At 40.8% G+C, this 106,923-nt stretch overlaps 1 protein-coding gene and 1 long non-coding RNA gene across 16 annotated transcripts in view; both read right to left on the bottom strand.

The window, feature by feature from the left end:
• Window positions 1-7,536: 7,536 nt before the first annotated feature.
• On the bottom strand, window positions 7,537-75,368 carry LOC135186162 (uncharacterized). 4 transcript variants are annotated; one of them, XR_010306737.1, is made up of 7 exons: window positions 75,282-75,351; window positions 35,126-35,236; window positions 30,672-30,784; window positions 12,341-12,458; window positions 10,882-10,982; window positions 8,438-8,574; window positions 7,537-7,891 (listed from the first exon to the last, which is right to left on the bottom strand). It is a non-coding gene; the product is annotated as an uncharacterized LOC135186162 (long non-coding RNA). The 4 variants fall into 4 exon arrangements; XR_010306739.1 differs by lacking the exon at window positions 35,126-35,236 and having other exon boundaries at window positions 75,282-75,368; XR_010306738.1 differs by lacking the exons at window positions 35,126-35,236; window positions 75,282-75,351 and adding an exon at window positions 32,623-32,728.
• Window positions 75,369-99,491: 24,123 nt separating this feature from the next.
• SOX6 (SRY-box transcription factor 6) overlaps window positions 99,492-106,923 on the bottom strand; it is a 397,240-nt gene continuing 389,808 nt past the window's right edge. For 11 of the 12 annotated variants that reach the window (XM_064163636.1, XM_064163637.1, XM_064163638.1 and 8 more), the window contains one exon: window positions 99,492-106,677. In XM_064163636.1, the coding sequence (XP_064019706.1) occupies window positions 106,374-106,677 (304 nt within the window). In that variant the 3' untranslated portion in view covers window positions 99,492-106,373. The remainder of the gene's footprint in view (window positions 106,678-106,923) is intronic. The other variant, XM_064163629.1, reaches the window with a different exon arrangement.

Genomic DNA, 106,923 nt, shown 5'->3' with positions numbered 1-106,923 from the left:
GTGCCCCCCTTCCCCTTGTGCCCCCCTTCCCCTTGTGCCCCCCTTCCCCTTGTGCCCCTCTTCCCCCTTTCCCCCCCTTCCCCCTTTCCCCCCCTTCCCCCTTTCCCCCCCTTCCCCCTTTCCCCCCCTTCCCCCTTTCCCCCCCTTCCCCCTTTCCCCCCTTTCCCCCCTTCCCCCTCTTCCCCCCTTCCCCTTTGCCCCCCCTTCCCCATTGCCCCCCCTTCCCCTTTGCCCCCCCTTCCCCTTTGCCCCCCCTTCCCCTTGTGCCCCCCTTCCCCTTGTGCCCCTCTTCCCCCTTTCCCCCCCTTCCCCCTTTCCCCCCCTTCCCCCTTTCCCCCCCTTTCCCCCTTTCCCCCTTTCCCCCTTTCCCCCCTTTCCCCCTTTCCCCCCTTTCCCCCCTTCCCCCTCTTCCCCCCTTCCCCTTTGCCCCCCCTTCCCCTTTGCCCCCCCTTCCCCTTTGCCCCCCCTTCCCCTTTGCCCCCCCTTCCCCTTTGCCCCCCTTCCCCTTGTGCCCCCCTTCCCCCTTTCCCCCCCCTCCCCCTTTCCCCCCCTTCCCCCTTTCCCCCCTTCCCCCTCTTCCCCCCTTCCCCTTTGCCCCCCCTTCCCCCTGGCCCCCCCTTCCCCTTTGCCCCCCCTTCCCCTTGTGCCCCCCTTCCCCTTGTGCCCCCCTTCCCCCTTTCCCCCCCCTTCCCCCTTCCCCCTTTCCCCCCCTTCCCCCTTTCCCCCCCTTCCCCCTTTCCCCCCCTTCCCCCTTTCCCCTTTCCCCCCTTCCCCCCCCCTTCCCCCTTTCCCCCCCTTTCCCCCCCCTTCCCCCCTTTCCCTGCAAGCACTTTGGCGGTAACGCGGTAATTGGCGGTAACGTGTCTTTGCGTACGCGGTAATTGGCGGTAACGCGTGTCTTTGCGTACGCGGTAATTGGCGGTAACGCGTGTCTTTGCGTACGCGGTAACGCGTGCTTTGCGTACGCGGTAATTGGCGGTAACGCGTGTCTTTGCGTACGCGGTAATTGGCGGTAACGCGTGTCTTTGCGTACGCGGTAACGCGTGTCTTTGCGTACGCGGTAATTGGCGGTAACGCGTGTCTTTGCGTACGCGGTAATTGGCGGTAACGCGTGTCTTTGCGTACGCGGTAATGCGTGTCTTTGCGTACGCGGTAATTGGCGGTAATGCGTGTCTTTGCGTACGCGGTAATTGGCGGTAACGCGTGATTTGCGTACGCGGTAACGCGTGTCTTTGCGTACGCGGTAATTGGCGGTAACGCGTGTCTTTGCGTACGCGGTAATGTGTCTTTGCGTACGCGGTAATTGGCGGTAACGCGTGTCTTTGCGTACGCGGTAATGTGTCTTTGCGTACGCGGTAATTGGCGGTAACGCGTGTCTTTGCGTACGCGGTAATGTGTCTTTGCGTACGCGGTAACGCGTTCTTTGCGTACGCGGTAATTGGCGGTAACGCGTGTCTTTGCGTACGCGGTAATTGGCGGTAACACGTTCTTTGCGTACGCGGTAACGCGTGCCTTTGCGTACGCGGTAATTGGCGGTAACGCGTTCTTTGCGTACGCGGTAATTGGCGGTAACGCGTGTCTTTGCGTACGCGGTAACGCGTGCTTTGCGTACGCGGTAATTGGCGGTAACGCGTGTCTTTGCGTACGCGGTAATTGGCGGTAACGCGTGCTTTGCGTACGCGGTAATTGGCGGTAACGCGTGTCTTTGCGTACGCGGTAATTGGCGGTAACGCATTCTTTGCGTACGCGGTAATTGGCGGTAACGCATTCTTTGCGTACGCGGTAATGTGTCTTTGCGTACGCGGTAATTGGCGGTAACGCGTGTCTTTGCGTACGCAGTCATGGGTAAGGAAAGTAGAAGAGACGGGAGAATGAAAAGAAAGGTTGAAGGGAGCAAGGGTGTGCAAAGGAAGAAGGGCGAATGGAGAAAGAGGAAAGGGAGAAGAGATAGGAAAAGTGAAGGGTGAGGGGGTGAGGAAGGGTGGCAAGGGTGGAAGGTGGGAAGAGCCAAGTGATGGGAAAGGGAGGGCAGAGGGAAAGTTGTTTTTGAAGGCAGTGGGCAGCTCTACAATGTGCCCCACTCTTTGCCCGGTCAAGGGGGGAAAAAAAAAAGTTTGATATTTCATCCTGGACAATTTGGTTTTGCCTTGTAGTTTTTATATATTTACAGCATTAGGCATGTCTGAGGGTATCAATGTGTTGCCTCAGTAGCATGAAACAGTTGCTAAGTTTGTTTGGTTTATCCCCGGTAATTAAGGAAGTCTGATTCTCTTTTGCTGGCCTTTGAGGGAGCTCATGGTGTTATTAAGGGCGGGTCAGGAATAATTAAGAAATATCCTGGTACAAATCCCAAAAGATACATGTTTTTCTAAGTAAGTCCCCATGGAGAAACTTCTAAAATGATGCACTTGTTCTGAAAATGCTTCAGGCCTTCTCCAAATAGATTATATTGCCCTTTTTTTTTTTGTAAGAGTGTGTGACTTGAGGTGCAGATTTTGCTTGTAACTCATGAAAAAAAATCACAGCGCAGTTATGTGAGACCAAACACCAAAATATGCACATCACTACCTCACAAAGAATTCCTCATTCAGACAGTAGCCCCACTTCTTATTTTAATCACTTTTATTACAAAGTGCATAACAGTTTCTTAGGCCACAACAACCAATTTATTTTATTGGCTTCACACTTACTATTTTACAATTTTCTTGTGTAGGCTTCTCATGTTGCATTTGGACTTCCTGGGTGGGGTGGGTTACAAAGTTCACACACACTGTTGGAAGTTACCAGATCAACTCAAAGAACATGGAAGGAAGATGAAGCTATATTTACAGCAAAGCAAAATTTGCAAGTGTACATACACAATATATTACAATTATATACAAAGTAGAAACAACACAGAAATCCAAATTCCAGAAACGACCTGAGAGGAAGAACAGACAAAACAATCAGCAAATTTAACTTATCTTTAAGTAGAAGATATTAACTTCTCCTTTAGACAACTTTAAAGGGAGAAGGATGCCAGAGTGAAGAGAGAGAAGTCATTTACATTTTGGCTTTTTATCCCTTTCAAACTGATGAATGATATAGACTCCATTGTTATTTTCTTTTGTTACAAGCAGCTATCTCATTAGAATATGCCAGTTGGCCCCAAACCAGCACAATGGGTCACATTTCTTTTTCTTAGGCAGTTAGTCTTTCAGTGTGCAACAGATTTTCATATGGTTTTATACTGCACAATGCTTTAAGCCTTTTGGGGAGCATGCTTCAGTTTTCCTAGTGACTGCATGGAATAGCTGTATCACTTAGCAATGTATCAACTAAAGATGCAGTCTTTATAATAACCTGTGCATCTTCTAGTTTGAAGACACTTCCACATATTGATTGTTGCATAATTTACTTCATGCAGCTGAACATAAGATACTAGAACTGTTGATTCCAACTGAAGCAGTCTGCCCTGTTCCACCTGCTACTGAAAAGAAAAGGAGAAAAAGTAGCCAAATAGAGCACATATAGATTAAGGTGAAAACAGAAGAGAAAACATGGCAAAAGGGTAAAGTTTAGAAGAGAAAGCTTTGAATGAAGACCATAATTCAGTTAATCCGTAATTGACACTTCCTTTTTACCTGCCAGTCTTTGGATCTAGTGTATACAAGGATTTTTTCCATAGTCATTGACAACCCTCAGGACTTCAGGCAGTTGATTTAGAAATACAGGCTCCAAAAAAGTATCTCTATGATCCATCACAGTAGATGTGACCTACTTTTCATGTAGTCTACTGCCTCAATGAACAAACACTGCATGTACCCAAAATTAAGATCCAACATGGAAAAGCTTACAGCACTGCCACTATGGCATTACAGTCCAGTACTGCAGAATAAGGAAGGTGGCTCTCTAGATGTTCAGCTGGAGATTGTTAAGACTATTTTGAATACTGGCAACATGCTATGTGGATTCCAGGCAGATTAGAAACATGAGTTTAACTCATACAACCATTTTATCAGGTAAAGTAATACCTGTTAAGTGATACATCTCATTATTACGTAAGAAATCCATGCTTTCCATATTTTCTAAATATGAAGATGTCATTTATCAAATGACATTTCTTATCTTGAAGGGCTATAATTCAATTAATGTATGTCTAATCATGTATTCAAGCTCTATATTCTCTGTGCACATCACAGCAAGTACAACAAAATAATCCACGCTATCTATTTACACAGCTATTTATGGCACTTGTACTTATAATGCACATCAAAGGAAAATGGGCAAGGCAGAGGCAGAAAGAAATAGATCCAAGAGGAAAACTTGTTGTCCTTCAAGCAATGAAGGTTAGGGCACATAATGGAGTAGTCACACTGAATCTCCTAAGGGAGATGCATTTGACACACCATGCTTTGGTCCTATTTTCCGGTCTGTCACGAAGTTGCACAAAGCACTGAGCATAGTTGAGATGCCTGGCTTTCAAAATGGACATAAAAGATGTAATCACAAAGATGATTATATTTTACATGCAGCGTCCTGATTAATATTGAACTTCCCACAAACAACAGTTCAAATAGCTGAGAAAAAAAGGGGAAAAAAGGGTTCAAGGAGTCACCTTTACCTTCACCCCACCAAAACTAATTAATTTAAAAATCATCTTCTGCCCCCACTTGTGCTACTGGAATGTGACTAAATGTGAAATCTGGGGTGGCGCAATCACAGCAAAGTGATTCTGAAAGATTAGAGCTCAGCACATACCAATAGCATCATATAAATGTACCAACAAGAGAGTAACCTATCAGTCCTCCTCTTCTATTTCCTCCACATGGATAAACCAAGGAGTAGACCTAACTGAAATGGCTCTTTAAAGGCATTTAATAATTTGTTTTATAGAAGCATGAGTTTCTTCTATAGGACCAAAGTCTCTAAAAGTTGCTTGAACATAGTTTTGCCGCTGAAGTCTAGAAAAGAACATTCTCCTCCTAAAGGCACTGCAGCAGCTTACAGCCTTGTAGATGCAGCATCATCCCATACTGCTAGCACCCATGTCTGCCATCCACACAGTCATCAGCTGGTTTGACCCAGCTTCTCTCTGGTAACTCATATTTTCTTAAATGTCCATCAGAGGGTAAACTACACTGGGCAACACAATGACATCTAGGAAGAGAAAACTGCACCTTGAGTTTCCAACACCTTTACACTCAATTCATTAGTTGGAACAAATATCTCTGAATTTATGTCTATCCTGTTTCCCTCTTTTGCACAGGTACAGATTCTCTTGTTCTGCAAAACCCTTTGGAACATCAAAGCCAAGAGGCTTCAGGATTCTTCATAAGTGTAGAGATTCAGAATCTAGCTCAAGTTTTCCATCCCTTTGATCTTCCTACAAGCATCCATTCTCACTTCCAAGGATCATGACAGTTAAAAAAAAAAAAAAAAAGAAGCTGATGTTGTAGAAAGCTGAGCTGGAATGTTAGCATATGCTTAAGTGTGTGAGGGTAGGTATAAGTGTCTGACTGAACAGTCAACAATTTATGATCGGTGCTCAGGAATTGATAGTAATCAGAAATGAATGCCAAGCAATCAGGAGCTCATAAAGCCTGCTGAAATGGGGCTCATGTTACATGTCAGCAGTTGTCTTCTATAGTTTATGTCAAAAGTGACCCTTTTCCTAGATTAAATAACTAAGGCAGTGCACAGCATTTATTAGAATATTTTTTTAATCATCAAAAGTATCTTACCTGTACATTGAAAAAGAGAAAAAAAAGCTGCAATGATAAATCTCTTACAATAAAAGAGTATATTTTTACTTTTTAAAACGGCAATATTAAGATTAAAAAAACACAAACAAACTATTATTGTAGAATGAAAACTGTGCTGTAAACCTTGACCTGGAGTCTTGGATCTTATTTTTAAATTTTCTCAAGTCTGGGTTTTGGGTTGGGCATTTTTTATCCACTTCATGAAGAAACTGAGACAAGAAAATGGCATTTTTAGCCAGTAACTCATACATTTAGATTTCTGGGTTTAGGTTTTGGAAAAAATGCACCTAGTTGTTTTCTTATTACAATACTGCTGGGTTTGTTCACCGGTCCATGTTTTTCTTGGAATGTGGTCATGTGGAATGTTTTAAATTAGAGGTTTTACTTTTACTATCCAACTTCCACTACAGAAGTCGATCATCTAATTCTAAAATTGTGAAGCTGCAAACGTACACTTGTAGCCAGAAATACTTATATTTTTACTCCAGTGAAATGCTCTTCTGTTCTAAATTTACTGCTGAAAGTTTCAGAGACAAAAGAAAGGCTCTTTGCCAAACCTCGCTTTACTTCTTCATAATAATACTTTAAGTCTTCATATATCCTTACTAAATATTGTAAGCTGCTGAGAAGTTTCCACCAAGGCTCTAATCAATAATAACAGTTGCTAAGCTTTAGCTGCCATAACATCAGAATCTTCTGCGTACAACTATTTCATGTGGAGCTATGGAACAAATTAGATTGGATGTGACTATTAATCGAAGTCACATTTGATACCCTAATTATAAACAGGTTTTAAAATATGATCCATGTATTGTATTAAAAAGATACAGGATATAACCCCTGCTACTGCAACCCACTGCGTATTTTGCCACCCACCACAACAATCGCTTTTGTCTGCCGAGTACACATGCTGTTGGGAACATGAACCGACGGATGCATTAACGGTCCTGAGAGACCCTTGAGAGATTTGGATTTGAGGTCTGGTTTTGAATAAGAAGTTTAAATCTGGCATTATCATCCAATACTTGTTTGAAGCTCTAGAAGGTTACCTATACAACTCTTACTCCTGAAATCAGAACATTTGATGTTGTGATGGAGGCACTGGGTTGGGTTCATTTCTCAGTCTCACACACAATTAAGCAGATGAAATATTTCTAGTTTTAAGATTTGGGCTAATAATACCATGTTCCATTATCCCCTTTGGTGTTAATCTCTGCTCATTCTAGCATATTTCATCTAGAAGAACTGTTGCTTACTATATGCTTGTATATGTACAAATGGTGTACAAAACAGACACTCCCAGTCAGTTGGAGCTCTAGGTACCACTGCAAATGTTAATCAGCCATGCTTAAATCTCTTTTACTTTTCACAATGAAAAAAGCCTTCCCCATCTTCTTGGTCCATTTTTTTGTTTTCCCTGCCGTTTTGCAGTGCACAGTCTTTTCCAGAAAGCACAACTAGGAATTTAGAAGTTTCCATGTCCATCTCCTTAGCAAGATGTTTTGTCTAACGTAAGAAATCCATTTTGCCTAATACAGGCTGAAAGAGCACAGTAAAATACTTCCTAGATTGTCTTTCCAAACACCACTCAGCATGAAACTCCCTGCCTGAAAAAAAATACCAAATAGTCCAGTGCTTGGAATTACAATGGACGTCTCAGAATCACAAACTAAGATCAATTTCAGTTTGATTTGAGTGCTCTTTGATTGACATTGATAGTGGTTTTGAAGAGGACTTGCTAAGTAAGAACCAGAATTGTGTCATTTTAGAAACAGTTGATTTGAAGAATCCCACCCCAAGATTATCTGATAGATGTGAAGGTATAGCTGCATTTCCTAGATCTGTATTTCATAAATCAATAGACCAAGAAGACCCTAATCTTATGAAGAAAATTATTCCCCATCTAACCTTTTTAGAATACTGAATGGGGTATTGTCTTGAAGAGCACAAACCTGCACACCACAGATTGCCATGAAGAAATATTCAAGCTGTCCCCTCTGTCTCAAGCCTCCCTCACTTTCTCCAGGCAAAAGTCTCTAATAGGTTAGTTGAAAGGCTCCAGTAACTTCCATCCATAGCCCAGATGTTGAGCAGGTGCATGTGAAGAGCAGAAGAAGTCTCATTCAGGTTACATGGACTGATTAAGCCTAGAACATGGTGCAGATATGCTGTCAGGATGATAAGAAATAATGCCACTTTATAGGTAACAATTCTCCTATTTTTGTTTTCATCTAGTAAGGAACAGCACTCGTACAGTCCAGCTGACATGCTGCAGACAAAATGCTTAATTCATGCTGTAATTTTTTTATAGCACAAGATATCACAGGTAGGTTTCACCCCTTTAAAACCCCACATCAAAACCCTCACAAGAGAAGCTGGCATGTAATTATTTCTCATTAGAAATTTTTATTCTCCTAGCACCTCTGCACCAAAACTGTCACCTCTCCTCCCTTCCCCCTTTCTCCTCTTCTCCCCTCCCTCTTCCAGCAATATTGTATTTGTAGATTTGGAAATACTTGGATTTAAGGGTTTGGGTTGATTTAAACATACAGCAAGGGCACAGTCAGGGAGAACACAAGTCTGAAGGCTCCTAACTTCTGTAACTAACATCAGCCTGTTAGGTCTATTAATAGGATCAGTGTTGTCTTGAACTGCTCTTAGACTAGATTTGTACTAAAAAGAAATATACTCACTGCAAGGGTTGATATATGGAACTTGGAAAATCAAGTGAGCAGGTTAAGATAGTACTACTATTGTGTTCCTCCTTGTGTTTATACTTCAGCTCCTAGACAGCTTGGATAATAAGGAACAGCTGCAGAACAGGCAGGATCTATAAATAAGAACAGAAATGAAATGTCACATTCAGATAGTATTAACTAACTAGTATTTTCATGCATGTTCATGCTAGAAATTGTGCCAAAGTATTCAGTTGTATGAACATTCAGACTTCTAAAAACTTTGGGGGAAAAAAAAAAATGTAGTTCCCCTTGCTCTTCACCCACATGCTCTTTTAGGATGCAAAATGTTCAGCACACTCACCAGAACATCACTAACAGAAGAATAGTTTGATAAAATTAAATAAGAACTGAAAGCAACAATTCAAGGCTTATCCTTAATGACTATGATGGTAAATGTTTTTCATTGCACAAAATGAGTAATTCTTTATCTTTGATAAGTCTGCTCCCAGAAGGGCACTGGAACAGATACTTGCATTCAGTACTATGTTTCCTCTGATCAGTTTTCAAACAGCCTCATTTCTGTCAACAAAGCCTGGAATGTCATTTGCAGCTATGATGGGGAGGATTTTTAAAGGACCGTGCGAAACTAACCTAGGAATTTAGACTCACAGCTCCCATTCATATAACTGATTGCTACCTCAGAAAAAGTCCCTCTGGCCAAGACATTGCTATTTCCTCACAGAGCTGCGACGCATCACAAGTTTTTTTGACCAAGCACTTGTTTGTGTACACTTCTATGACAGCACTAGAATAGTGCAGAGTAATATCCACGTGGACAACCTAGTCCCAAAGTTGGTTGTTTAGCATCAACAGATTGCTTAAGATATATTTCCTTCTTTGGAAAGAGATTTGAAGAGATGAAGATCTCGGTACACAACAGTGAAAGACATTTCAGTTCCATACTCAGACACACAGGTAAGCTTCTGTGCCTGATCTGTGTAGAACTGCTCAATAACTGTTCCTGTTTCCAGATAGACATCAACATCTGTAACATTAATTTCTAGTAATATGAGTGATTTCATTCATTCCAGTGTCAACTGACAAGTAGTTACATACATACAATGGAGAAGTCTGTGATAATACTGTGGAGGGAAGAAAGCATGGTAGTGAACTTTTCTGTGACAAAAATAACAGTCTCAGCAATCAAAAACTGAACTTATCTGCTCTTGACTTTTCCTGCTTGAAATCAGCATAGTACCTGAAAACTGCTGCATCATCCAGTGGTGAGGCACTGGAAGAAATTGTCCACAGACATTATGGAGGCTCCAGTCCTCAAAGTGTATAAGCCAGGTTGGATGGGGCATTGAGTAGGCTGGTCTAGGAGGTGGTGTCCCTGCCCATGGCAAGGGGGTTGGAAGTAGGTGATCTTTAAGGTCTCTTCCAACCCAAACCATTTTATGGTTGGATCATCGCTGTATTAAATGGGTCTTATTTTAGCCACATCAGTCATTTTAGCTACAGTTGTACACGTCTCAAAGTAGAGTATAGACACCTCAAATACTTGATGTTCTTTGTGCTAAGTGCAGCACAAGCCCACTGGAAGGTCTTACTTCCACAAACCATGTATGCATGCAAGGAAAACCAAGTTGTACTGCATACTTTGTGGCCAAAAAACCCCCACAGAGCTCCGGGTTTGTTTTTTTTTCCCCCCCATTACACTGCTAAGACACTTTATCAGCACAGTCATTCTAACAATTATTTCTGATATTCCAGTGCCTCCTTTCACAGGCTTTGGTGGCAACCATTCGCACACATTATATATGACTTTAATTTTTTATACTGTGATTTCAAGATGAGATGTGAGCCCCAAGGTGTCTTCATTAATTAAACGTATCGGTTTAAAGCGCACACACAAAGCCTTACTCGCAACACTGACTCCGTGCATGCTACTCCAGAATTTGAACAGGGGGAAAGTGTTAAACTTTTGAAAAATAAAACCTAAGTGAATAAATCAAAAGAAGGTTGCATCAAAATGTGCTCTCCAGTTCTGTTAAGATCTGAAGAACTTTCAGCTTTCAAAGGTTATCCTGAGCTGCGATTTGGGTTCATTACAACAAGTACTGGGGTCCCACTTTCAAATGCTCACAGGACTTTTTTTGCACTAGAGACAGACACAGAAGGGAAGTGAGAAGGGATTTTAAAAACCATAATACTATCTATTTTGGGGGATCAACTGTCACCACCCCTTGGGTATTCTAGCAGGAGCCTTCCTTCCCAGGAGCCTCTATGAGCTCAACAGAGAGTTGTTGAGACCTACCGTCTGCAGGAAATACTGAGCTCTTGCAGCTGGACAATTGAGGGAGGTGCTGCTCTTCTCTGTAGTAAATAGTGTTACAGAAGTGGGATTTTTGATAGTCTGAGCCATTTCTTTCACTCATTGCAACGACACCATGGTTTACCTTCTCTTAATTTGCTGAGATAGCAAGAAGTCTCATGTCTTCAAAGGCAGGCTGGTCTGCCTCACATGGTCCCTGTGTTTTCCATCTCACCTCCAGGGGGTCTGCGGTCAAAAAATAAACCAATATGAGTTAACTTAATTCATTGCTACATATTTTCTTTGCTGATATGCTAAGCAAAGTGTATTGTTTATTCAGTTTCTTTAGCATAGTAGTGCCTCTTGCAGATTCTTTAGTCTAACTCCCTTACTCAGCATAGTCAACTACAGCAGGTAGCCAGTTAGGCTTTGAATTTTTCTAAGGGTAGAGATTCTACAATCTCCTTAGCTCATCTGTGCCAGTGTCCTGACCACACTCACAATCAGAGCACTTTTTTCTTTTTTTATATAATTCTTTGTGTTTCATTTTGTGCTCAGTGCCTCTTAACCTCTCACTGGATGCTATATTCCTTGGTCATGTTCCATATTTTGCCACCACTGCATCAAGTTGTGTTTTTATTCTTTTCCTACTTTTTTTTTTCCCCCTCTTACATCTTTTACATCACCATAAGTTAAGCTCCAATGCTGCATACCAGAAGCCATAAAGAACTATACCAAGATTTGCTTTATCCTAATATGGAATCAGGTATGAATCATTCAGGGTATGAAGCCTCTTTTTCTTTGTCAAGCTTCTCACTGCAAGTTTCCTTTCTTCATCTTGTAAGAAGCATTCCTGTGACGGGCAGTAAACAGCATAAAGCACAGCATCTGCACAAGGGCCATGCTCTGATCAAGGGTGCTCTCTCTGAGAAGAGTTATCCCAGGCTTCCATTCCCCCTGCTAACCAGCAAATAGCTGAGCTATTTAAAAATTAAAATTATTTTTTTAAGTCTCTGCTAAGAAGAGATCTTTTCCTGGCAAGTTCATGGCTGGAATCAATTTTTATAGCCACATTACCAAACAAGCTAAAAATACAGGGCTTAATAATGGAAAACCTGACACAACCCAAAGTATAATGGAGCAGGCGTGCTGCTGTAATAATTCTTTTAAGCCTACAGAAACTAAGCAACATTAATTATTAATCAAAAGCAAAGCACTCATTTTAAACATTTTTCAAGGAGATGTGCTCATTTAATTTCTTGCCATGATATATTATTTTATATCAGTCATTCAAAACCAGCAACGCTTGCACCGCAGCAAGGACATCGATCAGAAATAATACTCACAATATGCACAACACAAGAGCTAACATTGACCTAATCGGCTCTGCAATCTTCCTGCCTTCCTGTGTTACCATCTGGTCCCCTTCATGGCTTTGCCCATCCAAGCACACCATACTTAGACGAGCTCCTACCTTTGATTTTGTATTGTAATTAGTCCAGAAAATCAGCACCCCTATCAGTACTATTCAGTGGAATCCATGTAGCAAATACCTAATAAACAAACATACAGGGCCAAAGCCAGATTATATGTTTCAAACTTACAGATACCATGAAATCTTCTCCAAAAGTAATATTGTTCCATAGCGTTCTTATTTCTCAGCCTTTGCTGTGGAACACAAAAAGTAGTTCCATCTTCCTTCATTTCTTGCCAAACTCTTACCTGGGAGAGGTAGAGAAAAATCAGTTTGACAGGTAATTGTCTAGTTCTAAAGAAACATCTGGGAAGAAGAGGTGAAAAAGACCACTAGGAGAATGAAAACTGTGATCATTAAAAACTCATGTTGATTTTTAAATGGCACATTGTCAAACATAGGCTTTACAATGAAGATTTACAATGCTCTTACTCATTCTCTTGCATTTATTCTCCATCTTCTCTTATCCTGATCTTGGCCATCAGTCTGGAATGCTATACTGCTGTCTTACTGCAACCTTAAGGTTGCTGTGAATTAATTGTATGCTTCTTTCAGTCCTCATTACAGTCTTGGACACAAGAATGAGTTTCAACAGAACCAAATGCCAGGCTGTTCTGATTCTCATTGAATATTCTCATTAATCCATTCTTAGGACAAAGACTAATGATAAAGAATAAGTACAGATTAATTATTTTATTTCTCATGGCAATCTTGAGGGTGTAATGAGAATGGAGTGATCACTCCTTTTTGGTCCTCAAAGTAAGGTTTTTTTTTTTAAGGGAAGAAAAAAATATTCAAAATTAATTTATTCTCATAATTAAACTGTGATAAGACCAGAAGCTTAAAACACATCACATTAATTCATTCTTGTGCTGGTTTTAAGGGCCCAAACCTGTAAGTGACAATTAGGGTGAACAGGAGCAGAGGATACAGGTCAGCAGAGAGCAGACCATTGGAAATTATTTTGGGGGGGAAATTTATGTGCTGAAAACAGACAAGAAGGTAGTCCTCAGATGCTTATAAGATATAATACCATTGTCTCTCTTTGCGTTCTTAATTCCCAATAGATTTTCCGTATTGGTGGCTGTGCACTGAGAGAAATCTACAGTACATGAGCACGAACCCAACGTCACCTGGGAGTCCCTGTTCTGAGCTTTTGAATCACCTACATCTGATTAAAGTGTGAACTGAACATGTATATATTGTTTTAGTGTAAATATTGGTTTAGATTAGATCGGATAATCCTCAGCGATGCTCTGAGCGAAGTAGACAAGGGGTGGATTGTGCTAGTTTGAAGCAAGCTGGAATGTTTTGATAAAAGAAGTAGATAATGGGCAGTGAAAAAAGGTAAACATGGTTGTCTCTTTGCTCACAGTCCCGCTGAGAGTTCTGGGAAGAAGAAGGAAAACATTTGATAGCATTCTCCATTTTGTCTCTCACTTTGCTTCTGGGCTTTGACAAAGCTGCATCTCATTAACCTTGCTGCCACTAACTTTGCTCCCTAATCTCTTGGCTGCACCTCTCTTCTTTCTGAGAACTGGGGTAAGATTGAGAGGGCAAGGGGAGGTGTTGGAGTGGTTTGAGAGCCCCTCCTGGGGACTCAGGTTTCTGGGAGGGGAGTTGTGCTTCTGTATTGTTTATCCCTTGTGTATTCCTGTATATAACTGTATTGTCTTGGGTTCAAATGCAGGTTCCCAGAGACTCTTATAAATTTGGTAGACCCAATGACAATTTATAGAATTTATAGAGTTTATAGAGTGCCCTCCCCTCCTCCCCCTCCTTTCCCCGAAGGACAGGGAGAGAGATAAGAGGTAGGGACACCCCCAATAAATCAATCTCACTCGATTTGGAAGTTAAAAAGGAAAAGTTTAACAATAACTTAGAAAAAAAGGGATTGGAGGTAGGGGAGTTTACAAAGGATAAGGAAGGGAAAACAGCAAAAATACAAAACAGGGATGGATACAACCCGAGTAGTGTGATGGTGTCTCTGCCTCGTGGCTGGTATGCAGTATCAGTGTGTGTGTGCGGTCATGAACGCAGGTAGGGAGCAAGAGGGCGAAAAGAGGAAGAGACAGGAGAACTCCTGTCTTTTATACCACAGGAAGTGGGGGGGAGTGGGCTAACCATCACCTGGAGTGTGGCCCACCCCTGAGGAGGGGCCAAGACCCCTAGGGTCAGGTTCAGGGTCACTCCCCCAGGAGTGTTAACCCTATACATTCCACCCCTTGGTTAGACCACTTCCACCTACCTAAGAACAGTCTTCTTCTCCAAAAATGGGAAAAGTTGTCCATGGGTTAAGAGTTCGTGAAGTCCTTCTTGGTCCCCGGCTGTATCCCAAGGCGATGTGCTCCTCTGGTCCGGTGCAGGTTGCTGAGATGTGAGCAGGGCAGGAACGGAAGAAAAAGTCAGTGAATCAGGAACAGTTCTTGTTGGTACTCAGGAAAAGAGTCTTTTCCCTCTGCGAAGAAAACATCAGGAACAGTCTCTTCATGTCTGGCATCAGGGGAACAGGTGTAGATGAGCTGGCTGTAGACATCCTCTGGAGGGAAATCAGGAACAGTCTCTCACTGCAGGGCATCAGTGACGAATCAGATGCAGGGTTCTGGTTGGACGCCGTGGTGTGATGCGATGTTGTAGGACTCTGGATAGCGGCTGCTGTCATGTAGGTTCTGTTGGACGCCGTGTAGTGGTGAGGGTATAACTACAAAAACAACTTGTAACCCCTTATGAACTATGATACAAGTATTGCACAACTATGATACAAGTATTATACAACTATAATACAAGATAACCTGAAAGTATCTGGAACACATGGAATCAACTCTGAGATTTCAAAACCTTTTCAGCTAAAGAGAGGTTTCTCTGAGGGACACACTCAATAACACCAGTTTCCATCATCACCCAGTAGGTATGACCAGGACCCTCTGCAGATACCACCCCTTTGATGGGTTTTCCCCCACCAGAGGCAGGAGCAACCCACACAGTCTTTCCCAGTAGATTCCTTTCACAGACCACAGGAACTCCATCTCCCTCAACTGTGGGCAGTAGGGCAGACTGAGCAGGACCAGCTCTGTTAACTGATCCCCTGCTGTTCACCAGCCAAGTGGCTTCTGCAAGGTGCTTCTCCCAGTTTCTGAGAGTTCCACCTCCCATAGCCTTCAGGGTGGTTTTCAGCAGGCCATTGTGTCGCTCAATCTTTCCTGCAGCCTGTGGGTAGTATGGGATGTGATAAACCCATTCTATCCCATGCTCTTTTGCCCAGTTGCTTACAAGGTGGTTCTTGAAATGGGTCCCATTGTCTGACTCAATTCTCTCTGGGGTACCGTGTCTCCACAGGATGTGGCTCTGCAGGCCCAGAATGGTGTTACGGGCAGTAGCATGAGGTACTGGGTAGGTTTCCAGCCACCCCGTGCTTCCCTCCACCATGGTTAACACATACTGCTTGCCACTACGAGACCGAGGCAGAGTGATGTAATCAATCTGCCAGGCCTCCCCATACCTGTACTTTGACCACCTTCCCCCGTACCACAAAGGCTTCATGCGCTTGGCTTGCTTTATGGTGGCACAGATGTCACATTCATGGATAACCTGAGTTATGGCCTCCATGGATATGTCCACGGACCTGTCTCGGGCCCATTGGTATGTGGCATCTCTTCCTTGGTGACCAGAAGAGTCATGTGCCCACCGAGCTAAGAACAGTTCACCTTTGTGCTTCCAGTCCAGGTCAATCTGGCAGATGTGGGCAGCCTGGTCAGCTTGGTGGTTATGCTGCTGCTCTTCAGTGGCTCTGCTCTTTGGGATGTGAGCACTGATGTGGCGGATTTTAACTGGCAGTTTGTCCAGGCGTGCAGAAATGTCTTGCCAGAGATCAGCAGCCCAAATAGGCTTCCCTTTTCTCTGCCAATCATTTCTCTTCCACTCCTTCAGCCACCCCCATAAGGCATTTGCTACCATCCATGAGTCGGTGTAGATGTATAGCATTGGCCACTGCTCTCGTTCTGCAATGTCCAGGGCCAGCTGGATGGCTTTCACCTCAGCATACTGGCTGGATTCGCCTTCTCCATCTCTTGCCTCTGCAACCCTGCGTGTGGGGTTCCAGACGGCAGCCTTCCATCTTCGCTTGCTGCCTACCAGGCGGCAGGATCCATCTGTGAAGAGAGCATATGCCTTTTCCTCCTCAGGAAGGTCACTGTATGGGGGGGCTTCCTCGGCACGGGTCACTGCCTTCTCTTCTGCTGGCTTTCCAAAGTCAGTGCCCTCTGGCCAGTTGGTGATGACCTCCACAATGCCTGGACGCTCGAGAGTCCCCATCCTAGCCCTCTGAGTTATCAGAGCCATCCACTTACTCCAAGTGGCATCTGTGGCATGGTGCGGAGTCGAACCCTTCCCTTTAAACATCCAAGTCAGGACCGGAAGCCTTGGAGCTAAAAGGAGTGGTGACTCCGTCCCAATCACCTCAGAGGCAGCTCTGACTCCCTCATAGGCAGCTAGGATTTCTTTCTCTGTGGGGGTATACTTGGTCTCTGAGCCTTTGTACGCCTTGCTCCAGAACCCGAGTGGGCGGCCTCTTGTCTCATCAGGAGCTTTCTGCCATAGGCTCCAGCTAGGACCATTCTCACCGGCTGCAGTGTAGAGAATGTTCTTAATCTCTGGGCCGGTTCGAACTGGTCCCAAGGCCATGGCATGGACCACCTCTCGTTTGATCTGGTCAAATGCCACTTGCTGCTCAGGTCCCCACTCAAAGTTATTTCTCTTTCTTGTAACGTCAAAGAGGGGTTTCACAATTTGACTGTACCCGGGAATGTGCATCTTCCAAAAGCCCACAAACCCCAGGAAGGATTGTGTCTCCTCCCGGTTAGTGGGTTCCACCATAGTGGCCACTTTATTCACCACATCCATAGGGATGTGGCGTCGGCCATCCTGCCAGCGAACTCCCAGGAACTGGATCTCTCTGGCAGGACCTTTCACTTTGCTTCTCTTAATGGCAAAACCAGCATCCAACAGGATATTAATGATCTTCTCACCCTTCTGGAAGACCTCCTCTGCTGTCTCACCCCATACAATGATGTCATCGATGTACTGCAGATGTTCCGGAGCTCCACCCTTCTCCAGTGCAGTCTGGATGATGCTGTGGCAGATTGTAGGGCTGTGCTTCCACCCTTGAGGCAGTCTGTTCCAGTGGTACTGGACTCCTCTCCAGGTGAAGGCAAACTGCGGCCTACATTCTTCTGCAATGGGGATGGAGAAGAAAGCATTAGCAATGTCAATTGTGGCATACCATTTGGCCTCCTTCGTTTCCAGTTCATACTGCAGCTCCAACATGTCAGGCACGGCTGCGCTGATTGGAGGAGTCACTTCGTTCAGGCCTCGGAAATCCACCGTGAGTCTCCACTCCCCTGTCTCCTTTCGCACTGGCCATATCGGGCTGTTGAAGGATGAGTGGCTCTTGCTGATGACAAGCTGCTGCTCCAGGCGGCGAATCAGCTGCTGTATGGGTAGCAGGGAGTCTCTGTTGGTGCGGTATTGCCTGCAATGAACTACACGAGAAGCAATAGGTAACTTGACATCTTCCACCTTGTGGGTACCAACCACGGAAGGGTCATCTGACAAGCCAGGCATGATAGACAGCTGCTCTTTGTCTGCAGTCTCTACAGCTGCTATGCCAAATGCCCACTTGTTCCCCTTCGGATCTTTAAAGTACCCTTCCCGGAGAAAGTCGATCCCCAGGATGCAAGGTGCATCAGGGCCAGTTACTATGGAGTGCTTCTCCCACACATTCCCGGTGAGGCTTATCTCAGCCTGCAGCACAGTCAACTCCCGAGACCCCCCTGTGACTCCTGCAATTGTAACAGTATCTGTCCCCCTGTGGCTGGAGGGGATCAGAGTGCATTGGGCACCGGTGTCTACCAACGCTCTGTACTTCTCGGCTTCAGAAGTGCCAGGCCATTTCACAAACACGTCCCAATATACTCTGTTATCCCTGGCCTCCGCCTGGCTGGAGACAGGGCACCTCTAATTCTGAGCAGTGTGACTGCATGAGGCACATGGACCTGAGTTACTGGCTTCACCACCCCTTGAGCGAGAGCGCTGCCTGCGGGACACTGGGGCAACCCCTCTTCTGGAGGAGTTATTCCCTGTGTTTGTCCCCTGCAGTTCCCTTACCCTGGCCGATAGAGCTGAGGTGGGCTGGCCATGCCATCTATCCATGTTTTCCCCATGGTCACACAGTGTTCTCCAGAGTGACCCCCTGTGTGTACCCTGTCTGCTCTGGGCTGGTCTCCTGCGGGGAGGAGGAGGAGCACGGCGGCGTGTGTTCCTTATAGCTGAGACTTGCACCCATTCTGAAGGTGAAGAGCAGTCATCCTCTGCCTTCTGCATTTCAGAGAAAGAGGCTTTCAGCTCGTTCATTTCTTGGGTGAGGGTCTCTACAGTGGCAATTAAGGTTTTCCTCGACAAACTGTCTTCAAACTGTCTTAGGTCATTCACAAACTCCCTGATTGTGGGAAGGTTGTTGGGGTCTCTGCCCAGCAGCAGTGCTCCCAATGTGGGGGCATATGTGGAAGGGGCACACTGAGTCAGTTTCTTTAAGAGGGCTGGCTTCATGCGGACATCATCAGGGTCCGAGGGCCTCTGGTCGGCTCCATAAATTATCTCTTGAACCGCCATTTGCCTCAGGTATGAGATACCCTGTTCCATATCTGTCCATCTAAGGGGATGGAAAATCATGTCATCCTTAGTCGGGTACCTGTACCTCACAGCTATCAGAAGCCTGGCCCAAAGTGAGTGGGTACCATCGAGCCTTCCCAGCTCCTTATCCACACCTCCATCCCTTGACAAGGATCCCAGCTGCTTCGCCTCCCTGTGATCTAGGTCCACTGTTTCTGCTCCTGCATCCCAGCATTTCAAAAGCCAGGCTAAAAGGGACTGTCCGTTTGCCCTTGCATACTCCTGCCTTATGTGCCTGATTTCCTTTCTGGGCGTGGAGCTGATAAGGATCACTCCATTATCAGGTCCATTTCCAGCTGGTTGCTGTTGCTGGGGGGTGCTGGTTCCCGAAGAGGTCCCTTGCCCTGGATCGGTATCTGCGGGAGGGTTTTGATTTGATCTTGCTGGCCGCGTCGTAATTGGCGCTAGGTGAAGGGGGCTGGGCTGAGGGGGCAGGGTCCAGGGGGCTGCCCTGGGCGGGACCGGAGGCGGAGTTCGGGGCGGAGCCGCGCTAGGGGCGGTGCCTGCGCTGGGGGCGGCCGGAACGGCCTGACCTGTCGCCCAACCCCCGCAACTGCAGCTGGGGCAGTGAGGACCACCCCTCCCCCTAAGCACCCTAATGGCGGCGCCCACCCGATACTTCCACGTGTCCCAGTTCACCGCTATCTTATTAATTCCCAAACCCAGATTTACACACAGTGAAATAACAGCTATCCAGTACCATTTCTCCCCCAAAATATCTGGAGCTTCTGTGCTCCAATGCATATACTCAGATTGATTCCATGTTCCAGAAACATTTCTAAACACAGTGATATTACTAACAGAATTCAGGAAATAGGCATAGACTCGGGCAGGCAAAAGCTTAGAATATTCCCAGAGCATATCAATGACAATCCAGAAGACATGGTAACTTATAAACTTTAACAGCCAGCCCCAAAACAGACATCCAAAAGCGTTAATGATTAAGACTGTCAGAATATCCATTTTTTAACTTCCAAATCTTCTCTGAAAGAATTCTTTCTACCTAGCCCCACGTTGAGACGCCAAATAAATTGTTTTGGGTTCAAATGCAGGTTCCCAGAGACTCTTATAAATTTGGTAGACCCAATGACAATTTATAGAATTTATAGAGTTTATAGAGTGCCCTCCCCTCCTCCCCCTCCTTTCCCCGAAAGACAGGGAGAGAGATAAGAGGTAGGGACACCCCCAATAAATCAATCTCACTCGATTTGGAAGTTAAAAAGGAAAAGTTTAACAATAACTTAGAAAAAAAGGGATTGGAGGTAGGGGAGTTTACAAAGGATAAGGAAGGGAAAACAGCAAAATACAAAACAGGGATGGATACAACCCGAGTAGTGTGATGGTGTCTCTGCCTCGTGGCTGGTATGCAGTATCAGTGTGTGTGTGCGGTCATGAACGCAGGTAGGGAGCAAGAGGGCGAAAAGAGGAAGAGACAGGAGAACTCCTGTCTTTTATACCACAGGAAGTGGGGGGGAGTGGGCTAACCATCACCTGGAGTGTGGCCCACCCCTGAGGAGGGGCCAAGACCCCTAGGGTCAGGTTCAGGGTCACTCCCCCAGGAGTGTTAACCCTATACATGTATATATTGTAAACAACTGCTTGTATATTTGCTGCTGTAAAATAAATAGCTTCATTTATATTCCCAGAGGCCGTCTGAGTTAGCTGGGGCAATTCAAAAGTGTGGGGGGCGGGTTAATGCCCAAACCATCACACTTAGTTATCAATGTCTTTCACCTTGTGTTTTAGTTTTAGGGATTTGGTTTGTTTTTTATTATTGTTCATCCTCTAGAACAGTATCCATTGGACAAGAATTTACCTACTTACTGCAAGTTCTCTGAAGACTCCCTGCAGGAACAGAAAGAGACACAAAGACGGCAAAGCTATGGGAACCGCTGATGCTGAAATCTAGCACACAATGGATAATACTGTGTATGTCATGCAGCTCTCCACTCAAGTGCAGGAATAAGCCACCAAAAAAAAAAGAAGGAAAAATACTTTCCAAATCATTTCTGAATAGGGTGAAAATCATATTTTGCAGCCAGGGGAGAGGTAGAAACTCATGGAATGAAGTAGTGGTTATAGTCCCTTCCTTCAACCATCCATCTGTGTCAGAAATTTCCCAAACCGTGTGTTGCGTAAATTGCCTTTATCTATGATGTTGCCTCGATGACTGCCATTGGAATTACTTTCCATGGCATTACAGCAAAGGTGAATGTAGTCTTATGTCTCTTCATATATTCTATTCCTAGTCAAAATATCATGGGAAGGCATTAAGTAGAGTGCTTTTCCCCAGCACTGTAGCACTGCCTAGGGGAGGCCAAAAGAAGAGAAAGCATGCCTTTGGGAGCTGGCAGAGAATTCACAGGGACAGGTAAAAGCTTAGAAGATTTTGCAAGAGTAGATGCCAAAGACTATGAGGTGGGGTTTTTTTGTTGTTTATAAGTACTGTTTTAAATAAAAATTTCAGACTAGAAATTAAAATTTAAACAATGTAAGTGCCTCAGAGAACAAGGCTCTAAAGCAGTCCCTTAATGGGACTCCAGCACAGCCTTTATTTTTTAATGTGAAAAAGGGAAAGGGTTTGTCATTAAACTTTAAAAATAATCAAAATCTAAACCCTTTTTGCTTTTGTGGGCTGACAATGTTCTTAAGTACAATTGTGTTCACTTAATGGGCCTACATTGGGAAGGAGAACTTCCTTCTGTGTAGATGCACATTTCAGCTTGTTTTGGCTGATCTGCATTTTATGTTTTACAAATTGGTTAGGCAGAACTTGTCTGAATTATGAGATTTTTAACAATTACATTTCAACTATTTGTATGTGTGTGAGCTCTTAAAGACTTACTGCTTGAAGAACATGAAATCAGAAATGGCACGTGAGACAACTCTATTAAATGGTTGTGATCTGGAAGAGCAGCACTTACTCTCTATCCTATTGTTTGCTGTATGAAGTACAACAAATGCACTTTAGCATCATGCTGGACACTTTTATGTTAGGCAGTTATCCAATTCAGCACAAGCCTCGAGAAAACATAAAATAACTCCCTCCCTGTTCTGCTATCCAAACATCAACATTTTCTAGCCTGTAGAAGGTTATGCAAAGAAAGGAAGACATTGCTTGTTCTTTCGTCTCCTGCTTTTTTCAACCTGTCAGAAAGATGGGCACTGTCAGAAGTAGAAATGTACAGGATATAAACAGGAGATGCTGCAGGTGAGAAAACAAGTGTGTTCATAAAGGACTAAAAGTCAGCCTGCAGGAGAAAACCTTGGGGCTGGAGACCCTGAACTTCAGTATTGAATCTGTTAATACATCAGGCTACCTCTTCAACTGAGCCTTCAAGCCTCTTACTACCTTTATACAAGTAATGAAAAGTAAACCAAAATAAAGATGTAAGTTATGCTTCTTGATCCACACAAGGTTTAATATATGCTGATGAGCATCAATATTTCCAACAACAAAATCATGCCTTTCTGCTCGTCACTGGTAGGCTTTGTTCTCACGATATTGATACTTATGCTGCTAATGAAAGTTGTTTGAAAGTTGAATTTGCAAGTGAATGTGCTGTGGTGTACACACTGCATAGCTCCCATAAATTTAGCACACAAGAATTTATTTCAGCAGCTACAGCTTTCAGTAGTTCATCAGTTTTGTTTTGCATGAATGTAATTTACCTTTCAGCCACCAAAGGCTTACAGTACAGGTCTTGTACTGAAACAAAACTAGTACTGTAAGAGCACTCACATCATGCTCCTGAAGCAGGGGGGAACCCTCATATTTATTCCAAAGTTTTCCAAGCAGTTAAACTCAAACACAGATGTATATCTCAGCACATTTTTAGAGCAGTGTTAACAGTCTGGTTGCACAAGGCTAGTAAAATTACAGCTTCACTACTGCAGCACTAATTATTTCTGTCATGTAAGGATGCACAGTCTCTTCCTTTTTTACCTGTTTAAAAAACAGGAACCACATGGAGAGAAAAGGCTATAGAAATGCTCCCATACTGTACAGCCACAGGCCTCAGGAAAAGAGAAATGCTCTGGTCTACAATAAAATAAATCACCCAGTGTCAGAGGTGCCCTTATCCATTGGAAAGTACCCACAAATGAAGGGGAAGACAAAAAGACATTTCAGACCTTGAAAGAGCAGAGATTTGCAATGTTGTTTGGATTTATTGGCTTTGAGGAAGAAGGACTCATTTCATTAGTGGAAATTTTACCTTACTAAAGCACAGAGAATGTGGCCAAGTTTCTGCTATGCATGTCAGCTCTTTTATAAATTATGGGCCAGCCTGGGTTTTGTTGAAGACATTGGGATTTTTGGCATTGATTTCAAGATGAATAGCCAGTGGATCCCAAACAGAGAAGATGCAGGTAAAGGCATAGTCCTCTTACCCAAAGTACAGTCCAGATTAAATGCTGTGAGCTTCAGGGGTGTACTTCCTGATGCTCTCATCATGCCTCAGACATTTCTGTTCACAATAACCAGCTTCTTCTATAGTCAAGTTTACAACTACATTTGCGTTTCAGAGAGGAAATTTAATACTAACCATGGAATCCTGTAAAGAGTTGAGTAAATCAAGTGACTTTTTAATGGCATTACAAGACAGACAACTATTCAGGTAAACTGACAAGTCCAGAGAGAAATAGGAGACTCCAGCTAAGGCCTATGTTATGAATCACAGCTTACTACCCCTGCTGGGACTGAGAGAGAATCTCCAACTCAAAATGAATTCAAGCCAGTTCACAAGAATTCTTAACATTTTGCTTAACAGAGAAGCCAAAATGCTGACAGCTTTATGAGAGCATGTAACTCAAAATCAGAACCAACGCATTGTAAGACTTTAAAGGTACCTTCCAATGTGAATCTAATTCCATTTAAGATACTGTTCAACTTCCTAAATACCAGTACACCCTGCTAAAAAGTCAGAGGTGTTTATATTTTCATCAGAATGAGGTATTTTGCCAGATGCACTAAAAGTTGCCTCTTCAATAACTATGCCAGCAATATATGATGAGTTTCAAAAGCTTTTTGCCCATTTGGGACTGCTATGAGCCTTGGTACTGTGGTATTCAGGATCATCTATGAATTTACAGAGTTATGATAACTTTGCTTCATGAGACTTCATATAAAACAGTGAAGTGTTGCACTTCTCTGCTCTTCACATGCCAGTTTCTATGAACACCATAGAATTGCATCTAAGCAATGTTCTGCAACTGTAAAGAATACATATATCAGAGATATTTAAACAGATATTTACAGTCTAATTCCTTTTCATGGTGGTTATATTAAAAGTCTTTTGATCTTTTATGGAAAGTCTCAAACATTTCAGAGAGCACTTGGCAAACAAAACCAAAAACCAACCCTGAAGTGAACTTCAAGCACCATTCACACATGTCCCATCTCACCTCTCCCAAGCTAACGTCATGACAGGGTCACAGAATAGGTTTGTTTACATCAAACAGAGTAAACATTTTAAATCATAAAGTATTATGAAATAAGCTTTGCTGTTGTGGTAATGTGTTCAGTCAGTATGTTTCTTATGTCATCACAGAAAAAAAGATTATCCACAGTCTCAGATACAGGAGTCAAGTACTTTTTTGCATCTAGATTCATCACCAGTTTTAGTGTCCTAGTAAGGAAGAGGAGTACTTCCTTCTAGACTGCTTGTTCTGGATTGTTATCTTGTAGTGAGTCCTCAGATATTACTGAAATGAAAAGAAAGCCATCCCTCACTAAGCACAAAAGATTAAGTAACATAATTAAAGTTAGCACATGTCCCTACAGATAAATGGGGTATTTTAAGCCCACCAAAATGCCAAAGCTGTAAAGATTCATTGGGATAGGAGAGAGACTTCACTGCACCCAGTCACACATGTTCTTTTGATCACTTGAAATGTTCCTCTTTCTCTGTCTTATACCATTCCTTCTACATTCCTGGCTCTCTCCTCCTTGACCAATTGGTCCATTCCTATTTTATTTTTCAGACATTTAAAGTGGACTGCAAACAACACCCAAGCTGGACCTAATACTTAATAGGGATACATGGCAATTTAATTGTTTATAAAGCTGGCAGAATACAAGCAAACAAAATCAATTCTCCAACATTGCATACTGCACTGGAAACTAGTTCCAGGTTGTCTTTGATTTGCTGTGGGATTTTCATGCCTAAACGCAGGAATAGCAGCTGATAGAGCTTTGCATATCCTCCAAGCCCTCCCTGTCTTACCCTTATTATGACTACAGACACATTAACCTCCTAATTAGCTCTATAAGCAAGGCTTTCCATCAAGCAATATTGGTCAAAGAGGATCAAACTGGCAGTTGCTGATCTCGTTATGCACATAATAAATCTGGATTAGTCTAGGGATACAGCTCATTTATGCAGCCTCATTGTTATATACTTTACTGAGCATTTACACCTAGCACAAAATTTTACTATAACATTTTGCAAATAAAATAATATGCCTAGGTGCTGTGGCACAAAACAAACAGGAAAAAAAAAAAGAAGGGGAAAAAGGAGACACATGCACACAACACAAATAAACAAAACAGAAAAAATCCAACCCACCTTAAAAAAAAACAAACCCACAAAGAATCCACAACAAAACCAACCAGCAACAGGCAAGCAAGTGAAAAATACAGATGATAGATGGGAACCTGTCAAAACCCATTCACTAACACACAGTGAAAACAATTAGGCAGAATTATTCTTCCTCAACAGTTTTCTGTAACAAGACACCCATTACAGACATGCACTACAGGTATAAAACCCATACCCCATAGTAATAGAAACCACTTAAGAATCCATCAGTTGATTCATAAAGGAGAAGTCTGCATTCTGAGAAACACGACTATGGAGAGAACACCTTGCCCATGGTCTTCCATTTCCCTGTGTTCTCTCCAGTATTGGTAGGTGGTAGTACTGAACCTAATTTTACAACGATTTTTTCATCCCTTGCCTGTATGAACACTTCTGAAGCAGCTCTAGTTTGTGCCACAGACCAAGCTACTGTCAGTAGGCTAGTGGGAAGAAGACAAGACATGCTGTCTTGACATTTTCATTTCACATAGAATGGAGCTGAGCTTACAATCGAGCACTTTACACCATATGACAAGAAGTTCTTGGTTCAACACTTCCTCTCTTCAACAGTGAATGGTTTTCAATAATCATCTGTCCTACTGAATCTTTAACAGTACTTTTAAACAACATTTTCAGATCTCACGTGTAGTGGCACAAGGTGTTACTCCTTCCCAGCTGCAGAACTCTACACTTACACTTATTGAACTTCACTAGGTTGCCCCTTGCCCAGCTCTCCAGTCTGTCCAGAACACAATCTTCCAGCAGTGCTGGTAGGCGAGTAGGGAACACTCTGGAACTGCCACACCTGCTGGCCTTTAAAACAAGCCATTTGCATACAACTGATCCAACCTTGATGTTGGATCTATCACCTAACCCATATGAAAGAACATATATAAGATTCTTTCTGATGTCACGTTTCATGAGCATTAATGTCTGCACCCATACTCCTCTGTCCCAGTATTCAAAAGGATGCCCCATCACATCCACTAGCTGTGATGTAATCAACGATGGAAAGCAAGGCAACGGTTAGTGAGGCTACGTGGCACTGGAGCTGGCCTCCAGCAGGCAGCTGGCTGGGTTGGACTTTGTATTCCCTGTTTTGCATAGCTGCAAGTACCCAACATAATTGTTCCAAATTTCCCAAAGCACGTTTGAGAGACATCAGCATTTGCTTGGTTCTGTGTCTGAGAACGGCTTCTCCACGATACTGAGAAACTTTATCTTTCTTTCCAATAGCAATTCTGGAGGTTTCTTCATGGTTGGGTTAGTTTTTCAGAGGAATTTATCTGCTCTCCCTACATGAGTTGTCTGTGTGTGTGCAGATGTAAAGAACACAAATTTTCCTACCAGCACATCCACAATTTGCCTACAACACTGTTAGTGAGCCCCACAGACTTCTTACACAACTACTGCTTTGTAACTGCACAGTTTACTCTTCCTGGACTGAACAGACTTGCAGCTCATGTTTCAGATTTCAGAACAGCAAGAGAAGCTGAGTCATTACAAGTGAAAAAAGAGACTGCATTTTGCTACTTGAAAAATGCTTCTGAAAATAAACTTTGTGATTTCTTTCTTTGCCTCCCATGAAATGTCTAAAGAAAATCCATGGGCATCTTTTACCTGAAAGCAATTTGTAAAGTGCAAGGGAGTCCATCCTGCTTATCCTGTTAGCATAAACCCCACAAGAGCAAACAATTAGAATTGCACCTCGGATGCGTGTGTCTGCTACATGAATTTAAATGTAACCTTGTCTCCCCCCGCAGGTTTGGATGCCGAGTGTAAAGAGTGCTTAGATCAGGCCATGAAATGGTGCCAATTTCATTGTGCCTTTAGTGAAATTATCATGATCCTACCAATTTAAGTGTAAAATAAGGTGCATTACTTACTGTTTCCATACTTGGTTTTACTCTTTCAGTGTGACACAACTAACAGAACCGTATTTTACCTCACACAAACCCGATTCCTAAAGACTAAATGACTTGTGCACTTACAGTAATTACCTTAAAGGCATTTTTATTTCACGCTTATAGAAGATTACCTTGGCTTTGAAAACTTGATGCCATTATACAAGGTTATTTATTTACATTCCTACTTAAAATTAAATTATATTTGTGTATGCAAATGCACTATGGGGGAGAGTTTAAAAAAAAGCCCAGCAAATAAATCCTAGTGCACTCAGAGGTGGAAATTATTATCCATTTATCCATAATGATTAACAGTTAAAATGCACTCTCTGCTGTTCCCTGGGTCTCAGGAAGAACAGAAGCTTTTGTTTTCCTGAAATAAAAAGCCACCTCTCTTTTTACAGTAAATGCCTTAAAAGGGCAGCACGTCACTCTCATGGCACAAAGCCAGAGAAATTTCAAATGCTCCCATCCCATGCTCAAGAGGAAGTTAAATCCAGGAGCCTTGTTTATGAGACACCAGGCAAATATCACACTCACCTAGCATGCACGAGCTTGCAAAGGGGGTACAAATAAGCTTTAAATATCACCTCATGTCTGACTGTTCTAAGCCTTTCCAAGGGTGGAAAGAGGCCTTAATAAGATGGCACGGTATCATCTACTCTAGAAGCAATATTTTTTTGGTTGGCTGATATGCAAAAAAATACAACTTAAAATAAAATCCTGGAAAATGCAGCCAGGTGACTTTGAAAACAGTTTACCTTTCAGAAGAGGAAAAAAAACCTGCTACCAAAAAAAAAACAAAAATGCAGTAACATTAGGGTCTGTCCCCTTGCCCAGCTACTATTCTAGGAGATCCTTCATTCAAAAGTCTCTTGACACTAGCAAGGGAAAGAGGATGGGTTGCATTTGGTTTTTTTTAACAGAATGATTTTGCCTTCTTTTATCGAGGCTTCACACTTGTCCTGGGGCGTCTGGGCTCCTGTCCAGGCCAAGATACTTCACAACTGACTTTGATTTTCTGAGGTAAGTGATCTGTCACTTGCAGAGCAGTTATAGGAGGGGTCAGGAGGGAGGTGGCGCGGTATGGCCTCGCTCTGGCTCCTGCCTCTCTGACATTGTACAAGCTAATGCAATGTGAAGTAGCACGTCTAAATAGCCTGTCAAAGTTTTTTGATGTTAGCAAACCCACAGATGGGATTCATTTCCACACTGTTCAAAAAACGTAAACGATACAAGGACATTAAAGAGCATTAAACTACTTGATGACATTTTGGTCACATTAATGAAAAGTGGCATTTTTAAACTACTACAAAGGTGGGGGCTGGGCAAACAGAAGGGAAAGAGAGAGGAAAGTAGTGAGGAAGGGAAAAGGAATTAAAATCAATCAAAAAACTTCCACTGGGACCTGGACAGCCTCTGGACATCATCAACAAAATAAGAATCTTAAGATGAAATAACAGCCAGAATGAAGTTTTTCCTACATGAATGTGTGTGTTTGTTCTGTTGCTTAGGTGTAAAAGCCACATCCAGGGACTCTTGAGAAGGAAGTATGACTACGTGTTTAGGTTGACATTTTATCTATTGACTGAGAGTGGTTAGCAGCTTCCTACTTAAGGCATCCCATTGATGCCAGTAACCAAAATGTTGCCAAAAATAAGAAAGGCTATGAAAATTCAGTGTCATCAGCTCAATCCCACTCAGCTCAGGCCTAATGTGGCATTCAGTGACCTACATGAAAACCTCTCCCATGTCATCCAAGAACACTAGGTCACACTCTACCCTATAAAGCCATGAGGAACTCCAGCATGAAGATCATGAGTGTAAGAGCTAATGGCAAAAAAACCACTTGGCTACAAAAAATTCTAAAATCCATTTCTGCCACTTCTACAACATATTGGCAAGACCCAAATAAGGATTGGGACCATTCTGAGTGTAAGGGTTAAAAAGCTGCTGGTTCATCTGCTATAGCAGCAGAGGCTTTGGAGTTGGCAGCACCAGGATGCCAGCCTTGCTGGGAAGAAGGGCAGACAGGAGACGTGCTGCGCTGGCTACCCCACTGCCACTAGCAGCCGCAGCATATTTTTTTCCAGTGTTTGTGGTTACATTAATTGTTAATGACAAAGGCAACCTTCACTCTGTGTGGTTTCCTGCTCATATTTGGATCCTTTACAAGCCCCCCTCTTTCTTCCTCTCCTCCCCCTCCAATCATCCCTTCGCTTTCTCTGATAGGAAATGCAACCCGAGACGTGCGAAAAAACAGTGCCCATATTGTCATTTAATTGGCCCCTTGCTCAGGCGCATCGGGCCTCAGCGCGTGTGCTGTAGGGTGTCTGCTCCACAACAGGAAAGAATAAACCCAGACTCAAATCATAGGAAATTCATCAAATATGCTTCTTAGAGTTCTGTCTTTCAAGGTCTGTTTCCCTGCCATATGATCTCTATAAACCAAATTACTGCTGGCCTGAGTACAAGACTGGAGGCGCCTGGGGCTAACGTATAATGAATGCCAAATGCATGTGACAATAGACTGATCGTGGAGAAGAACTGAAATTTTTTTAAGGAGTTCTTTTATTTCATTTATAAAAATCAAACTGACTACACTTAAGACATTTAAAGAGAGCCAATCGTTTCTCTGCAGTTCCAGTACCACGTAAGACACCTTTTATATCAGCCCTACTAAATAGCTAGGGCACAAGATACTTCTGAACAAGGCAAAGTTCAGAATAGAAAATCAATTTCAAATACCTCAATTTTAGTTTGGGAAAAACGTATATGTTATTGAATTAGGTCGATTTTTCCTTTGACAAGCCTTTGCATGTGAAGATTCTGCCCTTCAATTGCAACACAACAAGAGCAAGCTCTTTCTGCTAGGCATGTTTTATCTCAAAACTCCTGGATTCTTCTCAAGTAAGAAATCTGCTCAAAGGGCAGAGGTGCAAGATGCATTGTTTTTATTCATTTGTGCAATTAGCAGTCCACCAGAAATTTTGATCCCTGTGCTGTCAATTATTCTAAGTAGTCTAACAAGTTCAAGTGTTGCCATTGGAGGATGGCAGGAAATGTGAAATCTCCAGAAGAAAATAACTTATACTCCCCACTATAGCCAGTAATTAAGATCACTTTCTAGGTTCTAGGACATACTGCACTTAGACCTGCGAGTCAACTAACAGGCCAGCTACAACCCATATACACTTCCACATTCACAGACATCAGCAGCCTTGGAGTTACAAAACCTAATCATACATACCTATTAGATGATCACATTTGGTCCTTTGGGAAGTACATATATTTTTTTTTTCCAAAGGGGCTAGGGCAGCAATAGTAGCTCCTCCAAACGACTCTAAATGTTGTGATTGTTTCCTGTGAATTACAGTGCTCATATTAATTAATGATGAGTGGTTTATATATGTGAGTATTTGATAACTACAGCCAAAGGGGGGAAAAAAATGGCCTGTCTTTCCAGTTGACATTTTTTAAAATCCCCTATGTGTTACTGTTTCCAAGTTTGGAACTGGCTAAATAGAACATTATTTTAACCACATTTCAATGAGGAAGATGAAATATGGTTCATGAGGTCATGCAATTCAGCAAACTATTCTCCCCCTCCCCCTTTATTTTCTCTTTTCTTTCTGGTTAAAGAGAAACAAAAGCAAAATTGTCCAAATACTTTTTTAGTCATATTTTAATCAAATTCACAATCACAGAAACATCCAGGTTGAAAAAGACCCTCAGGATCACCAAGTCCAACCTATAACCCTACTCTACATGACTCACCTTGAACTGTATTCCTATGTCCACCGCATCCAAATGTCCCTTAAACACATCCATGGTGAGTGACTCAATTGCCTCCCTGGGCAGCTCATCCACTGCCTGACCACTCTCTCCATGAAAAACTTTTTCCTAATGGACAATCTGAACATTCTAAGCCTCAGCTTGAGGCCATTCCCCCTTGTTCTGTCTCCAGTTTCCTGTGAGAAGAGACCAACAGCAGCCTCTCCACAATATCCCTTCAGGTAGTTGTAGACAGCAATGAGGTCTCCCCTCAGCCCTCTCTTCCTCTAATGATCCCAAACTCCCTCAGACACTCCTAATGAGATTTATTCTCCAGGTCCTTGACCACCACTCTCTGGGCATCCCTGTTCAGCCAGTGCTTTGTTCAGGAGACAGTGTGCTTATCCAACCCACGAGTAGTCAATTTGTCTACAAAAATATCGGGGGGAACAGTATCAAAGTCTTTTCAAAAGTCTAAGAATGCGACATCAACAGCCTTAAGACAACTGCCTAGCTACTAAAAAGTTATATCCCCCTGAGGAACTTCCAAAAGAGCCTAAAGGGACTTGAACTGACGCAGGAACACACAGATTCTCGGTCTTTATTCTGGAGAGATGCTGTATGTACTGAGAAGATGAGAAACAGGGAAGAAGAGCTTGCAGGAGCAGGACTGTAATATTGAAATACAACTCTAGAGTCAGTTTGTTAGAGTAGAACAGCCTTCTTTCCCTTAGGTATTGAATGCATCTACCTTGCTGGAGAGAGCAAGTTCTGACAGTGTAAATCGGTTGGAGACAGCTCTATTGACATTAGTTACAGGTAACTGGTATGAGATGTGGATTAGTACTAGAGCATCTGTTCATAGATGGTATGAGCAAAGGAAAAGCTTTTTCAAGTAATAACATAACAAAATTGTGTTGCCTTGCCTTTCAAATTGAAGAATTACTTTCAACTGAGTTATTTGTTCCTCATTTAACCTGGCCAGAAACAAGGGGAACTAGAAAAATATTAGCTTGTATTGAATATTTGTCAAATGCTTGTTTCTAATCTCTTTCTGCAGGATGCCAAAATGTATACCCAAACAAATGACTATTCACTCTGGACTGCAGTGAGGGCTATTACATGATTCATGTTCTTCATATTTCTCACGCAGACAGTTATGCACAAAAAGGAATATCAACAAGCTGCTTATATAAAACAATGCAAAACAAGCCAAATAATCACTAGAAATTATGTGTTTTAAATGGAACGAGAAGAGAACAAAATACTTTTGATGAAAAGTTGCTGTCTCTCACAAAATCTCTTCCATAATTCTAAACCAGCTTTCGTCCTTCCTTGCTGAAAGCTCTTTCAGAACTAATTTATTCATAGCTAATTTATATAAATCTCATCTTGTACAGTGTTTTCATATTCATCATCCAATTTACCTTAATGTCACTAAAACGTCCTGTTTCAACAAATTTAGGACTGTCAAGTCAGCATCATGGGACTTTTTCCTCTCTCCCATTGCTGGAACGAATCTAGGACCATTGTCTGCCCTGAAAACAGAGAGGACAGATAGAAGGTCTATTACATTATATGTAGGGCCACATGATCAGGACACTAATCCCTACTCAGGCGCTTTAGACAAGCCACTCCTTCAGTGCTGCCTAGGAAGTGGGGGATGTTGAGCCGTAAGCTTTTCTTGCACGAAGCATGCTGAATCTCATAACAGAGTATGGCAGTGGCTGATGAACTTGCAGCCTAAGAGATATTTAGAGCAGGTACTGAAACACTTTGTCTGCATACGTGTCTGGCACGAGATTGCCTAAGGCATCACTGAATCCACAGAGGTTTGGACAGACATTCAGATGCATCAACAACAGTACAGTTCAAGCAGCTATTGTTACGCGGAATTGCCACTTCAGGTTTTGACAGTCTTATCTACTTACGCACAATTCTCCTGATAAATTGAATGTATAAATAGCAACATTCAGAGCAATTTTATCAACAAATAATCTAGATTATCTCCAATGTTTCTGAAGAAAGAGATGCATTTAACTGATCTCTGAACGTAACAAACAGAAGCAGAGAATTTCATATGGTTCACATACCGTATTCTAACTAATGTGTTTGAAAAGGTATTAGTAGAGGTGAGAAGTCAAGACCTCCAAGCTATAAATAACAATGAAAGTTGCCTGCACAAACTTAGTTCCATCTCCTTTCTCAAAAGGTCAATTGTAAATTATTTTTTTTTTCTTGTTCAGTGCCTGGCATCTGACTATGCAAAGTGTTGTTCAAGTTGTGTTTTGAAAAGAACAATCAAGTAATTACTCCGTGGAGGTTTGGTGATAGTTATCATTACAGCATTCCCCTGGGATACTCACTAATATGTCTCCATGAGCTCAAGGAATGTCATCAGCTCTTAAAGATGGGAAATAGAACACAGAGATTAAAGGTGTCTACCCTACTTGAGTTCTGAGTTTCAGAGTTGCTGATTTTCAGTGCTGTCCATAACCCCATCATTTGCAACTATGCATACTTCAGCAGGTAAAGTACCATGTCTCAAGTTAGACCCACAGAAAAGAACACAGACAAATAACTCCTTAAAAGCACAGCTTGACTGAGATTTTATGAAAATTATATGGTAAAAAAAACCTACAATCCTGTGCCATAAACAGGAAAATATTCTTTTCTTCTTGCACTCATCTACCACATCTGAATACCTTGAACTGCCACAAATGGAATACAAAACAGAACACCTAAATGTTGAAATAGATACTAAATTTGGTAGGATATATATATGTATCTTTGACACTAAACATTTAAAACTGAGTAAACTGCAGGGGAAAAAAAAAAAATCATTCACTAGTGACCAGGATCAAAGTGAGAAGCCAGTCCTGTGTAAGCATAACAGTGTCCTGAAATTGGGTGACTGCTTGTCATAGGGGAATTTAACAGCAAAATAGCACTTAAGAACTGACTTCAGCAACTGAATACATCACCTACCAAATGTCTTTTCAATAGGAATCTAATGCTGGAAGGCTTTAGAATAGATCTTTAGAGCAGAAATGATGGAGGGAGAACAGTTTCATTTTTACTACTCTTCCTTCTCACAGTTCAAGCACATTGGTTAATCATTAAGAAGCAAACACACAAGCACCTCTATACACAGCCTGTATCCAAGCGCATCATAAGTGCAGTCCTCCAATACTTTGCTCTTCTATGCTGTGCTATTGTCAAATTTTCCTTCCCCTGAATTTGAGAACCTGAGCCATGAAGATGGCTCATCACACCCCATTAAGTCACCAAGGCAAACTAGCAGTTTTGTACATAGAATAAATCAGTGATTTCATAGTCGTTTCACTTCCAGAAGTATCATATACACAAGTGGGTGAGGCCACCCACATGGTCCAGTGTTGTGGTCTGGTTGCTCTTTTGGAAAAAGCAGTATATAAAGCCAGATTTTTGGTTTCTGCCAGCAAGTCCAGATGATTTCAATTTGTTACAATTCCACTAGAGTGGTCAGCATTACTTTGACAAAGCTGTGCCAACAGACAACTCTTCCTGCAGCCTTAATTCCAGAGCACACTGGGACCCAAAGACACAGAGCTATCCCTTTCAGAGTCCATTGTTTCTTAATTTTGGATCCATGAGGAACCTCCCATATATACAAGTGTTTATTACATGGCTTACACACATAAACACATCTTCACTCCATCAAGTACAAGTCTGAGCCCAGCAGAGATTATGACAATACCTGTACCTCAGAGAACCATATATTGAATTCACTTTTAAGTATGGCTCAGGCTCTTGAAACTTACCATAAGACACTAGTCTAAACTTGCACATAAGTCGTAAGTGCCAAACAAAAACGAAATCTAAACCCCAACCAAACAGCCAAAAAACTCTCAAGCAAACAAAACCAAAGCAAACAAAGAAGAGCCCTACCATTTTCATGTAAGTAACTTCAATTTTTCACTTAGGACAGCAACACAACAGTTCCAATTTCAGTTTCACATCCATGACTATAGGGATGCAAAGTCCTTTGGATAAGATTATCTGTTAATCAGAAAGAAAAAAACAAAGTTAAGAATTGAAAAGGTCTCCCTGAATTTTCTGATGGAGTTTTACTATGCAGTAAAAGAGAGGAAATAGTCTTGGCACTTCTTACTGTCCTAATGTTCAGCAAGTTAACCATCAGCACGAGTTCAGCCTCGTATTGGCACCAATCTCATTTTCTCAGAATTTCCGTCTACTAGTTTCTACTTCATGAGAGAGACAGTGTGTGGAGAACAAATGAGTTCTCTTTCTAGACTTTTGGACTGTTCTATAGAGTGTTAAATCATCAGAAGAATTAAGTGGTTTTAAAGTATTTGGGAGCAAGGCTGTAGCACATAACATATAAGAAACATTTCTTGGCTAAGCACTGTACAGACTTGGAAAAGCAAATAACATTGCTGATGTCACTGATGAACTCACTACCTGCAACAACATTTCCAGTTTTGGAATCAGACCCCAAGGAGTAGTTGACTACTTGGAACTGACAGATAATGTCTTGCCTTTTATTTCCTCACCTTGTCCTACCTTCACTAAATGCATAAACAGGACGAATAGTGAGATGTTTCTACAACAAAGTTTAATACAGGGCGGAGACAAAGATTGTTTCATGACACAACTTCCAGTAGTCAAGGAACAAACCTATCAATAGCAACCCAGCTTGTAGACACAAACCTACTTGCCTGAGTTTTTACTAAATTTATGGGCTCCTTGAGCCAACTACGAATTTTGTTTTTATGGAACTGCCAAAGGCTTGGAATATTGTACAGATCTAACACTGAACTGATATTCCACCAAAGTTAGAAGTAATCCAAGTGGATTTTTCTCCCCAGTAACAACTACAGCTATTTTACAATAGGCAGTCTGGATCACTGGAGGGTCTTAGCATATTACTTTTAGAAGATATGGACAGTAAGTAACTGAGAACATTATTGTTGCATGCAGCAGCAGAAGGGACTGATCAGATAGTACTTATCCTGCTGACTCAGCAAAAAGCAAGCCAAAGTCCAAACCAAGTGCTAACAGAGAAAGCAATTACAGCAGTTCAGTCTTCTGAACAGCTAGAAAGTGAAGTTTATGGATTTTATAGCTTCTGTGGCATCTTCCCAAAATTAAATGGTTTCAGGGTCTGAAATTTTGCCACTTGTAGGAGATATGCAAAGAACAAGACACCAAGCCACATCTTGAACAAATGAGAAAATCATAGGCTACGAAGGAAAAAAATCTTCTCTTTCCAGCACTGTAGAAACCCATATAGAAAAAAATGTTCCTATCCAATAAATCAGACACATAAACCCAGTATTATTCTTCATGTCTATGTAGGAACAGATATGCAGATCAAGCCAGCAAAACACACAACGGGATTTTTTTTTCCCCCCCTCAGAGATGAGGCTGTAACTCGAAGCATCTAACTGCAAACACAAATTCTCTGCAGTCCCAAGAGAGTGGTGAAAGTTCCCAAGTACCTTTGGTTTCACTAGAAGACAAAAGTATTCATCCTTTCTGAAGTCATTCAGGTCTTAGCAGTTTTAACACAGTAAGAGTGGATTAAAAAAAGACAGGGATCTGGCAACCTACTTATTTCAAATAAATGGACAAACTCAGCCTATGTTTCATCAGCAAGGAAAGACTTTCTTGTGATAGCTGTCATCTCACTGGAACTAAATAGCTGCCAGCTGCATAAAAATCCTTGCTTAAAAGAAATACAATTTGGGGAAAACTTCTAATACCCCTATGTCCTTTCCACCTCTTTATGTGTACTTACATGAACAACAACATACCAAGTCTGTAACCGTAAGAGTCTGAACAACGTGAATTCCATGTTTAGCAGACTAGCAGTCTCACACCAAGATTTAGTCTTTGGAGTATTTGCTGCATACATGCTACATAGGTGTTACAATAGGAAGTAACAAATATGCAACATCTGGCATTCTTGTGTGCCAGTCTCTAAGCATGAAACGTAAAGGAGGTATTTTTGCACAAGCTAAAAACGCACAATGCCTAACAGTAGTACATCTAAGCTTAGCTTTGGAAAGGATCTAATGACTCACACAGGCCACTCTCCCTTCTCACAAACACAACTTTTTTGAAAGCACTGAACCCCGGCTAATGCTTCAGCCAAGCCTGTCTGATCCACTTTGTGGCAGCAAGCCATTAGAACAGTGGATTTCACTTCTTTTTACTCACAGGGGCAGAGACATTTCGCTCCTTAAAGATCCATCCAACAGTTTCAGTATTCATATTAACAGAATTAGGCTAGCTTTAATTGCCATTAAGTATCATTCTATTCCAAGAGGAAAGGAATAAAAACATTTTACATTATAGAGTCTTGATCTGATGGCACCTCATTGAAAAGTATGATGAAGGGAACATGCAGGGCATCCTTCAAGCTATAAGCCATTTCCTTATTCTGTTCCATAGGATGGGAAAGGTACAAATGCTGTCACCAGGGAGTGGAGTAAGAACATTATCACGCATAAGAATCCCCATTTGGAAAAGCTGTGTTAAACACAAGAGGCTTCAAAACCAGTGCAGACAGTGCATCTATCACTAGGACACAAACACAGAACTGATGAGGATGGGTAATCTGTGATTTGTATCCAATAAAAAAATAGGTAATATAAAAGCAAGATAAGAGACTATTGAAAGCGTAAAGATGACAAACTGAATCCAGACTTTAAGAAGAAGACAATCAGATGTTTCAAATTGCAGCTTTGTCTAAAATTAGTGTGCTAGTACTACATAATAGAATGTGCATGATAAGCTTGTTTGCCAAGGATTTTTTTAAATCCAATTACACAGACTCTATTATCAATACTGTATATTCGGAGCTGATTGAAAACAATTCGACACAACTTGTTGCTGCATACAATGATATGCCATGAATAAGGATTAGCTGGATAACTCAGAGTTCTCTAGGGAAAATATCTTGTACAGACTACTCCTCATAAGTGGGGATTAATATCAAATCCCTCAGGAAGTCATGCACTGCAGTGTTTGCTTTAATTATATTTACTGGCAGTTTACATTGCTGTTTCAGGTTGTGTTTAACAGACATTGCAGCATGACCAACTGTTCAGCACATGTAATATCATGTCTCACATATTGCCTATCTAATAGGTAAGGTTGTGGCCCAGTTTGTCTTGCAAATTTTAAGACAGCAGGGACTCAAACTTACCACATGGAATATGTTCCATTACAGAATTTATATGCTTCAAACATTTCCAAACTTAATGCTGTATTGACATGGCAGCCGCTGCCACTGCTCACCATTAATCTCAGTGGTGGTGTTCTGCCCTCGAGCACTCTTCACTCATTTTTCATTCTTGTTAAACCTGGCTATTTTCCCTGTATTTGTACATTACCTCTTGGGTTAGCTTGCAGCCTAGATTACGTAACTTCAGTTTTGTACCTTTGCCTGCATTTTTAGGGCCCAGTCCTTCCTTCTCTCATCACTGGCCTTCCCTTTGAGCTCATCCTCATCTCATCACTAGCCTTTCCTTTGAGTTCTTCCTGGTCTCATCACTGGCCTTCCCTTTGAGCTCATCCTCGTCTCATCACTAGCCTTTCCTTTGAGTTCTTCCTGGTCTCATCACTGGCCTTCCCTTTGAGCTCATCCTCTTCTCATCACTAGCCTTTCCTTTGAGTTCAGAAAACAACTGCTCATTCATACAGCTGTGAAAAGGAAATGTTGTACAAAACAGTGTTCAATACCTCCCAACACTGATACTACAAAATAATTTTCCTCTTCATAGCATTCAAATTGGTGAATTGTTTGAGCTATCTAATCCAGCACTCTGCCATCAGCTAATTTGAGATACTTTTGTCAATGGCATAAACCCAAACAAATCCAGTGACAGGAAATTTCTACTAACAGTTCCCTCATAATTCTTCCTTCCAAACTTAACTGTGTGTCATCAGCCCCACCATGGCTGACCTTCAGCTGGCGCTACTTTGAGTGGAAATGGAAAGAGGGTGCAGGCTGATTGACCTCAAGAGGTCACATCCACTGTCATTTTTCTATGACTATTTCTAACTACAACCTGCCCAATACCCTGAACTCTAATCATGAATTTGTGATTATAGCCCTAGCAAGATCTCATTTATTTAGTCAAGTCAGGTGAGAAGAGCTTGACATAAGTGTTCTGGCTCACACATCTGTGTTTATTACTGAGGTTAAATGAAAAGTCAACCATTACCCTTCAAAGCTTCCCAAGAAGTAAAGGAGAAGAGAATAAAATGAGCACACTTCTGGCATTTTCCTATGCACAACCTCTTGATATGGAAACCATTCCAAAGAGTAGCAGTAGGGAGCGCAGGAGAAGAACTTTTCATTCAGTACAGAGAAGTACAGACACTGCAAACAGATAGTTTCAGCTGCTTTACCTAGTGATAAATGCTAGCACAGTAGACAGATCTTCCATCACATTATCTGAGACTCAACATTTCTAAGTTCCCGTTTGACTTACTAGTCTTGTCTTTGTGAAATACTCATATACATCAACGCTACAGCATTATATACACAGCTCATGTCTGCACATACATTCATCCAAATTCTTTTATGTTCCCTCTTGTCATCTTTCCAAATTCTCTCTAAATTAAGGACATTTTCTTTCTCAATAAACCGCCTTGGCCTGCATTATTATTGCTACACTGTACTACACATTTTGTATACGTTGCATCTGCAAGCTCTGCAGAAAAAATAATCATGGAGGAATGGTATAACCTGAAAAACATTTGAATTATCAAGCCAAAGTCTGGCTTCCCCTCCAGTACAGCAACAACAGGCAAAAAACCCCATGCCCAGAAACCTAAATTATAGTACATGATACCGCATTGTGATATACCTGAAAAATCATATGAAAGGCTATTCACAGTGCAAGTAAACAACAGAGTAATCCAACAACGACTTGTGTACCTGGAGTAAACAACCTCCTTGTGTTAGACCAGAGGAAATAACCCCTGATATTCAAGGATTAGTGTAATTTAACAAGGAATGCAGGTGAGGAGAACAGATGTATTGTCTAAAGAGCATAGCTTTACAATGTAAAGAGAGTACTATGTTGAAAGCAGAGGTGTAAATCTAAGAAGATTATAGCCATATATACTTCTTTGCCCTGTAAAAGACACTCTGGTTTATGGAATAAATGATTCCTGCCTCACCGACTCAGGAGTCCGTGCATGCATCCCAATAGAGCATCTCTGCTAACTGAAGGTAAGTAGCATAGGCAGCAGAAAGTGAAGATGGTGACAGAACTCCAGTATATGCTGTCACATCCTTAAGACTTTGCACTACAGTTGCCAGCACAGGCTAAACGCCACATTGCATGCAAGTGTAAAGCACAGTAAAAACCTTCCAAAATTCCTGTTCAGTAAGGCCACATGTGAACCTTTCCTGTGGTGTGCTTCATTCTGAGACTGCTTGAAAACTTTTGTGATGTGTGATAGTTTCTTTTATTGTAATCATTTTTAATTGCAAGCAACAAGAAGAAATCCTTTACAATCACTATCATAGGTCATTTGTAGTCTCTTGCAGGTGTGACAATCATCCATTAAATGCTTCATATTGTTCTGACTAACCAAGTTTAAGGAGATGCAAGATGGATAGAAAGGACAAATTGCACCTGAGCAGTGGTTTATACTTAAAATATTAAATGCCGCTTGTGACCAATCAACATTAGCATTACAAGAAAGTCATCTGCAGTTACAGCTTTTGCTTGCTCCTCACAGGTTTGAAGTGGAAGTTGGCTTTTTAATTGCCTTTTTTTCCACAGTTGGATTTTCCATTAGCAATTTTAACCACAACCCTTGGGCATGAGAAAACAATTGGATACAGAGTTGAGAAAATACAGCCATTCATCTATACACTGTCAAAATAGCTTTGTTTGATCCTATAAAGACAGGTAACAATATCCAAGCCTTGAAATTGTTTATGAAGTAATCAGCATTTAATTTGTTCTGTTCAGATTTTAATTATATACCATATGCCTTCCTGAGAGGACACTGTGACAAGTATAGCTGTCAGATGGAAATTAATTTGCTCGTAGATGACCACATACTTCATGAATTATACATGAAACTTTGTCTCACGGTGACTATTGCTAAACGACTCCTTCATCACTGTTATGTTTAAACAAACCACAATAGCTGTTAAATAAGTCTGATCAGGAGTAAGGAGATTATCATAAAGTGCTAACAATAGCTTCGAAAATAGTATTTGAGGCACATTTCATATTGATATATGTTGCTGCAATTTGGGTCACGTTCCTCTGCTCTTAGCTGTTAGCAGAATGACGGGCAGACCACTGCATTCACTTCCAAACACAACACTGATAGCTGGATTTACATTTCTTTTTAAGGCTCAGCTTTTGCAAACAAGCCTTAGATTTCAGACATAATTCTGTTATTCAAATGGGAGAAGAGTTTGATAGCTATGCTAATCACTTTTATCTGAGAAAACATAACTAATAGCTTGGTTTACATTTGCCTGCATTTATGAGCATAATTTTAGCACATAATTTTATTGCACTATAAAATATAATACTGCATTAGTCCGCTCTTAAAAAAAAGTTACCTTAGAGTGATTTGCACTTAAACCTTCACAGTACATTTAAATAATAGTATCATTTTCCATTTTTGACCTTCTAATTTTTTTTTTTTTTTTTTAAATCCAATGTGCTAGTTTGAAGCAGGGTAGAATGTTTTGGTGAGAAGAACTAGATCATAGGCTGTGAAAGGAAAACAATGGTGATGTCTCCTTCCCTCAGAGTCTTGCTGAACAAGGAACGAAAACATCAGATAACACTCTAGCCATTTTCTCTCACTCTGGCTTGGGCTGCTGGCTGAGCAACATCTTACTCCCTAATCTCACCTTCCATTTGGCCTAACCCACTTTGCTTCATAACCTCTTGGCCGAACCTCTATTCTTCCTTAGGACTGGGGTAAGGTTGAGACAGGTAGGGGGAAGGTGCAGGGGTGGTTGAAAGCCCCTCCTGGGGACTCAGGTTTCTTGGAGGGGAGTTGTGTTTCTGTATTACCTTTTACCTTGTATATTTCTGTCTGTAGCAGTATATACTGTAAATATCTGCTTGTATATTGTGCCAGCTGTAAATAAATAGCTTCATTTATATTCCCAGAGCCAGCTGAGTCTAGTATGGGCAATTTCTAAAGTGTGGGGTGCAGGGAACACCCAAACCATCACTTCCAACAAAGCCACAAGTCTATTTTTTATAGAAATAGCATTCAGTGAATGTATTTAAGGTAGTCATAACCACATTGATTACAGGACTGTTTTGAGTCGGTTCCTTTCAAGTATAAATTGGACTGAACTGAGATAATTTGGTCTTACATTGCATCCAAAGAATCTCTCAATGTTCTCTATCACTGCATGCATTAATGAATTAGGTGGAAGAAAAGAAGAAAGATCCACATGTTCAGGGTTTTTAATTGTAGTATTATTATTCCATGTTTTCAGCACTGGAGACTGAAAAGGAAATAATGCCTTATGTTTTAAGAGGGTCAGTTATTACTTTCAGTGGCATATAAACATAAAGCATGATACAAAAGAACATTTTTGGTATTAACATTCCCTCTGGTGGAGTCACCATCCCTGGAAGTGTTTAAGAGGAGGCTGGATGAAGCACTTAGTGCCATGGTTTAGTTAAGTAGAAGGGTTAGATGCTCAATTGGACTCGATAATCCCAGAGGTCTTTTCCAATCTGGTGAGTTCTGTGATTCTTGGAATACTCATAGCTAATATGAGAACGATTTTCCAGGATGCAGCCTGGCCAACTGATACAATATTAGTTGTAGCAATAATTGCATACCTTGTACATATGTAGCATATTTCCTCTCAGAATTTGAAAAATGTGTTTACACACCTTATGATTTCCTTGAAAGCAAAAAACCAAGGTACAAAAATGCTAGCCTCCCTGCAACACAAAGAAATTACCTATGGCAGAACCTGGATTTCAATGCATCTCTCATTTTCTAGATAGACAAAGACCTCTTCCAAGAATGCTCTTAGAGTCAAGAATTGGTACTGTAAATGCCTACAACATGCACTGCATTTTATCCTTTGCCTCCACAAAGGGTTCTTTCCTGTAGTATGAATTGCTATCAAATTAACATCTCTCTTTCCAGATACCCAGTAGGTTAAATCTTGGCTACACGAGCATGCTGTGATGGGTTCCCTATAAATTTGATACAAGAGGACACTGGGACTCAGTTACTGTATTTGCACAGAATAGCTTAGATTCCTTCACATCTAATACTAGGCATGTGGTATGTAAGAATAAACCAATGGCCTTTTCAGACTGTGGTGGTCAATGTGGTTAATGACCTCAAGCACAAGGTTAAATCTTCCACCAACAAATATGAGGGATTATAAACTGTATTTTTATACACATATTTCCCCCCATCTTAAGTTGCTGAAAATTCCCCCACAAGAATTCTGTACTTCAGGAAAACCTCAATTTGAAGTCAGTTTCCCCATCCATATAAAAAGTAATGAGTTAAGTTTTTAGATGGGGAAGATTTGTTGACATCAGTATACATCCACTTTGGAGTTGTTGGACATCTTTTATTCCCTTATCACCCCAGTAAACTAATCCTGCAAAACAGAGTATGGGCATCACATACATCAACAGAAAGTCCCAAAACTTCAGTTTGGGATTGTTGTCCCACTGTTAATTCACATCACTAAGCATGCTGTGAAATGATGTTGAGGTAGAGTGGGGAAAAAGCCAGAAATGAGGTCAGGGTGTCACCCTTAAATTTTATCTCTCTGGCTGCAGGCAGCTTAAGCAAGTCCTGTACCAACTCCAAAGTAAAGCAAATTGTGTTTTCTCAATGCTGTGGCTGACATTGTCTCCATGCATCATTAAAAATTCAGTTTATTTCCTTGAGTATTTTATTTGCTTGACGTCTGGATTCCTTGAAAAATGGATAGGATCATACTCTTCAGTAGAACATCTTCAATGTACAATGCTGCACTGAGCTTTCAGCACCACTGATATTTTTTTAGCACCCATAATTACATGTCTAAATTGGTCATTTTTAATTAAGACATTTTCAATTTTTATTACTAATGCTGGCATCCTTATTTGAAGGAGCAAGCCAGAAGCAACCTCACTGTGCTATTTCCACAAATATGAAAATCAAACTCCTTTATTTAATTACCATATAAATGGCTTTAAATTGAGAATATCAGTGACACCACTTAGCACTGAAACTATGGGAGCTTGGGGTGAGGCAGTCAGGTCTACTTTTTGCATAGCTGAAATCACGAGCTTGGAAAGATGGCCTGCTGTCACAGAAATCTGTTCAGCAGGTTTTTAAAAGGTCTCACTTAAGAGGTCCTGTAAATATCTATTACAAACCAAAGAATTTCTGTTTCTGAGTCTTAATACTGCCCTCTGAGCATTTTCTATCTATCTCAAACAGTATTAACATGAACTTGCAACAGAGCAATGAACTTTGCTAAGACAAAGATCAAAAGTATCATAAATTAACTCAGTCCTTACTGATACTTGAAGAGGTTGATGTGAGTGCTCCACATAATTACACTTTCATACTTGTATTCACCTAAGACAATAAAATTATACTGTTCTGTGAACACAAAAGATGAGACGAAGTCATAGAAGAGTGACAGCAAGATTGAACAGGAAGCCTGTGTCAGATTTGGGAGCAAAACCTCAACTGGAGTGGAGATTCCATAAATATATTCATCTTTCCTCAGTCCAGGCATGTGTGTGCACATTTGTCATGGAATCAACCAGGTTGGAAGAGAGCTCCAAGACCATCCAGTCTAAGTTCCCACCCAGCCCTATCCAGTCAACTAGACCATGGCATTAAGTGCCTCATCCAGTCTTTTCTGGAACACCTCCAGGGACGGCAACTCCACCACCTCCCTGGGCAGCCCATTCCAATGGCAAATCACTCTCTCTATGAAGAACTTCCTCCTAATACCCAGCCTATACCTCCATCAGCACAAGTTAAGACTGTGTCCATCTAATTTGTTTGATTTTTTTCCCCCAAGTTATCTCCTAGACAGATCTTTGTGTAATATTGTTATCACTTAAAATAATCAAACTCTTTAAGATAGCACAACCAGCATGTTTTCTTTTATCACTGCAGAAGGCTATACTGGGGAGGTTTCCTCCTCTATCAGAGTTGGTCCTTTTTTTTTCTTTCCAATCCCTGCAACTTCAGGCTTGGAAAAATACATGACAGGTAGAAACCCATCAGCACTACAAGATATGCCCTCAGTGTCTGTAGCTGCAGGTTTGGTGGGATGCATCATGGAACCATTGCAGCTGTTAGTAATAGTCCATACATCTTTAACCAGCATTGTTATGCATCAGGCACAGCTGAAAGCCTCATCTGAAGATCTGATCTACTGTGATTAGATGCATGTTCTTCTAAATACATGAAGACACTAAGACTCAAAAACTTCAAGGTTGTGGTAGTTGTTTCTTTTTTATACCTAGTAAAGGGGACCCAGCCAAAACTGACAATGCAGAAAGATGTATTATCATAAAGTGAAGTAGGAAGATCAACTCACGAGCAGATTTCCAAGAGAGCTAAGATGCATCCAGATGCCTTCATTTTACAGCTAGACTTCACCTAACTGCCTGAACTACTTAGCTTGTACTAAAAACCTTGGTGATACTGTAAGAATTCACTGTGATTTATTATTACTAAAAAGAAAAGAATGTTTATTTAAATGCATATTATTTCAACATTTATAGCTTATCAGCATAAATCATAGGTCCTCCATTTTTTTAGTTTTAGACTACTGAATTCAGTAGGTGATTTCTTTCCCACAAACCTGAGGTCTGGATCAGATGGAATTTTGGGTTTATTCTTCACTGTACCATAGTTTTTTAATGATCATTTGGTGGTTTATTAAGGAAAGAGTAATTTTTAGCAGAGAAACAGACATGGGAAGTGGTTTCATTAGCTACAAAATCAATCCATGTCTTTGATGTAGGCTTCCTTTTTGTCATGAGTTTATTATAGAGAACAGCCCCCAGAGAACAAAACCCAAAAGGTGTCTAAGTTGCTGCTGAGTTAGAGCCTTAGCCATAAAAAAAATATTGGGGAAAACTCAGTCTGTACATAACAATGAAAAAGCACAAATGGTCATTGACTTCATTGCAGAACTCTTTGGCAACAACTTTTCCAGACTTACGTTAAGCCTTGAGAGAAGTATTTCAGCACAGAACCACTTAATCATTTGTATGAATGAAAATGAGTGCAAACAGAATGCTGAGATGGCTTTAAGATCACCTCTTTTTTCTTGTATGGAATACCCACTATAATTACCATTTACTTGTCAGTTCATAAATTTTGCTTATTACAAAACAGGCATTATTGATTGCTTTTTAAAAGTACTAAAACTAAGCTAAGAGCTGTACATCTCTCAGCAAATTCAAAACATACTATCTTCCCAACTAATCACTGGCAAAGGGACTGTGGAAAAACTATCCAAGTTTATTGTAAGCCTAATGCAAAAAAATTAAAGTTACCATGAGTTTTAAGTTAGTAACTTGGCTTTGAGTTTAGCATGCTTTAAGCCACAATGAAAAAAAAAGATAAACTTATTTGGCAAAGCCAGACACTTTTAAAGCCAACATCCTGTAATTGTTTCCTCATTTGGCCTGGCAGCTTAAACAAGAAGAGTAAGGAAATTGGGGGGGGGGGGGGGGGAACAAAGGTAAAAGGAAAAGAGAGGAAAAAGGGGGGGAAAATTGAACTAAAAAAATTCTTTTAAAAGAATAAGAGAGATTGAAAGGAGAGTGGAAAGAAAATAGAAGAATGGCCAAAATATTTGGAGAAAGAAAGAAATGCAGGGTGACAAAGCAATCATGGTTATTTGTCCCATTTGTAGTCAATTAATACAAACATTAACTTTTTGGCTCTTTTTTTTCCACTCTTAGGTAGAATTCAACAAAATGCAATTAAGAAAGCTCACCAGTCTTGTGGGGAAAAGCCTGAACTTAAAGTTTTCTTGATTTGATTTAGTGCAAGCAGTGGATTACTAACACAGTTGAACCTAGCAGTGCAGAAGAGTCAGAATGATAGGAGGCAGCACAAGAGGACTCGGCCTCTTTGAGAACAGTTGATTAAACATCTCCAAGTGAGATTAGTACACACCAGGAATATCCTTATTTAGAATCAGTAAGAAATAAAAGCGATCAGAAGGGATTTAGAGCTGCCATTCTCATTAAAATAAGGTTAGAGGCTGACAGTTTCAAATAGTTACAGGAGAGAGAATCTTTCAAAGAAGAAATTAACAACATTTGCTGTTGGACTGAATCTAAGTAATCTTGGAGAATACTCAAACTTTTACTTTTTCCACTGCTGTATTGGTGCCAGCAATGTTTAAAAAAAAACCCAGAAAAACAACACCCACAAGGTAGCTACTGATCTGGCTGGGAAACAACGTCCTATTCAAAGTTAGTATCTGTTCTAAATATCAAGAAACAAAATTAACTGTCCTCTGTAGAAAGGGGGAGGGAAAGGACATTTATGTCAACATCAAGCCGGGAAAGCAACTTTGCCTTAACCTAAAATGTTAACAAAACAGAAGACATAAAAGTGTTTTTAAAGTGGAAATAACTTAAGGACCTTCTAAATATCTTAACAGTGCACTTGGCTACTCTTGGGTTTAGGAAGCAGTATTTTACATGCTGCAGTAGACTTTTTTACAGCTTTAACTCCAAAGACAGGGCTGTACTCCATCAAGAAATGACAACAGCAAACTTCAAACCTCTGTCCAAGCACCAAATGCAATCTGCCAGGATTCAGAAAATGGCCAAATATTAAGGCTGTGACTCAACAGGTACACCAAGGGCAGCTGTGTTCCAAGGAGTTATACTTATGAAACCACTGACACATGGTTCTAGTGTCAGTTGGGTAACAGCTGGAAAAGCCTTTGGTCAACAAGCTTTTAGAGACATCAGAGCAAATTCCATGCAATAACCTGTGAAATCTATGACAAAAGCAAAATACCTTTGCAAAGCGCCCTTGCAGGACCAGTCAGAGAAACAAGAGAAAGAAAATTAAACAACAACAACAACAAAAAGACAACAACTTGGTCTCACATCACTGTCCTTTGAAAATCTGGCACTGGTCTCTGAATAGGCAGCAAGACATGTGAGAATTTACATCAGGGCATTTTGATGACCGAGCTTTCAAGTCAGAAGTTAAAGATAGGAACTCTGTTGTTCAAAAAATGTAGAGTATGAACAAGAGAAAACAATATTAAACACTATGCCAGAGTGTGATGTCATCAAGCTAAGAAGTTTTGTAAGATCTCCCATGGAACAGGATTGAATTGCAAGATTTAATGCATTTTGTAAGACAGCTATGGCAACCTGCAAGCAGCATTAGAAATCCAGTGAACTAGCTGATGAGAAAGGGATTCAGCTTGCTCTACATGCAATGTAGAAGTAAAAATACCTTGCAGGGGAAAAGAGAAATCTTAGCAGTGTGTATTTTGACAGTTTGCTACAACATTTGGAAGTAGTCAGGAGGCTATCCTGCTGAGAAGGAGTGTTCTGTTGAAAATGAATCACAATGCTCCACTATGACAGAATCTCTGACCTTTTTTGGAAAATAACTGGTTTTGCTCTTTCAGGTGGTGTTGAACTGAACTCCCATAAACAGGACTGAAATAAATAAGATTTGGTCAAATTCATGGCTCCAGAATAGGCCAAACTTGAAACAGAACACAGAGATAATAGGTCTTAGTTCTTGGGCTGGTGAAAGGTTTTTCCAGTTGACAGATTATGTTAGCAGCTTCTGTGCTGGGAGTTTGGCAAAAGGCTTCAGGAAAACGTTCTCTTTGCTTTCATTCATATTTTATATATGTTATATATACACACAGAGAATGCTGCCTCTACTAGCCCATAGTTTTCTGTCACAATCGTGGTCATCACACTATGTGTATGAGTAGTCATGGCTAAGAAGGGATATTTCAGGTCTTGTTTAATAGACTCCATTCCTATATTCTGGCTAAGAGATCTGAGGAACATTACCTTACAATGTTAAGCAGTGCTCCCTCTCATACAGCAGATACCACTTCCAGTGCAAATACATGTGCTTACAAGTATAATGTTAGCTGTCAGTAGGTACTCAAGCATGAAAAGTTAACATTTGCTTTCTATCAGGATTCACGTGACCAGTGTTCAGTGGCTTGAGTGTTGGAGAAAAGCAAGCACAGAAGGTCCTTGACAGAAGAGTAATAAAGCTCTTAAATTTAATATAAAGCTTTACAGATGCTTTGGCAACTCCCCTATGCAATTTAAAGAAAATAACAACAAAACCAAGCAAATAGGCAGGTAGTTAACTAATTAGAAATGTTTTGCAGTTATGACTCAGTTCAGTGCTTACTCATCTGGCAGCTGACTGAAAGCCAGAAACAGCTGATGTTGCAAATTGTGATACTGAGGACATTGCTCAGTAGCAGTCCTCCTAGAAATTCTGCAAGGATTTAGGGCTGCTTCTATATGTGTTTGTAGCAGGAGAAATTCAAGAGCATATAAAAACAACTGGGTGATCAAAGGTGGATTCAGAAGTTTGTTTCCATCATTCACAACTATATCCAGTGACAGATCCAATCTAATGTTTAAGCCACAGAAACCCAAAATAAATCCCCATGTTGAACCAGATTTCCTTTTCAATTGCTTAGAAATATTTCGGATTGCAAGTCAGTGAAAAGTTTCTAACCTCTCCAACAATGCAAGAAGTTCTCAAAGGTTCACAATATTAAGAAATTAGTGAAAGGCGTCCCAGGTTATACTGGCACCCAAAGGTGAAATACAGAACTATGAGCTGACTACAAATACTCAGCTGGAAGTCTGTTAGAGTTAATAGAGTAATATAAACATTAGCTCAGTGGCAGTTTAAGAAGGAAATCAAAGGTTAGGACCTAGAAGAGTATTGGTCAGTACTTCAAAGACCAATGGCTCCTGCTTATGAGGAACATTACTCAGAAGCTACTACTTAGGCAATATCGTCTAGCATCTGCATCAGTGACTAAATCTAGAACAGAGCACACCCTTGCCAGCTTTACAGATGACATGACACTGTGTGAAGAGTTGCTATGCTCAAAAGCAGGGCTGCCATTCAGGCACACCTCAAAAAGCTCAAGGAATAGACCAACATGAGGCTCTCAACATTGAAAAGCAGTGCAAATTCTGGAAGAATTATCTCAAATACAAGCTGGGAACCATTTGATTACAAATATGCTCAGCAGAAAGGGAATTGAAGATCAACTTTAGATGAGTTATGCAAATTCACAGAACTTAGGGCAGGTTGTTCAAAGTCTTATCCAGTTAACTTTGAAGTTAGAGCAGCCTTGAGCAGGAAAGTTGGAGTGGATGATTCCAGATGTTCATTCCAACTAAAGGTTTTCCTGCTAATTCATATAGCTGTAGACAAGACAAGCAGCCACACTAGAAATATCATTTATCCTTATGATAACATCCTGCAAGGTTACTCACTCTGTGTTGGCCATTCAATCATAGAATCACAGAATCAAAGAATGGTTTGGGTTGGAACAGACCTTAAAGATCATCAAGGTTCAACCTCCCCATCACTGCCCCACCATGAGCAGAGGGACTCTCCACTAGACCAGGTTGCTCAAGGCTTTGTTTAACGTGGTTTTGAACACCTCCAGGCAGGGGGCATCCCTGAACCTCTGAGTTCCAGTCATCATTACAAATAATTATCTTTGGATGATGGTTAGAGCTCTTTATAAGAGATTCCAGCAACACACACACATGCACAGCAGCTGGATCTTACAAAGAACAGGTAGCATTTCAGTACCATGCTCTGTGATATCAGACCACATCATTATTTTTATATGGCATGAAGACATACTGAAAAAAATGTGAAACATCAGAAGATGCAGCCACATGAACAAGCTGGATAGAGATATGCTGATTTATGAGACAGAGCCATGGTTTAGATCAATAAACCTACCACTGATTTATAGCACATGCTTTGCCACAGCAGTAAAAATTACAACAGAGCATGCACTCAGCAAACCTTGTAGGTAGACAGATGATGAAGCATGATTAAACACTTGAAGGAAGTCAAAAAGATCACACCCAGTGCTGGATGAATGCAAAACCAGAGCTCATATCAGTTGTGCTAATATAAAACTGTTGCAAATTTTATTTTACTTTATAGCATGCTCAGGAAAAGTTGTTATTGATTAGTAGATCTGATCATTGCTGATTACAGATGCACTAATTAATTTGCTCTTAACTGTTCTAAAAGTCTATTAATAATCAATTCCAAAATATTTCAGCAGCCATGTGCAACTCATAGAATCAACCAGGTTGGAAGAGATCTCCAAGAACATCCAGTCCAACCTATCACCCAGCCCTAGCCAGTCAACCAGACCATGACACTAAGTGCCTCATCCAGGCTTTTCTGCAACACCTCCAGGGACAGTGACTCCACCACCTCCCTGGGCAGCCCATTCCAATGCCAATCACCCTCTCTGAGAAGAACTTCCTCCTAACATCCAGCCTATACTTCCCCCAGCACAACTTGAGACTGTGTCCCCTTGTTCCGTTGCTGGTTGCCTGGCAGAAGTGACCAACCCCACCTGGCTACAGCCTCCCTTCAGGTAGTTGTAGACAGCAATGAGGTCACCCCTGAGCCTCCTCTTCTCCAGGCTGCACACCCCCAGCTCTCTTAGCCTCTCCTCATAGGGTTTGTGTTCCAGACCCCTCACCAGCTTTGTCACCCTTCTCTGGACACATTCCAGCACCTCAACATCACAATTTTGGGCATGGATATAGAACTCAGCCCATACAGCAAGGTTTAAATGAGAGGTGAAATTGTGCCAGGGGTCTTATGTAAGAACCAGAATGGCCACACTTAGGCTTTGTAGAGAACAAATAAACAAATGAAACCTAACAAATAAACAAATGAAACCTAACAAAACAAACCAACCTCCCAACCAACCAGTGAGAAAAAAGAACACAAAAAAACCCTAAACAACAAAAAAAACCCACCACAACAACAAAAAAACCCACACACACAAATAAAAACACAAGAGACACATCCCAAACGGAAGAGCAACACTAAAAACCTTCCCTGATGTATACTGCTCTGGTTTAAGTGCGCACATGTCCATTGAGAATCAATCCTAAGTCTTGAAACACCTTTTCTTTATCCGTAAATGGACCAACAACACAGACACAGTTGGGAGTTAAACACGGAATGATTGCTTTGCTGTTATATGGCAGTTAGGCTTATGTCTGCACTTACTTTGCAACCACTCATGAGCCAGAGATTTACAGCACAGGAATAAATGCTCTCTCTAACCAGAGAATAAGCTCTATCCTGAGAGCTTATCTCTTTCACCATTTCTAGTCAAGCAAGCACACAAACTGTTCAGTTATGTATGTCTGAAGAGAAAAAGAAGATTGTTGCACTGAAAAGCTCTAAAAGATGTTATCTTGGAGAGGGGAGGGGTAAGTGAAATAGTTCTGGCATGAAGAAAAGCCCTTGGCAAGACATTAGTCCATAGTCTTGCCCTGCTATCTGTTAGCATTTCCAGAGAGAAGCAAACAGTCTAGTTAAGCTACTGAGATTTCTATAATCACAGTAACATTTTCCTCTCCAATCTTCCAGAGGGATTTCACAAGCCAGGGTAGACATAGTAATTTATTACTCACAAAAATGGATTTTTTTGGTAACCTGTCTGTGCAGAGATGTCCATGAACTCTCATTTCCTCTCTACCACATCTAGATATTCTGTCTCACAATTTAGTGAACCAAATAAAGTTTGACCTAGTGTTCATGACAACATGAAGTTCTGAGTGAGATATAAATTGAATAAGCCAATCCTGTAAAGAACCTTGAAATAAGTAAATAGAAGAAAGGAATTTGCAATTATTGAACTGTATACTTGCTGCATATTGTCTTGATTTGGCTTTCACAGTAGCTTGACATAGGTATAACTACACTCTGCAACATCCTGCACTAGGCCTTGTGAAGTCAACTCTGCTTCTGCAGTACCCTTTATTTTCCAGATTATCACATGGAAACAACACAAAAAAAGGAATAAAACACAGTGACTACCACTCTCAGTCACCCACAGGACCATGTCTTATTTCTGACTGCCTCCATTCAAAGTGTCTTCTTTAACAAAAGCAAGCTAAAAGAAAGTACACAAGATACAATAAGCAATAAATGCAGCTGATGTTATGCAATGAATGGGACACAAGTCAAAATAAACAGTGTAAAGTAAGCTTGATGGGTAAAATTATGAGGAAAATGTGGAAAGTACATAAATCTGTGTCTACTGGATGACTAAGTTAGCTCCATTTAACAATGAAAGTGACTTAGGTGACAGAGAAGGTTGCTTATGCAAAAGACATCACAAAGTCTGTCTTTTCACACACCTATCCTCTTGCTAAACTATGCCACTTCATCCACAGCCAAGGGGGAAATTATTGGTGAAGAGAACATAAGTTCCTCATAGTCTGCTCAACATGTCATTCATTGTTCCTAATGTATAGCATCTTGAGGTTGGGGAAGGCCTTTGAAGTCAAGGAACCTACTCACATTCTTAAGACCAACTATGTACACACTGTACTGCATAGGGCCATATCATTCAGCCCCTCAGAAGATTAAAGCTGTTTATCAGAAGCTGGTTTTCCCCGTTGGCCACATAGGAGTGAGCCAAAATAACAAAGGATGCGAGATCACAAAAGATGCTCTAGGCTGACTAGAAAAATGTACCTAGACCAATGCACTACACTTTCAGTGAGCACAAGCACAGCATGAAAGCATGTTTAGGAAAGAAGGAAAGTTCTATGAACAGATAGATTCTCTATGGCATTTGTCATTTTCAGCTGCTATGTCTGTGAACCACTCGGTTTCATCTTTCTGCTTCAGCAACTAGGAATCTTGAAAGGTCTGAAATCATCACAGAAGGAAATGGAACATTTCCAAGCATTTTATTTGCAAATTGGATGCAGAATAATTGCTCTTTTGTTAATGACTGATGTGGGTTGCCCTTGAACTTTCTTGGAGATGCTAGAAAAGACCCTGCTGCATCTTCATCAAATTTACTGCAAGAAGCATGTCTAAACCAGGAACCCTCACTTTCATTGTGCTCTTTCTCAGTGACTGTTCACATGAGAGGGCACCACAGATGTTTGTGTGACTTTCACTGGCCAGATTCTTCTTCCCAGCCTACAGATGCTAGAGTCCTTTTAAGTGTCACCTAGTATTTCTGTAATTGTGAGCATCTGAACGTGTGTCCAGCCACTCCTGCAATTTCTGACAACCACCAAATTTTTATAAGCAAATGTCATGTTTTTTTTTAAACAGAGCCAACAGAAATTAAACTCTCAAATCAAATTGGAGAGAAAATACACAATCACACAGAGAGAAATACAGCGATAGACATTACAAAGCAATTATCCCATCCATGGGAAACCCCCTTGATTTTTTCCCCATCCCCAAACAAACTAAATCTACACTCCCCAGTGCTCCAATTCTCCCCCACACTAATGCCTCTGCCATCCCAAGAGGCCTACTGCTTACATGTTCTTCTTGATAGACTGGCTCCCCACCCACACAGAGGGCAGGAGGAGGAGGAGGAAGAACGGAGAGCGAGCTGACCTTGTTCTGAGTCTATAGAATCATAGAATCAACCAGGTTGGAAGAGACCTCCAAGATTATCCAGTCCAACCTAGCACCCAGACCTATCCAGTCAACTAGACCATGGCATTAAGTGCCTTATCCAGTCTTTTCTTGAAGACCTCCAGGGGGGGATTGAATAACAATCTTCTAGTCCACAGAAATTTTTAACCTCATAGCCTCAACCTGGGGCAGCAAGATAATGTGTGTTTAGGCTCCAAATTTCACTTAGTCATTATGAACTACAATAAACACCAGAAACAAATAGCAACCAATGAGGACTTGTGAGATTGAAGCTAGATAGGTGCCAAGTATCACTGACATCAAAGGTGAACTGCTGGTCCCTGTATGGATCAGAGCCTAACCATTCCCAAAATGCAGATGCCACAGAGTTGGAATGCAGCTGTCCAATTCACCAGAGAACAGCTTAAAACTGGAAATGAGTATTGTGCCAACAATTACTGCAGGCCACTTTAGACAAGCAAATGTAATCACTTGCAAATCAAGCTGGAATGCCAGCATGAAATGTCTCAGTGTTTATAAAGAATGCCACAAGATTCACATGGAGAGAGTTACATTAGAGGCCCTGTGGCACAGATGTTCATCACTACAGAGAAGTGCTGCGAAGAAACATACACGTAATTACTTGCAGCCACTCATTTCAGTGATTTAAGTGATACATTACCTGTAAAACTAACAATGCACAAACATATGGGTGCATAATCATATGTGAAACAACCAATTTTTACTGAAGATTTGGTTTGTCATCATACTAATAATGCTCAGGTTTAGAATCTTACATCTTCCCTAGGTAACTTTTCCTTATACTTTGAGTGTCCAAATTGCTGAGAACAGAATATTGGGAATTTAAGAACTATATTTCTGGTGGATCTATTTAAAAAACAAGTATACAATAAAAGGTTGCCATTCAGTCTGACACAGGGCAGGGGAGGTAATGAAGATCGTGAAATAAACCATCTAATTTCCCCCTACCTTAATAATGGTTTATTACACATCTTTGTCTAGCATGAAATAACCCTGTGAAAAACAGACCAAGCATGAGTCTTATTTGGGCTACAGAAAGGTCTGAATCATTTAAAACTGAATTAGCTGCTAGAAAGGCTTATGAGCAGTCAATTAGTAATATTTGCATTTGGATCTGCCAGTTGGCCCAGCACTGAAAATGAGTATTAGTTTCTACATAAAGACTGTAGTGTTCAGAAATAAAAACATTCAATCAAAATCAAGAATATCCTTGAGAATTACTATCTTGAATGGAACATGCCTGATAACTGGCCAGATAATTCTATTAGCCAAAACTGCCAGAGATGTTTCCCAACTGCTGATTCAAAAGCTGATTATGCATTCCTCATACAACATCCTGAAATCCTGATTTTTTTTGGTTGCACTCTCTATATAAAGTCCTGAGACAGCGTAAGAATGGAGCCCCACATAAAATCTGTATCCATACCAGCATACTGTTCATTTGTATCCATTAGATTTCCACATGCCTTTGGAGGACTTTGTTTTCCCCACTTGGTATTCCACTTTTCCTCAAGCAGTAGATGACTTTCTAACTCACTTCAATCATTTTAAAAACTGTAAGCAAATTCTGCAAATCATCAGGCAGCAGGAGTACTGCAGCAACGTACTGCATCTGATCTGCAGAAGCATCCTTTCAAAGGCCGTTAAGGAAAACGCACATGCTCAGTCACCACTGCTTACGAGATGACAACATGGGTTAAGATGCAGCTATACCACAGATAGCAGCTTCCAGGGTGACGGTATCACTCTTGGGGTATTTTGCTTTCCTCCACAAGCTGAGTGTAGCCAAGCAGAACAGGGTAACAGAGGAAATTCTGCAATTTCTTGTAAAGGGACAGAGTTTGAGCTTCTTTGATGACTGAGAAAAGATTGCTTCCTGGGAACCTTATATTTGCTTTGACATGCCATCCTCCCACCAGCCAATTCTGATAAGACTCAGCCCAGAATTAAATATGAGAAGAAAAATATGGAGATGGAGAAACACAGAAAGAAGCTACCGCAAATAAAGGGGAAAGAATAAACACTGATGGAAGCACTAGGCACAATCAGAAACTTGTGTGTTAGGCAAGCATCTCTTATTGTTCTTAGCTCCTGGTCAGAATGTGTGTTTTCTGAGTTATGGCAATTTCAAAACTTTCCCCTTAATAGAAAGGTAAATAAAGTATAACATATCAAGGCACAATTCTAGGCTGTCCTCAGGCACTCCCACTCCTGGACTGTGTGTTTTCCCTCTTTCTGGAATGACTTTTAACAGTGTGCTATGCTTAAAATGTATTCTATGTTCTCTACTACAGACTGTGCTCTCTTTGGTTGCAAAGTTGAGAAGTGGCATAGCCAAAGGTGTTTTGGAGAAATTCAAAGTAACATATTCTGCCCATGGAGAATGCACTGACACTTTCTTGAAGTAAATTACAACAAAATCCTAAATAATTAGAGCACAAAATTTAATGTATTTGTAGGGGTATGGAGTGCAAGAAAAGGAAGACAGTAGAATATTGTGTAACACTCAGAGGGGTATTCGAAAGCTTTTAAGTTAAGCATCATTTAAAACAGATTGCAATTAAGGATTTCCCCCTTTTTTTATTACATATTAAGTTTTCTAAGAGCCTAACTTCCATAAATAGTCAAGAATAAACTACATTCAGACCTACATATAAGCACATTTCTTGGCACAGACAAATGAAAACTCTGATTGCTGACATCTCTTTGAAGGAAGATTTTTCCCTCTTTTTTTTTTTTTCCATCCCAGCCCTTGTTTTATTTATATGGCTCTGCACACTTTATTTTTAATTATCCTAAGGAAAAGAAGGGGTGGAGGGAAAGAGATCTTTGTTTTCCAACTGAGACAGTGAAATACATTCCAAAGCTGCTTTTGTTTTTAATTTACAGAAGCCCTTATGTCTAATCTACTAAGCCAACAAATAATCTGTTTGCCAGGTTTTACACGAGAGTCATGAAAAGTACATACAATTGCTGATTTCATTCTTTTTTTAGGATGCAGATTCATTCCATGCCATAAACTTGAAAAGATCTTCTTGGAGAACTTCTGACAATTAATTTATTTTTAACTACACAATTTGTTTCCCAGGAGTTATTTGACTCTTACAGAGTTACTGAAGTATATTTGGCTCCCTTACCCTTTATAACAATAAAACCTATCAGAAAGATAGCTAAGTCTGTACTCTTGTTCTTCAAAGCAGCTGTTTAAAAGCAGAAGAGTACTGAGAAATCTGTTCCTCTCAGGAAAAAAAGTACAGATCAGATGACCGCTTCCACATTTCTCTGCATACAGGGAAAATGACAGTTTTCATCCTTATGCCCTCTTCAGATGATGCTATATTTTAATCCCTCCTAATATTTAAGGCAAATCTTGATGTTTAAAAACTTCTGTTTACTCTGAGACCCACCAAGAAATTGCATGGGAATAAGGGGCAAAGTGGTGGAGAGAGCAGAGGAGGAACACAAAAATACAGTGTCTATATACTGCTATAAATATCTTCTGACAAATTCCTGCTTGCAGGCAAGGCAGAAGCAGTGTTTAGCACTAAGTTTTGGATGGTATGATCTACTTCAAGGAAATATCTTCTGGTGCAGAGGAGTATGCCACCACATTTTATTTACTTTCCTCCTCTCCATTCTGGCACTTCTCCTCTAGACAATTATAAATCTAGCACAGCAGTATCAATGAACTTAAAGGACAGGAAGAGCACTACTAAGCCACCTCTCACCTTCTCCAAAGTTTCATTTTGCTGGGATTTTCTCAGAGTTCCTCCAGAGAAGTTCATTTGTCCCTCATCTCAAAGGATGTGGGGTTTGAACTACACTAACACTAATAACACGACTAGCCTAGTGCTGGTCTTAAGTGGCCCATTTACTTACCTCTTGAGGATATTCCAATTGTACTTCCAAGTGGAACTTGCACATGACAGAAAAGAGATCAGAATGAAAAATGTTCCTGATAAAAAAAGTGAAATTCTTCTGTGCCAAGATGTGCCTGTTACCTTCCATAGAGTTACAGTGGCTGAGACAACCTTTTTAATATGCTAGAGGTGAATGAGAATATGAGAGAAGTACAGAAGTATAACAATTTTGCAAGATCACAACTTGTTTTGTTTAGAAATATATATATGTAAAGGATGTTTGAAGTCCCAGCATTTGGGAGGTGGTCTGCAACTTATACCCATTAGAATAAATCTATCCATTGTCTACAGCTGTAGGCAAAAGACTTCAGTCACAGCTCGCTCTTCAGAATTGTGAGTATGGCCAAATACAGTATTTTTTCTGTTCAAAACAAATAAACTTCTAGGCATTTGCTTAAATTTCTTCAAAGATACACTAGCAAATAACACTTCACAGGCAGGTGTTGATTTTAGAGACATGGCAAGGTGAGCAGATGAAAATAGCCATTTGATTTTCTGTCTATGAATTCTAATTTCACTCAGGGGACTTATTTTACCATTATTCACATGGAGTTCTGTATGACTGTACAAGTCAACCCACTCTCCTGCTTGTCAGAAAATAAAGACATACTCTGCACTAGTGAGTTTCAGAGTTTAGGGTTTCATCATTTTCTTAAGCATCATAACATGTGCAGGTTTTTCCTCAGTTTCTTGGGGAGAACAAAACCCACAATGAAGAATCTGAATTTTCATAATTTGCCTGCTTACACCATGCTCACAAATTGCCCTTACCAAAACAGCTTTATCATCAGTATTCACTGGGTCCTTCTTGCAGGACCATCAATGTGCCTGCACAAAGGAAATCTTTTCTAAAATCCCCATCTCTCAGATACCTTCCTTAACTCTCTTGACTAAAATAAGGAGATGCAAATTCCTTCTCAGACCAGCATATAGTTATGGAGGAAAACCTCAAAGTACTTTGCAGCTAAGGTGGCATAGAGTCAGAACATGAGCTTAGATATTCACCCTCTTCCTCCTCAGGAGTCTACCAACACTTCAAAGCAGGCTCAGACAATGCTAATAGCTCTGGTATAAGGAGCAGCAGCCAAAAAATTATCTTAATGGAGGAGTACTGCAGCACAGAGAGAGTGAAGTATGGATTTAAACACGAGCAACTCAAATACAGAGTATTTCCACTCTGCCACATAAGTGCTATGATAATCAAGAAGACTTGCCCTGTCCTGTAGTTCCTCTCCACTGCTTTCTTCAGCCAATGTAATGTAGTAAAATTAGATGGAATGATTACAAGAAATTGGTTTGCAGGGAAAAAAATTAGTTTTCTATCACACTTTGTCATTAATGATGCATTTGCCAGTGTTCAGCATCTCCCAGGCTATACTTATATCCAATGACAGTTTAAGAGAGTAAAGCAGCCTTCCTCCTCCCACCCACCACTCTTGGGCAGGCTCTGTGCCTTTCATTTAAATTATTTTTCTTCATCTCCTGCCTTTACATACCCCTTGAGGCACATGTTCTCCTAAGTGAGAACCACTCAAATATAGTTTACATTACCCCACAGAACATTATAAAGAGGCAAGAAAAATTGTCAAGCAAGGTGACAAGATTCACACCAAAAATCATTTTGTAAACTCTCTGAGATGTTGTCACAACAAACCCAGAGGAAGAATTCTACTTCCTCAGCAGCCAATAATGGAGAAGGTGATAGGAGAACAGAAAAGGAAAAAGAAGACTCCCACGTGCACTTGAGATGCATTTCAGATCCTCAGCTTCATCTATACTTAGGCTGTGAGATGATTTATGTTCACTAGTCTCTACTGCCAGTGCAACTGTTCACTTCAATTCTGCATCTTACTTGATGGGTTTGTTACATTTTCACAGATGCTATCATCACACTTTAACTGTAATAATCATGTTTGGATTGTGCTGTTATAACTACACTGTAATCCCAGCCAGCTCTACTGTACTGAAATGTCCAGCCCTGAGGGATAGTGCAACTGCCCAAAAGCAAACTTAGAAACTCTTGAAACATTTCCTAATTGAGTACTGCTTCCCACCTGACGAGGGGAAGCATAAAGGAAAGCACAAGTGTCCAACTAAGTGACAGGCAGGGTATGGACAGACAACTGCAAACTACAGTTAAGAGAGATTAACAAAGTCTCACCTACTGAATGAACTCTACTAACAGACTACAGTACACTTCTGAGTGATTGTTATTGCAGGGCAAGCAGATAATTCTGAACCGATTATTACTTTGAATCATGACACACTGATACACAAACCTCTTACCCTCACCTTGCATGCAGACTAGGCAATTAGCAGCAAATCCTTCAGCTGCAAAAGCCCAGCTACTTGCCTCTTCCTGGTCTCTAAATTTCTATTCCAATTTGTTGCAAAACAGTACTGGGCTGCTATTTCTATTATCCTGTGTACTGGCATGCATAGCAGACCATAGGGCTAGAGCAACAGCACCAGTACTTCTGCATGTCAGGGGCACAGGCTGCATCTGTGCTCAGGCCCAGTCTCCCTAAGCATCCAGACCTATTTATCCCAATAAATCTATTAGAACACAGTGTAGCCTCCTCCCCTCTTGTGCACCAAATTTTCTTTACAAACAGAATCCAGGTACATGAAGGGACTGTGCATTCCACCACATTCTGATTCTCAGTTCAGCTGGGAATATCTGTGTCTTGGAGCACTAACACAGTCAGCAGCATCTTAATAAAAAACAAATTCGTTTGAGCTTTTACTAGCAGATATGAGAGACTGCCAGGTCAGGCTGAAAATTAACACATTCAACAGTGCTCTGCAGAAAATGAGGTGGGCACAGAACATGTCTGAGTACACAGTTTCTGTTGCTTTATTTTACCAAAACCTATATACGCTCCAAGATCCCAAACTCCAGTCTAGGCTGCCCCATGCTGAGCAGCATATTTTATTTCAACAGCTCCACTGAAACAGTGTTTAAATGAAGCCAGTCTCCTCCCACAAGTATGCATAGATGCTCCTCCAAACTATTTTAGAGCAAGAAACTGGACACAAGCATAGGAGGAAGGACAGTCTCATTCACATAGTATCTAACATTTTAGCAGACCAAGTAAAAAGCCAAAGTTGGCTACAGCACCCAAACTCTTCATCAGAAAAAAACTCTGTCTGTTATTAGGAATTCAGTGCATATTCTTCCCTCCAACAAGTCATAAGCAGACTTTTTGCCTCTCCACCAGTATGGATGTTCCTACTTAGCCAAGGTAATAGTGCACCACGTGAGGAAGCACATGGATGGAGAAAGCAAAGGGATAATGGCACAGATGCGAGGCTTCTCATTAGAAGAAACCCATGGGGATACATGCAGTAGGCACACTAATCCCTGCACGCAGCTGCAGAATGAGACTTGTCAGGCACAAAGACATCTGTGTCTACTGGAGAACGATCAGAAAAGAACTGTGCTTGTGAGGTTAGACCACAGAGGACAGACTACCTTCAGAACTAATGACAACTAACATCAGCCAACCACAACATTTACTTTTTTCACCCTTTGTTCAGATTTCTCTCATTAAACTCTCTAAAAACTCTTGCTTCCCATGGCATTTGTATTGGTTCAGACCAGAGTTTGACCAATTGATCATACTTGCACTATTTCGCTGTTCAATGACTTTTAAAAATATATTCTCTTAACACACTTGTGTAGGCATGTGAGAATGTTTCTTCATAGCAAGTAATATTGTTGAAGTGTACAGTAGCTTGAAACCATCTTTAAACCACAGAACATGTAGCATGTGCACAGTGGCAGGACAAACTCCTCTAAGCTACTCTCGCCTGCCTGCTTTCAGGTTTCCCAATGCTGGTTTCTTCGCTAAAAGCCATAATGCAAGTGACAGTTCCAAGAAGCTTATGATTCTACAAACTGTTAGATGTTAGTGATCACCAGCACAAAGTTACAGAGGATGCTGTTTCCCCATCTGAAAACTCATCATGTCCAAGTCAAATATCTGTCCTATCTTGACTTGGACTGAAACTACTGAATTCTGAACATAACAAATAGCCATAAATTATTACACTGAGTAACATCAAGCAGCCTAGAAAGCAAGCAAATGAAGGTGCAACACATCATAAGGCAAACGATAAGTTGAAGAACTGGATGGCTTCTCACATGTATTTGCCTCATTTTTAAATCAGAATTGTTGCTGTGATTTTCATCTTATGAAAGTTTTAGAGGCATGGTGCTCTGAGACTTAACAGGAAGCCAAGTCCTTTGTTTTTTGTCTAGCACAAGAATGGCACTGCTGTGCAACCACTTTGTGACCCATGTGAAAACATCTCAGCAAAGCACAGAGTCTTCCTGCTTTTAAACAGCAGTCTAATTAACAGAAGCATCTGGAGCTAGTCTGATACTAAAATACACTCGCAGAGAGATCACACTGCCTACGTGGCACTAAGTAGTTCTGTATCACATGTGTTTCAGAGCTGACAAAAATATCCCATAAAGCAAAAAACACACTTAAATGCCTCCTCTTTCACCCTCAGTTACCAGCCACCACTTCAGCAGTGGTAGCAGTTTACTGTAAAGATCTGGCTTAAAGCAGCTGGGCAGAGGTGGAGGTGAGACAGTGCTTTGGTAGTTTCCTTAGCTGAAGACAGTTCACCAATCCAGTTTACAGTGTGTTCACGTGGGGATCTACAGACCCAAGTAAGAGGTCAACATACAGTGATGTCAGGACATGAGTTTAAGTCTGTTTTGACACTGAAACAAGCCCTTGAAAGAACTGCACTTTCCGCACATGGCACAAGGGGATATGGAGCAGTTAAGACAGTAGGAAAAACAGAAGATTGCATTTTTATAAGTCTGTTCACCTAGCACTTCTAATACTTTATGCACTACATCAGTGTACCCAAGACACTACACTGGAGGCCATTCCACAACTTGGTAGTATAACTAATAGCAGGTCACTAACCTACTCAACAAATGAGTTGTCCAAAGCATAAACAGGGAAATGGAGTACAGAAAAAAAATGGAGCTGAGAACAGAAGACCATTCTTGCAGGCAATTCCAGCTACCTGGTCAGTAAAGGGGGGATGCCATACAATATTCTTTAAGAGGGTGAATTTACCAGCGTCATACCTTGAGGATCTATTATGTCCCTTGACTGCCTCCATGCAACACAACTCCAAGCCCCAGAGCAGTACATCCCCAAACTCAAATTCCTTCCTTTAGCCTCTTACCCCTCCTGCTCTATTATCCTAACTGTCTCCAAAACAAGACTCTCTATGCCATCCTTTCCTAACTCTACCCCATCTACTCAGCATCTTCAACTCTTAATCCTCTCAAACATACACAACATATAGAATTAATTTTATTGCATCATCTTGTGATAAATACAAGTGGTATTTTTTCAGGACAGCTAGTGTGAGGTCATCTTATACAAGAAGGCTATGCAGACCAGTTTTCCAAGACTGCAGGTGGTTACTTTGCTAATGCAGAAGACAGTTTCTGTGTTAACGCAACTAGAAACTACAGCTTTGTCTCATGTGATTAATTCCTGCTTTGCTAGATTGTGAAATAAAGAGTAAAGACTCCATTGCCAGAACTAAAAGCTATAAAATCAAACACTCTCATACAAGTACTTACAGTATTTAGTGGCACCAACCACTAAATACAGGAATTGTTTCCAAGTACACCTTAGTGATGACACTGAATTTCTTGACAACAGCAGAGGTGGGGATATTTTCCAGCCCATCTGTAACACAGACACTTCCCTCATGTTTCTTCATTGCATATTTGAGAAACAGAATCTGAAGAGTGATTTGCCATTGGAATAGGCTGCCCAGGGAGGTGGTGGAGTCACCGCCCCTGAAGGTGTTGAAGAAAAGACTGGATGGGGCACTTAGTGCCATGGTCTAGTTGATTGGATAGGGCTGGGGGATAGGTTGGACTGGATGATCTTGGAGGTCTCTTCCAACCTCATTGATTCTATGATTCAAAGCCTTGACCTATTCAGTGGAGGTTAAAGATTGCATGTTCGAATAGGCACTAACTTGGGCAATTTGGTCAAATTCTCCTGACAGTTGTTTGCATTCTGGGAACCTCACAGAGGAGAAAAAAATTCTTTTGATATTCACATTTCTAAGCACACACTTTTCTGAATATTTTCAAGAGAAGATGATAGCATGACTCATTTATATATATAAACCTGCACATACATGTGTACAAACCTACATGCACAGCAGATACGTACAGGAATATGAAAAACTACATCTAACAGAGAAGTAGATTCTCCTTTCATTTTGCCTTCTGTTCTGCTCACTCCAGGAATCTATTCCTGATGTTCACAAAACTAATAGTTGATAATGAATTCTTTCCTAGCTTTCATGGCTGACATCAAGGAAACACCTGGAGCAAAATTTGTTCACTGTGGTTTTGTGTGTTTCTGTTTTAAACATAGTGCCTATGCTGTTTGTCTCTGGTAAAACATTTTTATTTTGCTTAAACATTTTATTGGCTGAGGCAAAACCAAAGCAAAATAAAACACACAAGTCAACAAAAGGATCTGCTATGCCTCTACAAGTGGAAAGAGACCCTGAACAAATCAAGGAACTGGCCCAAAGCCAGGAAGGTGTGCCACTGTGCGCACTTGTGGCATTTTAGCCACACATGAGTCTAAGAGCCTCATTCTCCCTTGTGTCACCAAAAGAGTAAAAATGGTTGTAACTCTTAGGAGAGCCCTGAGTCCCATTTGAAGCACTTGTATGGTACTCAGAATTTTGGCATTTATTCTATATTCATCTCAATAACCTGAATCTGCGAGATTCAGAATGTATTCTCCTCATCCAACAGAAAGGAATTGCTGCTATGAGAGACTGAATTATCTACTGAAGGTGACTCCAGAAATTTCAAGCAAAGATCTATGAATCACATCTAGAAGATACCAACATTTTGAAGTATAGAGTATTTTTTTATATTACATTCCTTCCTCCTTGTTTGCTTGAGATTTGAAACCTCCTTGGATCTAGGTACTAGAGATTTAGAACTACCTGTTCCAAGATCTGAACTATTTCTAATGACAACTTCTGTTCTAAGTAACTTAGAGAGATGAGAAATAGAGCTAGCTGAAAAGGTTTGATGTATTTCAGGATATCTGCTTTTAAATGACTTTGACCAGTTCTGTAAATTGAATAAGAAAAAGAAATTGGAGAATTTAACATTTCACAATATCAGGCACACCTGTTCCACAGGTACAGGCTTTATTATTCAATCCAAATAGGGAATTTCTAACCTACAGTTAGAGCTCTGCTTTACTGTCTTTGTATGTTTGAAAATTTCATCTTAAACAGTCTTAAAACAAAGTAAGCAAGATCTTACTCTATCACCTCTTTGCAAAAGTATCACTTCCACCCAGGGTAGAGACCAGACCCCCTTGTTAGCAGGAAGGGGCCATTTCAAAGCCACCACAATGCTTGTATGAAAACCCTGGTGCTTATGCAGACAGCTTAAAAAGGCAACTATGGAGTCTATAAATCTCAGCATCCTCCCATAGTTTTCTGCTTTAGCTGACTGTGGAGAAGAGCAGCATTCTGTGGGACATTTTTTCTTCCTGTGATACCCTGCAGCCAGCCTATCTCTGCAAAGAAGCTTCACTGGCAGTTCAATCAATTCCACAGCTTCATCTGTGCTTTAAAAACAGTGTACATGGAAAAGAGGGAATAAAGGGGAGCTTCTAATTCTGTTTCTTTATGAATACTTATGAAAATATGTGGAACAAAGCCCCTTCCTCTGCAAGAAAATTTCAAGCTTCCTGTAGGACTCAAAGGGAAAGTAACACAACTCATTTTATATATCAGCTCATATAAAGCACATGGTCTCACAACAGGCTTTTCCCTAGTTTTCAGGAAACTGCTTCAGAAATGGAGCAAAGCAGTCTAAAGAAATCCCTTCTCCTGCTTCCACAAGAGGGAAAAATGTTATTAGGAACATAGCCAACACTCAAGCTATCTCTGTTATTTCGTTAGCAATGAGCTCTAGCCACCTTACACACACAGAAACAACACAGGAGAACTGACCCCAGGTACTGCCAACAGTGGAGGAGTTCTATACTCAACACTCAGCAGACCTAAAAAGGGCCAGTCGACTTGGACAAATCCACTTGACCCGAGATTCTCTTCCTAAACTCCAAGATGCCCAGAAATCAAGGAGTCATGCTAGCCAAGGGCAGCGCTTTGGCTACCGTGGCCATTCTCCTGAGGGTGAGCTCCTCAGCAAAGCATTCTGGCAACAACACTGATATGACAGCCCCCAGGTCAGCCCTAGATAAAAATCACAACCACAAGGAGGGCACCCTAAGAATCATGATGAATCCACCTAACTCAATAAGTAATTATCCTTTAGCTTTCCTACTCTACCTATAGGGAATATTCAGAGAAAAAAGAAGTTATGTGTACATTTTTTGCTCTGCACGCAGGACAGAGTTACATCAGGTAGTGCAGTTAGATCTTTGGGGTATCCTCTTTGCAGAGAGATAGAATTAGTACCACAACAGGATAACCAGGAAAAGAGCACAGGCACACAAAAATTAGCTTGAAATACCTGTTTACGTGTTAGGACCAAGAAAGAAAAGGTGAAATAGGTTACATAACTAAGAGTTAATTAAGAAACTTCCTCTGCTTAGAGAGAAGTTTGTGCTAGTAGAGAGAAGATAGTTTTGGAAAATATCTGCACCCTTGAAACAGTACTGCAGAAGCAAAACACTGACTTCTGTGGAGAGCACCTTCCAACTTTCCAAAGCTGCCCAGATCTCTGGGAAAGCCAGCGATAGCAGGTTTGTGTTGGCACAAAACAAGTGCATCTCTTATTACATCTGCTCAAACGCCACTTAACACTGAAAATTCTAATAACCAGTCAGGGATCTCACAAAACTCGAAGTAGCCTAAGACATGCCTTGAATTCTAGCACACATCAATCCTTTCTTTTCACATTTACTTGGAGAAGAAAGAGATTAACTAGGTGGAATCTCAAGAGAAAGGGAGTCTCTTCTCCATTCTGGCACAGACTCGATCCAAAATTTAAATAAATCATTTAATCTTTGAGTCTTAGCTCCCCAGCAGTAAAAACCAGGCAGCAGTTCGTGTATTCTGTTCTTTGTCTCATTTACATCGGTTGTAAATGCTGAGGGGCAGGGGCCATCTCTTATTATGGATTTGTGCAGTGTCTAGTACAATAGAGATCTGAACACAGTGGGGCCTTTAAGAGCTATCTCATGTTTGAAGCACATTCAAAAGTATATTGTTCCATACTATGTGCATTTCCCAGAGCTTATTACAGTGAGAGCTAAACAAAGATTCATAATCACAGAGTACAAGTTAGTGTCAGAAATGAAGGGGTCAAGAGAAGTACCTACTGATAATTGCCTGCCTCCCCTACCTAGACTACCAACAATACAGCACGTGGGAGAGGAAAGGGGAAACAAAAGCTAAATAAGTCTTTGGTGAATAAATAATAGCAGAGAGCTTCTAAAAAATCTCTCTCTAAGTTCTGTAGCCCTAAACTGCCTGGGAAGAAAAAAAAGTTTCCATAAATCGACATGAATAAAGAACAATCCTCCTGCTTTTTCTGGGATGAAGAGCCACCTTTTCTCAGAGAAATGCACGGCAATCTAGAAATCCTATTAATAACATTAGAGTCCTGAACTTTAATGTATTAATGAATGAATGTGCAGCCATGCTGTAATCATGAATTTCAGCATTGCCTTTGATGCTTCATTGGGCACAAAGCTCTTACAAAATGTTTGAAGTGTCTGGCTGTGTAATAATGATTTATAATTCTCTTGAACCAAAGCAAAATTTGCTAGTAAAAAATCATTTTTGAAATAAAAAATAAATTGTGACTGGAGGGTCTGGGTTTGTTTCAAAAAGAGATCACCCACAAGCAGCAAATTATTTAAAAAGCCATTGGTTCTAGTGTGTTGAGATAGGGAGCATACAACTCAGAATTTCAAAGTAGTGTTAATTAAGATCAGTTTATTAAAACGTCAATCTTTTTCACCAAAAAATTTCTCTAGTATGAATGCTAGCTGCAAGACCATTATGTTCAACTTTCCATGAGGAAAAGCACTTTTTCTGATGCTATAAATTCAGCTTTATCCCTTTTGCTATTCTTCCTTTCCCCTGCCCCCATCTTTTCTGTCAGGGTTTACTTGTACAATAAGCAGTCTTTGTAAGTCTGTTAGATTACTGCTTCCTCCCTCCCCCTGCAGTATCAGGAAGGTCTCTGAATTACATTAAAACAGCTGTGTTTGGCATTGAGGGGGGAATCTTAAAGTTTGATTAATTTTCTTTCTCCCTTTTCAGTTCTGTTCAATACAAAAAGTCAATGAAAAATTACTCCAGAACAAAGTGGAATGGGCCTGTACTTGAAGGTAATTTCACAGCTTAATTATTACAAGTGCTTCCACTCCAAGACTTCTTTCTCAGGAAGTGTGAGGGAAAAGGGTGGACAGAAATTAAGCTAGCAAGAATGTGTCCTTATCATGCTCAAAATGGTTATTTTTACAAAGAGTTTTATCTGAATTAGCCAATTATAAAAAATAAAGAAAAAGCTGCCAAGAGAGAAAAAATGGACATGGTACATCTTGAGACACCCCATGGGAAACTTGCTGTCAGTTTTAGCAGAACCCCTACCTCCCATGAATCAAAGATATGCTAAGGCTTATTAAATTATGTCCTGTAATACAAAGGTTGTGGGGTTTTTGTCATCAGTTTTCAGATTAAATACTGTGAAAGAAAGTACAACAGACCTGCAACCCTGTACCTCACCAACTAGTCTCTTCTATCCCCCTGAAAAAAAAATCCTGTTAATCAATAAGGTGAGCCATAGTACTCTTTCATCTTTCTCAACCAAAGGGATAGAAAGATTTTATCAAATCATAAACAAACCTCTCCTGTCAGCCAGTAGGTTAGCGAGGGGATTCCACACACTCTTAACTTCATTGAGTTCTGATGTACAATTTGATACAGCAAACATCTCCTCAGTAAACTGCTCATATGTCAACCCATAAAGCAGAATATTAATATAGCTTTTGGAGGAGGCTATGAAGTGCTATTTCTGGCCAAATAAAGAAACCCTTTAAAAGAGTAAGGGAGTAGTCAAATTCAGTGCTAATATATTCACTCAAACAGATTGCAGATTTGTTTGCCTGTGTGGCCAAAATTATTGCTTTGAATAAAGCCCCTTTGAGTTATTTAAACAGAAAATAATCCTCAAAAATGTCCCATTTTTAGTTTAAAATTGTTCCCTGTATAAGATTATTTTCACAAACAGGTACCAAAATTTTGATCTATCAATTGCTTGTTTTTTATACATACACAACATGATTAGTAAATTATATTCTGTAAATATAGTGCATATATATAACAATATATTGTGTAATATATGTTTAATATAACATGCCACATTTGTACACATATTTATACTAAACATTGGTGTGTACACCTATAGTGAAAATGTCATTAATTAAAACAGAAAGAAGTAGGCTGCTAAAGTCCTGACTGAACTCACTAGAGTGTCTCTAGTCTAAAGGCAGATGCATCACTTCAGTTGGAAAGTATAACTGATACCTTCACATCCTGTTCAATTTCCAAATCCCAGCCCCTTATGTAACCTTCTGTAACAGGGATATTGCTGTGCTTCTGTTCCCTACAGCTTAAAGCAGTTCTTTTGTATTTAAGTCAATTATATTCAAGTGCAGTACTAGTTTCCACCCAAATTTCTGTTTTGAAGTCATGTATAAGCATCACTGCACAAGCTACTACTCTGCTTCTCATAGGAGAACAAGGACTGTAGCAACCACTGCTTGATTCAAGAGAACTGATCTATGACAGAAGGCACTGAGGAAACAGCCTTGGATCCATTGCTGCAAGAAGTATGGTTCTCAGCATTAGCCTCTCATTTACATGAACATGCTATTCCAGGTTGTAATTTACCTAGCTCATCCTGAGATAGACTTTAAGCTCATAGAGGAAAAAATTCCTTTTCTGATGATTTCCACCAGGTTTCCCTACGCAGACCCTGTTTGCTTGGTCTCAGAACACTATGTCTCGTGATTTAGCTTCCTCTCACTTAAATCATGGAATCAACCAGGTTGGAAGAGATCATCCAGTCCAACCTAGCACCCAGCCCTATCCAGTCAACTAGACCATGGCACTAAGTGCCTCGTCCAGTCTTTTCTTGAACACCTCCAGGAATGGCGACTCCACCACCTCCCTGGGCAGCCCATTCCAATGCCAATCACTCTCTCTGGGAAGAACTTCCTCCTAACATCCAGCCTAGACCTCCCCCGGCACAACTTGAGACTGTGTCCCCTCGTTCTGTTGGTGTCCAAGAGAAGTTCACTCTTTTCTCTTGGAGATTAAACATTTCCTGCCTCAACTCCAAGGCTTTTTTTTTTTCAAGTAAAAGAAAACAACTAAGCCTGGCAAAATGCATTATCAGTTTACACTCCAAAACACAAAAACCCCATGCTACCTGAAATAACAAGCCAGTACTTAGAAGTACGATCTCTAAACACATTCCCTAAAGCTACTCATTGAGAAAAAAACAAACAAACAACATGCACCGAAATCACCCACCAAAATGCAATTAAAATCTGCAAGGAAGCAAACAATCCAATTGCTTCCATCCTCACATGATAGCATGGGGTGAGGTAGAAATCACATTCAAATATGACAAATACAGCAATCTGAAAATGTAACATTTTGAAAGCAAAGTATCCAGATTTAAAACATTTGCTACAATATGCCAGGTTGGACATATTTCAGCACTGCAGTAAGTCAACGTGCCTATATCCTTGGTGAGAACAGAGTTTTAAGGACCTGTTATCTTTTAATTTATATTACTGTAATTTAAGTAGTCAGTTATTTTTATGCATTTATACATCAATATTCCACACTTGTACAGCATAAATATTTCTATTTAAAAAATCATCCATATAATGACTGACCAAAAAGATGATGTAGCATTCAAATCCCTTCCAGGCAGGATATAGGCTTTTAATGTGAATGGACCAACATCAGAAGAACAGTTATATTGAGATCCCAAATTCCAGTACTGTCATAGCAGCCTCAAAACTAACATTTATAGGGGCACCGCACAAACCCAACTTGCATAAAATCAGACTCAATTTAAATATAAGTCAGTGCAACAAGTTTTAGAGGAGTAGGACAGCCCTATTGCAATAAAAGAAGGATGAACCAGAACTGGAGAGGACTCTAAGAAGAAAATGTTCTCAAGCCAAATATTTGAGCACCCTTAGCTAAGCACGAAAAGACGCCGCAAGCAGGCGATAGCTAACCGAAAAGAAGAATGCAATTATACAGGCATGGGTGAGTTGACACCTTCTACTAGCTCCACCAGTGCAGGCTCTGTTGCCCTACTTCTCTTTTCCACTTAGAATTTGACACCTTTCGACGCTGGCTTTTTCCCTCTAGGACACTTGAGCTGCTAATGACCCTCTTCTCAACAATCACAGAGCTGCCAGTATTTTTTACCTGTGTATCTCTCTACAGATTTTTATCACGGGTCGTCTTCAGCAGCCACAGTCCACATTAAGTAGCTATGCAGGAAAGCTCACCAAAGGACAAATGTCTCTGACAAGTTCAAGCCTCCAGCATAAAAATCTAGACTTTTGCAGGGATCTAGATGCCAACATTGTAAAATCAGCACGTACACTTTAGTTATATGCAGAAACAACAAGGAGGTAACACAACACTAAACAGCTTCTCTGACTTCTTCCCTTGTTAGGCTGAGACCCACTGCCTTTGAGCTCTGAAGTCTCCTTTACGACGTTGCAAATTGAGCAAAGCTAGACAACTCATTCTCTAACGGCACACTATACAAGCATTTAAACACCTTCAGCAGGACCTCACTCTTTGTGGAAAACAGTATCATGTTGTAGATTTACACCATCTTTTGTCAATGTGAAAAGGACTGTCACGTAACTTGAGTAAAGAGAGAGAAGGGAAATTTAAGTAAGGGAGTAAAATGTATCCTAGACACAGCCCTTTACTCACAAGTCCAAACACAGCTAGTACCAATGCACTGCTAAGTATCTGAGGACAGACTGGACAGACTCCACTCTTCTACACAGCCCTGAAAATGAGGAAAAAAAGCTTCTTTCAAACTAGATGTTCTGAGGTATGGTAGCTTAGTATTTCTTTAGCACTTCCATATTCTTGGGTAGCATGCATTGGCACTCCTTGCATCAAGGTATTATTCTATTATTACCTATTTAACACCTAGTTAAACATTACTTAACCCACTGGCATAAACCCAATACATCCCCATTAAGTTAAATATTGCTAATGCACTATTGTTTAAATTAAGCACTAGTCTAAGCAGCAATAAATGTCATTCACTGTCATTAGGCTAAATTGGTTCCCTGGGCAACATACTGGGAACGCAGGTGTCCTGATTACATGGGTCCTCATTAAACACAGTACACTACTTCTTAACAAATGGAACTGAAGCTGATTGTAACAAAAAACTCCTTTTTTTTCCTGGAAGGAGGGAGCATGCACAAACACAAGTACCAGAACACACATGTGCCCATCTCCCCGCAGCAACTCCCAGATCCCTTTACACAACGACGTTTGCCAATTGTGTCATGGCTTAGTAACAGGCCCTGAGCACAGAAGAGACTCTACCAAGATAGGAATCTAGGCGAGAACAAGGAACTATTGAAGCCAAGCGTCCTCCTGCAGAGAGCTCTTTATGTGACTGAAACCTTGAAGCAGATAAGGCTCAGCACAGATGGAAGTACTGCTCCTATAGTAAATTGCGGGACCAGAGCTTGAGATGATAATCGCTTGCTATTTATCAAGGATTGTGTCGTCTGTGAAGACCCTAGCATACCTCAGGGGGCTAAATGATAATGGGATATACTGTATCTCACACACCTGAAGTATTACAGATCAGCTCCGATAATACATTCATGCTCTTACTGCATTTTTCAGTTACTAATGTGACCAAATAGCCTAAAGAGTATTAGTTTAATAACCATAAAATGTCCACAGATTTACACAAATGTGCTACCTTTTTTTTAATCCTCCCCCTCCTCCTTTTTAAAAGAAAAATGAGCTTTGGAAATGCTAGCTTCAGTATTTCTGTGCACTAAGGGATTCATGCATCGGGAGAGTTAAGAAGTGATTGTAGCACTGGAATCGTGTGAGCTGCTCCTGTTAACTGCTTTCAGAACTGAAGGGCAGCTGTTGATCCTTGCCTTGAGGTTAGCTATTCGATATCTAGTTCAGTTTTTTTTTTCCTTGACAACATGAATCCTATATATCATTTACATAATGCAACACACTTGCATTCTTCTGATGGGCCTCAGAACTTAGATTCTTAACAGAAACATGAGAAACACTGGAAAAACAATATAGATGTCATCCATTAAATTATTAGTTTTACTCATTGTCCCAGTGCAACCTTTTAAGTAGAATATTTTCAGCCTGGAGATGCAGTCCTTTCCACACAGGCCCTTAATAAAACCATATGTAAACTGAATAACATCAAGAAGTTTATTGATTCTACTGAAATATGAAAACCCAAGCAACTCATTCTATGGCAACTACAGCAAAAGAAGAGCATTATGACTTTATGTAGTAAACATTAAAGATTTATATGTTGGGCATCAGCTACAGAAACTTAAATGAAAAATGGGCTCATATGAATAATGAAAGCATTTTGTGTGGCTAAAGCAACAGAGGTACAAATTCACTAGGTGTACAATCACATGCACAGAGGAGCAGTCTAGCAGGGCTATGCTCCTTCACTAGCTATTTGTGGGGCACTCAGAGTAGAAAATATCATACACTAAGATGTTGAAGTGGCTCTCTCCTTCCCTCTGTCTTAGCTAGCAAACCAAGGGTCAGGCAAAAAATCTGACAAAATCACAATAAACCTTACACAAGAATTTACCTAGAAGGGTTTACATGAGAAGAGAGGCAATGAGGACGATTCTAAAGGTGACTACTGTGAATAGGTTTGGATTAAGGGGAGTGAAACAGAGTTTCTTGCACCTAGAACTGATGAAAAGTAGTGTGTGAAACTGCAGCAACCGCTAGAAAAGCCTCTCCAAGCACCAAGTACTTTAGACTACTTAGTTCACCGTTTAGTTAATCAACAGTTTTCACAATGCTTGTAAGGGTGCAACTGCAGTTCACATAGACACAAGAAACAACGTTGGAATGCTGGTGGAAGGGCACTAACAGCGTGCACAAGAGGCCAGAAGCACTCAGCCAATATTCTGCCCACAGTTTAGTAGACCAAGCTCAATGATGCACAAATTTGACAGCCCATGGGTACATAAGAGGTTTACATTTAAAATTTAACTTCACTAAGGATTGTTATGTTCGTTTCTTACCTAATTTAAATTCCCTTCTTTTCTTCTGGTCTTCACTTCCATCGGTTGGATCACAGGAAACTTCTGAGAGCAATACCTCTGTCGTTAGTTTCCTTGGGTGGGGGTTTTATTCTTTCTAATCAGGTATATGGGAAACAACTGAGGTAAAAAGGCTAAAAGACAGGTGCTGATTGCAGGCACACCTCTCTAACAAAACAGAACGATTTCACAAGCCAGCTATTGAAACTCGTTAAGCACCTGAAAAGTTTCCTAGTGAAGCCACCCACTGCTATGGAATATGCTTATAAGCAGAGATGCAGTTGGAATTTTGACGCTTTGCATAAAAGAGTAGAGAGGTTCAGTTAAAATCACAGAGGCCTAGGACTTAGATCAATAAAATATCCTAAAAGTTCAGTTCTGAAGCAGACTCTCCCCAGCAGAAATAACAGTACTGCTAAGATGAGACAGCGTCATTTTATTTACTAAGCGGAGATCATAATATTAATACACTGATAGCCTACAACTTAAGTATCAGTTTAATCTCAGATTTCTAGAAACAAACTTCAGTGAAAGCCAGCTGAAACAGTCTCCAAAACTATTCTACTTGGTTAAATGACTTCCAACTTTAACAAAATAAAGAAGAAACACTGGCTACATAACAGACCATGTAAATATATTCACCTGTGGCTTTTTCAGACAAAGAAAAAAAAATGTGGAAGGGAAAAAGCAGAGAGAGGCAATAGAATGCCAGTTGGCACAAGTATATCACTTCCACTGCTAAATGGCAATGACTTTTGTATTTGTGCTTACAGGCAGAAAATCCTGGCTCATCTGCCAAGAAGCCCATCATACTGTGATTATGGGAGAAGGAGATTTCCATCTGCCTTATTCCTATAACTACTCTGGCTACTTCCAGGAACTATGTGGAAGAGTTCAGAAAGACTGTGTTTTGTGAAAATGGTTCCAACCAAGTGCAATCAGTCTGCATCTTTGCTGTGTGGGCAGTCAAATTATTCCCATACCTGTTTGTTTTTTGCCTCCAGAAGTGCTGTATATCTGCATTTTCTGCTGATCTGAAGAGGTGCAGAACTTCTGATGTCAATGCATTTCTGGCCTGATAACAGATTGGTGTGCACTAAAAGCCTACTGCATCCCACCAGGTGATAAAAATTGCTCCCACCAGTTGAAAAGTTAGAACTTACAAATGTCTGATTATGGAAGGCATTTCCCACCCTTCAGGACAGCACAGGTTTTTCTGAACTCAGCACTCAAACTGTTGCATTGGCTTCCTCTTGCAGCATGATATCAATAACATACAACAGTCATCACACGTTCCAGAACACAGGCACAAACAAGACTTCAACAAATAGCAAATAAAGACCTAAAGACAAGAAATGTGTATGAATCTGGGCACAGGTTCCCAAAAGTGCCATGAATTACACCCACCTCCACATGCTGAACATCCAGTCTTGTCAAATAAGTGGAAACAAGGAAGGCTTGTGGTTGGAACATACTGCACTTCAGCTTGCCTCAGTTCTTGTAAGAAAAAGCAGTTCTCTATCCTGTGCTGTGGTCAGGGCTGGCATAGATGAACTAAGAGAATGAGCGAGCCATAAATCAGTCCTCTCCTCCTTTCTTATGCCAAGCAAATCACAGCAGAGAAGAGAATCCGAACTCTGCTCTTCCGAGACATTAGAGAGCCTACACCTCAATTTACTAGTTAAAATTTTGTTGTTTTCCCTGCCCCTTTAGGAACCTTCATGATTAAATAACACCAGATATGCTTTGAAATCTCTCCTTGACTCACTTATCCATATATCAGCTTCGCTCATAGCTTTGTACAACATTCAGAATGAGCTAAGCAGTTACCTGAGAATCAAATACTACACATGACAAGGGGAAGCTGCAATTCAAAGATCAATAAATAAATAAATAATGGTTGGGCTGAGACAAATTCTATAAGCTATTGTGTTTGCAATATCATGCTGCATGTTTCAGTACTTGAAGTCATACACTACATACTTTGGTGATCGCTTTGCATACCGTATCGATCTCAAGGGTTGTATAATGTGTTTGATTTGTGGCACTTCTGCATAATTTTCTGATTAAGTTACTTATTTAACCTATTGACCTTTACTCTTAATTAAAGAGCCTATGTAAATGTTGAGCCGTAATCAACTTGCACACTACTGAGTGGAATTTACATCTTTTGGAATTTACTTACTCTTGAAGGCTTCACACTGACACTGTGTGGCACACAGTGGACATTTTCATCCTCTGCAGTTTACTTTTGTGAAGTACCCCTTGGAATCCAACTTTACTTGCAGCAACTTTCAAAGAAACCTACCATAGGTGTTTGCTCCTTTAAAAAACAAATAAATAGCCCACACACCAGAAATTCCTACTCTGGAAGCCTAAAAGAGAAAGATCAAGTTAAATCTGCGTCTAGTTTTCTTCTGTAGCTGGTCACTTGTACTAATACCTGTTGAACACTCAAGTATTCAATGTCTCATCAGATCTTTGTTGCATAGACCATGTACACCTATGCTGCACACATCAAACAGGAAGCTCTTGCTTTACAGAGCTGGCAGCACATTGCATTCAGCATTAATCACCACCCACAACTTTAATGTTATGATAGACCTGAGTATTTCTTATTGGCACATTGTTGGTTACATTTCTTTGGATTTTTTCCTTTGTTCTCCAACATACCACAGCCATTGCACTGTCCAATTCAGTTTTAGTAATTTCACAGTATCACAGTATCACAGTATTATCAGGATTGGAAGAGACCTCACAGATCATCAAGTCCAACCCTTTACCACAGAGCTCAAGGCTAGACCATGGCACCAAGTGCCACATCCAACCTTGCCTTGAACTGCCCCAGGGACGGTGACTCCACCACCTCCCCGGGCAGCCCATTCCAGTGTCCAATGACTCTCTCAGTGAAGAACTTTGTCCTCACCTCGAGCCTAAATCTCCCCTGGTGTAGCTTGAGGCTGTGTCCTCTCGTTCTGGTGCTGGCCACCTGAGAGAAGAGAGCAACCTCCTCCTGGCCACAACCACCCCTCAGGTAGTTGTAGACAGCAATAAGGTCACCCCTGAGCCTCCTCTTCTCCAGGCTAACCAATCCCAGCTCCCTCAGCCTCTCCTCCTAGGGCTGTGCTCGAGGCCTCTCACCAGCCTCGTCACCCTTCTCTGGACACGCTCAAGCATCTCAATGTCCCTCCTAAACTGGGGGGCCCAGAACTGAACACAGGACTCAAGGTGTGGTCTAACCAGTGCAGAGTACAGGGGCAGAATGACCTCCCTGCTCCTGCTGACCACACCATTCCTGATGCAGGCCAGGATGCCACTGGCTCTCTTGGCCACCTGGGTACACTGCTGGCTCATGTTCAGGCAGGTATCAATCAGCACCCCCAGATCCCTCTCTGTTTGGCTGCTCTCCAGCCACTCTGACCCCAGCCTGTATCTCTGCATGGGTGCAGCACCCTGCACTTCGAGCTATTGAACGCCATCCCAGCTTAGTGTCATCTGCAAACTTGCTGATGACTGACTCCATGCCCTCATCCAGATCATCTATGAAGATGTTAAAGAGGCTGGGGCCCAGCACTGAAGAGGATGGGGCCCAGCACTGAGACTCAGTTGTTCCTACTAAGTGTCATACAATATTTTACTGATTCACTGTGAAGTCAGAGGGCATCTCAGTAATTCAGGTAAGAAACAAACTACAGTGTCTTGTGTCTGAGGCAAGTGTTGCCGGTACCTTGGAAAGTCAGGAGTTCGACAGTAGACACTAATGAAGTGTTTAGAAGCCACAGTTGGACCTTCCTTACAGTCACACATCCCTTCTCTCTCCCTGCATATACCCCAACAGAAGGATAGAGATTAGATGAAAAAAATACAAGAAAATAATGTTCAGTAATCACAGTGAGCCAAAAACTATGACAATACTGTGCCCTTTAGACAGTTCATGCTCCACTATGAACAACCAGAAAAATAAGTCACCCACATGCTCAATTACCTATGGCCCTAAGATCAAACTTTGCCAGGGGCTAGATGCAAAGAATGGAAGTAAAAAACTAGCAGGCATATACACAATGATATAAGACAAGCTGCTGAGTTGAAGCCAAGCGGGCTGCAGTCTCTGCAGACTGAACAAAGCAAAAGCTGTTTCCAAACAATTGAAACTAAACATCTAACCTTTCTGTACAATAGCTTGCACATGGAAATGACCTGGGAGAAGGTCTATCTTCACACAAATCTTACCTTTAAAAAAAACAAACAAACTTTTCTTGACTGGGAATTTTACCTTACTCATCTTGTTTCCATGCAGACCACTGCAATCACAGGCAAGTTTTCAAACAGCCAATATTCCTCTTCTGCCATTTTTAAGCTGCTGAAACACACCAACTGATAATATTTCCTTGGTGAAGGATGCCACTGTCTACTGTAGACCACAAGAGTCCCTGTGCTAAAATCCACAGAGTGAAGCAAACAAAATGGTATAAGAAAGCTTAAGACCAAAGGAAGAATTTACCCCCAGAATAGACCCACAAGACCACATGTGAACTTAGAACACAGACAAGATATCTACCGGCCCTAATTATTACCTACAGAGACAGCAGAAATCTGTGGAGTTATTAGAGTTTTCAGTATTTATTCTTTTCTCCTTTCTTCTGCATTCAGTCTCACTTCCTACATCTATGTTTCACTTTGCCCCCTTTAAAAAAAGATACCTTACTCTTCCTCATCACATCTTTTTTTCTTTGTTCTCTGGTCAGAACACATTGTTTCTTATTGACTCTGTGCAACTTGTTCAGTCCTAGTGTTGCTGCTAAACTTTGTACAGCAATTGCTTCTTCCTCCACAGCTTTGCGTACTTCCCAAAGTGTTCTGTCTGCTATTGGCAAAAGAGGAAAAACAGAACTGTGATTGTTCTGCTTTTGCCATTTAGTTTGGAGACATGACTGAAATGCACTGAAGAAAGAGTTCAGAATTAAAGCCTAATTAAGATTATCTGTATGAGGAGAGTAATCACCACAAGAAGGGTCTAAAGATCAATTACTTCTATAAGAAACCTGCAGACCAAACTGAGGTGCAAAAGTCACATGCACCCTTGCTATTGGTAGGAGTTGCTATGGTAGGAATGTGTTCCAGTGTAATCCAATGAGACTTATCAAAGGGAAATAATGTCATTTGCTCACTGGGACTAATTTTAATGACTTATTCCCTAAGGTCTACTGGAACAAGTATCAAAGTGAAAGCTCACATTCCTTCCATTGTCTGTAATGGAATAGCTGCTGGTGGCTTTCTGCTAGCTATGCATGCAGGCAATAAGAAGCTTCCAAGCCAGTTAACAGAGTATATAAAAAAACCCTCTACATTTAAAATATTCAGCTTGCTCAACAAAGAATGCACCTTGATTAGCAGAGTGTATTAAATTTCACCTACTTAACTTTGCAGCTTGATTAGTGAAGTATGCAGCTTAATCAGCACAGCATGCAACTCAATGACAACATGCACCACCTAAAACTGAAACTCGTGGTAGAACCCAACAGAATCCCCAGCATATGTCTAAGTAAAACACGTAGTACAGAAGATTCAAATCAGGCTCTCAGGTCTGAACAATTGAGATGTTCAGTTCCAGCAGCAACCTTGTGACTCAGGCTGTAAACTTTCAACTATCCAGTAGCTGGAGTAGTCAAACAACAGACAGCTTCTTTCAGTGCAAAACCAAGCAGTGTCCTCCCAAGCAGCACTGCTCTACATGACCACAGCATCCATGGACAGGACATAGCCAACTCCAACTTTCAGTGTTTAATTTTGAGAACACCTAAGAAAGCATTATTCCAGGGAACTTAGGGGGAATATGTGAAAATAGCAATCAAGTAGGCAACTGAAGCAAATTTTCATTACAATTCACATGCTAGCAAGCTAAATAGAAGAGTTAGAAAGGGGCTTATCTCTCCACAATTAGGATTCCCAAGCATTTCAAATGCAAATAAAGTTTGGATTTAAAATAATTCTAAAACTGAAGGTTGTTCAGTGTTTCATCTTGGGCTGCTTTGCTGCCCAGAAACAAAGGCAAACTGACATAATTAGCAAGTAACTTCCTTTGTGGTAGATTATAACTACCTCTTCTGCCCCTACACTGCAACAAAATGAAATTATAGATGCAGTTTTCTGTAGCCGTCACTCTACATAGTATTTCTTTAATGATTTCTCCCCCCTCCACAGTCATCCTATATGCTCTAAACACGAGATGAACTCACAGTGTTCTTATTTATGGTACAGCCTCTGAGAATGCTGCAGTTAATGGAAACACTGTGTGCTGTCTGCAGGAGAGTTTTGCAGAATACAGGGCATTTACCAGAGTGTAGGTCTCACCAACAGAGGTACCTGTACTCAGAACTCTTAACCCACACCTTTCCTTTTGAAAGAAAACAGGTATGTCTCTCAAAATCCCAGACACTCAGCTGTTTCACAGCAGGACTGTACGACATTCCCATCTCAACAAACCCAGAGCTATTAATAGTCAAGGTTTCAGCCTGACAACTCTTGCAACACTTAGAGAAAGCATACAACAATAACAATTGTTAAGCAAATAAATTAAACAAACAAACAAACAAAAACCCCTGAAACCCACACAACAAAACCCCCAAACCCTAATCTTTTTGATTCTTCAGAATGGTTCATATTACTAAGAAAAACAAGTAAACACCAAATAGCATTGACCTTTGGTTGTTGAGGTTTCATCTTATAGCTCCTACACAGCCAATATAAACACACATATTAAACAAAAAAAAATCAAAAGCTAATCTTTCAGTTATGAAGTTGGATTGAACAAAAGATCCATTGCTCACCCAATATAAAAATCACATACCTAAAAATCCAGAGTAGTGGTTGAAGCATGCTGCCATCACTTCAGACCCACTTCTGAGAGGTGATGCCAGTAGAAACGAGGATACAAGGCTTCACAGTTTGGGAATCAGGACTTTCACAGCCAACCTGAAAATCCAAAGGCTAATTTTCAGACTACATCCTCTCTATTACAGCTTGCTAAACTGGGGTTCACATCCTATCACATTTCTGGAAGTAGTTCAAAGGCATATTTACAAGTCCTGTACTGGTCCATTCATCAGGTCCAGTTCTGCTAAAAACCTCTGTACCTAAAAAGCTTTGATATCCTCACACCATTTTTCTCTAGCCATTCAGTCCCCTGTGCTACTGCCTGGTACTGTCCATGTTACTCACTGCTGTACATGCAAGAAAATAGTTCTGCCACATCTTTCAAAAAAGCAGAAGAAACTTCTATGTTTCCAAAGTGCTATTTTAAGCACCTTCATCTGAAAAAGAGTAACACCATATTTTTAGCATCTATATTTTAATTAAAAGTATTTTTCTTATTGAACACTCTAATTGGAGTAGCAAATTAAAATAAACAGTTTTCACTTTCCAAAGCTTTCCACTGATCACTTCCTGGTACGGTAAAGGCTAAGATGTTAAGTTCTCATTCTATGTATTTAAGCAGGAGAACTTGCAATAAAAACTGAAGTGTATTTCACATGAGACTGAGTGGATTAATAAAACACATTAGAGAAATATTACAGGTCTTAGTGAATTCAAAACACCACTGTCTACACTATTGCCAGTTAGGAAGACTCAAACCTTGGTAAGTCTCAAAATGCTAGGACTCCAACAAAGCAAATACCCCTCAATATGAGCACAGATGTGAAGTTTTAACTGGTATTTTTACTCATATCCATGTTACACTATGCTGTATTCATATGTCCTTCTTCCAAGTATATAGCAATACAACTCTGGAAAGAATTCCACTGCTCTTTTCATTTGGCAGCCAGAGGATTTTGCATAAATTTTTGGTCATTCTGAATGTTAAGGAAACCATTACTGTAAAAAGATCAATGTAATAGCATTATTTGAAGTACACTACTTCCCCTATTTGCAACAGCACCAGTTATTCCCTCTTCGTTGCTGAAAGCACAGAGATTAAACCAGTAAGTATCTTATTAACTTCAAAGTATACCATAAATATTAACCCATCAATAACCTCTCTCAACTGTGTGCCACAGCTGCAGAACTTTTGTGCTACACTTTACATTGACAACAGAAAAACAAATTTGAAGTTATTTCTGAAAGAGCAATGCAAGTTTAGTGACAATTCTGAATACAAAACGTATCCTGGCTCTGTTGTTAGCAATCGTGTCCAAGACACAGCTTTGCAAAATGCAGCCATTTTCAGCAAGTTGCTGCTCAGCATCGTTATTTCAATGTGCCCTGGAAGTCTGCTGTTTCTCTAAGAAAGGCTATTTCCATCCATAGCCTATGACTAGTCAAGAGTTGGAGCTTATTCTGAACTCACTGAATGATCCCAAGTCACATTCAGAAGTCCTATCAGCTATGAAAAGTAGGACTAAATGCAGTACTAATCAGTTCAGATCTGGGACAGAACTAGACTAAGAAACATGGAGAAGTATTTTCCAGTTTGATTGAGCCTAATCTCTCCCTCATTAGAATAATAATTATAATAAAACTACTAGCAGTAGTGGTAGTACAACAATAGTCATTGTTGTACCAAATCTTTCTACATAGCTGTAACACAGGAATCATGAGCAGGGGCAAGAAAGCAGGTACCTAGTATTACTGAGGATACACTGAGGAGTATCCAGTCATGGTTATCATCCAGGGTACAGCAGAACAGTAGAGAGAAGAGAGTTGGGAAATCAGAAGCATGGAGCACTGACAGCTGGAGATTGGTTGGTTCATGTAGATTGAAGACATTTTGGATGTTTCTCCTCCCACAGGTACTTCTCCTCCTATTCAAAGAAAGAGCTGCAGTACCACAGAATCCACCATGTGGTGTCTGTTAGCAAATGTTGACTTTTTTGTGGCGACTGGTGTAGGTACATCTAGATTGTGTGTTTAAACATCACAGTTTTGTTTTCATTTCTTGCAAGAAGCATTTGACTGAGGTTAATGTTTTATATCAACAGAGTAAAAATAGCTAATTCTGGGCCCAAAGGTCATACGCATCAGCACAACTTGAGTTCTGAAGTGCTTTTAACCTTGATTTTTCCTTGTAAGCTAGGTCCTTTAAAATATACAACACATTTAACCCAGTCTTACAAGCATAGAGAAAGGAAGAACCAAAGAGGAAACATTTTTTACTGTCTTTTGAAGACCACAATCATTTGATAATCAGAGGTATTTCATTATGTTTGAGCCCATACTTGCCAAGGAATACATCAGACAAATACGAATGACTTCACAGAAGGGAATACAAATCAGAAATATCAGCACACAGGGCAAAAAAAAAGAAGTCTTCCCCATCAGATTCATTAGGTTTTTGGCACCCCAATTAAGTTCTGACAAGCTAGTATTCCAGGCACAGTAAAATATTGTTGTTCCACTAGGCTTGCTCCAATGTTTAGTCATAAGATCCATACAATAATAACAGAACAGTGGCCTATCTTGACCAACAGTACATTAGTTATTATCTGCAGCACAAACACCTACCACTTTATACTAACATTTTGGCAGCTAATCTAAACATAGCACTTAAAGCTACATCATAATTTTGAGATCTAACTGGGTCATTTTCCTTCCAGCTGGCACCGGTAAAAAAGTATGTTATAACAAAAAAAAAAAAAAAAAGAAAGAAAAAAAAGAACCCAAAAAAAAGTAAATGAAGCTTTCCCCCCCCCCCCCCCCCCCCCTTTCTTTTTACAAGAGGTTTTTTTTTTTCAATGCTTTAATGGCAGGAGCACAAGTGTGATTTCAAACACACACGACACATTTTTCAAGGCCTGTTCATGGTGATGCTAGCTGGGTGAATTACAATAAGATTTATTGTGCAGTGGTCTATGTCTCATTTTCCATCTACTGCTGGGAGCTTCAGTTGGCGGAAACTAACAGAGACGCCCATTATGTACAGCCTGCTTCAAACCGTGGTTTTGGTGCAAACTCTCAGGGACAGGAACTTACCGCACATTGCTGGCAAGAGGACAAGGAGAAAGCTGATGAAAAGAACAAAAAAAGGGCTTCTTAGATGGTGTGCTAGTCTGAAACAGGCTAGAATGTTTTGGTGAGAAGAAGTACATTACAGGCTGTGAAACAGAAAACAGTGGTGATGTCTACTTCACTCATAGGCTTGCTGAGAGGCATAGGAACAAGAAACAAAAACACAGATAACCACTCTCACTTGGGCTGCTGGTTGAGCTGTGTCTTACTCTCTAACCTCACCCTCCATTTTGGACTAATCCACTTTGCTTCCTAACCCCCTGGCCGAACCTCCATTCTTCCTTGGGACTGGGGTAAGGCTGAGAGGGGTAGGGGGAAGGTGAAGGGCAGTTGGGAGCCCCTCCTGGGGACTCAGGTTTCTAGAAGGGGAGTTGCGTTTCTGTTTTACCTTTTTACCTTGTATATTTCTGTCTATAACTGTATATTCTGTAAATATCTGCTTGTATACTGTGCTAGCTGTAAATGTATGCTTCATTCATACTTCCAGAGCCAGCTCAGTCTAGTCTGGGTGATTTCCAAAGTGTAGGGGGGTGGGGAACACCCAAACCATCACAGATGGATTTCTAATATTTGGTATCCTATACTTTCTCCAAATTGTTTTGTGGCAAAGGAGAGAGGAGGGAAGAAGGGAGAAGTCATGACAGATCTTTCTGTAAAAGTTGTGTCACATTCGGTGGACATAAAATGAGGCAGTTAATGACTTCTTGTTATTGTAGTGAGGTAGGTCCCCTGATGACAGGATTCAAAGTGATGAGGAGCTCACCAGAATACAGTTCCCAATACTTTACTCCCTATCATCCTTTTGGGTTTTGGTCTTTTCTTTTTCTTTCTTACACACACACACCCCCACACCAAGTAGTGGAAACACAAGTCTCATTTTAAACCACCATCTAGGAACTTTTTTCCCTTACCTTCCTTATTCTAGTTTTCCCAAACATTCTGCATACATTCCCAGCTAGTTTCTTGTCAGATTTTCCTGAATCAGGTCAGACACAGTCCACGCAAAGCAAAGGTGGGGAGAGGAAGTAACAGGAGGGGACAAGGAGAGGGAAAAACCTGACAAAAAAAAGCTAAGTCCTGGAGAGGGGAGAGAGAAGAAAAGCAAGACTGTGGAGCTCAGGATTGTCAGTAAGATATGCATGTAGGATATGAGAGGTTAGCAAGGATGGAGACAGCCTGAGGAAATAAAAAGGTTAGAATGAAAAGACTTAAAATAGGATTGGAGAAAACAGCATGAATGATATAGTGTAAAGGTGCAATAACAGGGTAAATTACTTATTCAGAGCAGACCCGGCATTGCTTTTCCAAGCCAGAAAGCACTGAGTGCCTCATCTCAGGGATGCAGCTGAAGACAAGCTCTACAGCTATGTGCCTGCTTCCTTAGGAACAGTTTCTCAGGGAAAGAGCAAACCATACTGTGCTGCTTCTATGCCAGAGTAATTGGGGGGGGGGAAGAAAAAGAAAAAGATTTGCATAGTTTTCCCCACCACTGACACTCAGAAAAGGCACTTTTATGTAACAATGCAAATCAAGTGAAGAGTGACAAAAGTACGCAAGAGTCTCTAAGCTTGGTGTTCTCTCTCACTGGTTTGCAAGCATTCACACATTTATGCTTCGAATTTACAGTACAGAGGGATGACCTTCTTCTATCTTTTGCTTTATATTAGGCATCATTTACTATACTCAACTATCAATTTGACATCACCTTTTGTATTCTCAGGGTGCTACTTCTCTCTAACCTACAGTGTAGTTCCCTAGGCACACACCGGATGGCACTGTTAAAATCAGTCCTCACACTCCAAATCTTCTCCACAAGCAGTTTAGTCAACAAGCAGTTGACTGAAGGCAGAGGTACATTTCTATTCCCCAGAAAGGTATTTAACCACCACAAGATGACTTCACTTATTTTTATGCCTGGTTACTCAGTTATATTTTTACTTTATATCAAGCATGGAAAAGCAGTGCCCATAAATGTATTAATGCTATGTTATGATTTTTTGGAAGGTTTGGCAGCAGAGAGGAGAAGCAAGAGACTGGGTGTGGTATTACAATGTGCAATGTGGTATTTCATTCTCTCCAGAGATCTGTAATTTCTTTTCTTTTTTTATTTTCAACATGTAAAAAAAGCTGAGGAAGTTTAATGTACAAAACAGAAGGAATTGATTCTCTTTGTTATGAAGAAAAAAAAAAATTAACCCCCCTAAACAATAAACCAAATCAAACCAGAAAACACACACACACACAGCATAAAACCAAAAGCCCACCTTTGGGCTGTAGGCATTGAACCCCCAAAATAATAGACCAAATCTAAACAGAAAACACACACACTTACAGAATAACACCAAAAGCCCACTTTTGGGCTGTAGGCATTGAACCCCCAAAATAATAGACCAAATCCAAACAGAAAACACACACACATACAGAATAACACCAAAAGCCCACCTTTGGGTGTAGGCATTGAACCCCCAAAATAATAGACCAAATCTAAACAGAAAACACACACACTTACAGAATAACACCAAAAGCCCACCTTTGGGCTGTAGGCATTGAACCCCCAAAATAATAGACCAAATCTAAACAGAAAACACACACACTTACAGAATAACACCAAAAGCCCACTTTTGGGCTGTAGGCATTGAACCCCCAAAATAATAGACCAAATCCAAACAGAAAACACACACACATACAGAATAACACCAAAAGCCCACCTTTGGGCTGTAGGCATTGAACCCCCAAAATAATAGACCAAATCTAAACAGAAAACACACACACTTACAGAATAACACCAAAAGCCCACCTTTGGGCTGTAGGCATTGAACCCCCAAAATAATAGACCAAATCTAAACAGAAAACACACACACATACAGAATAAAACCAAAAGCCCACCTTTGGGCTGTAGCATTAAAACCCCAAAACAACAAGCCAAATCTAAACAGAAAACACACACACACAGAATAAAACCAAAAGCCCACCTTTGGGTTGTAGGCATTAAACTCCCAAAACAATAAACCAAATCAAACTAGAAAGCACACAACAAGCCAAATCTAAACAGAAAACACACACACAGAGAGAATAAAACCAAAAGCCCACCTTTGGGCTGTAGGCATCAAAAGCATCAGTTCAAGTGGAACCACAGAGCAAATCAGAACGAAGAACAGAGAGAATAGGCAGAGTTAAGAAACGACCATTAATTTGTGTGCCACCTCTTTGTGGCCACATCTCTCTTAATCACCTCAGTTCATTAGTGCACTATAATTGTATGACAATGCAACCATAAATTCTACAGATGTGCAGATAGAAACCCCCTTGTACCACACTGACTGTCTCAGAATAGTGAAAGCCACAGAAGCTTTTTGTTGTTGTTAGATAAATGCATAGACAGATCAAGGTCTAAAAACACAAAGTGCAGTTAGAGTCCACCTAAAGCTAAGTCTGGAAAGGCAAGCTTTCTTCAGATTTCTGCTATTATAGTCTTGCCAAGAAACCCTTCTGATCTCTAATCAAGCAGTCAGTTGAACCACATGCAGGATAGCAAGAGCGATGCCATACTGTCATGCCGAAAACAACAGTCTCTGTACAGTGCAGCACTGTTCTGCTTCCCAACGCAGAAGCATGGCTCCAGAAATAGCATATACCTGTAGGTGATATTTAAGAAGAAAACCCACACATATGCTTTCAAGGATCTTTAGTACAACATATGCATTGTGTGGATTGTAGTCTGGAACAGCACATTATATAACACAGTGCCAGACAGGCTTCTCAGCACTTAGGTTCAAAAACAAGTACCAGACAATTCACATCTTTGATGCCAGTGCCTTTTCAGGCCAGCAGGAAGGAGTATGGAACTCAGTTTTGCAGAAAACAGTTATTAACATCTGCCCATTGACAGGAGGGGGTTGGAACTGTGCATTCTTTAGGCCTACCTTTATCCAGTCTTGAATAAGAGTTAATAATGGTAACTGCAGCTTTCCATTATCAAGAAACCTCCACATTGTACTTGAGAAAGAGACTAATCACATACTGCTGTAGTCTCCACTAGCATACAACTGCACCACCATGTCAATAATACGTCCTTCCAGATGCCTGGGTGAGCTCTTTGTTGTCTTCTAGACAGGAAGGAGTTCTACACACACACAAATTGCCTTGAGAAGTCACCAAAGACCTTTGAGAGACCCCAGTTTGACACAAGACATGGTAAGGTGGGCATCGTTATCTCGAGCATCCAGTGGGTTCATAGCAGACAGACAAGATGAGGTAACCTCAAAGGGGCCCAGCATTGTTTCCCAGAGACGAGACTGTCACCCAGAGACTGCCACCCAGAGACTGCCACCCAGAGACTGCCACCCAGAGGCTGCCACCCAGAGACTGCCACCCAGAGACTGCCACCCAGAGGCTGCCACCCAGAGGCTGCCACCCAGAGGCTGCCACCCACACCCTTCAACGTTTGTCTCTCCTTTTTTGTATTTCATTTTTTCAACAAAGAGGTCAGCACAAGGAGCCAGCAAAACTGTTTCATAGAACCAGTCAGGGTTGGGAGGGATCACAAGGATCATCTAGATCCAACTCCCCTGCCATACGCAGGGACACCCTACCCTAGATCAGGCTGCACACAGCCTCATCCAGCCTGGCCTTAAACACCTCCAGGGATGAGGCCTCAACCACCTCCCTGGGCAACCCATTCCAGGCTCTCATCCCTCTCATGGTGAACAACTTCCTCCTCACATCCAGTCTGATTTGCTCCTTTCCCCCTAGTCCTGGCACTACCTGATAGCCTTAAAAGTCCCTCCCCAGCACTTTTTTTTGTAGGCCTCCTTCAGATACTGGAAGGTCACAAGAAGGCCACCTCAGAGCCTCCTCTTCTCCAGACTGAACAGCCCCAACTCTTTCAGTCTGTCCTCACAGCAGAGCTGCTGCAGCCCTTTGATTATCCTCATGGCCATTCTCTGGACACACTCCAGCATCTCCACATCCCTCTCATGACAGGAGCTCCAGAACTGGATGCAGCACTCCGGGTGGGGTCTCACCTGAGCAGAGTAGAGGGGAAGAATCACCTCCCTCAACCTGCTGACTGCACTTCCGCTGCAGCCCAGGATCTGGTTGGCCCTCTGGGCTGCAGGTGCACACTGCTGGCTCCTGCTGAGCTTCTCCTCCACCAGCACCCCCAAGTCCCTCTCCTCAGGGCTGCTTTCCAGCCACTCACTGCCCAGCCTGTATTTGTGCTTGGGACTGCCTCGACCCAGATGCAGGACCTTGCCCTTGGTCTTATTGAACCTCATGAGCTTGGCTTGTGCCCACCTCTGCAGCCTGTCCAGGTGCCTCTGGATGGATCCCTGCCTTCCAGCCTGGCTGCTGCATCACACAGCTTGGTGTCATCAGCAAACTTGCTGAGGCTGCACAGCGCCGCTGTCCATGTCACCCACAAAGATGTCAAACAAGAGTGGTCCCAGGACTGATCCCTGAGGAACACCACTTGTCACTGGCCTCCACTTGGCCATGGAGCCATTGACAGCCACTCTTTGGGTGCAGCCATCAAGCCAGTTCTCTATCCACCCATCAAACCCATGTGTCACCAGCTTGGAGACCAAGATGTGGTACAGGGCAGTGTCAAAGGCCTTGCTCAGGTCCAGGTAAATGACATCAGTTGCTCGCCCCTCATCTATTAATGTTGTGACCTGTTCATAGAAGGCCACCAGGTTTGTCAGGCAGGATTTGCCCTTGGTGAAGTCATGCTGATTGTACCCAGTCACCTCTTCACTATTCTTCTGTCTCAGTAGTGCCTTCAGGAGATCTGCTCCATGACCTTAGCAGGCAGAGGTGAGACTGACTGGCCTGGAGTTCCCTGGCTCCTCTTTCCTACCCTTTTTGAAAATGCACCAGACTGCCATCACTTTCAGAACATAGTACAGAGGGGTTTAGCAACCTCATCTGCCAGTTCTCTCAGCACCCATGGGTGTATCCCATCGGGTCCCATGGACTTGAACAATTTCAGGTTCTTCAGGTGATCACAAACCTGATCCTCAGTTATGATGGGCAGTTCCTCCTTCTAGTCCCTGCCATTATCTTTCATGACTCCAGGAGTGTGGCTGGAGGCCTTTGCAGTGAAGACCGAGGTAAAGAAGTCATTGAGAACCTCAGTCTTTTCCATGTCACTTGTGACCATTTCACCTCTCTCCTTTCTGAGGGGACCCACACCTTCCCTAGGCTTCTTTTTACCATTAATATACCTGTAGAAATTCTTGGTGTTCCCTTTGACCTTCCTGGCTAGATTCAATTCAAACTCTGCCTTGGCTTTCCTAACCAGATCTCTAGCTGCTCAGGCAGCTTCCTATTTAGCCCCCATTCTAGATGCCCTTTCTTCGACTCCTTGTAGAGTTTCTTTTCGTGTGACATCTTGTCCAGGAGCTCCTTGCTCAGCCAGACAGGTCTCCTACCATTCTTCCCTGCTTTCCTCTTTGTTGGTATGCATTGCTCCTGGACACTGAAGAGCTGATCCTTGAATACTGATCAGCTGGTCCTGGGCCCCTCTTCCCTCTAGGGCTTTGTCCCATGAAACTTTGGCCAGCAGATTCCTGAAGTGATCAAAGTCTGCACACCTAAGGTCTAGGGTCATAAGCTTAGAATACCATGACCCTTAGTTTCACCATGACTTAGTTTCCTCATGACACTAGCACAAGAAAGCTGTGGCTACCCTTATGTCACTTCTCTAGGCTTTCCGTATCTTGCCCCATGTAGTCATAACCCCCCACAGACCAAAGGAAAAAAAAAACAAGGAAATGAAATGGGTGGAGGATGCTGTGCAGTAGCCAATCCAGTTGGTTAGGACCAGCTTTTTTAGAGCACCAATCCCCTTCAGGAATTCGATTGAATTCAACTTCAGGTCCTGCAGGAATTTTAGCACAGTTGGAATTAGTGTCCTGGGCCTTAGTTTCTAATCACAAAAGAGATAATCACCAGTATTTGCTGGATGCTGGACAAGAGTTCAAACTAGACATTTCCTTGAAAGCATTCATGACTCACATGAACAAAGCAGGTTATTTTCTCCAGCTAGTGCCACATGCATAATTATATAACTCATACAGCAAAACAAGGGAAATTCTCAAAGCCCCTTAGTCACCAAACTGCAACTGCCAGTGTCTTTTGTGCTGGAAAGTTCCTACATAATATCAAAGCTAAATTTCCCCTGCATTTGATTACAAGCTATGTTGAACTTCATCACCACAACACATACTGGTAGAAGTACTAATGCTTTCACATTTGAAATCAGAGGAGCATATCTTTGGGTCAGCTGAGATCCAAATTGCTTTGAAATGCTTCAAGACTTTGAAGAAACTCTACTTTTACATGTACTTCTAATAATGAAAGAGTAATAAAAGAACTATTTCATTATGACCTATTGTGAATAAAGCAGAATAGAACAACCCAATAACCCAATTTACTATGGAAAAGAACTCTAATAACCAGAAGAACAGAATACAAGAGCACCAGCTTACATCTGTACATAGAAAGAGGTAGTGCATCTAACAAATTGAGGACAGTAAACTCTCCTAGGATGCTGCAGGTTTCAGAAAGGAGCACTGAAAGATTTCATGCACACGTGTAGCTCTTTTACCTTTACAGATATTAGCTCCCCTTCCACTCAAGCAAAACACAGAGCTCTCTGTCTTTTACAGAAACCAGGAAAAATATCTTCTTACCAAGTCTGTATGTCTGTGACTCTCATGTAGGCCACTGAAGTCTTCTCAGAGGGCAGGATCTTCACTAAACAGAGACTCAAGACACACTTCAGTGCTGCCCAGGTGGCTTATTCCCCACTCACATCCACCTGAGCAGTGCACAAAAAGGCTGGGAGGTGCTTTCTCTTCCTGAAATACTCTGTCAGTGTAACAGGGCAAGGAGAGCTTGAACTTACCTGTACTTCAACATACTAGCTCTGTAGTGCCAGCAAGCAAAACCTCAGTAACTGAAGGATTGTGCCACTTGCAATCCTTGTCGATGCAAGTGTTGCCATCCCTTATTGTCTGAGATCTATGCAGGTACTTGGACTCTTCTTTGCACATATCCTGCCTTGGATTTACTATGGCAGCTGGCTTTGGTGAAGTCAAGGCACTAAACACTTCCCAGCCACACAAGCCACTGGCAGGATAAGTGGCTTATTCACTCATCATGCAGAGCTTTCCAGTCAGATTTTTCATATTGAAAATGTAGGAATGAAAGAAAGACAAAAATAATTTTAAAAGCCACTACAGATTCTAATCTTTGCTGTAATGTGAGGGGAGAGCAGCTAAACTGACATCTAATGAAATAGGAAGGTAGGAGCAGCAATAGTTCTCATTCCAATACACCTCCAGCTGTTGCACTACCCACTGATTAGCTGGCAGGTTTGCCATTAAAGAAACTATAAAAGCAATCACAGACAAAAATGACATTTTGTGAAAGAAGGAAGTGAATTCCCATTTCTGGTGTTCCATCACATCACACTGTGGTGTGTGGTATCAACTCATCATTGACAGACTAACACTGTACCAGAACTGTATTGCCTTTGCAGTACAGAAAGTATCAGGCCCAAGATGACTCTCTGAAATCATCAAGCAGTCCTAGACCTCAGTAAGCGGCAGTTTGGTGCTCTGCAAAAGGAAGCAGAAACACTGCAAGCTAAGGAAAATGACTCCCAAAGCTGAGACCTGAAAGTGTTTATTGTTCCTTTTCCAAAAACATCAAGCATCTTAAGGCTAGGATTTTCAAAAGAGTCTAAGAGAATTAGGTGCTTCTAAACCTACTGCATTTCAGTGGAATTTCAATACCTCCATTTCTAAGCCTGCCCTGAAAGAGATTTAAGGTGGATTTTTCCTTCTAACTCACCATTCTCAAGATTTCCAGTGAGCACTAGGAGACACAACATAGAGCCCTCAAAGCCATCTGGGATTTGGAATTTACTGCTGTGGTGGCTGTTGTAAGACTAGAATATCTCTTAGCAATCTTTCTGTTTTGTTTCTCAGCCATTTGTACTGTGAGTTGTTGTCTTCTTTCTTGCTTTGGGAGGAGGGAAAAAAAAAACAAACAAACCAAAAAGGCAAGCATAAGAAGAATGCATCATTCAGAAATGCAAGCAGACAAAATTCCTGATTAACATGAGGTAAAAATCCCAACATCCATTAGCCTAACAAGAACCCCATTTGCAGCTTGAAAAAAAACCCACAACAACACCAAAACAAACAAACAAAAGTGTGACAAATTATGCATCTATTCCCACCAGCAGCAGGAAAAGCTAGGAACAGGCTTGCACCCAGACAGCTACATTTTGGGTGCCAATATTATATTAATTACATTAAAAATGGAAAAGTAGAAACCCTTCTGTCTTCTTCATTTAGCTCATAACCACTTTTTCCCTATTTTTTTTCTGGAAAATGAGTGTTTTTCCATTTAAAAGGTGAGAGCCACTCTGTAGTTACAAGTGGTACTTTTTGACTTTCTTAATACAACCCTGTGGCTACAATTAACACAACGGATAAATAGCAGATCAAATTAAGGTCTGATCCTGTTTTACTTAGAGGTGCAATCCTTGTGATAAATTGCAAGCTAAGCTGTCGGAGGTAAATGAGGAGAGATGGAAAGCATGATCTATGATGCCTGCATTTTAAGTGCTCAGACATTAAAAGCAAGTGTGTGCAACAAGATAAGCAAATATCAAGACAGAAAATTTCCAAGTTATAAGATGCTTTAGTGATTACTGTAAGACTCCAAACCCAGCCAAGATGCACATCCTGCACAAAGCTGCAAGAAAAGGTGGCAAATTCTGCATTTCTCTATGTGAGCTGTTTAGTGCTTACTTTTGTCCTTCACATGGGAATAACCTTTTCAAAAGAGGAGAAGGACACAACTGTTCTTCTCGTTATTTTGGAATGCTTTAGGTTCAATTCAGAATATCACTGTCTTTCAAGTTTGGGGAGTAAGGGAATGCAGACTTCCACACATGATCTCACTGTTGTGGAAATCAACTATTTCGTCCCCTTAAAAATTAATCAATAACTGATTAATCAATAACAGTCCTCCACGACCTGGCTTCTTAAGACTGCATACTGTCCGACCTATTTTGCTTGCAATCCCATCCCAAACTCCTTGCAGTATAGAAAGCAAGACACTGCAAAAGAAGCATATACTGTCTTTAAGCACAATCAGCCTAAGGGTTTTTAGGGAGGAATTGAATCATGGAAGGTGGCTTCACAAACCGTTGTCTGATGCATAGAATCCTAAGGTTGTATCTGGAAAAATGCTCTGCACTTACTGCTGAACCAACTGTTTACCTCCTGTGACACGAGTGGGAGCAGAACGTACTCAAAATACCAAAGCAACGATCTGCTTAGCTGAAAACAAAGACTGACCAGGCAAATTGCAATCATTCTCTGTCCCTGCACTATGAGGTGTTGAACAAAAACTATATTTCTGTAACTCCCTTCTTGCTCTTATGACACAAATTATCAAAAGACAGTGCTAGTGAGCTCTTGTATTATTCTTCATCAGCCTCAGCAGCTACCAAACATTCTGGCAGAGTGCCTACCAAAGTTGCTCAGTTACATCACTAGAGCTCTCTTATATTTCTGTTTGCTGTTATTGTTTGTTTGGTTTTGTTGTTGTTTGGATTTTTTTTAATTACTTTCCAAAGAGCACTGTGAAAAAAAACAAAACATAAGAATTGTTCTGCTTTGCCTTTCCCTGCTTCTACTGTGAGAAAGACAGAGCACTACAAATTATCACATTCTCAAGTGACTCTGACCTTTTTTCATTGGGGCCAGGTTTAGAAACATAGAATGGTGTGGCTTGGAAGGCACTTTCAAAGGTCATCTGGTCCACCCCCACCCCCTCCCAGCGAGCAGAGACATCCTCCACTAGATCAGGTTGCCCAGAGCCTTGTTGAGCCTGACCTTGAATATCTCCAGGGAAGAGGCCCTCAGTTATCCCCCTGGGCAATCCACTTCAGTGTTCCACTGCTCTCATGGTAAAGAATTTGTCCCTAACATCCAATCTAAATCTACTCTTCTCTGATTTCAATTCAGATTTTCTGAATTAAGTTTGTTAAGTTTTAACCAACTCCTGCAAAACAATGGGAGAAGTTTAGCATCTTAAATATTTCACATCATACCATGGACTTGGCAATTCAGTTGTACCTAGACTGACTGCTTTGATTCTCTGATTTTATTCCAACAAAAAGTTATTAGTTTCTGGAGACACCTTATCAAAGCCCTTCATTGAAAAATCAGGCTTCAAAATTCAATTGCTAATTTGTCCCCAGTCACTTTGACAACTAAAATTTCCTGACTAGGACAGGGCTGTACCCATTAGCAGCTCGGCACAATGACCAACGACTAGAGATGATCAGGAATATGAGCAGGAGCCACAGATGTTGGTCAGGCTTAGGTGCCCCTGTTAGCTACTATCTCCTTTCAATGCTGTTAAAAAGACAGGACTAGGTGGACTACTAATCAATTGTGGTAGAACAGTTAATGCGTTTTCAATTTTATAGGTCGTGACTAATTAGTTGTGAACATACAGTAGCTATAAAGACACTAAGCTATTGTGGGGTCTTGGTGGCAGAGATGCCTTTCTGCTTTCTGACTGTGATGTCTTGCAGGCTATGCCATGACAATGGATCTGTTTGCATGACTGTGGATCATAGCACAGTATTTATATTTCCTGATTTCCAAACATAACCCTGTGTGACCTGACTGCAAAAGGAGCTTAGTCAGGTGTCTGGAGTGCAAGGTGTCTCATTCATAAAATTAAAGCTGGATGTTGTGGAAATAATGCAAAAGTCAGGGGGGGGTTGTTACTAAAGTTTACAGGTTTTGAGCTTAAATAACATTTTCAAAACTTAATTTAAAATGATTAGTTGGTTTCTTCCCAAGTCCCACTAGTAGCTAATTAACCAGAAGAGTGGCAAAAACCCCAAACCAAAATAATCAATATGCACTTCTTTTGTAATTTCATTAATTGAGGAGAATTATTTAAAGCTCTAATAATTACCTTTTTTTTTGTACCAGTTGATCCTTTGCTGATGAGCTACAATAGCAACCAGAGCTCTAAGTAGGTTTTAATACCAGCACAGAAGCTTTCAAAGTCTGTAGTGTCAAAGTAAATTAAAGTGTCCCTAAGTAGTTCTTAATACAATTGACCACAATGATTTCTACAGGGTAATTATGTTTTACTGTGCCAGTCATCCAGCAGGCTTAATATAAAACAGAACAGCTCTGAAGAAATTTGTTATGAACTGTCATGTCAAGAACCCAAATGCAACAGCCTCGATATTATTAGAACTACTAAGGGTCAGATTCCAATTAATCTGCAGATTTAACAGTCCTGCACTGTAGTGGGTCTTGATACAATTAAGCAATAATAGATGACAGGAAGGATACTTCCTGGTAGTTAATGACCAGTGGCAATATTTGAAGGTCCTTAACCCAGCTGGTTATTAACTGGTCAGAGACACATCCTGGAGGTCATATTTTCTATTGTAAAACATATATTAAATAAGTAAATCAACTGTAATTTACCCTCCTTTCTCCCCACTGCTGCCAACCTGTGCAAGCTGTTGGGCTACTGCGGTAGCAATTACTTGCCGCAGGAAAATCCTGGTGTGAATAACCTGTGGGGAGACAAACCATGGTGCAGAAGCTTGCGAACCTGCAGAGTCCTGAGTGCTCTCAAGGAACCTGTCACAGCAGCTGGTGATCAGTTCTTGGCCAAAGGAAGAAACACATCCAGGCTTCCCGTGCAGTAGATCCATCCTGTGATGACTGGAATAACAACTTAGGAGGCCAAAAGGCTTATTCATTACTCCTCCAGCACTGTGCTATCTTTCTCTTGCAGAGATGCATACACTGTATTATTAGTAACATTCCTGAAGGCTAAGATGGCCATTTAGAGTGACAAGGCCAGTACAGTGAAACCTGCACACAGAGTCGATCAGAGGCGCTGTCCTCCAGGGAAGGAAACCAGATGGTGCCTGTGCACGACCACTCATCTGTCCCAGGCAAGCTACTCCACTCAGCTCTAGGAGCAACGTGTGCTGCCCTGCAGTTCCAGCACCCTACCTTCTCCAGAGACAGCACTCCATCCTGCAGGGTATTTTGTTACACTGAAGAGTACAAAGTACAGGTGTCAAATAAACATTCAGTCTCATACTGCTGCAGGAAGCAGCAACTCTTTGCATGTTGTTCCTCAGCTTGCATTCCATTGCACCTATGTGATACCCATTGCCACATCTTGTCAAATTGTTGTACAGTCAGCAGCAGCAGCACAGGGGTTTTGCAGCCTTCTCTCAAGACCACTTCAGTGGTGCAGTTTGACTCACTAGTTGGTTGCTTACCAGAAGTCAAAGCTTAAACTGCACAAGTCAATAGTAATGTATTTTTTCACTCTAACACGTTGGTCAGCAGCTTCATTACATCCACTTTTGACCCTGAAGTATTTTATCACATAGGCTCATAACGCAGTGTGTCACTGTTAGTAATTTCATATATGATGCTCCCTCCAGGCAAGTAAGGATTCTTTCCCGCTTAGCTGTTTCAGGGTGGTTTGTGCAAGAACTGAAACTAGGCTGAAATCTGAGGTAACACACAAACAAATGTTCTGTTACATTATAATGCAGTACACTTCAGTGTAACTCGTTCTTTTCCTGTGAGAGCCATGACTAATTCCTAAGTCAAAAGCCAATCATAATACACAAATGGCAGCACTTTACAGGCATGGCAATATGACAACTACAGGGCTTTTTGTTGTCAACTTTGGTTAGTTTGTTTAATATTATATGCAGCGGAAAAGAGGAAGGCAAAGAAAAAAGGATCCTGAGAACCATTTTGTCTCATTTCTACTCAACAAAAGTCCTTCTGAGATTATGTTGCCACCAAGCGCAGATCCTGCTAACAAAATTTATGGTACCCAATGAATATTAGCAAATTGGTTTGGTTATCATGCACGGCTCCTACAGCTTACAGTGTTAATGGATTTTTGAGTCCGATATATGCCTTTGGAGAATGGAAAGGCACAGAGAACACTTGAGAGCTGCTAAATTTGAAGGAGGCCAGCTAAACAAGTTTAGCTGCATTTTCCTGCCCCTCAACTCATCACAGTCAATCCTTAACACTAAAGTCAAAGGAATGCTAAGGGATGCATAGAAAAAGTCACACACACATCTCATAAAACAAAATTTATCTTTAATTTGTAAGTGTCAACAGCAGTACAAAAGATGGAGTGATGGTGAATAGATTAAGGGTAGAGAGGACAGTCTTGAGGTAAATGAGCATAAATAGGCAGTCTTTTAGACACTCCCCTGAGGGGTCTAAACCCCTGTCATGGCATATACTGTATCACCCAAGGATGACATGTTTAACATATCAGGAAAGCACCTTGTGCAAAAAAAAAAAAAAAAAAAAGAAAAAAAAGAGGAAAAAAAAAAAATCCCTCCCCCCCAAACATGTAGGTAAGGTGCCAGTGTACACCAGAACATACTGTATATGGACAGTGTCTTTCAATTTTGTCTTTTCCATCAATAACTGAGGCAGAGGAGGAGAAGACTCTCAAAAGTACCACTGAAAGATTATTTAATATTTAATTTACCTCACGTCAATACTGCACAACAAAATCCAAGAAGTCTGTTTATGCAATGAAGCAGAGCTAAGAATTACTATTCTCTTCTTTAAATTGAGAACAGATTTTGATTTCTTTTTTCAATCAGTATCCTTAGCAAACTTTTCTCTTTATTTTTTTTCCTTTTTTTTTTTTTTACTGTATCAAGAGGAGAGTGTGAGATGTGATGGCAACCTTTAAGTTCATTTAAAAACTTTACACTGGACTGTACAAGATTTTTTTTTTTTTTTGATAAACTATTTACATTTTCAGACTTTAAAACATATTCAAAGCAGCAATAGACACTAGGTTTTTTTTTCCTCTAAACGCCCAGATAATTACCGGCCATGGGCCCAGGTAGGTACCTGCATTGTATATAGAATTTCTACAAAGAAAACCTGCCCATCGAGTTAGCCAGTGGGTCTCCAACAGGCAGCCCTTGCCATTCAGAGCTGCACCCACAGTGTTGCTATAGGAATCAAAGCATAGTACCTTGACAAGAGAGTCTCAGTTGTCCCAACAGCTCTACACAAACTTTACAATTTGAAACAGCAGCTAGCATGTCAGTCCAGCATGTCAGTGAATTGTGCTGATTAAATTAACATAGAGTACAATCTCACAATATACATCACAAACAAATTACAATGTCAGGAAATAAGAGTTACAGTAAGATAAGTTATGTAGTAACAGCTTATAAGCTTGTCTTAATGTAATAAAAAAATTTTTACATGGGAAATACAATAATGAATGAACATAAATGCTAAAGCATTCTAGTTTGCTACAAGCTGAAGAAGGGTACAAGAAAAAAAAAACAAACAAAAACAAAACTTTGCTTTCTAGAAAGCAAAACACAAATGACAAAGGAAGACAAACGGAGAATGTACACTAGCAGGTCTGCAATGTGCAGCATACAAACAGTTAAATATTTGCACATTCCCCATACTCCAAGAGCACCAAGGACCTCACTTGTGGTTTTAAGAAAGCGGAAATTACAAAGCAAGCCATGTCACTACGTTGCTTTATAGCTTTCATATTGCCATAAATACCAATTTGATAAGTTTTCCTTTAGGCCAGTTCACCCACCCCACTCCCTTTTTACCCAGTGTGTGAAATCTCAGAATACTTCTTTGTCACCATTTCCAACAAATCTGGTCGTTTAAAAAGGGCAATGGTTTAAAATTAACTATATTTGCATATACATATTTTTTTCTCCTTCTGTAGCAGGACATTACAGTATACCCAAAATGTAGTTTGATCTGAGAAAAATCACAAATATTAACGGGTTAAATGACAAAAAAAAAAAAAAAAAAAAAAAAAAAAAAAAGAAAGTTTGGGGGAAGTCTTCTTTTTTAAAGGAAAAAGAGTGTTTTGGAGAAGATCAGATGACGTCATATAGTATTATTCTTTTAGAAGAACATGCTTAAGTGCCAACTTGAATCTTCAAAAAGCATGCAAAACACCAAGGGTCCAAGCCCATTGCTTAACTTCTCATAAAAACATGAAGAACTCTATCATACATTCTGCTGGCTGCATCTCCAGTGCAGTTGTTTGCACTGTGGCCCTGGCCCAGCAAAGTTTGCCCCATTTAATGCCAACGCTTTACTGGTCTTTATGACCACCATGGAAGTACCAACACACTCAATAATAAGGTAGATAAGTGTTTTGCTGGGGTAGGATGGGGGTATTGCAGTATGTTTTGCTAAGAAATGATTCTGAAATGCCGTGCCCTTGATATGACCAAAAAACAAACCCAGAAAGCCAGCCCAGAGGACTATGTTTTAGACTGCATTGGGAGGTGGTTGTACTCAAAGCAGGGAGTGCCCACAGCTGACTGCTGTACAGTTTGCACAGGGTATTGTATTTATTGTGACTAATGCTGCTGTTTGCTTTGCATTCTCATCCCGGAGCAATCCCATCTTTTGCCCTTCCCCTGCCTCTTGCTCACCGCTTCAGGAGCACACTGCAATCCCGTGTGTTCTCAGTGGGCAGTCTCACAAGCTGAATGGTGATGCCCAAATATACAGGCAGACCAGAACTGGGCCACATTATCAGAGTAGTTTCTCCATGTAAACTTGAACCTTGGAAAGCAGTTCTGTTTTCATTAAGACTTTTACCTCCCATTTTTATGCGAGCTGAACTCTTCTAGCTGGTATCAGAATGTTTCAAGAGTGTTCTCTTGAAACAAAGTATTTTATATTTTTTCAAAAGGAAAATATATTGTATCTGCTAATTAAATAAACTGTCTGTTCACAGAGAAAATAGTATTACTATATTTGTGCATTACCTGAATGAAGCTGTAATTTCTTTCAGTCGGAGTTATTAAGAGTGGCTCAAACACAATGCTTTTAAAAAGTGATTCCTCTTTGTGTATTGTGTGAACAATTTCTCCTGGTACTGTAATATGGCAACAACTAATTTGATGAACGTAGAAAATAAAGGTTTGATACTACGATGTTTTGGCTGCATTGTAAGGACCATCCTAGTCTGGATAATCTTTCCAGGGATATGATTTTGACTTCCAAGTGCCATTCTCGTTAAGTTTCTTACCAGTTTTACTTGGATTCAGAAGAGTAACTGTGTTTCCTATCAAATGTACCAGAAATTGGGTATGTGTACTTTCTAAAAAAGAAGAAAGTATTCTGTGTTTGAGGAATAAGCTACTAAAAATCAGTGAGTGCACAAGTGAGGCATCTTGCTGTCCCAGCTACAGGTCCACAATACTGCGCTCACACTGCGGGTGTAAATTCAGCATCTACATGAGGTACAGTGACTTGTCAGCATTTAATATGGACCAACGTACACTGATATAGAACAAAAGTAAATACATAACTTATACTTCACTAAGTATCCATGAACAAAAAATAAAATTCTATTTCCTATGTTATATTTACACAATTTAAAAAAATTCTAAAATGAGATGGTAAATTCATCAAAAACTTTGTTTTGAGCTCCGGTAATAAAGTAAAAACGTTGGGGTTTTTTTATCCTTATGATTGTCCTTCCTTGATTTCCACTGACATTTTAGAGCCAATGTCGGCTAATAAATAGAATAAACTGCTCATATGCACAAGTCAGGTTCAAATATGTTCCTCCCACTCCCCACCCCCCCCCACCCCCCGCCAATAAATGCAATTTTAACCAGCTGGCAATTCCTGAACAGCCAGTTATTTTCAAGAATGTGGCTTTAAAATACAGAGAGCATCAGCATTGAGGCAGGGCTGGAGCTAAAACAAAGTGTTCATACATACATGTATTTTGCATAAATAAATGAAATAACAAGACATAAAAATGACTCAAATCCGGCAACTGTGAGGCAGGCCCACACGAGTCGAAACAGATGACTTTTGTTCATGTAGTTTTCGTACAACAGTTTCACATTAGTCAGAAGTGATAAAAAATACCATTTATATCCAGTGCTTATAACACTTACGAAACAACATCTGTGAGTGTGTGTTTTTTTGTACTACAAGCAAAATCAAGTTTCAGTCCTAAAGAACAGTCCTTTGTTCTCCACAAGCCTGCAGAATATTATTTTGGCATGGTCATAAAATAAAAATGAAAAAAAAAAAACCAAAAACCAACAACCAACAACTAATCTAAATGTCTTTGTGCAAAAAAATAATTACATAAGATACAATGGTAGTAATACAGCATTCTACCTATGCAACAAAACCAGGGGAGGGGAAAAAAAAAAGAGAGAGCAAGAGAGAAAGAAAGTGATACGGGGGGAGGGAGAGATACTTTTAACTGGAGGATTATGTAAGACATTAATAAATAGCCATTTTTTAGGAAGTAATGGTATCCTCCCCCCAGTCTCAGCTGAATGTATTAAAACCAGTTCAAATTCCCAAGCAATTATAAGAACAAAACCCACTTTTATCAGTACCTTAGCCAGCTTAAAGAGGGCGCTCACCAGCTAACGACACAGCATATGCCTTTAAAGTCTTGGCTAGACCAGTTTATTGCTCATTAGACATGGACTCAGAACACATTTAAATAAATATTAAAAATATAGCATTTTGCTCCAAATTACAAAATGGTCAGAGAAATTTGACCATCATGTTTCTATGCCATTATCTTTATAAATCGTCCTGTAAATTGAACAATATTCTTTGTCTTGGGGGTTGTTCTCGCACATTTCAGTGTGGTTCCTACAGTGGCAACGATGGCTACCTGTGCTCAAGCAGGTATCAGTGGGGCTATGAGGAAGGTGACTGCTCCCTCTTGTCATTGCATCTCACCGACTTTCCTGCAGGACAGGATGGCAGCACGAGGCCAGCCAGCACTTACGCTGTGCTTCTTTCATCGTCTGGGCCTTGAACAAAGCCCATTCAATCTGTGGGAAGATTCCCACAAAGCTCAAGAGGAGCTGCTCTAGGCCCACTCATATCTCTCAGCCTGCCTCTGAATTTGTCACCAATGTGCTGAACATATTCAATTCAAAATAAAAGCTGAAGGAGTTGAGGACCTTCAGTTCACGTATTCATCAGGCCCATTGGATATGCAGATATATATATATATACATTCATATATATATACACACAGCGATGTATTTGTGACCAGGAATGGAGTGTGAGGGAAAAACCATAAAGGCATTTTCTTCTCTGCCTCTGAAATTTAATAAATGCACAATCTTTGAATATCTCCATTTCCCAGAATTTTCTTTAGCATTTGCATCATTTCTAGTAGTAATACAAATAAAATTTTTAGTTTCTCTAGCACCTTACCTCCACTTAGTGCCATGGTTTAGTTGACTGCATAGGGCTGGGTGCTAGGTTGGACTGGATGATCTTGGAGGTCTCTTCCAACCTGGTTGATTCTATGATTCTATGATTCTATTCTATGATTCTAAAGATTCCAAAGCACATGACAAGCATTCATCAAGATCTGGCTCACATTCCTGCATGTCTAATATTCAATAAATATTTTTTGATGCACCATTTTCCCAGCTTTGCAGTCAGAAATTTGCGTGGCCTCCCCCACCCCCCAACTAAGAGTCTCACTTATAAATCACTGCACAAATACTTAAGGTAGCAAACAGTTCCTTCAGGTCACAACAGGAACATGATGTATGGAGCCATGATTCACTGCAGGATTCTACAGGCTCTAGAAACTCATTGTGGTGGACTCTACATGCAGTTTGGATTTTACATCTGCCTTTGCTATCTCTCTAAGTACAGAGGTTTATAACTATAAACACCATTTTTAAGTATCTGTAGTGTGTGTACATATAAAAGTACTCACTTTATTTTGCATTATTTGTAGCAGATTGTTTCCAAGTGCTCCTTGAACATACAATGTTAAAGGAACAACTGAATTTCTCATTCATAAATGTCATGTTCATTTTAGTAGCAGGTGCACTTTATTTTCATATACCTGTGTAATTTAGGAGAGGAGAAAGAAGAGGTTCTTTAAAATATCAACAAAGAATTGTAAGTGTAATGCCACCATCAGTACTTTTAAAAATAAATATTAAGTATTTGGACCCTTGGCATTCTGGAATGAATAAATTATTTAAGAGAAAATGTGTTAAGACTGAATGCAAGGGTAAAGAACAAAAGGGTAAAGAATGTCATCAGAGGTGGCCTCACACTGCTAAGTCAAGCCTGTCCATAGCTGGTGAACGCTCCTTTGTGCTTCCTTAAAATTTCACACTAATGGCACATCAAGAGGCAAAAGCAATTGGGCACATGCACTATGGCAACCATGTTCACTACTTAAGAATATCCTGTCTCCAGATTCCTGAGTACTTTACCATATTCTGGAAAAACAAAATTAGGTTTTATATATAATTTTCTTAAGATGTCGAAGGATTGTCTAAGACTTTACAGTGTCTCCTTTAAGACTTTTTCTTAAATGTTAAGATTCAAAAGTTATGAAAAGTTTGGCACATCAGAAGTTCAGCTATACATACGGAAAAAAATGGAATTCAGAGACTATTTTTTTAAAGACAAGCTATGATGCACAGATGTGCACACTTGTGGACTTGTTCTGTTTCACAATATGAAATCTGAAGGGTTTGTTTTCTAAAACAATCCAGAATAAAAACACATTCACAACCTGTAGGCTGGCACAGCATACCTGAGTGAGAATGTAGAACCCCCATCTAAAACAGTAACTTAAATCTTTATCAGCATCCAAACGGAAAAAGACAGAAGGTAAGACTTGTAAGACAGCTATTGATTCATATAAGTTTTCAAGTCCTGATGTCTGTTATTTAATATATGTCTTCATCTAAATTAAAAAAAAAAACAGCAACAAAACCAAAAAAAACCCAAGTTCATGAAAAATTAGGGAAACAATCTGTCTCACACGTTAAGAAACATTTAAGACCATTCTGCTGATGTAACTGTAGGAGCCACACATGCATGCAGGCTCTTTAAGAACTTTTGTTCAAAAAAAAACCCAAAAAAACCCAAAAGAGTCTGAGTACTTTGATTCGGTGAACACTCCTCAGTTGGCACTGACTGCCTCATGGGCTTCATTTTCACTGCTATAGTCTGATTTGGGATCATCCTCATAGTCCTCGTACATTTCTATTTCATCCTCTCCATTTATCATTTCATTTCCAGCAAGGCCTCCGCTGTCCGTCTTCATACCATAAGTGCTTTGAATGACAGGGATGCTGGGCTCAGGGCTGGCAGATGTGCTTGAGCAATCTGATGTCATCTGAGGCGATGGCGTGGTAGTCGCCATGGTAATAGCACCAGGATAGACAACCCCCGTTCCCGTGGTGATTGGAATTTGAGGCTGTTGTCTGGAAGGAAAAACAAGAGCGGAATGTGATTTCCTGTGTTCAGAGGAGGGAAGGCCTTCGGCAAGTTCAAATGAAAGAAATGCAGGTGGTCTCCTAGAAAGGCTGCATGCACTTCTCTTTCACTGGGGTCCACAGTCCAGTTCCGCATGGCAGTGGTTCATCTTATCTCCCCGCAAGGACAACTGGAGAGTAAATGGCTTAGTAACTACTAGATATTGATTCTTACATGTGTTTTAAGTGTTTATT

This window comes from Pogoniulus pusillus, chromosome 24 (genome assembly GCF_015220805.1).
Source record: "Pogoniulus pusillus isolate bPogPus1 chromosome 24, bPogPus1.pri, whole genome shotgun sequence".
Classification (NCBI taxonomy): domain Eukaryota; kingdom Metazoa; phylum Chordata; class Aves; order Piciformes; family Lybiidae; genus Pogoniulus; species Pogoniulus pusillus.
This window is presented reverse-complemented; position numbering and strand designations above follow the sequence as displayed.